The following is a 128,270-nucleotide window of genomic DNA, read 5'->3' as shown; positions in this document are numbered from 1 at the left end:
CCTGGTTATTCAGTCAAACAGCCCAGCACTCCAGTGAAGAGGCTTCACAGATGGATTAAGATCTACATTAGTTAGCTTTCTGACACTGTAACCAAATGCCTCTGAAAACAACTTAAAGGAGGAAAGGTTTGTTTTGGTTCATGGTTTTGGAGGTTTCAGTCCATGACCTGCCGGCCATTGTTTTTAGGCCTGTAGTGAGGCAGAAATGTCACGGCAAAAGAGTGTGGCAGAGAAAAGCTGCTCAATTTAAGGTAGGAAACAAAGAAAGAGGAAGGGGCTGGGGGGAGGGGGGGAGATATAGTCCTTAAGGGAACACTCTCAAGGACTCACTCTCTTTAACTAGGTTCTACTTTCTGCAGTTTCCACTATCTCCCAGTAGTCTGTTCAGCTTTGAATCCTACCATGGATTGATCTATTGATGAAGCCAGAACACTTATGATCTAACCACTTCCCCAAAGTCCCACCTTTGAACATTGCTGCTTTGGGGACCAAACCTTCAATCATGAGTCTTTAGGGGATACTTCAGATCCAAACCATAATAAGGTCCAAATCAGCAAATTTTAAAATAAGATTTTTTTGAGACAGGTGTGGTGGGGTTGGTGCACATCTGTAATATATAATGGACTTGGGAGGCTGAGGCAGGAGGATGGCAAAATAAAAAATAAAAAGGGCTGGGATGTAGCTGAGTGATAGAACACCCCTGGGTTAAAAAAAGGATAATCTTGAGTTTCAATGTAATCACATGGTCCCTTAAAAGCAGAAGAGGAAGGGAGAAGAGTCAGAGAGATGAGGCAGAAGGTGAGGTCAGAGAAAGTCAGAGGAGCGGTGAGGTAGGAGGTGAGGTAGAGAGCTTTGAATCATGAGGGACTTTACTCAACACTGTTGACCTTGATGGGGGCCACAAGTCAAGAAAAGTGGGTGGCCTCTAGGAGTCTAAAATGTTTCTAGCCCAAACCAGCAAAGAAATAAGGATCTCATTCCTACAACTGCATGGAACTTAATTCTGTCAACAACCTGGATGAGTTTGGAATCAGATTCACCCCAGACGCCCGACAAAGAAATGCAACCTGGGTGACATTTTTGATTTGGGCTCTGTGAACCCTCAGCGAACCAGACAAGTCCATGTGGATTTCTCACCACTTAACTGTTGTGGGATAAATATGTGTTGTTCTAAGTCTTTAAGTCCATGGTAATAGTTATACAGCCAGAGGACACCAACCACAGGAGGTGAAGTGCTGAGGCTGGTGGCTGCCTCTGGTGACAGAGGCTGGGCATGGTCTAAGGATCTGGACACACAGCTGAGAGGCTAAGAGAGCAGGACTTACCCTCCATGTCTGGAGTCAGTGCCTTTCCTGGGGGTGCTTTGGACTCCGCTCCCTGGCTTCTCATGAATGCACTTTGTTTGTCTCTGCTATTCAAACTCATTGCACAGTTGAGGTAACAGAGGCATTTATGTCCATTGCCTACAGCCACACGACCCTTTAGTTAGAGAGCTGGGATTTGAACCCTTGGCCTACTGACTTCAGGCTTCTATTCCACAACATGGGGGAATGAAAGCACCCTGAGGCCTCTCTGCAAATTTTCCAGACCAAGAATTCCCTGAGACCTCCGAAGGGTTCAGGCACCCAAACAGTCACAGCTCCTGGATTCTGTGGTCAACTCCTGCTTGCAGAGTGCCTCCTCCCAACTATTCTAGTCCTTGTCCCCTGCCCCACATTTGTTAACCCCCCCTTTTATTTTAAGAAAAATCTGCTACTTCACATCCCCTCTCCCAACTTTACCATCTCTCAACTGTTAGCTACAGGTTTAACTGGTTCTCCAGACAAGAGACCTCAGCAGACAAGCTGGGCCTCTCACCAGATTCATTTCTACCTGAAACTCTAGCATCTCATAATAAAAACAATTCCAATAACAGTGTAATTTACATGAATTTTGTTATTTAGTGCTCATAACAATCCTGAGAAGGTTCTTATAAGCATACATATAAGCACTTCCCAGAGGAAGAAACTGAGACTTAGGTTAAGTAGACCTCATGGGAAGTGGTGGAACTCTTTCCACACCCTTGAGTTGATTTCATATAGTAGGTAGGTAGAGGGTTGGTTAGGTGGTTGGGTGATGGATGTCTGGAGGGATGTATGTATGGATGAATGGACAGAGGGAAGGATGACTGGGTGGATGGAGAAATAACTTCATGGTTGAATAACTAGATGGTTTATTGGATGTAAGGATGGATGGGCAGAAAAGTGGGTGGAAGGAGAGCTGGATGGATGCAGAGAGAGAGTCTATGGAGTGAGAAAGCTAAAGAATACAGAGGGGCCTGGCAAAGGGAAAATTACAATTTAGTTCAAAGATCTTAATGGGCATTATTTTCAATTCTAGATTCAGGTATAACACTTTGTTCCACAAATTAGAATGAGAATTCTAAAAGACTGAGCAGAAGAGGTTCATGTTACAGATGGAGAAGTGTTGAAGAAAGCAGATAGCAGCACAAAAAAATGAGAAGTGGCTTGGACATTTTAGTTACTTTTCTTACAAGGTGGGGACAGGGAGACAGAGCAATAGAAAAATAACTAATTGGTTAACAGGTGACTTCAGGTTACCTCTTTCTGTGTGAGAATGAAGGCAGAGAGAACTTCATTATCATGCCAAATGATACCAGCTTGTTTGGGAACTTTGACTACTACCTCTCTAAACCTGATTACATGGGTCAGATAAACAGCTTAATTTCAGCTTGATGAACTTTAGTGTGAGTGACTCGATTTTGATTTTGGGGGACTAGTGTAAGAACTTAGTCCAAAGCAATGGCATCCTCTCCTTTCTCTTTGACAGGTGTGAGTCTGCATGGAGGAGGTTCAGTCACCCATGCTGCTTTGGTTGGACCATAATGTGATCATGGGTCTCCTGTTAGTTCCATTGTTGATGAGGAGAATCCTGCCTAGCCATCTGGGTTGCTTCCATTGCTGTGGGTCAGAGAAATCCAGCCTGAAAAAATGCCCTTTGATTATATGAGAAGGAATTGTGTATCCCCTGGGAAATCAAGGGACATGGAGAACACCTCTTGGCCAAGTCTGGAAGATGCTGCACCTATAACCCAGCTATGGAGACCTGCAGGGAAGCTCAGAAGCTGCTCTTCCATCACAACCAGAATTAGCATGATGCAGTGAGGTTTTGATGTACAAGTGCATGGTTAGAGCCTTTTCTTTTTTTAGAGCCTGTTTTTATTTAAGAAATGTGATATCTTGTTCATTTTGAATTTTTGACTTTAATTTTTAAAAAGTATTGCATTAAAATATAATTGCTATAATCCCAGCCACTCTGGAGGCAGGAAGATTGCAAGTTCAAGGCTAACTTCAGCAACTTAGATGCTGTCTCAAAATAAAATAAAAAGGACTGGGCTGGGGCGTATCTCAGTGATAGACCTTCTCTGGGTTCAATACCTAGTAACTGAAAAAAAAGAAAAACTGGTTACAGTTTTTGACATTCCCTTAAAATTTGCACAAGGGTAGTATGCCTTCCTCTCTCACTCTAATTAGTCCTGGCGCTATGATGAAGCACCAGTTTTTGAACTTCCCCGCAAGCCTGTGCCCTTGTGCGGGGGTTTAGGGGTGGGATGGGTGGGAGCTTAAACTGAGTTGGCCTCACTCTTAACATCTGGGGGAAGCAGGAGTTCTAGAACCCAGAACATGTCTATCTCTAGTTTCCTCTCCATAGTCTCCTTCAATCTCTTATTATTCACAAATTCTCATTGCTATATTCCTTTGTCTGGCATTTAAGACCCTCTGTGATATGTCCCTGTCCTTCTTGGAATGCCCAGCACCCTGCGTTCCTCCTTAGTCCCCAGGTCTACTTCCTGGCCTGTGCACAGGCCTACTTCCAGTCCTCCCCTTGCTCCTCATCCTCCTCAGCCGCACCTTCCTCACCCCATTCCAAGTTCCACCCCGGGTTGAATGTCTCCTACATGAAACTTCCTCTTCCTGAATTCCTGACTTAATAATGTACACCACACACATGTTTGATCCTGTCTGACTTTGTAGGGTTTCCTGCAGAACTGACCAATTTTTAGTTAGTTTGTACCACTAGGCTGCTAGCCTGAAGGGCCAGTGCCCATGGCTAACTGTGGTCAACTATTTCAGAAGTCACCCACTGGTTTCCTGAATCTTGCCTTCCTCAGTGAAACGGAGGTAGGAATGAATACCCATGTGCTGGAGCTGAAGAGCAGACCCTGCCACACTGCCAGCCCAGTACCAAGAGTGCAGCAGTTGCTGTTGATGCTGTTTACTCTGAATACATTGTAAAAGGTTTGTGGCATTGCATGTGATATTCAAAGGGTTCATTGAGTCCTGGATGAACGAGGTGTGTAGATGCTTGCACTGACCTCTCCAGGAGCCCTGAGGGTGTCTTCAGAAAGCTCTCCAGTGGAGCAAATTGGGTTCATAGAGTTTGTGGGTGAGCACAAGGCTCAGAGGGAAAGATAAAGGAACTGTTGGGGCCCCTGGGAAACCCCAGACCCAGCAGAAGTGGTCACTGGAGAACATGTACCCCAAATGAACAGAATGTTATTGGCTCCCCTTCCTGGCAATGAGAAATGGGCCTTGACAATTTCTGGGTCATGAGTCATTTGGTCTGAGTGTGGGCAATAATTGCACAGTAAACATAAATCATTGCAGATGCTGCGATGGGGCCTGATAAAGGTTTGACTACATGTAAATGGAATCAGGCAGAGCCAGAAGGGAACCTGCAGGGTTTCTCCACTGAGGTGTTGGGGTGTCTCTCGAAGACTTCCTGCTCCAGCCACTCATAGCCCCCTGCCAGTCCCCAGGCACCCAACCGTGGAGATTCCCACCTGCACACCTGGAAGCCTCCCTCTCTCCATGGATTCCTCATTACACCCCTGCTCAGCTCACCACTCAGACTGCCTTAGTGGGACAACCCTGGCCTCTTCTTTCCACCAGAGACCCTGGGTTTCTATTCCTTAAGGACATGTGTGTGCGCGCATGCGTGTGCGTGCGTGTGCGTGCGTGTGGTGTGCTGGGGACTGAACCCAGGACCTGGCAGGTGAGAGACAAGTGCTGTACCACTGAACCACACCCCCAGCCCCAAGCACCTGTTTGAGACACTTCCTCTGTGAAACTCTCTCTGACCTGTACCCCTTTTTCCCTTTTAAAAAAAGTGAAGTGAAATTCACATGATGTCCAATGAACCATTTGAAAGTGTAGAATTGAGTTATCCCATGAACTGATCTGAATCATCTCTGATCATGTTTTATTAATCAGACAGTTACAATCAGTTTTTTTTTTCTTTTTCTCTCTTTCTTTTTTGTACCAGGAGGTGAACCCTGGGACACTTAACTACTGAGCCACATCTCCAGCTCCCCTTTTTATTTTTTATTTTGAGATAGGGTCTTGCTCACTTTCTTGGAGACTCACTCCATTGCTGAGGCTGGCTTTGAACTTGGAATCCTCCTGCCTCAGCCTCCTGAGCTGCTGGGATTACAGGCCTGCCCCATCATTCTCAGCTCCCTGCCCCATGACTTCCCCTTTTCAGAGACCGGGTCTTGCTACGTTGGGCAGGCTGGAATGCAGTGGTTACTCACAGGCACGATCCCACTACTAATCAACCCATGTTCTGAACTGCTGTTTCTGACTGGGCCCGTTCTCCCTTCCTTAGACAACCTGGTGGTCCCCTATTCCAGAAAAGTCACCATATTGATGCAACTTAGTGTGGACATCTCTAGCTGACATAATGCATCACAGCCACCAACTCCCAGGCGCAATTCTCCACCTCGGGTTCCCAAGAAACTGGGACTACAGGCACATGACACCATGCTGGGGTCTCACTTTTTTTTTTTTTAATTTAAGTGAAATTCCCATAATGCAAAATTAACTATTTTAAAGTGTACTATTTAGTGATGTTTAGTGCATTCACAATGCTGTGCAACCACTGAGATTCCCATGAAAAACAGGGAGCAAAAATTATCCCGGGGTGGGGGTGGATGAGACAGATAGGGACACTCATAAAAGGAAAAATGCACTTTAACTCATAGTCTTTCAGCCATTAAAACTATGGCATGTGCTTTTTCCTGCTTTTCAACCCTTAACTCATTGCCTGCTACCCATTAGAAGTGCGATATGTCTGGGTGTGGTGTTGCATGCCTGTAATCCTAGCGACTCAGGAGGCTGAGTTAGGAGGATTGAAAGTTGGAGGTCAGCCTTTGCAACTTAGTGAGACCCTGAGAAACTTAGCAAGACCCCATCTCAAAATAAAAATTAAAAAGACTGGGGATGTGGCTCAGTGGTAAAGTGCCCCTGGATTCAGTTCCCGGTACCAAAAGACAAAAACAAAACAAAAAATTGTGATATGTGTCTGAACACGGTGGCCCACTCCTGTGATCCCAGCTATTTGGGTGGGCTGAGGCAGGAAAACTACAAGTTTAAGGCCAGAAGTTAGGGGTGCTTTACCACTGAGTCACATTCCCAGCCCTTTTTATTTTTTGAGACAAATTTTCACTAAATTGCTTAGGGCTTAAGTTGCTGAGGCTGGCTTCAAACTTGTGATTCCCCTGTCTCAGCCTCTCGAGTTGCTTGGATTACAGGCTTGTACCACCACTTCCAGCTCAAAATAGAAACTTTAAAAAGTTCTGGGGTATAGCTCAGTGGTAAAATGAACTTGGTTCAGGCTGCACCCTCCCCTCCCCCCCAAAAAATACTTGTGTTCTTCTATATCTTCTTACTCTTTGAAATAATCTCAACAACTTCAAAAGCAGGTGCATCAGTAAAACCAAGAAGTCTTTGCTTGAACATCTCCAAAGGTAGACAAGAGAATGAAACTGTCAAGTAGTCATCAAAACAGCAAATTCCCAGGGACCTTAACTTGTTACTGGCCTGATTTGTGTTTTCTTCCACTCTACCTATGTTTCCTCTTAATAGCTGTAGCGACTCATCCTTATCACAGGCAAGGTATTTATACAAGACATGGTACCAACAGAAGGACGTAGCATTTGGATCCAGACTGATTGTCCCAACCTCAACGCTGAAGTGTTTGCACAGGAAAAGAAAACACGTGTGAAAATGTGCCCTGGCCCAATGAGAAATCCTAGGCTGTAGCCCATCCCTGCAACCCTTAGCCTGAGTAAAACCTGGCTCCCATCTTTGTCCATGAACCAGCCTGACACATCCTGTCTCCCTCCTCATCGGAGCAGACGCCCCAGAGCCTTGCCTGTGAATTCACACTTTGGTCACTTTTGCTTCCACTGACACCTTTGTCCCTGATTCCATCTCTGGTATCATCATCACCCTCTTTAGTTTCAGAACATTTCATCACTCCGAAGGAACACCCCACGCCCGGGGGCTAATCCCGCCTCAATCTCACCCACGTGGCAACCACTAATCTGCTTTCTGCCTCTATGGATTTGCCATCCAGAAATGGATATTTCACATAAAAGGACCATACCATATTTCACCTTTGGTGTCTGACTTCTTTCACGCAGCGTAATGTTTTCTAGGTTTTTCCAAATTCTAGCATGTGTCAGCACTTTATTCTCTACTAAGGCTGAACACTACTTCATTGTATGGATAGACCACATGTTGTTTATCCGTTCATCCATCAACGGACATTTGGGTTATTTCTACCTTTCGGTTATTGTGAATAATGCTGCTATGAACATGGGCGAACAACTCTCTCTTCAACACCCTACTTTCAAATATTTTGCATATATATCCCAAAGTGGAATTGCTGTTGTCATTATTATTTTTAAATGCATGAATGAATAATTATTTAAACTTTCCCAAAGTTGTGGTTTTGAATACAACAATCAATAGTACAATTATATTGATATGTATAAAGCATATTGAAAAAAGTTTTTTGATGTCTTCAGTAATTTTTAAGAGTGTAGAAGGGTCTTGTGAGCTCAGAAGTTTGAAAACTGCTGGTCCAGGGTGGTGGCAGAGGTTAAGAACTGTTGCCTGACTGGAAGGATAATTAGAAGTTGAGCATTGCCTTGACTTGGTGACCCTTTACAAATGAGAAGTGGGCTGGGTGTGGTGGTGCACACCTGCAACCCTGGGGGCGGGGTGGGGTGGGGCTGAGGCAGGAGGATGTGGAGTTCAAAGCCAGCTTCAGCAAAAGCGAGGTGCTAAGCAACTCGGTGAGACCCTGTCTCTAAATAAAATACAGAATAGGGATGGGGATGTGGCTCAGTGGTTGAGTGCCCCTGAATTCAATCCTCAGTATCCCCCCCAAAAGAAATGAGAAGTGAGAGACGGGATCGGGGTGACCTCTGGGATTCTGGCCTGCACAACAGAGAAGGGGTGTTACAGAGGCCCAGGTGTGCTGGAGAAGATGACAGACGGCAAGGTCAGTTTGGTCTAGGTGAGTTGGAGGTGGTCATGGGGTACCCAAGGTGAGCCAGTGTCTAGATAGTTGGCTATAAGGCTCTGGAGCCTGGAGGCTGGAAACATGGGAATTACCTGGTTGGTGGGTTTTCTTTCTTTGGGTCATACGCTTAAAGGGGTCAGGAGTCGAGCTGCATGCTTGTTACCTAGGTATGCATGCATAGGAACTTAATAAATAATTGGCAGGTGGGTGGCTCTGGGTGGCGCCCTCATACTTCCAGGACAATAACAACCTGCCTCCATAGGCCCTCGTGGTCCAGCAGCCAGTGAGGCCTCTGCAGAGACACCATTGGAAGAGACTGATTTTTAAAGATGGGGTGAGAACTTGAAGCAGGGGAGGGGGCAGCTGAATGACAGCAATGGACACCATTTTCCACTTACACTGAAAGATACGGATGGGCCAGGCACAAACTTATCCCTGTGTGCTGACCTCCGAAAGCTCCTTCATAGTGTTTGAGGGGGGTGCCCTAAAAAGTCAGCGAGCCACATATACACACAGATCAACAAAGAAGCTAACCAAACCCACTGCCTCTCTCCCCAAGAACTAGCCTATATCTTGGAGGGTACTCTTTCCTTTCTTGAGCTTGAGGCATCTTATATGCCACTGATGAAAAGTGCCAAGGAGCCCAACGTCAGCCATAATGCAGTCTGAGACCACAGGACAATGTCAGTCATACTGCACCTGCCTTATTTACAAGTTTGATATTTTGTTCATTGTAGATTTATACTTGAATTTAAATCACCTTTGCTTTTAAAAGATAACATCTTTGATCACCTAAAACTACTTAAGGATCTTCTTTGATTAAAATTATATGCCATTGAATCGTTGAAGCATTTCTGCTTAAAAAAAATCTTAACTGTTGAAGCATTTCTGTATTTTATTTGGTAGCAGCAAAGACATTTATGTTACCATCACAAGTTACGAGTTGCAATTTTCATCTTAAATAGAACTTGATTGTTCTGAGTTACTAGGTGTCAGGTAACTGGTTCTCATTGTTTTGGGGTTACACAACATGTAAAGTATTGCTCATTTTAGCAGTATTCCAGAAAGAGGATAAGAGGTGGGCTGTTTTCTCACCTACTTTCCTGAATCTCACCCTACTGGTGACGATCAATGCTTGGGGCTCTGTCTTTATTCATTTTTACTGTTGATTTATGACAATTCAGGGGGAAAAATATAACCAGCCTAGTTTGTTTCTAGGGACACACAAGTTTGAATTTTTCTTTGCACTGAAATGAATGTGGCATAGCTCATCCACATGGACTAAATTTTGGATAACATTTTACCAGCCATAGAAATAAGATAATTTGTAAAACTTTGGGGAGGGTGAGGGAGGAAATGACAAGGTGTCTCTCAAAAACAGATGCTCCTAAATCAAGGTGGATATAGCCAATCTCTGTCACTGCTCAAGAAGACTCTGTGCTTGTGGCAGTTTGGAGACTTCGTGACTTTAGCACTTTGCAAAGTATTTGATAATATGAATGTTCAATACAATTATATTTATAACTGATTTTTGAGGAATCTGCTTTATGTTCATTCTGTTAACTGCATGAGAAAAAAATATGTATGACAATTTCCATATGTCAATGATTAAGACTTTAAATGTCTGGAAGAAAATAAAAACAAGATTGTGGATTTGTTCTGTATTAGTGACATTCTAATACTTTTAGATTTTCAATAAATGTATGACTTTTTATGAAAAAAGATTACATTTGGGGACTGGGGATCAAGCTCATTGGCAAGGTGTTTGCCTAGCATGCACAAGGCCCTAGGTTCAATCCTCAATGACACCCCCCACAAATAAAATATTTCAGTAAAATGTTATCTCTCTTGCTGAGTTTTCTGGTAGCCTCTTACATTTAAAACCTAAAGTGGGTGCTTTTCTTGCCTTACCCTCACCCAGGGCCTCTTCCCAGATCAGAGCACTGACCATTTGCAATCGGGTGAGGGATGATCTTTAAGGATGAGTGTCATGGTTTTGTATCACCTGGCCAGCTTTCTGTCCCTATAACAAATATTGGAGATAATTAACTTATGAAGAGAAAACGTTTATTTTGCATTTTTTTTTGCGGTGCTGGGGATTGAACCCAGGGCCTTGTGCTTGCAAGGCAAGCACTCTACCAACTGAACTATATCCCCAGCCCTGAAAACGTTTATTTTGACTTGCAATTTTGAAGGTTACATAGTCCATGATTGGTTGGCCCCGTTACTTTGCGCCTGTGAGTGGAACAAAACTATTCACCTCATGGCTGGGGAAGTGAAAAAGAGGAAGAGGAAGGGACTGGGGTCCCACTATCTTTTTCAAGAGTATGTCCTCAATTGCTTAGCGACTATACACTAGATCCTCCCTCTGAAAATTTCTACCACCTCCCAATATCACCAGTGTAGGGAACCAAGTCTTCAACACATGGATTTTTTGGGGACTTGTAAGATCCAAACTATAACAATCCAGGTCTCAGGTCAAGATGTCCCAGCCTCAGATAGCTCCACAAACCCTGCTTGATTGTCATCATGGTTTTTTTTTTTTTTAAAGTTGTTCAGCCCAACCCCACCAGGATGTAGGTCACATGAAGACAGCCTTGTTTGCTTTGCTCACTACCATTTTGGTGGTGCCTAGAAGGGGAGCTGCTACAAAGTAAGTACTCTAGAAATCTTTTATGAACAAATAACAGCTACTGGTTATCAAGCACTTGACATGTACTGATGTACTGATCACCCTGTAGGAGTTCATTTGATCCTTGCAGCACTCTTGTAAGGCAGATATTATCCCTGCCCCCATTTTGCAGATGGGGAAACTATGGCACAAAGTGGTTCCATAACTTGCCTGAAGTCATATGGGGAACTGGGATTTGAACCCAAGCAATCTGGCATTAGAGCAGAGATGCTCAATCTTGGCATGATTGACATTTTGAACTAGGTAAGTCTCGGTGGTGGAGGGCTCTCCTGTGCATTGTAGAATGCTTAGCAGCATCCATGATCTTCTCCCTACTGGTGGGCAAAATTCACTTTCTCTTGGTAATCACTGCTCTCTGTTTTTTTTTTTTTTTTGCGGTGCTGGGGATTGAACCCAGGGCATTGTGCTTGCAAGGCAAGCACGCTACCAACTGAGCTATCTCCCCAGCCCTGCTCTCTGGATTTTAACTGCTATGCTATGCTGCCTTTCTATAATGAATTGTTAAATCATACTACAGGAGGCTATTGTTTGATCTAGGTTCCTGCACTAGGCCCCAACAGACCAGACTAAAAATCAAAATAGAATCACTCACACTAAAGCACCAAACCCAAACTAAGCTGTTTACCTGATCTTCCAAGATATGAGGAGAATGAGGCATAACAAAGAAATTTTCTTAACAGGTCAGTTTCAACTGGTGTGTTAATGAAGTTTCCTCCAACTTTGTCCTCACACAAAAAGAAGTAACCTAAGTCAGATGTGGTGGTGGCCCTGGCCTGTAATCCCAGCTACTCTTGAGGCTGAGGCAAGAGGATCACAAGTTCAAGGTCAACCTGGGCAATAGTGTGAAACCCTGTCTCAAAATAAAGAATAAGAAAGGTCTGGGGTAATGGCAAAAAACATTGAGGTGTAGCTAGTGGTAGAACTCTTGCCTGGCACAGGTGAGACCCTGGGGTTCAATCCCCGGCATGTACAAAAAAATAAAAGATAATCTGATGTTAACCGACCAGCTGTTTTTCTGGTGTTCTGTCTCCCAGTTCTCTACCTTACAAGTAAAGAAACTTTGAAATGACAACTTTTTTTTTTGGCTCTTGTTTTTGCTTTGGTCAGCCCTTCTCTGTCTATAAAATCAACCTCCTCTACTCAGCCCATTGGAACACTCATTCTATTTTATGGAATGAAGTGTTGCTGGATTCTAGAACTGAAAATAAAGCCAATTAAGATCTTCAAACTGAATTGCTGTGATTTCATCCTTTGACAAATCGGATGAAGAAACATCACTCCCTCCTGGTGCCTCCATTGCCCCAGGGTCTGCTCCCAGTATGCATAGAGGGCAGAGGTCTACATCCCAAGAGGTTTTAAGCCAGCAAGTTTTGGAGTGGTTGGCTTTTGGAGGAATAGGTAACCGAAATGTTCTTGCTCATCAGACTATTGGTCCCCTCAAAAGCACAATGTCCTATCCCTCTGAATCTCTGGTCCCAGCCCAGGGCAAGGTAAGGAACAAGTGCTCATCAAATATTCCTCAAATGATTGAATGAAACCCATCAAAACTCATGTTCACCCTGAGATAGAATAGATTTATTAGCAAGAGGTAATCAGGAAACATATATTTTTACAAAAATGGAAATTTCTTTTTCCAAACAAGCTGTAAGTTGAAATATTTTAGGACTTGAAATAGAATTCTCATACCACTAGGTATTGCTTACAGCAAAAGTTGTCTGTCTGTTGTAGTGGAGCATGCCTGCCACTTCTGAGTGAACCTGTGTTCTCTATACTGTACAATGTAAAAAATACATGGTAATATTCACAGAATAAGCACTACGTTACTATATTCCTGCTAGAAGGCGTTTAGACAGGACTACAGTATATGCAATAAAAACACTTGGTTATTGATTTCCTAATTCTACAGTGTGGTACTAATTATCACAAGGTATACAGACTTAGAGCATCTCAAGGTAAGCTTGTAGTGACCGTCAAGGCGGCTCAAAGAGGAAAAGTGACATTTTTGTGTTCCTGACTTCCAGTGAGTGCTGGGCAGCCGTCGCCAAAGGTCGCGGCGACTTGGTGTTGTGACTTCCGTTTTCCTCGGGAAGTTCTAGGGCCTTGTCCACTTTGACTGCTTTTCATGCTATCTAGTGTTAATCCTAGAGCAAGGAAGGATGTGGCGCCTGAAGTGGCAGCGTTGGTGCGGAGGCGTGGTTCTCAGCGGAGAGGACTCCCTTCCAGCCAGGTTACTGGGGGGACTTTTGAGACCTGCAATTTGGGGCTGAAAAAGCAGCTTTGGAAGTTGGCATCGCCGTCAGCGGGAAGAGTTGTCAATGACTGGACTTGAGGGTATGGCTCCCCCCCTCCTCCCCCCACCCCCCACCCAGTTACAGCGACTACATGGAACATGCTGGGAGGGTGCCTGGGGCGCCAACCCCACCCAGGGGCCCGGCCGGGAAGGACGAAGCAGGACCGGAGTGTAAGACTCGTGTTGTCGGGGTTCTGTCTCCCCTTCCAAGAGGGACTGGGAGTACAGCTGTCTGGGGGGAACGGGCACTGCAGGAGAGGGGTGGGGCGGCCGAGTCTTAAACGGTGCAGAAATTCATATTCCGGTTCTACAGGAATCTAAGAACGAGAACGGATTTGTATTCTTGGAGAAGCACATACGGAAGAGGAAAATCCAGAGAAACCAAACGAATATGTACAATATCATATAGCACGTGTCCAGGGCAGCGGCTGGGTCCCCGCTGGGGTCGGCTTCAGGTGGGGAGTTTTGGTTCTATGCGGAGAGAAGACTCGTAGAGGCTTTCTTCATCCATTACAAAAGATTGGTCCAGTAGGTATTGGGTTACCTGAGGGGAGAAAAAGGACAGCAGGGTTATGGGACCTTCATGATACTATGACTGGACACTGGGTGTCTCCTGGGGCCGAACACTCTTCTTTTGGGAGATGGAACTCAGGGGCACTTGACCACTGAGCCACATCCCCAGTCCTATTTTGTATTTTATTTAGAGACAGGGTCTCACTGAGTTGCTTAGTGCCTTGCTTTTGCTGAGGCTGGCTTTGAACTCGAGATCCTCCTGCCTCAGCCTCCTGAGCCACTGGGATTACAGGCTGCACCACTGTGCCCTGATGCCCAAACAGTCTTATAGGGAGTTAGGCACACATAAGGTAAGAAATGTGTTCAATAATGTTTTGTCTTAACATAATCTTAGTCTCATATTTAACATTGGCTTTTTCTGTGATTAAATCCCTGGGTGCAGGTACTGTGTTCAATTCCCCAGCACCACAAAACAAAACAAACAAACAAAAGCAACAAGAAAACAAAAAAGGAAACTTTAGAATGTTGTTAGAATGTAAGAAATGCCAGTGAGCAGGGCATGGTGGCCCACACCGATAATCCCAGTGACTCAGGAGGCAGGAGGATCACAAGTTTGATCACAAGTTGCTAAGTTTTCTTAGCAACTAAACGAGGCTCTAAATGACTTAGTGAGACCCTGACTCAAAATAAGAATAAAAACAGGGCTGGGGATGTGGCTCAGCAGTAAAGTGCCTCTGGGTTCAATTCCCGGTACCCTCTCTCCCCCCCAAAAAATTGCCAGTGAGATTCCTATTTCTCAGGTATCCATCAGGTTGTTAAAAGTCATTGAAAATATATATTAATGCCTTGATTTTCCTTAGCATTCCCCCTTTTGTTGTGGTGAAGAATACATAACACAAAATGCACTATTTAAACCATTATTAAGTGCACAATTCACTGGTACTAGGTATACTGACAACTCTGAGTTATATGTGTCAATATATGTGTATATAATGTTTTCTCTTACAAAGGATAGTATTAAATTATCAGGATGCAAGTTTTGAGATGCAATTTTTGAATCTTAGTGGCAGGTGAATGAGTATTCACAGTTCTTTCAATGTTTCTGTTGAAAAGTTTCCTAATAAAAATGTTTGGATAAAATGTATGCAAACATTAGGATTATGTAGTACTGTGAGATATTCATTCCAAGAGAGGCAAGTGGAGACCGAGCTGCCTGAGCAAAGAGCCTCCATTTTTTGACCTTAATGTGACTCACTCTGGGGTAAAGTGCTGGAGTGTAAAGTCAGGAAGAGTCACGCTTGTGAATTAGGTTCTTCTCTTCCCTTCTCCCTCCCTACCCACTCTTACTCCTGTACAGCAAGAGAACAGAGCTTAAATCTTGTGGGCAGTCCCCGGTTCCAGAAGATGTCGTTCCAAGATTCATTTGTGAATTGTTTGGAGCCAAATGTGCATCCCCTCCACCCTCACCCCAGAAATCCAGAACAGAAAGGAAAAATAAAGTACTTCTTATTACACATTTGAGAGTCTTCTGATAGTCAGGAAAGTCAAGCCTTGTGACTCTTGTCTTGGCCAACTGACTCTGCCACTGTGAAGGTCAGAACCAGCCGTCTTGAATGCTGATTAATAGTCACAGATGAGATGACTCTTAAGTCTGCTTAGGAGCTCACTCCCAGCACCTCTAAGAAGATGATTTTAGATGTCACAGTCTGGTTTAACCCACACACATGGATAAAGATATGTTGATTTACCACCATGTAAAAGAGGCTAGTCTTCTAGCCCTAGCTAGTGCTTCTAGGAACAGTCCTTTCTTTAATACACAATTCTCTATGTTCCCAAACTCTCTGGGGTTCAGCAGACTGATTAGTTTTTCTCCATAATGAGCATAGTCAAGATAAATTTCCCTCAGATGTTTTCCTTTAGTGGGACACTGGCTGCAGATACCACCCTGGCAAGTCTGTAATGAAAGAAGTTTGAAGAGCAATAATATTTACTTGTACATTAGAGCTTGAGGGCAAGTTTAAAGAAGTGGCTGGAGACAAGAGAACTCTGAAATTTTGTTTGTAAATTCTGAGACTTTCAGGCACTATGTGTCCACAGTACTTTCTAGATGTAGCCCCTGTTGGTCTACATGGCAATGCTCAGCTACTGGGCAGGATGAACACCATTATGGTCCCCCAAACACTGCTGATTACATGGAATAATTTTGTTTTAGTATATTATAGAAGAAATGATATGGCAATATTAAATATGTCCCCCCCCCCCCTCATACTGGGGATTGAACCTAGGGACGTTTTACCACTGAGCTACATCCCCTGCACCTTTTATATTTATTTTTAAATTTTGAGATAGGGTCTCATTAAGTTATCCAGGCTGGCCTCAAATTTGTGATCCTCCTGTTTTGGCCTTCGGATTCACTGGGATTATAGGTGTGTACCACGGTGCCCAGCTAGCATAGCATTTTTCAAAGAGATGATTAGACCCCGTGTCTCTTGCCCTGGGGGAGATCAGACACAGCCGTAACCCATCCTTTGGGAGGTCAAATCAGAAAAGAATCACAAGATGGGTCTGATTTGAAGAAGGGACAGCTCATTTCTGACCAGGTGGACAGGGAGTAGGGTCAGCTTTCTCACAGGGATGGCTTTCGAGCTAGGCCCATGAGGATTTAGGATAGGAAAGCTGGCAGGTGTGGAGGGAAATGGGCGGAGGGCTGTCCGGACAGTGCCACTGTGAAGGAGCCAGCAGATGGGTAAATCTAGCCGCTTACCTTTGCTTGGTGCTCTATTTTGTAGGCAGTTTGTTGAAATTGGCGAATCTCTCGGATGATATGGGATATCTATGGGAAGGAAGGAGAACTTTAGAAGACAGTCTGCTCTCTTAGTGCCCCACCCCCCAACCCCTTTGCAGGACTGAAGGGCATTAATGCTGTCTGATGTCAGTCTCTTAACTTCATTCCAGTTGCCTCTGGGAGGGTCCCACTGGGGTACCCTGTGACTTTCCCTCCCTCCCTCCTGCTCCCTTTATTTTTTTTCTTTCTCTTCCTCTGTCCATTTTTTTCTCCCTCTCTTTCTCTTTTTGTGGTGCTGGGGATGGAACCCAAGATTTCATACCTGTCAGGCAATCTCTACCACAGAGCTACACCCCAGCCCACTTGTAGTTTTCTTTCTTTTTTTTTTTTTTTTGGTACCAGGGATTGAACCACCAAGCCACATCCCCAGCCCTTTTTAATATTTTATTTAGAGACAGGGTCTTGCCGAGTCTTGCTCAGGGCCTCACTAAGTGAGTGTTCTCTAAGTGGCTGAGGCTGCCTTTGAACTCATGATCCTCCTGCCTCAGCTCCTGAGCTGCTGGGATTACAGGCATGTGCCACCACACCCAGCTTGTAGTTTTCTTTAAGCCAGCAACCTGCTTCTGAGAGTAACACGTGTCAAGACTCTATAGACTGATTATGTTAATGATTGAAAGGAGGGGGGGGAAAACCCCTCCTTCAATCAGTGGCAAAATCTTCCAACATTGCTGTAGCAAAACCTTTCAACTCCAGCAAAAGTCAAAGGGATCTAGGTGTCACATGCGTAAGACGCTATGTGAAAGTGCCCCTCACCAGGATGGGGCTTCCGATACATGTTTGAGAGAAAAACACTTTTGATTAAATGCGAAGGCCCATTTTACAGCAGAGGCCCTCTGTTGAAATGGGAGGGGAAAAGCCGGAAGTCCTGCTCCTGCTAGCCTGCTAGGGAAATTCTCCTTGGACCCCCCTCCCAGGTCCTAGATTTTTTTGGAGAAAATTTAGGAGGTGCTGGTAAGTGACTGCTTTAGCCACGTAAGGCAAGTATTTCTATGAACAATAATGGATGAGGTGTGAATGAAGTTGCAGGATTTGGCGTCAGATCTGGGCTGCAGACCTGACTCCGCCTTTATGAGACCTTGAGCTGATCACCTGACCTCACTGAGCCTCAGTCTGCTCATCTGTACAGTGGGGAATAATAAGAGCACCTGCCTCTCAGACTCAGCACCTTCCAAATGCTACCTTGCTTCTTATTGGAGCAGTCCACTCTGGCTTCTGTTGGGGACGCCATGTGGAGCAGGCTGGACTGGGGGTGGAGCCTGGGTGGCCCCAGGTGAGTCTGGGTTTCGGTGCCCCTCCCCTTGCTTCCCCTCCCCAACAGCCACACTGGGAAACACACCATCCTCATTTTGGAGAAGTTGACCAGGCCGTCCTCCGTGTAATTGGGCGTCCCCTCCTCGATGAAGGCCAGGTCGGTGAGGTACATCCCCAGGTAAGGGACACAGGGTGGGTCACAACTTAGAAGCAAATGACATTAACAAAAGTTTTTCACTTAAAAAAAGAAACTTCTAAGAATAGCACACTCTCTGTCCCCCATGCATATTTTGCTTGCTAGAAGAAAAGGGTTTCTCTTTAACAATAATAATAGTACATAATAGTACTGTCAGGTGGGCCTGGGGTCCCTCCTCTGGGGGAGGTGGTGGGGTGCTGCTTGGGCCTCTTGCACAGGCTGGGCTGTCTCAGTTGTTTCAGTGAGTCAGAAGGCCCCCTCCACCTCTCTGCCCTCTGTCCGGTCAAAGTCCTTGGGCTCTGTTGCCAGCTTCCTCCTGGCTCACCTTTGCTGTCTTTTCACTACTCTCCATCCAGATCCTACCCCTGAGTCACCTCCCAGAGGGCTCTCCAGCCCCTGCCCTTAATTCTTGCCAGCCACTCTGTCTAGCACCCTTTCCCTCTCTGCTCCCTAATATCCATCCTCTGCCTCCACTGGGCTTGGGTTACCATAGCAAGAAACCTTGGTCCTCTGAGTTCACTTTCCTGGAAGTGGCTTCTGGGTAGGGCTTGGGTGATGTTTCCATGACTGGGGACTCTTAGAGGTCTGGGTTTTCAGGAGATGGGGCCCAGGTGCTCATGGGGCCTTTGATGGAGTCCAGCAGCCACTAAGCTCTGGTAGGGCTCCCTTTAGCTCTTCAGGGGACTCCTCACAGAGTGCTCTCAGCTCAGCACACAGATAGATGTTGGTGGAATTGCTGTGAGTGATGTAGGTGACCGTCATTTCCAGCCCATCTCATTTGTCTCTTTGTGGCCATTTGACAATCCTGCCAAGCTGAGGAGATGAGGCAGGGAAGATGGCAGAGCAAGAACAGAAACTCAGTCCTGTTTCTCGCCTGCATGCTGTGTGATCCTGGGCCTGTCCTTCTCCTCTCTGGTCCTCAGGTTCCCCATGTGCAATGGCATTGATGTCAGCTAAGACAATTTTAGGTGGACCAAGAGTTTATTATTATTATTTTTGGCACTAGGGATTAAATCCAGAGGTGCTTTACCACAGAGTTACATCCCTAATCCTTTTTATAAATTTTAAATTTTGAGCCAGGGTCTTGCTAAGTTGCTTAGGGCCTAGCTAAGTTGCTGAGGCTGACCTGGAACTTGCAATCCTCCTGCCTCAGTCTCCCAAGTGGCTGGGTTACAGGTGTGTGCCACTGCAGCTGGCTCTGGGAGTTGATTATAAGTGATGTGCATATTAAATAGCATTGATTCACGTGGCAAGAAACGTAAGATTTTCCATTTTTCCCCTGGTGCTCCAGAGGAGCCTCATTTGGGTAGCATGTCTTTGACATTTTCAACACTCATTTCCTCTCCCTGCTTTTTCTCATTTTTAAATGAATAGTAGCAAGCGTCCGTATCAGAGTATGGGCAAGTATCAAAATCCAGACAGAATTAAATGACTTTTTTTAAAAACATATTTATGCTTTATGGTGACCTTGTGTTCACAGCAAATATGCTGGTTTTTCCACTGATTGTTATGATACACAATTATCTTACTTAAGTTTATTTTGTGGAATAAGTAAGTTCAAGGAGACTATTAAGTCGATGTGAGGACAGCTGGCACATGGGCATGGTAAAGCTATGACGGAGGCAGAATCCCAGTGCAAGGGAAACAGCAGAGAGGGCTTTCTGAGCCTTGGTCCTGTAATGGGAGTTGAAATCAACTTAGGGTGTAGATTGGATTGAAAAAATGTGGAACAGATAATACCTGAGTTGACTGCATGGAATAAAGGTAGATATGTTGTTGAATTTTTGTTCTTATTATGCAATATACATTTGTATACAGGATTGTAATTTCAAATACACACACACACACACATACACACACACATACACACACGCACACTTTTTTGGGTATGTGGTGCTGGGGATAGAACATAGGGCCTCATGCTTGCTAGGCAAGTGCTTTACCACTGAGCTTCATTCCCAATCATAATCTATCTATATTTATACATCTATGTCATCTATATCTCTATTTTTAACTGGGCTATGATAAAATAAAAGCAAGGCTCATCCTGGCCCCTGGAGGATGATACCCTGGTTCTTTTGGCCCTTCTAGTGGATGATTGTCAGGCGCTCAGTCTTTATTTTTCTCTATCTATCATACTCAAGTCTGAGGACTGGGCTTATGGAGCTGATGTAGAAATAACCCAAAGACCTGAGATGTGCCTTGGGGTTGGGAGGCTGGGGCATTTGACTGTGTGCAGGTCCCATGGGGTGCTCTCCCCTCCACTGGTCACCTCTGCATGCAACAGCAGCCAAGTAGCTCTGGGATGCTTGAAGGAAGAGGGGAGAAGGGGGTGGCTAGGAGATTGCCAACTGACTGTGAATGATCTAAAAATTCAGAGGATTTCTTTCTAAAGCCTTATAGGGTCTCTGACCACTTAGACTAGAGAAAAAGATTAGGGGTAGATTTCCATGGGATATTTATGAGGGCACAATCCAGTTGTGGGAAGGTGACTGACCTGCAGTTTAATCATTTGCAAGGGGTGCCAGCAACCCTATCAAACTTTGTCTCTATTACTATCTCATAGTGAGGGGCCTTGAATGAGGGGGCTAGAAAACAATCTTTCTCTCTCTCTCTTAGAGAGCCCTGTAGGTAAATGTCTGGGGTTGCCAGAGGGCTGGTGGAGAGCTCCAAAGGCACCATGCCCTGGAACTGAACCACTCTGAGCTTCTGAATGACTAGGGAATCATTTTGGGGGCTTCGCAATGACAAGATATCTAAAGACTGCCTATTCTGAACCTTTATGTGGGCTTGGTCTCAGGTGGGATCTAGCCTTGCCCTTGGCCAGGGTTTATCCACAAAGCTGACATGTGGGATGCTTCCTCTGTTGGCAGAGCTCTTGTGTGCCTATAGCAAATGTTTTAGGGGGGCAGAGAGGGAACACACCACCTCCATCCTAAGAGCTGTAGCTGGTTCCCTGGGCGATGCCTCCTGGTGGCACATCAGTGCCTGGTGACACCTGGCATCTGAGCCTTGCCTTTGGTCGTTCTGAGTTCCTAGACTTGATATTTATTTCTAGCAAGAAGTTCTTGATGATGTCAAGTGGAATAATATAACAGATCAAGTTGTGCCAGCCACTGAAAACAAGGTGAGGTTGCCCCACCTGCCCAATGCCAAGCCTCAGGAAACAGGCTCATGATAAGCATGGTGTCCCTCTCCTTCCCCCACCCCTACACCTTCTCCTTTCTCTGCAGTGCCCCGGCTCTGGGTTGGGCTACTCTGTCTTACAAGTCTCTGCTGCTGTGGTAGGGTATCTCCACTCCTCCCATCTCGAGGCCTGGTGAGGGGCATTCAGGGAGGACTTGAAGGATGCTTGGAGTAGGCTGTGAGGGCTAAATCCCTAGGGTTCAGGATCCAAGGGACTAGCATGTGTTTCCTTGAACTCTGCAAGGAAAATATTACAGTGTGGTGGTGTAGAAAGTCCCATCTTGCTTTTTACCACTTAGACACCAACTGCTTTGTGGTAAAGGCAAAAACCAAGATAGAAATAGGTACTTGACCTTGCCGGAGTCTCTAAAACTCTGAGACTCCAGAACATCAGCCTTTGGATTCATGGTATCCACAGAGAAAAACAGATTTTTACCTCATTTAAAGAGTGTAGGGGGATGGCCTGACAGTCAGCTGGCTGTCACATTCCTTCAGGGTAGTTTCCTTTCTTAATTTAGGGGAAGAACATACAGGCTGTCCTCTGTATTCATCTAAATCAAGGACTTCCTGTTCAAATTTAGGACAAATTGCACAGATATGCAAATGGGGAAGTCAAAACCGGAAGTGACCAAATGTTATTGCTAAAATTTAGTTCATAGTCACACTTCTGTTGCATGGAGCTATTCTGATCACTGAGAAGGTGACATGTGGGGACAGTCTTGTGGGCTTTGCAAGGGTGTAGGTTCAAGGAACGAGAAGTGGTGATAATGTCGTCTTGGGGTGCCTAGGCAGGGAGCTGAAGGTACACATGAAGGTTGTAGGTGGAACAGGGGATACTTAAGAGCTTGGCTGGGAGGCTGGGGTGCAAGATTTGGGAGTGAAGCCTTGGTTGGTAAAGGCAATAAGTCCGTCCTCCAGCCTGGTGCTGCACAAGAGTGGAGATTTTAATGACGGGACCTAGGAATGGGGCCCAGAACCCACCCATTGAGGCCCATCCCAGGGTCCTTGTCTGGGTGGATCACCGGCTATGCCTGCAGACTGCTAACTTGTTTCTTCTGCCCATTGTCCCCTGCCTGCTGAAACAGGTTCATGCAAAGTTGCTCTACATGAAAACCTTAGAGCCTTAGGAGAAAGGGAGCAGCAAGGTCTTGGCCCAGGCTCTGATCGCCTCCTTCCTCTGCATGACTTGCCCTCCAAAGCCAGAACCTGGTTTGCATAAGGGTCTTAGCTCCCAGAATGCCCAAAGGCCCCCTCCGCCCTGTGCTGCAGGCAGCAGAGGGGCCTGGGGGAGGCACTTACACAGGCCCACAGATAACCCGAGAGAGGAAAGACAGTCAGGATGGGGACTCAGACAGAATGGGAGGCCACAGAGGCAGTGGAAGTGGCGGTGGCTGCGGCAGACGAAGAAGCCATGTGAAGGAGGCGGATGGAGCAGCGCCCCGGGGCAGATGGACAAGTTGCCCAATGCACGGTGGGGCTTTTCCCCACAAGCACAGTCCACAGGGGCTCCAGGGAGCCCGGGCGGAGGAGAGACGGCCGGACAGCACAGATGGGTGGAACATCTGTCTGAGGACACAAACAAAGTGGAGATGGTCAAGGCAATGGCACACAGAGCTGGCGAAGGACGGAGGACAGATCAAGTAGGGTGGGAAGGAAACAAGAACAGGAGGCAGATGGGGCTGGCTGAGTAGGAGTGGGCCGGGCACCAAAGCCACTGTCAAGGGCTGGCGGCTTTGGCTGTCCCATTCCCAGGTGCCAGGGGTGGTGACCTCCAGTTGGACCCCTATCGGCAGGGTTCATGAGATCCCTCATGGAAGGGAGGAGAGGATTCTGGACTTTATAGGGAACCAGGCCTCCAGGGGTCTCCCAGGGTCTCTTCAAGTTCCAGTGAGTAACCAGTCAGGCAAGGAGAGAAAAGAACACTCCATCAATGAAAAGAGGGCAGAGCCGAATGGAAGTCTGAAGGAAGAAGCAGCCACTGGCAGCGGCACATGCAAAGCCCACATTTCATGAGTGTGTGGCCACAGTGTGTACAGGTGGGCTGAGCCACTGCTTCCCTGGGAGAGGCTGCCCAGAACCTCATGGGACACAGTTCGAGGGAAACCTCAGAGCACTGACCTTGGAGGCCAGTCTGGGCCAAGTCTAGCCTCCAGTGCCATGGTCGTGTGTCCTTGGCACAGCCACTAGCTCCTCAGCTTTTGTCTGGAAAAATGGGATGGGAGGAGCTGCCTTAGGATAGTTCTCAAGAGAGACAATTTCAGCCATGTCTGGAGGCATTTCTGGAGGGTGCCCTTAGCATCTTGTGGGTAGAGACCAGGGATGCTGTTAAGGATCCCACAGTGCACAGGACAGTCCCTACAACAAAGAACTATCCTGGTCCAAGTGACAAGAGTGCTGGGTGGAGAAACCCACCTCACACTGTTGCAGTGTGGAGGGGTAGAGAAGACTCTTTGTAAACTGAAGGTGTGATTTTTGGTAAAACTGTATTTCTTTGATTCTGTGACGCCACTGTCTGTAATCTGCACTCTTGTTTTGATGTCTCATTCTCAAGAAAAAAGGAAAGACAACCACATTAAACACACTGACTTGAAGACATACTCTGAAGTCAGAGTATTAAAAGAAAAAAAAAGTGCATTGAGAATCAAGGAATTGGGCACCACTATTGTCATCAGCATAGCCACTGTGTTTCTGGAGATTCCAGTGTCCCTCTTTTGCTTCTCCTAGGACATGCTACCAAACCCTGGATTTTCTCTGGTGGAGGACAAAGCTGACCCTTCTTTGGGGTCTGGGAATCCTAGGGGTCTTGTGGGTAGACAGAGAGACAGACAGATGAATAGACTTCCTGCTCTGGCCGGCATGTTATGTGGATGCCTCTGCAACGAGGGTCTACAACTTTAAATATAACAGTGACAAAATGACACATAACTTACTTTTTCAGAGCTTCTCTGAGATTCTTAAATCTGCCCTCTGATGACACAAGCTTTTGGAGCTTGTCAATCAAAGCTTTTGTCTAGAAGGAATTAGAAGGATTTACTAACACACAGCACACATGAAGGCCCATAGCTCTGGCCCACACTCCAGCATGCTGTCCTCCAGGCCACCAGAGCTACATTTGCTTTGGATTTGGGAACTTCCTGTGTCTGGCAACCTTGCCCCCCACCGCCTTAGGAGTCAGGCCTGGGTCCTTGCTACAAATGTTGGTCCTCACACATATCTCTCAGAATTTGGAAGTGGGTGTGCGAGGCCTGACTGCTATGGCATTCAGAAACACCACAGGATCCTAAACCAGGTGGTCAGAAGGATTTGGTAGGTGACTCAAAGGAGCCTGTGTTTCAAGCAGGGAATGGGTGATTTTCCATTATCATACTTCACATGAACTCTACCCAAAGGATGTGACCATCTTCTCACACCTTCACTTTGATGTGCCAGGAACACTTCCCAAATTAAAGACTCAAGAAAAAATATGGAAGATGAATTGATCATCAAAGAAGAAAAGGCCTGGGTGGAGAAGAGGAAACTCCAGGTTGAAGGGTTGCCACATGATCACCCCAGGCCTGGCAAGCCCACCTGTCAGCTGGGGCAGGGTTCCAGTGGCTTGAGATTGTCTGAAGAGACCAGATGCATCCCGTGGAGGGTGTGCTGTGTTGGGTCTGGCCTGCACCTCTTTCCCAATGGGTCTAGAGAAATCCCTGCACTTCTGGGGTTCTCATCTCTATCATTTATAAAGGGGTGAGATGATTAGTGACTTCCTTTCTGGCACTGGTCCTCAAAAATCCAGAAGGTGGCTGAGAAACTATGCTGGAGAATGGCCATGTGCCATGTGACCAGAAGCACTTGTCAGCCTGGAAGGGGACGTGGCCATAGATGCACTCAATCTTTGGTGAAGATTGGGAAAATTTCATGGCCTCCCAGCCCATGCAGCTCCTTCCTGGATAGATCCAGATATTTCCTAAGAGCATTGCTAGTTCAGATATTGTAGAGTTTTGGGAGACACAGAGAAGCTAGATCAGAAGGTCTTGGTGGCCACATAGTTCTGGGTGAAGTGTCATGGAGCACTGAAGGTCATGAAAATGCACAGAGGCTGTTCTGATGTGTGGTTTTTCTGTATTCACCTGAGAACACTATGTCTCTGAGCTTAGAACATTTTGATTTCTTTTGTATCCCTATGAGGATTGTGTGTGTCTGCTCCTTCTATCCGGGAAGGAACTACATGGGCTGGGAGGCCATGGAATTTTCCCAATGCTACTTAAAAAATGTGTTTCACCCTGAAGCAGCTGCCATCCTTTGATGTTCCCTGGGGTACCAGGTCCCTGAGCTTGGGAATTTCTGCTGGAATATGGAAGCCAGTGGGCAGAAATGGGGCAGGGATTTAACTATGCCATTGAAAGACTCTGTCTTGGAGGCCTTGTCAGGAAGATGGCTATATGGCCTCCTAAATACCATCCCTTCCCGTTCAACGATGAAAGACTTCTGGTGGCCAAGAGTGTTTTCTCCCAAAGAGGCCAAAATGTGATCTTTAGCCAAAGAGAGGCTTTTTGTCTCTATAAATACAACCATACTGGGAACAGGAAACAAAATCATGTCAATCTATGGAGGATCATCAGATTCTTTTCTGAAGAAGCATAATTGTTGGCAAAGAGGATGGGGCAAGGGGTTGAAAGAAGAGAGGATAAATGAAAAGTATGCTTGATTACTTGATTCTTGTCCAGGACTGGACTGGACTTGACATGATGCTTTTCTGCTTTGGGTCAGCAGATTTAAGAAAGTGATAAAAATAAGCTGCTTAGGCTGTTTCAGGCCTCTAAGAAATGTGGCCATTTTGGTGGATTACAAGTGTCCCTGGGATACCTGTAGAAATACAATGCATTGCCCCTGGTTGGTGCTGACCAGGCTATGGCCAGGGATTCCCAGAAGCCCTTGGAGCTAGGCATTGTGCAAATGTACAACTACTACATAAAGTGAAGGCTGGGAGAAGCTGCCACAGAGGGTGGAGGTCTGGATACACTGCTAGAGGTATCTTTGGTTTTTAGACCAGCTGCTGAATGACATCCTAGAATGCAGGCCAGGCTGCACACACTGACCACACTAACTTCCTTTGATTTGCACTCCTGGGAGTGAATGGATTGCCTCCTGGGATTTCAGGATGGCCAAGGTGATTCCCTCCCAACTCCAGAGGAGAGTGATACTGGAGAATGAGAGGCCAAGAGATGTAGAGTGTAGGTTCTAGGCAGATCCCCAGTGAAGTGAAGCCTGGCCTGAAGAGCCCCTGGAAATGATGGCATAATCCTGATAGTACAGAGCAGGAGGAGAAAGATTTTGATCTGGAATGAGCCCCCCAGACCCCGTTGCGTGAATTTTGGCAGGCCAAAAGAGCCCAGAGGATGTGGTGGTTCTGCAGAGCTCAATCCCTGACTTCACCAGTTTATGAAAGCATGTGCCACATGTGGCTGGATGTGGCTTGCATCCCCAAGCTCTTCTGTCCCAGCTTCTGTTCTTTCCTGGAACCCACTAACAGTGATGGTATCTTTCATGGTCCTTATGCTGATCTTGGCATCCTCATGTGCCAAGAAGCAAGATGTCCAGCCTCAACAGGATGGAAGGGGTTGTCCCTGCACACTCTGCAGCCCTGCTGTCATCAGGGGCTACAGTGACTGGAAGGCTGGGGAAGGGCACCAGAGATGTCCCAGGACTTCCCTGAGTTTGGCAGCTTATCAAAATAGGAAGGATTTCTGGACCTGCTGCAGGCTTGGTAGGTAGGATCACAACCTGCCATTGACATGAAGAGAGCAGTGAGAGCAGGTGATAAAGAGAGCAGTGAAGGGGACACAGTAGGCAAATCCAGAGTGGTGCAGATGAGACAGGCCCCCTGGAGACACCAGGTCCTGTGTGGCCCACCCATTTGAATGACCACAGACACTGCTGCTAAGGTATCTGTGCCTTTAAAGGCTTCCCCTATTCATGGCGGTACTTGTCCAGCCTCCTGCAGACATGCAGGCTGGGATTGGGACATCCACCATGTGTACCAGGTAAGTGGTCCAAATGCCTCATTGCATCCTCCTTTAAGGACAGTTGCCCTCTCATAACCCTTTTATTTTTGAGAAGGAATTCACCTTATGGTTTTTCAGAATCATGTTCTGATGAACAAAGACTAAACTCACATTTAAGATGATGAATTACCCAGTGGGTAACAGGGATCAACTAACTTTGGTGGCCAGAGGGCTGGTGAAATAAGAGTTCTGACAAGGATCATCTACCATCTCAGCTGCACTGAAGATCTGGGCTGAGATATCCATGAAGATATCACTCTTGTCCCAACCCAAGAAAAAGGGTGTGAAGGCCAATAATCATGACTTCTCACTTCCCACTTTGGGGTATTAATTACTCATGTGAGAAGTAAATCTCACAGGGCCCACTCCTTTATCTGTGGGCCTGATATCTGGCCCTGGTTGACATAGGGGATATGACTCTCTGTTTTGCTGGTGAATAAAACATCCCAGTTCTTCACCCACCTCTGGATGCCCAGTGGCCAGCCCTCTGGTCTTTCCATCCCAACCCCAGCCCAGCCCCAGGTGGCGACAGTGCCAGCCTCTTGCCCGCACCTGCTTAGAGACTTTGAGCCATGTCTTTTTGAGCCGGAAGATTGCACTCCGGTTCATGGAGGAGGTGATCTCCAGCACAGCGTTGTAGTTGTGTAAGCAGCGGCATATGTCGGCCACAGCTACCCACTTCTCGATGGCACTCACCCTTGCATTGATGTCCTCATTGCGGATGATTTCTGAAGCAATCAAGTTACTGATCTTTAAGCCAACGCAATAAGACAGGAAAAAAGTAAGAGGGAAGAATTACTATAAAGATGTCAAAACATCATTATTTGCAGACACAATTGCCTGTTTGAAAATGCTAAAAGAATGAAAAACAGATTATCTTCAAAATAACAGTGGGGATTTGTAGTTACCTAGGAACTTAAATTTAAAATCGTGTAGGATGTTACATGGGGGAAAGAGATACCAAAGGGTGTAAAACTCTTGAAAAATGGAGAAAGAGATCAAGTTCCCAAATGGAAATATAAATACATAATTTTTCTCAAAATAAATACATGAGTTTTAAAGTAATCAATTAAACACCTCGTAGGAGTTTTCTCTAAAACTTGACAAAGTGATTCTAAAGTCCATCTGGAAGAATCGATAGTTATAAAGGGCCAAGCTCTGAGGGAATCTTCCTCTGTATGGCCCGCTTGGACAGACACAGAGTTTGAGGCTTCGCTGACCTCACATACACAGTAGAAGAGACCTTAACTCAGCCAATAATCACATTCACACAAACAATTCAAGTGTAGGTGGTATCTTGAGTAGCCAGGGTATGGGAAACTGGGGCCAGACATCAGGAAACTTGAATTTCAAGGAGCTAGGGCAACATGAGGTACCAACCTCCTTGCACATTTCTTTGCAACTTTCTATGAATATAATTATTTTAAAATAAAAGTAAAAAGGACCTCTTATTTTTTTTTAAAAAGGTAATAAAATAATATTTTCAGGTGAATAATAGTTATAGGGTTTTACTACCAAAAAAAACCTTCTAAAAAATAATTTCTTCAATTTTTTTCCAAGCTAGAGATTTAATGCAGGGCTTCGCACATGCTAGGTAAGCTCTTACCACTGAGTTACATCCCCAGACCCAAAATAATTTCTAAAGATTTCTAAAAAAAGGTACTATGCAACTACTTAAGGATGGAAAACTACTTGAGAATGATAACACGAAATAGTGCATGTATTATATCTCCTGATTAAATTGAGGTAGTGGTTATTTTTCCATCAAGAAAGCACTGAACTCAAAAACAGTTTTACATAAAAGTTATATTAATTTATTTTATTTTTAATGTTTTGGTACTGGGGATTGAACACAAGGGCACTTTATCATTGAGCTACATTCCCAGAACTTTTTATTTTTTATTTTGAGACAGGGTCTCACTAAGTTGCTGAGGCTGACCTTGAACTTGAGATCCTCTTATTTCGTCCTCTTGTTGTTGGGGTTACGGATGTGTGCCACCAGGCCTAGATATACTAATTTTTTTAAGAAGAGAGAAAAAGGGAATACCTGCCAATTTATTCTACAAAGACAGCATTACCTTGTAACCAATACCAGAGATAGACAACACGAGAAAGGAAAATGACATACCTATTTGTTTATACACCACAACTACATTGGAATGGAACCACCACTTGAGCCAGTCATCCCACTCCTCAGATTATACCCAAAGGACTTAAAATCAGCATACTACAGAGACACAGCCACATCAATGTTTATAGCAGCTCAATTCACAATAGCTAAACTATGGAACCAACTTAGAAGCCCTCCAACATATAAATGGATAAAGAAAGTGTGGTACATATACACAATGGAATATTACTCAGTCTTAAGAATGAAATTATGGCATTTGCAGGTAAATAAACAGAACTAGAGAATATCATGCTAAGCAAAATAGTACAATACCAAAAAACCAAAGTCCAAATGTTTTCTCTAATAGCAGATGCTGATTCACAGTAAGGCGGGGAGTGGAGAATAGAGGTATTCTGGACTAGACAGAGGGGAGTGAAGGGAGGGGAAGGGGAATGGGGATAGGAATGATAGTAGAATGAATCTGATATTACTACTCTATGTACATATATGATTACATGACCTGTGTAACTAAAACATGTACAACATGTGTAATGAGAAGTTACACTCCATTTATGTATGATGTGTCAAAATGCATTCTGTCATGTATAACTAATTAGAACAAATTTAAAAATATATATTAAAAATAATGTCAAATAAAAAAGGGTGTCATTTACCATATCATTCAATTAAAGAATGATCATTTCATATGACCATTTCAATAGTTGGAGAAAAAAATATTTGATAAAAGTCCATATTCAGCCAGGCATGGTGGTGCATGCCTGCAATCCTAGCTACACAGGAGGCAGAGGCAGGAGGATCACAAGTTCAAGTCCAGCTTTGGCTACTTAGTGAGACTGTGTCTCAAAAAAAATAAAAAGTGGGGATGTATTTCAAAGAGTGAGGTCCTGGGTTTAATTGCCAATAACACACACACACACACACACACACACACACACACACAATTTTCATCATGGGAAAAACCATGAGCACACAGGAGTAGAGAGGATTAAAAACACAACACCACCTTGATGAAGAAGCAAACAACATCCTACACGGGGAAATAGCAGAAGCATCCCCTTTAACACTAAGAACAAAGCACACTGTCACCGTTTCCATTTCATGTTGTCCTGGAAACGGTGGGGACTAGGATGAGGCACCCCCGGCCATCTTGCTGGTCTCACCCTAGGTCTGGGCCTCGTGCTGGAGATCTTTGCTAGTACCAGTCAGAAGGACAAGGAAATTGAAGGCAGAAGGAAAATAGCAAAAGGAACCCTTCCTGGGGGAGATCAAGAAAGCTGCCGCCATGGAGACATGTTCTGTGTCTCTGGATGCAGAATGATTTGAACACAGATGGCCAAGTGCCAAGGAGTGACCAGGCAGCCTCTGGAGGACTGTGTGGGCTCAGAGGGGACTTTCCTCTGTGTAATGTGGGGGATGCAGTTGAACCTCCTTGAGCCTCAGTTTCTCCCTCTATAAAATAATAGCGGATTAAATGAGACCATGTCTATGAAGGACTTATCGAAGCGCCTGCCAAGCAGTAAAAAATGAATGATTACTTTGTATTCTTGTCCTACTCAGTCCCGGGCACACAGTGGGACAGCACAGGCAGTGTTGTGCTGCCTGGCACTGTGCGTGTGTGTGTAAGGTGTGGTAGACCCAGGTCTCTGGCAGGCGGGTTTCCTAAAGCTGTCTGGTCTCCATTGCTCTCTGTCCTGGGAGACGCAGGGGTCGCCAATTCTGCCCTCTGTTCACAACAGAAAGTCACCTGGTGCCCAGGACTGGTAGGCTTCAGAGGGCTCCGCCCCTCTACTGCAACAGTGGGTTTTTTCTGTTTCCTCCTGGCTGCCAAGGACCCACCCTGGATGGGCTGTGTTTGCCCATCCCCTGCTGGGGTTAATACTGGGGCCCCTGCAGGCAGGCGGTCAGCATAAGTGGAATCATGTGCTCCCACTTCCGACTATTAAAGGCTCTTATGTTGATGATTAAACTCAGAGGAATGAAGATGCTGAGTGCAATTGCTCTCAGGGCTGTCACGAGGTTGGGTGTGGATGGGTCCCAAGGATCTAAGGGGTGGAGCAAATAGGGAGAAGTTGCTGGGAGAGATATTTTCTCACATGGGCCATCTTCCACAGTGCCGACATGGAAGGCATGTGCTGCCACATAGAGCCTCAGTTTCTCAGTCTCTAAAATGTGACAACAGCGCCCATCTCTTAGGTTTGGTGTGAGCTTTAAATGAGATTATTATGCATGTAAAGCACAGTGCTAGGCAGGAGGTAGGAACTTAGCCAGGGGCAGTTACTACAGGAAACTTGGCCAACACTGTGCAGAAGAGACTCTTGCCTTAGTGGACTGCAACCTGCTTGGCCTTTGATCTCTGCTGCTCTCATGGTTCTCTGAGGTGGGCTTCTGGAAGCTGGGTGTATACGATGCACTCGTCTGATCTTAGTGTCCTAATCAGAGTCAGCCCAGGTCCTTTGTGCCACGTACATGGGGCTGCTTTGCCGTTTTGGTATTTGGTTCCATCTCTACAGTTCATCCCCAGGAAAGCAGAGAGGGTGGGGTGGGGATGGACTAGCAGAAAGGGACTGGCAGAGTCAGATACCAGTCCATCCTGATTTTGCCCAGGGATACTCACAAGCTTTTGGTTTCAACCCAGTCTTGTCCCTTAGTCACTCTGGGGTCTTTGGTCTCTTTAATGTGATCCCGGGGGGCCTGCTTGCCCATCATGAAAAGCAGGGGGGTGGTAAGAACATCACTTCATCACTTCCAGGGCAGTTGAAACTCCTGGCCAACATTTCAAGAGGTCTGGAGGGTTCTGGGTAATGTATGTATGATTAGAGGGAAGTGGTCTGCCATTCTGCAGCCTAGTAGTCCTTGTTTCTAGTACTCAGTTGAGGTTAAAAAATAAGAAGCACAGCAGAAGCCCATCCCTTTCTTCCCTTCCTTTCCATCAGGCTCATCACACACCTGCTCTGAGGTGACTCCTCTAGGAACCAAGGCTGGGCTGAGTGTCTTTCTCTGATTGCCCCTGTTAATCGTCATGTGACCTTTCAGTGGTCAGCCCATTTAATAGATGAAGAAACTGAGACTGAATGAAGCAACCAGCCCAAGGTCATATGGCTGGGGGTGGGGACACTGGAGAGGACCCAGGTGGTCTGGCTCCTGCCAGTGTACAGCCTGCCCTACACTCAGCCCCTTGAGGGTCCTGCCGAAGAAACTCTGGCAGAGGAAGATGCTGCCATGCATACGCACATCATTGAAGTGCTTGGTGGTTTTCATGATGTAAGGGGTCCTTTCGTTCTTCTCCAGCTTCATCCAGCCTTGTCCAAAGAACTCCCTGCAGGAAGGAAAGGGAAATCCAGGGTGGATGAGGTACTGGGGACTGAGTACTAGGCAAGCACTCTACCACTGAGCTACACCCTCAGTCCTCTTTGCTTTTTGAGGTTCCCGTTTATGGGAGAGCTACTGTCCTCAGAGCTCTGGAGAGGACGGAACCCTGGGCTCAAGTCTAGCTCTACCTCGTTTTGGTTGTGTAGCTTCAGGCAAGCCCTTTGTGCCTCAGGGTCTAGTTTTCCCATCTGTAAAATGGGAATAACCATGGTAGTTTCCTCACAGAGTCATTGTGAGGCTGAAACAATGAACAAGGCATGGGAGAATCGTCCTCAACTGTGAGGAGGGTGGGCTCACTAGGTTTTGTCAGGGGTCTTGTTTTCTGTAGGGAGAACTCATATTTTACTGACTGCGGGGGTTGGTCTGTGGAACAGGGGCAATGGAGGCCACAAAAAAGGACTGTATAGAAGGACAAGGTTGCCTTCAAGCCAACCCAGCAGCACATAGGACCTCATGGAAAGCCACAGACTGCTCAGGCTCCTGACTGGACAGAATGATGAGAAGATGCAGCTGGGCAGGATCCCAAGGGCAGGAGGGGACAAGGGGAGGCAGGCTGGGTATGAAAATCCAGCTTCTCCTTGTAGAGGAAGCATATCAGGAATAATGATGATTTCTACGACCAGGGACATGGCGGGTTTTCAAAATGCCAACGCTCATTTAGGTGAGGCTGCACTTCTGTTGGTGAGGGCTGTGAGGGTGCCAGGGGTTCCTTTCTGGAAAGCAGAGACCAAAGCCCTGCATGATGTGTAGTTTCTGATCTGGAGACTCCAATTTTGGAAAACTATTTTGGAACAATTGTCAGAAATTCAGAGAAATATTTGGTTACAAGGATGTTTGGTTTTAAGTTCAGTTTTAAATATAAAAGTGAAAACCACCCTATGACTTTATAATGCTGTTAGGGAATTCTGTACATTTATTAAGTAAAGAGGGATGCAAAATTATTTAAGCAATATGATTATCGTGAACACTGCAGATGATGACTAGAGGCCAGAGCAGGGATCACCAGGCCTTGGGGTTTCATCAAAGTTCAGAGCTGTTCCCAAAGTCTGTGCCCGGAGTTTGCATGAGCACATGTGTGTGCCCATACACATGCCTGTGTGCATATTTTCTTGCATGTATATGTGCACACATACATGAACACGGGCTCTTTCTAGACCTTCAGAATAGGAGCTCTGAGCGATGTTTCTGGAAAAGTTTTGTGTATGTGTATGTGGGCAGCTGAAGTAGAGAACTTTGGGGAAGGAAGGGGAATCCATACATTTTCATTCCAAGCTATGGAGAGTCCGTGCAGCTCTGGGACCAGCTGCCCATGTCTCAGGATGTGCTAAAGAGACGACTGAGAAGCAGGAGAGGGAGGAGCTAATGCTCGTGCCCACTTACTCATAAGGAATCTTCTTGAAGACGAGGTGGTCCAGCAGGGTCAGCTGTTCTGCAATCTCCAGGGCCGAGTGGTTTTCAAAGGGTTCGGCTTTCACGCCTTCTGCCTGAGGGAGCAAGGTCTTGAGTCACTGCCAGGTTTTCTGGCCACTTCACTGAGGGACTCTGTTCAGTTCTAGTGGTGGGGGAGGTGGATGGGTGTGATAAGGGGAGGAAAGGGGATGGGGAGCACAGCCTCAGGGCTTGTGTGGCCCAGGGTTTGTGTGGCCCAGGGTTTGTCACACCCTGTACGTGTGGCCCGTGCTTCAGGATCATCCTGTGCAGTTGTCACTCACTCTGCCAGTGAGCCACCGTCACCCTAGTGTGTGACTGAGACAATGGAGGCTTGCTGAGCTCAGGTCATCTGATTCCAGGATGTGTTGGTTACTCCCTTCAGGTTCTATCTGGACCCCAAACCATCCCAATACAATTTCCTTTTGAAAGTCATTTGCCTGTGTGCATTCCCAGGTAAGATTATCACCTGGGTCAGTGTTCCTGTCCTGTGCCCAGAAGACAGCCATCTCACCTAGGTCCTGGGCTTCCATGGCCCTGGAACCTGGGAGTCACCCGTGGACATCACCTTAAGAGGGTCCACAACCTTGACTAGGGCAAGTCCCCAGGGAAACATCAGCCAGGAGCAGTGGAGCCCAGGGCTGGGCTGACAGAGGAGTGAGCACAGTGGGAGGCAGGGGCTGCTGTTCTCCAGCACGAAGGCTCACAAAAAGTCCGCTGGATCTGGAGTGCACTGGAGGGAGGGAGAGGAGGAGAGGAAAGGGATGATCGCATTGGTCTTGGGAGGAGCCTGTGTCCACCGAAGGATGAGCCAGGAATGAGGATCCTCTGCATCCCTGCACCCTCTGGCCAAATGGGCCAGGCAGAAGTAGAGGGAAGTCCCTATGGCCGTGTGGGCTAACAGGGGGAACTGCCACGTATCACTCATGAATTCTGCTTCCTCATGCTCACTCCACCCTTCCCAGAAGTCCCAGTGGGCTGAACTGAGCACCCTAGACCATCTGCACTGATTGCAAGGGAAGTGGGGTCCATGCACACCAAGGGAACAAGTCATTCCTCCTAGACTAAGTGTTTTCCTCCCTCCACCCTTCCCATTTCTCCTGCAAACATTGAGGTCTGCATTGCCAGGCTTGTGCTAGACATGGAGATACACAGACTTGAAAACACAGACCCTGACTTCAGGTGCAGGGTGCCCATCATGTGGACAGAGCAGGGATAGTGCAGGAAAACAGCCTCTGTGTATGTGTACGTGCTGGGCAGTGGGTGGGTGGGGTTTGCCATGGATGCTTCCTGCCAGAGTCACCAGGGCAGGGAACAGAAGCCCCGCTGCAGGAACACAGGTGTGGGGAACACAGTGCCTTCGGGAATAATGAGTTCTTAGGAAGGCTGAGGGGATGAAGGCAACAGGGACTCTGCGCTGCCCTGTTGCAGGGCAAGGACACTGCGTGGGACCTTTCCTGTGTGTTCACAGGGAGGGGGCCCCCAGCCTCTGAAGCAGGTGAATGAATGAATACAGGCAGACAGCTCAGCCACAGTTACTCCAGAGGGGCCAGCACTAGTGTCCAGGGGCCGGACCCAAGATGGTTGTATAGTCAAGTCCAATGGTGAGTCCAGGAGGCCAGGCTAGGGTATACCCAGGGTACTGAGTAGCCCAGAAGCTTGCACCAGGCTCTGAGCCAGGAGAAGGTGTACTGGTCATGGAGTGGCAGGTGGTCTTCTGCTCTTTAGGTGTGGCCGAAGAAGGAGGGTGACCCTGGAAGCAGAGGTCAGAGCCAACAGCCTGGGCCACATTTCATAAGGCTTGTGAGAAACCTCATGGGGGCCCCACCCAGGCTCTGGGATGTTTGGATGCTCAGCAGCTTGGCTGCCCTTTGTTCTGGAAAAGCCTCGGGCAGTTCACGAAGGAACAAGGGCTCTCTACTCTGAGGGATAAATGTTCCAGCCTGCTCCTCAAGGAGCCAGTGCAGAGGGGAGGGTTTGCCCAGCATTCTGGCCTCAGAGGATCGGTCTGAGAGAAGCGGTATCTGGGGCACCAACTTCCCTGCGTGAGGGAAGTGCAGTGCTGCCACAGGGCAGGTATGGGTAGGGTTCTGCTGCTCCATGGGTGGCCCCCACGTGTACCCCAGGTGGGGACGGCCAGTTCTAGGAATCAGGAGGGGGATTGTGAGAGACGAGGGGATCAGGGGTGCAGGATCCAGGGTTCTAACAGACCAGAGGTCACCCAGCCAGCCTGAGGCTGAGTCAGCAGGACACAATCCACCTCTCTGGAGGCCAGAGTGAGTCTGTCTTGAGCATCCCTGGCCACCATGATTCAGGGAACAAGGGCTTTGGGGCTGGCTCATGGTGGCATTCTGGGGTGTACATCACCACCCTGAAAGAAAAAGTGGGTCCTAGCAAGTCTGGAAGTATATGAGACTGCCGTTCCCTTATGCAGCCCGTTAGTCTATGTTCCTTTGTGGTGAGCCCAGCTCACCCACTGGGGACCTGTCACTTCTGGGCAGGTGGTGAGCCACATCCTGACTCCTGGGGATGAGGCAGTGTGGGAAGGAGTGAGTTCTTGCTCTGGGGTCAGCTAGACCTCAGTGTGAATGGCTCTCACCAGTGCCACACTCCACGCACCACCTCGGGGGGTGGGGCAGGGACCCTTAAGCTTCCCAGACCTCTGCTGCCTCCTCTGCAAGATGGGGACAGCGATGTCAAGTTGCTAAGCACCCCAAACCTAATAGTCTAACATGGCGCCAGCACACAGGGCAGCCCGACAACTTACTGACCTTCCTCCTGCCCGGGGTAGTGTGACAGAAAGAGCAGAAGGGCAAGAGGAATGATAGGGGACAATGGGTGGAGGAAAGGAAGGTGGTGGCCTTAGAGCTAAATCTTATCCACCGGTAAAGACATGCTGAGGCCTTGGGCCTGGTACATGGAAAGTGACCTCATTTGGAAATAGAGTCTTTGCTGATGTAATGGAGTTAAGAGGAAGTCATGAGGGTGAGCCCTAAGCCAGTATGACTGGTGTCCTCATAAGAAGGGGCAATGCAGACACGGAGACTGACACACAGGGGGGAAGATGAGGCAGGGACCAGGGGGATACAGCAGATGCCCATGGAGGCAGAGGGAGTGCTGGCTCACCAGACGGTCAAAGAGGCAAGGACGGGCCCGCCCCTCGAGCCTTCAGAGAGCACTGCCTGCCCACACCTTGGGTGTTTCATGATGGCTTCTTGCCTCCAGAGCTGTGAGGGGACTCATTTCTGTCATTCTAAGCCACCCAGTTTGTGGCATGTTATCACAGCAGCCACAGGAAATGGATACAGACCTGGTTAGGGGGTGGGGGCAGGGAGGGCCCAGAGAGCTGCCTTGGTGAGTGAGGGGGAGGGTGGCCCTGCTCACCATCTGTGTGATCTCCTCCAGTGTGATCTGGTTGTCACCTGGGTCCTCCTGGGTCAGAGTCCTGGGGAGGAGAAGGCAGCTGAGCCCCCAGTTCTCCTCCCGGGCAGCCCCACCCCAGCCAGACAGAAAACCCTGCAGCCGCCTGGAGGCTCTTCATCCTTGTTCACGCCCTTTTCCAGGAATCCCTCTCCCCTTTCTTCTTCATCGGCCTCTTCCTGATGGTCCTGACCCTCTTGCTGGGTGAGGTCTCCTCCTAGGGCTCCCTTACCCCTGGGCTGTCTGTGTACTGCTGCATACTGGCCCCTGAGAGGCCGGGGCAGGGGGCCCTTGAGGTAAGGGCTGTGTCTGGTTCATTCCTGTGACTCTGGCCAGGTATGCAGCAGGTGCTCCTCCATGCACATGGAAGGAGACAACGCACGAGGGAAAGGAGCTCTAGACCTGGAGGACCAGAGCAGGCAGGAAGTACAGGAGGGCCTTCCAGATGGGATACCCCCTGGAAGGTCAAGTCTGGCCTTGACCAGAGAAGGGTACGCAGGAAGGGGAGGTAGCAGCATGTGGTCGAGGGGCCAGAGCTGGGACTGTGCTGAGGGGAAGCAAGGAAGGCGGTAGACCAACTGAGCTGAGCAGAGTGGCACCGGGTGGTGGTGGAAGTGAGGGTGGGTCCTCAAAGTCAGACCAAAATGCCTTGAGACAGGACTCAGAGCCACCCTCTGTGACAGCAAGGGTGAGCCAGAGGGATGGAGCTGGGGACAGGCTGAGAGCCAGGCTTGGGGTGTGTGTGGGAGCAGTGGGGGTCTGCAGGGCCAGTCTGGAGGAAGTGGCGCTCTGCCTGGGTGTCAGCGGTCACAGCAGGCACCGGCAGCATGCACCAGGTTCCAAGAGCTGTCTCACCTGAGGTACCGTGGTCAGTGCACTGAGGGCCTGTGGTTCATCCCAGGGTTGAATGCTCCAAGCCTACTCTCTCCACTGCACCCCGAGAGGGAGGAGTTCAGAGCACGCTCCCAGGCCCAGATGGCTGGTTCAATGCCATCAGGGGCTCAGCACACTTCTAGGGGCTTCCCAGGGAGGACTGTGAGGGAGACTCCAAAGGCCTGGGGCTGGCTGTGAGTGTGTACATGTATGTGCACATGAGCCTCTGTGTGTGTGTGTGTGTGTGTGTGTGTGTGTGTGTAGGGAGGTGGGTACTGAAGATGAGGGAAGTCTGAGGAGATTTGAGGACTGTGAACCTGGGGTCTCAGGTTAGGAAAGGGAAGGGTTGGTAGTGGGAAGGAGGCTGGAGACTTGGGTTTCAGGCAGCAAGTGCTTTAGCAGGACTTGGCGGAAAGTCTGGAGTTGAGACAATGACTGAGGGGCAGAGAGGGGTGGCTGTTACCGGGCACAAGGTCAGGAGGAGAGGTCTGAGCTGCCACCTGGGCTGGGCTGGGAGAGAACATCCTGCTGAGTAAGGATGACAGCAGCAGGTGGGGAGGAAGTGGGCCTGGGCTGTGCCTGACACCCCCTGAGCAACCTGCTGAAGTGCCACCCACCATCGCACTTCAGCCCCACCCCAGCCCTCCAAGCAGGTACTGTTTACCCCCTTTACAGAGGAGAAAAATAAGCCTCAGAGAAGGGACTTGCCCAGGTCATGAGCACATCAGTGTCTCAGCAGGTCTAATGAGGGGGTTGCTTGGGCCCTGACTTCTACCACGGGAAGCCCCTTGGGAGCAGGAACAAGCACAGAATGGGGACAACAATTTAACTAAGGTCAGCGGAACAGTCATTCCCTGAGTCTTACCAGTGCAGTTCAACAGCACTCTCTACAACGAGGGGCATGTGCTATGTCTGCTGGGTCCAAACTGGAGTCACTAGCCATGTGTGGCGCAATATGACTGAGGATGTGGATTTTAATTTTATTCAATTTTAATTAACTGAGACTTAAATAGCCACACATAGCTGGTGTTTACCACACTGGATGGCATGGGCTACCGAGGTGTTAGCGGTGGACATACTTGGAAAAGTAGGCATGGTTCTTGCCTCAAGGAGATCAAGGTCTGGTGGGGGATGGAGAGAAGGGAGGGACAGACACACAGACCACCCACTCCCAAGTTGGGATGCTGAAGGGAGGCTGTGTGACTCTCAGGTCACTTGGCACTCATGTATATTCTGATGTACCTGCCTGGAGCTGTCCTTTGGCCTGAGAAGGACTCTCCTCACCTCCCTGGCCTTTGGGCAGGCTGTATGAGGGAAGAGGTAAGGCTCCCTGTCCCAGCAGGTGTCCTGAGCTGGGGGCTGTCCTTACCTGATGATGTTGGCTGCAGCCTTCCGCTCCTGAGTCAGGAGCTCTGGGTCGTGCATGACCTCCTCCAGGAAACCGATCACCTTGCATTTGAGCTCGTCGTTGGTCTCAAAGTCCTTTGGGAATATGGGATGGGTGGCTTGGCTACTGTTCTCAAGCTGCCCTGCAGTGGTCTGGGCCCAGGCTAGCAGGAGAACCGCTGCTTCCGTCCCGCCTAGGGGACTGCCTTACATCATTACTTTTCCACTGACTTCGTGGCAGGGTACAAGTGGGGCTTTGAGACTCTTAGGTATAGGTAAAGGGCACTGGGCCTAGACGATGAACCCCTAGGCCAGGGAGGCAGAAGCCTACTTGTTCCTCTGCTGCTGATGGCTGTGGACAGGCAGAGGCTCTTTGTCCAGTTGAATGTCTTCGATTCCCTCCTGGAGGACTATGTAGGTCCTTCTGGTAACACTGGGGTGTGGGCTTCCTCCCGCTGCCCCAGCTGGCCATCAGCTCATTCAGCCAGCAGTCACCCTGGGAGCAGCCAGCTCCCAGAGCCATGCCTGAGGTCTCCTGCAGCCCACCCAGGAGGGCTCCCACCCACCTGAGAGTGCTTGGAGACCCAGTGGCGGAGCACATTCAGGACGCGATTGGTGGCCGCTCTGCGGATCACAAACTCCTTGTCCCCATTCCTCTGGTCAGGAGGAAACCCTGGTAGTATGAGTGGCAGAAAGGAGAGAGATACGGGAGGATGAGAAACAGTTCGCTCTTGTCTGGGCTGCTGGGTGAGAGGCATGGGGTGGGGACCATAAATTACTTAACAACTAGGTTCTGATCTATAAGACAGATGCCAACAGTTGTTAGTGGACACAGTCCATGAATACCCAGCCTCTGCCAGAACTCTTCATCTTTCAGAGGTTGCTGGAAGTTTCTGGTGGACTCCCCTGACAGGGGCCCCTACTCCAGCCTGTGCTGCAGGGCCACCTGCTGAGGAAGTGGGTGGTGGGAGGGTGGGGGCAGAGGCTCCTGTGGGTTTTGCTGAGTGGAAGTTTGCCAGTGGCAAAGGGGGCTGGGTGGGGAAGAAGGAGCTTCCAGCACCAGTGGAGGGTCAGCACCGGTGGATGCTGTGGGGAGAAAGTTTGGGATGGGTGGCAACAGTCTGCAGTGTGTAGGGGGTATGGTGTCTGGGTGGGTGCTGGGATGCAGGAGATAAGGCCACCCTCCTAGGGACTTGCCAGGCAGATGGCTAAGATTTTATTCCCTTGGACAGGAGCTGGGAGGGAAGAGTGAAGAACAGGCTGTGCCCTAGGCAGGCAGTGGCCATGGCTCCAGGGGTGGGGCTTCAGGCCCTGGGTGTGCAGAGCCCCAGCTAGTGCAGACAGAGGGGGGCTGTTCCCGCATCTCCATAAGAGGAAGGGGGGCAAAAGTCAGAACCATGATGTGGGAAGTGCAGCATTCAGCAAGTGAGAGCCATGAGTCGAAGCAGGTTCTTGGAGGGGGTGCTGTTAGCAGGACCCACGGCATCCCCAGCACCACACATGAGACACTGACTGTGGCTAACGTCTCTGCCTCAGGTCACAGAGGGGCTGACCTGGGGGAGGACGTGTGAGCAGAGACCGCCCCACACACCTGCACTGGCCAAGGACATCCTGCGGTACTTCTCCTTGTTTGGGGTGCCCTCGTTGGCTCCTGCGGTTGCTATGGCGAAGGCAGAGGCGGCCGACAGGGCACTGCGGTTATTGTCCAGTTCGCGACAGGAGGTCATCACCACTCCATTGTTGTAGGAAAAGAGCGGGAACTCTGTGGAGAAGAGGGACCCAGACTTCAGTGTCCCTGGTGCCAGTCCTTCAGGTGGGAGGAAGCCTAGACATCTGAGGTTGGACTAGTGTCATGAGCAGGCAGCTCTGTCTTCATGGACCAGGTCAGCTGGTGCAGGGGCGGTGTGTGTGTGTGTGTGTGTGTGTGTGTGTGTATGGGAAGGGTCATGCTTTCATACCCCCAGGGTTGTGCTAGGGTGGGAAGGCCCTGCCAACCTACCCACCATCACTCTGTGGCTTCCAACCCTAGTGCTTCTTAGGCCTAGTTGGACCCTGGTCAACTTGAGGACAAAACCATGAATTATCTTGCCCTTTCATTTCCAGGGAAGTGACACACAACTTGTCCCAACCTGACATCCAACAGTTCATACTGATGGGCTCATGGGCACAGGGTCATGGAGAGAATATTGCACCTGGAGTCCATCCACCTGGGTTAAAATTCTTCCCAACTACTCACAAGCTGTGTGACCTTGGGTTAGTTACTTAACCTCCCTAAGACTCAGTAATCACCTCTGGGTAATAGGGATAACACTTGCTTCCAAATGTGGATGCAAGATTAAAGGAGAAAACATAGATGAAAGTACTTTGTATTGGGTGAAAAGCTATATAACTATCATGGAATATTGTTAATAATAATAATATAATTATTATTAATAATAACTTTTTTTTGTAGTAATAGTACTAGAAAGTGATTCCAGAAACTTTCAGTTTCATCTTGTTAGTCTCTGGAAAGCAATCCATACTTGGGACAAAGTAAGCTGTGGGGAGCAAATGATTTAGATTTAGATTATATTTCTGAAATTGATCCTCCATGAGATGTGTCTCTGTATGTGAGCAGCTGTGGCCAGCGACAGTGTGCCCAGGGAGTTTCTGCATAGCCAGGGAGTTTGTATCCCAGCTGCCCCTGGCACGTGGGAGTGGGGACTTGGAGAAGGCAGTGACAGGCTAGAGGGGCTGTCCTGAGAGATGAGGCTGCATGAGCTCTCTTTCCACCTCTGGGTGTCTCAGAGCTCGCTTGGGTGTGGAGAGGTGATTTACGAGAACCAGAGACCAGGATGGCTCCTCAGTGACCCTTCAGGATCATGAATCTGAGATGTCCGGTGAGCCATTTCACCACCTTTCAGAGACTTTTTCCTTATTTGAAAAGCAGGAATAACCTGACTCCTCTACAAGGCCGTTGAGAAGAGAGGACCTATCACAGGGCCCAATACTCAGGGCCCTAGGAAGGTGCCTTTGATCTCCCCTGAATGTGCTCTACATGTGGGGCCTTCCTGCCCCTGTGTTGGCTAGTTAAACTCAGTTTCGCCTAAGTTGGGGGTGACTTCACTGAGTGGAAGAGCAGGATCTACCCAGCCAGTGCACTAGCACCACAGCCCCCTGGGGTTACGAAACATCAGAATAGTCACTGCCCTCAAGAGTTACTCAAAAAACACAAGGATGACACCCACTCCCTTCAACTTGACCTGTTGCCCTCTCTCCACCTGGGAATCTGTTTGTAGTGTCGTGCTGGTCAACTGTACCTGAAGAATTTTTGCTTTTGACAGATTTTGGTGTTGTGGGAGATTTAGTTGGTGATGTCTCAGTTTCACCATCATCACTCTGGTTTTGATCAACATCTGATTCTTCTCTCACAGATACTTCTGAGCCTGGGAGAAAAGAAAGAAATACTCTCTCAATTATCTAACAGTCCGAAAATTCTGTTATCAAAGCTTAGTAGGATGAAGAAAGTTTAACAGCTTTATTTGCCACTCACATACTAATGGGCACTGTGACTCTCCAGGATGGAGTTTGCTCTACTGTGCTTCTCAAACCATATGGACAGCCCCGGGAATCTTGGTAGAATACTGGATTCTGATTCAGGTCCCTTGTGAGGCCTGAGAGTCTGCAGTTCTAACAAGCTCCAGGTGATGCCCATGTGGCTGGTCCATGGACCACACTTTGAGTATCAAGGTCTCTGTGGTTTAGTATCTTAGGATGATCATCTGCCCTGATTTGCCCAGAATAGTCCTGTTTTATAGGAACTTCTTGTCCCATGCCCTGGTTTGGGCACTCTTGGAAGACTCACTGTCTATACACTTTGGAAAAGCAGATGAATTAGATTAAAACTTAACTATGGTTTGGTAAGTTCTTGGTCAAAAATTCTGAACTACCCTGGGCCTCAGTGTCCTCCACTAGAAAGAGAGTGCAGTTACACTTGAACTGTTTGAGAACTCAACAAAGCACACAGGTCTTCTCTTTAGAAAAGAACACACACACACACACACACACACACACACACACACGTGTGCATGGGTGTGCACAGACACACAGGCACACAATTAGGTTTGAGAGCCTCTGGATCACTAGACAAGAAGAAGTCTGGTGAGCTTGCTGAGCATGCATGAGACCCTGGGTTTGATCCCCAGCACAGGAGGAGGACAGTGTTCCTGCTGCTGTTCCTCCAGGGATCCTGTATGCTGCACCCATGGGATGGCATCTGGGGGTCTCTGGTAGGCTCTCACTGTAGTTATCAACTTTCAGCTGAGAGAGTCACACGCATCACTCATTTGTTGTATGTGACACAAGGAATATTGCTTGAAGAGGCCTCCTGAGGGCTATACCCCTCCCCCAGGTGTGCCCTTTGCTGGGGGTGACCTCTGCCTTCCCTCTTCTCAAAGGAGAGAGATCCTCCTCCTCCAAGCCTGGTGCTTCTGGCCCGTCCAGGACTGCATGTGTATGAGTGTGTGTGTGTGTGTGTGTGTGTGTGTGTGTGTGTGTGTACATGTTAATCAAGTCCATGCCGGTGGTTCCTCAGGACATGGCCTGATCATTTGATCTAAGACAGAACCAAACCTGATCCTTCTAGAATGGTCTGGAGAAGCTCTAGAATAGGGAGGCACTGGTCTGCCTTTGCATCCTCTCTGACCACTGCCCCCACATCCAGTGTTCCAGGTGTGCCAGACTTCAAGCTGTTTCCTGAACACACAAGGCCTTTCCAAGTTCCTGTCTTTCACATTCCATTCTTTTTGTCTAGAATGTTCTACCTTCCACCTGGTGAAAATCTAGATTTGGTGGGTCTACCAAGGATCCTTCTCTGACTCCCTGATGCTGTCCCCAGCCCGTCCTCAGTTCCCCTTGAGCAGTTCTCTAACACAACATGTATCACGTGTGTCCACATTTCAGCTTCTGGTCTGTCCTCAGCCAGACTGTAAATCCCGGAGGCAGGAGCTAGTCTGATGACTGTTTCTCTCCTGGGCCCTGAGGATGCAGGATGATACTGCTTTCAGGCAGGGGGATGCCTAAACTGCTGAGGATAGGAGCTGACCCCTCAAGTGGGGTGAGGCCCTGGGAACTGTGGCCACTCCCTGGCAGCCTGGCTCCTGCACGTGGCTACCTACCTGCACTGCCCACACCCTGCGCCGCCACCACCAGCGGGCTGGGACCTCCGTGCCTCTCCCCTCCTGTGTGCCCCAGAGCCATCAATGCTGTGCCCACACAACACTCACTCTGCTTGTTGAGAGTTGAGGGGTCTTCAGGCTTCTCAGGGGTTGCATCACCCTCATCGGGAATCTTGTTGGCGAAGCTGCTGGACACATAGAGCTTGCTGGTGTCTAGCGTGGCCTTGCTGAAGGGTGACATGGCCGAGTACATGCTGGTGTAGCCGTTGGAACTGCAGCTGAGTGCGGCCAGGTCCAGGGCCTTGCCACCTGTGATGATGGGGATGTTCAGGGACAGCTTCCGCCGGCGGCTGGGTGACGAAGTGCTGATGGACAGGGGTGGCGGAGAAGAGAACTTGCGGGTGGCACGTGGAGACTTGGGAGGTTCACCATACAGAAGTTTGTTGTTCTGGCCGCTGGCAAACAGGAGCTCTAGCGACCTGCGAAAGGACAGGGAATGAAACAGTGGTCAGAGTAGGCCTGGTCACTTTGGCCTGCTCCCCATCTCTGGTAGGGCTCAGGGTAACTGACGGCAGGGGCTCTCTTGCTCTCAGGATTTCTGAGACCTGGAGCTGATCCTCTGAGTATGGACTGTGTGATTTAAGGGCTCAGGGCTGAGCGTCTATGGATGTGATGAATTGAGCGGGGGACTTGGGGGTTGGTGGCGGGGGTGGGGTACCTAATGCTTTCTCCTTTGCCTCCCTCTGGTCAGCAGCAGTATCTGACCTGAGATGCTCAGGGCCCCCTGACCTGCCAACCTGCAAAACCTCCCTCCTTCCCACCCAGGGCCTGCCCTCACCTGCACTCTGACCTCGTCCTGATAGTGGTCCTGACGGATGCTTCGTGCATAAGAAAGCTGAGGCACAGAGACAGGAAATGACTCCTCGAGGCCTCCAACTCTAAACTCAGTGTCCCCACCATGGCAAGTGGGACCTCGCATGCGAATCTGGGTTGTGGGGGGTGGGAAGCAGGAAGTGGGGCCACCCAGCAATCCTGAGACCAGGGACCTGGATTCAAGTTCCCATTCAGCTATAAACTTCTAGGGGCCCCGGGGAGTCTCTTGGCCTTTCTGGGCCCAGCCACCCCAGTGGAAGAGCTGAGCTACAATGATGGAAAGGTGGCCTTGAAGCCAAAGCTAAGGGGGCCTGCCCTCCTTATGTTGTACCCCCACAAGTATGCCAAAAGGGGCTCCCTCTTTTGTCCTCAAAGCAGGATAAGGTCTAAGCAGAGTAGCCAAAGCCTACGTTACATTCTTTCCTTCCTTCCTCCTTTCCTCCCTCCCTTTCTTCTTTTCCTGGAGCCCTGGGGCCTTATGCTTCCCAGAGGGGGACTAAGAGGTGAGAACAGGGAGGAGGGAACAATGTGCATCCCTCAGACTCCCCCCATCAGGGCAGGAGTGGAGGAGGCCGAGACTGAGAGGAAGCATCCTTCAGGCCAGCTCTCCCTGGCCTTGGGAGGGGAGGACACTAAGTTCCCTTGAGAACATATCCTTAACCCTCATGGTGGTTTCAAAATACAAATATGTGCTGGGAACAGTGGCATGCACCTGTAATCCCAGTAACAGGGGAGGCTGAGGCAGGAAGAGCACAAGTTTGAGGCCGGCCTCAGCAATTTAGCAAGGCCCTAAGCAACTCAGTGGGACCCTGTCTCAAAACAAAATATTTAAAGAAGCGCTGGGGATGTAGGTCAGTGGTAAAGCACCTCTGGGTTCAATTCCCAGCATAAAAAAAAAAAAAAAAAAAAAAAAAGGAAAAGAAGGGGCTGGGGATGTAGCTCAGTCGGTAGAGTGCTTGCCTCACAAGCTGGGTTCAATCCCCAGCACCGCAAAAAAAAAAAAAAAAAAAAAAGAAGAAGCAGCTGGACTAGTCCAGTATACAGGCTCATGGGATGGCTCTTCTTCCAGGGACCCCAGGGTACCCCTGAAACACAGCTTAGTTTCCCTCCAGGCCTGGAGGGGCTGGGGGCCCAGGGAGAGGAGGGAACCTGTGCCCACCTGGCAGGGATGGCACTGATGGGTTTCTTGTAGATGGTGATGAGCTTGTCCAGGACCACGACGGCCGTGGTGAAGACACGGTAGGAGTGCAGGAAGGTGTTGAGGAAATCGATGCTCAGGAAGCGCAGGTCTGTCAGGCGCTCCAGCAGCCGCTCCACGCTGGCGTACCGGATCTGCAGCACTTTGCAGGAGTTCATGGTTTTACTGAAGCGAATGTCAACGTCATCACAATATAAGGAGGCGTCGGATCTGAGGAAGGAGGAAGAGGTGACACGGGTCTGAGGTTGTTTGGGCCCACCAGCTGGCAAGCTCATCTCTGTCCCCACAGTCCCAGACAGGGATGGTCTTACTAAGAGAGCAGGGGATGCTTTAGAAGCATGGCACTGAAGAAGGTCCTTTCTCCAGGATCCTAAAAACATTCGGCATATACCTAGCAGCACTGGAAAAAGATGACAAACATACAGGAAAAAATGTGTTGCTGAACTCTTGAGACACACAGGAGCTCTGTTCACTGAAAAAAATGAATATCCACAGCAGCATTATCTGTTATAGCCTGGAAATGGAAACATCCAGAATGTCCATCAGCTGATGAATGGACCAATAGCATGTTACGTCCACAGTGGTGGGATATTTTTCAGTCATAAAAGGTAATGAAGCACTGACACACACACATATGAATGAGACTTGAAAACATTAGCCCAAGCTAAAGAAGCCAGGCACAAGATGGGTCCTCTGACTCCCTTTATAGGCGATGTTCAGAATGGGAAAATCTATAGACACACCAAGTAGATTGGAAGTTGCCAGGGGACGAGGGAGGGTGGTTTGGGGGCTGACTGCTAACCGGAACTTTATATTGGCGTGATGGAAGTATTCTGGATTTAGATCATGGTGATGCTTGTAATCCACTAAATTATACACTATAAAATGGTGAATTTTATGTTATGTGAATTACATCTCAATTAAAAAATAAGTAGGGGCTAAAAAGGATAATAAGAGAAATTCCCAGGGATCCAAAACAAGGAGCAATCTGGAAACCAACTGTCGCTTTTGCTACTTTGAGCATGTCTGCAGCTCTTGTAAATCAGTGTCTTGGGTTTTCACAGAAGCAGGAGACAAGGCCCGGCCTTCAGGTGTGGGGGGAATTGGATGAGACCATGTGAAGATGGACCCTTGAGGGGCCACATCCTCAGAGAAGGGTGGCCTAGGAAAAAACCTACCCACCTAAAGGAGAGGGCAAGTCTTTCTGATTTGGCTGGGCTCTGGGGAACACAAAGCTCCCTTGAGAATGTATGCCCTTGCAGTTGTTTTGAAATACAAATATGCACCACTTTTGTGGTCTAGGAGCCTCAAACAAAGAGCAAAAAATGGAGTCACAGGAAATAATGCTCTTGGGGCAGCTGGTGGAAACAATCACAAAACCTTTCTGAAGGGTACTTCTCAACCAGGTTGGTCTAGGGAGCCTTCAATGCAAAACCAGTCATAACCCTGCTGACACCCCTCCCTACTTGGTTCCAAGGGGCCAATAAGATGAAGCTGGCTTTTCAATGGGTGTTCATTATGAAATTCCAGCTCCTGTGCCAAGGTAGGTAGACTACTCAGCAGTTTATGTCTCTTCCACCTCCTTAGTCTTTGTAGGGGAAGGTCATCCTGTCCTTGATCTCACCTTGGCTTCCTTGACCCCCATCTTGGCTGCCTGTTTAGCATTAGGAGAAATCTTTAGCCATCATCCATCAGCTAGACTTTGGTCTTTGACTGAAAGTGAAACCTTCAGGGTTGGTCAGACATGCTGGGTTGGATCTATCAAAGTCTTTCATCCTGGACAAAGGGATCACTGCATGGGGTCAGAATCTGACCCAGCAACACCAACTTCCTCCCAGTCCTTCTCTGGGACTTTGCAAATTGGATCTGGTAGTAGCAAGTCCCCTTCTCAGGGGATATGGGGACAGGAGCCTAATGCAGTTAACAGTCTGGGGGACTGAGGACAGAGCAGTTTCTAAACTTCCACAGGTCTTCTCTCAACTATAAGCAAGCTCAAGGTCAGTAGCCTCTACTGGGCCTGGTGGGGACTCAGCAACCACAAAGGCTGCTGCAGCACGCATCGCCCTCTGGTGGCTGAACCACAGCAGGTATATTTTAATAGTGGGATCCATCTACTATTCAAGGATAGTTTTGTTGTTGTTGTTTGTTTGTTTGGTTTTGGTACTGGGGATTGAAGCCAGGGGTGCTCTACCACTGAGCCACACCCCCTCTTGCTAAGACAGCATCTCCTTAAGTTCCTGAAGTTGGCCTTGAACATGTAATCCTTCTGTTTCAGCCTCCTGAGCTACTGGGATTACAGGTGTGTCTCTGAGATTACAGGCATGAGAGTTGCTTTTATATGCATTTAGTAACTGCCTTAGTTCTTTTGTGTTCTGGTGGGATATCATTAGAAGACTATGTAAGCAAACATATGCACTACTGAAAGGATAAACTTGAAAATCTTATAATGAATTTATAGGAGAGGAAAAATCTAAAGAAATATGAATTCAGTCCATAAAAAGTTGTCATGGTAAGAATAAGTCTAGCATCTGTGGTATAATGGGAGGAACACAAGGTGTGGAATAAGACTACATGGGTTCAAAGGCCAGCTCTACTATAGTTTCCTGTGTATTCTTAGACAAGGCACTTATTCTCCAGGCCTCTGTTTTATAACCTGTAAAATAAAAATAATAAGATCTACCATACAAAAATTCCTCAAGAATGTAATAAGTGAATTGACTGAAGGACCTAGAACAGTACCTGGCACATAGGAGGTAACAAGTGGATGTTGACTCTGAGTTCAGAGGCCCTTTAGAGGGTATTTCCTACCCAGGGGTGCAGACAGAGCTTGGAGAAACAGAGCAAATGGACTTATCCTTTCATTCACATTGTTCTTACAGAACTTTTTGGTAGCCTGGGAGTGTGGGCTCAGAGTTACAGCACTTGCCTAGTCCTGGGTTCCAACTTTCTTTGGAAACATGCCTGGGATTTGAACCATTAGTGAATCAAAAAATGGTCTTTTTTTTTTTTTTTTTTTTTTTTTTTTGGTGATACCAGGGATTAAACCCAGGAGTACTTAACCACTAAGCTACAGCCACAGCCTTTAAAAAATATATATATATTTTATTTAGAGACAGGGTCTCACTTAGTTGCTGAGACTGGCTTTGAACTTGAGATCCTCTTGCCTCAGCCTCCTGAGCAGCTGGGAGGCTGCCTTTTTTACATGCCTTCACAATGAGCAGGGAGGTGGTGATTTCCTTTTAGGATGATAAAAATAAGGAAAAAAACACAGGGCCTGTAGGGATACCGCAGTTCAAAGATAGACCATCCCAAAGAAACACGAGAGATGCTTCCTTCTAAGTCAGCTTGGTTGCAAAGTATGGAATGTTTGAGAAAGTTTCTGGCTTATGCTTCTACCAGGACTTAGGAAAAGTATCTTGCATCTATAGAATAATGGAGAAACATCTACAAGGAGGGAGTTATCTGGAAGCAGAAATATTGCCTGCTCATGGAAGACAAGATTGCTGAACTAGAAGCTAGAACAAATGCAAGAGACAGCAGATGGGACACCCAGAAATTCAATCAGTGACACAGTAAACAAATATAAAGAAGTCCCCGAGAACTCAGAGAAGGAAAAGAGATTAAAATGAGAGAAAATAGAAGCGCCATGGGGTTAACGGAGGGAGGATCCAGTTGGTTTATTACAAATCTCAAAAGGAAGAAGAGGAGTTGTGGAAAAGCAACAAGCACAGGAAGGCAGGCAGGAAGGACTGAGCGCCTGCAGATGGAAAGGCTGACTCGGGGGCGTTGCTGGAGAGCTGCGTCCTGCCTGGTGGCTGAAGGCACTCAGGCACGGTCTTACCCGGAGCTGTGACTTCCCCGCAGGCTGCGCTGTCCTGAGGGAGTGTGCAACTCTACACCCCTCACAGATGCCCACGTCTGGCATCTGAATGGTAATCATTGGACCCCTCTGCCTCAGATTTACTTCTAGCCCCTTCTGTGGGGGCTCCTGAAGTGGGTAGAGAAAGGAGAGAAAGCCCTCTCCCTTCTATAAGCCTCCTTTCCCTTCTCTGTTCCAAATCTCAGATGGCTGTTGGTGGCAGTGCCTCTGGTCACTCCAACACTCCAGGCATCAATGAGAGGCCTTAGCTTGGTGGGAAAGGAGTCTCTCTTTCTCCTTCCCCAGGGAGATGCCCTGGCTCAACATGATCTGTCCTTGAGGGCACATGCTGGAGCAGAGCCCCAGCACCCATAAATCTATATCAGCTCTTGGGGATGCTGGTAGTTGGCCATGCACGGCCCACCAGCATCCATCCACTGGAGCAGTAGAGGGAAGCCAGATGCATTGTGCCAGGGGTAAGCTGGGTGCTCAGGACTCAGGATGCTTTTGTTTTACAGTCTGGGAACAATGCCGGATACTCAAAATGGGGACTGCGCCAGGAATTCAGCGGCTTATGGGGGACATTTCTAGGGAATGTCCCCAGGTTGTTGACTCCCAAGCTGTAGCCTCAGTGCCTTTCTCCAGCCAGGATCTCCCTTCCCACGCTCCCCATTAGAGTGGCCACCAGGGGGAGCCTGACAGCCCTACCACCTGCAGAACAAAACGCAACTCCTTGCCAACAGTGCCGCTATGTGACTCCTGCCGCCTCCCCTGCCCATCTCTCACCACGAAGTGTGGATTGCTGTTATTTAAGAAAGTCCAGTGTCCTCTAAAAAACGGAAAGGAACAAGGAGGGAGAGGAAACTAAAGAACAAACAACTTGTGGGACATGGCGGACATACATATAAACTAAAGCACACACGGACTGAACAAGGAAAGGATCAGATGGGCACTAAATAATCACCAGGCACCAAACCGTGTAGCTGCAGGCAGGAGTATGTGCCCCTACACCTGGGACAGAGTAACACGTGCCATGGGCTTCCATCGGTCGAGTCCACTTGATCAAACTTCAGCTCTGGTCCTTGCACATCCCACCAACAGGGAGGGCCAATGTTGGGGGGGGGGAGCGAGTGACCTGGGTGTTGTGGGATTCAGGGAGTGAGCCCTCACTTGCACATACTCTATCCCAACCCTCTATCCCATCCCTTCCCTCTGGCTTCTTACTATGTGTTTATAATGGATTTGCTAGACCCTATGGTTAAGCATCTTCATTTGGTCTAAGCCTTTCTGTTCCAAGGCCTCTGAGCTAGCTTAGCTGGTAGTGCTCCTGGAGAGCACGATTCATCAAGGTTATGGCTTGTGAGATGCATTGCCCCCGACCCCTGTAGTCCCGTGGAACTACATATCACTCCTCAAACACACTGTACTTCCTGCCTCTGAGCTTAGGTTCATGCTGTTCCCTCTTCCCCGAATGCCCTTCCCCTTCTATGATTTAATAAACTCCAACTGGTCTTTTGAGGCCAGCACTGGTGTCCCCTTCTCTGGGAAGCTGTCTTCAGCTGTGCTGGATGAATCAGTCACTTGTCATTGGGACTGTTCCAGCACCACAGGGGCTGTACCTTACAGCACTCACTCACAGTTTCATAAGACTTTTCTGTCTCTTTCACCCACTGAACAGTGACCTCCCCAAGTGCAGAGGTCACACCCACTCACCTCTCTTCCCTGGGGCCTCAGGGAAGGAGGGCATTGTCCAGGGGCTTCTGAGAGTGAGGTCAGGCTTGGAGCCTGGGGGTGGATGGGTCCTGGGAGGTGTGATTTTGCTCTAGATATTCCATCCACTTTATCACCATCATAGATCAAAATTTTACTTTCTTTCACAAATGAGTTTATTTTGGTTTCATCTGCTCACTTTCACTGTCTCGATTTGCCACTTCAATGTGTGGTTTTTATTTGATCATTGAAACAAATCAAGGAGGGAGGAAGGTAGGTGTGATCATGTCTCACGAAGTGAGAACCACAAGCTCAGAAAGGTTAAGTGACTTGTCCACGGTCACTCACAGAGCCAGGACTGGGGACAGGGCTAGTGCCTTCAGGTCTAGCCTTCTGGCCAGCCTCAGCACATGTGGCTGTTCAACGATGTAGCCACGAGAGGAAGGAGACCTCATCTACAGTGTAGAGGCTTAGAGGACCTGGTGGACGTGGAACTGTCCTGTGGCCGCTGGCTCTGAGTCGGTCGGTCCATCAAGCACTCCCTTCGTCAGATGGGCCCTGTGTTGGTGGAGGTGTACATGAAGGAGGTGTGGGATTTTGGACACTAAGCACTGTTGTGTACTGTTCTCTAGCACACACACTTGGAGCAGCAGAGAGACTGTGGTTAGAGACACAGCCCAGGTGGAGCTGGGTCCTGATGTGCACGTGGTGAGCTTCAGCAGGCTGGGGACTCGGAGGCTTGAGCTGGTGGGTTGCAGGGAAGAGGAAGGAGGATGGCTGTCATGTGTGCAAGTCACTGGAGGAGAACTGTGCCTGGTGTGGGTGAGGGAAGCTGCATACGGAGGCTTGAAGACTGTCCAGTAGAATCCCAGGCCCTTTGTCCTGGAGGTTGCTCAAACGGTCAGTGTCCCTGGGACCTGCTGTGTGAAATGGTTTTGAAATGTTCTATGTATTCATTTGTAATTAGGAGAAGAAAAATAGTTATTTAAAAAAGAGTGCATAAGGTTTCATTCTTTTAAAAAAAATTTTTTTTAGTTGTCGGTGGACCTTTATTTTTATTTATTTGTTTATATGTGGTGCTGAGAATCAAGTCCAGTGCTTCACACATGCTAAGCAAGAGCTCTACCACTGTGCTATGACCCCAGCCCCAAGTTTCATTCTCAATATGTTTAAAACAGCTTAATACAAAAATAATCTCCATGTGCAAAACAAACCTCAACCAAAACTAAGCAAGAGCAAGCATCCCAACAGACGTAACTCAGGACAAACAAGAAAACAAACATCCGAAGTCTCCAAGGACGAAACCCAGCATCTTTCAAGCCCTGGGGACTGGCCCATCCCAGGGTCCTGGCTATCCCCATGTGGCACGCGATCGCTGGGAAACAGCCTGGTGAAAACAGATTGAGGGCACTTACTTGATCATCTGTGGCACTGTGACCTTGGAATTTTCCTCAAAGGCATTCATCATGAGTCCATTGCATCGGATGTTATCCACACACTGGAAACAGAGGGGACCCCGGGGTCAGAGCCTCAGTCCGTTCCAGGATCCAGGCCCACCAGGAGCTCTGCCATCTTAGGAGCTCGCACGCCCCAGCTTGACATGGGGTCCTCAAGCTTCAGGGGTTGTCCAGGCAAGGACAGGGTGGAGTTGATGAGAGCCTTCCTTGTATTTAGGCTGGAGGTCAAGTCCCATCTGAATGACCTTGAGAGATTGCCTGACCTTCTTTTTTTTTTATGGGCACAACACCTTTACTTTAATTTATCCATTTTATGTGGTGCTGAGGATTGAATCCAGTGCCTCACAAGTGTGAGGCAGGTGCTCTACCACTGAGCCACAATCCCAGCCCTACCCGACCTTATTGAGTCTTAGTTTTCCTGTCTGTGAAATGGGAACGGTGACTCCTTCCTCACTGGGTTGTTTGCAAAATAGAGACATCTGACACTGATCACTCTGCTGCCCACCTCTGAGGTCCAGCATCAAGGACAGGATCAGCTCTATGGTGATCTGGGCTTTCTCTCCTGGGAGGCCTTCACAGCTGGGCCTTCACACCCTCTGCAGGAAAGTGCTGTGCTCTGTTCTCTGCCCTCTGCCTACACAGTGCCAGAGCTCTGAAGCTGTGGATGGTTTTCCACACCACGCATCAATACGTGTGGGGTACTTGTAGGAGGTGAGGCAGCAGGGCGACCCATGATTGCACATTTTCCTCAGCCTCCAAAAAATTCAAAATTGAAGTATTGCTTTGAATAAAAGATCAATCACACAAATAAAACTAAGAGATACATCTCATTTTTCCCTGCCCCAGGACTTCACATTTCTGCCATGACCAGGTTCCTCCTTGGCTCAGGCACATCACAGAACCTTCTGGAGTGTATGAGTGGGGGTGTATGTCAAGGTCACTGAGAAGTGGCAACCAAAAGGCTGGCAGGGTGTCTCCAAGTCCAGACTCCTGATCAAGGTCAGTCCCCCAAAGGAGCTGCCTCACACAGGTGCCTCTCTGACATTTGTGTTTCTTAGCCCAACTTCCCCTCTGGTCACTTAGACTCCCCTTAGTGCTGCAGACTCCAGAGGCAGTGGAGGACCTGGGGAAATGGCCAATGCTGCTCCCAAGGGGAGAGGGGCAGGGGACCCATAACCTTTGGCATCAGCACCATTGCCAGGAAAGCACAGGACCTGTGAGGACCCTCCAGGAGAGCAGCCTGGGCCTTTGACAGTACAGCTCACCGAGATGGGAAAGAGTTGGGCTTGGGGATCCCAGTTTTCTCCAGGGCATGCTAGGACCTTTGAAGACCCACAGGAGAACTGGAAAGAACAGCCCGATGCTATGCATTATCCCACCATGCCTTGCTCTTCTGGAACTGTGAGAGGGGCAGGTAGGTCAGAAGGCAGGCTGGGAGTGGGTGGTCAGGGAAGCTGGGCAGCAAAGAGGAAGGAGAGAGCAAGGGAGGGTCTTTTGGTACGGTGAAGATTCTGCCCTTTCAGGGTGCCCAAACCCCTGACCTATAGGAGGTGGCACCTCCTATAGGGTTTTCTCCCTACAGACAGGAAACACCTCTTCTGCTATCATCTGCTCTCCTAAAACACCCATCCTGCTCTACAGAGAGGACAGCAGGTGCACTGGGAACTGGCTACAGGGAGGGGCTACCCGGATGCTTCTGGAGCCTGAATCCCAGTGCTGCGGACAGTCTCTTTCTAGACTCAGAATCCCTGCTCCTTGTACGTCCAATGCCCACAGACCCTCTGGGTCTGCTGATTATACCCAGGGATGCCTGTGCTTCCTGGTTAATGCTCCAAATAGGATAAATGACCCTGATGTTTGCAGCAGGCAAAGGCCAAAACCGAATCTTCCTCCTGCATAGCCCATACTGGGTTTAATCTTAGGAGGCTGCCTGCAGGTACCCCAGCTCCTCAGGGCCATGTCTCTCTCTCTCCAAACTCTGTTGCAGCTAACCTCCTTGGCTGGTGGTGCCCAGACTTTTCTGTGCATATCAATGATTTGGGGTGTATGAAACTGTAGATTCCCAGGCCACCCACTAGATCTCGGGGAGTGGGGGGAAGCAGAGCCCAGGAATTTGAAGTTTTTAAATCACCTTGCCAGGTGACTCAGATGCAAAGGGATCCCACTTTGCAGGTGACCTAGAAGACTGTGCAAACAGGATGCACTAGCCGAGCTCAGGTTGGCTGAGGCTGTGGACCCACAATGCAGCTATCCCTCTTTCTACCAGGTTCCCAACCAGGTTAGGCATTTAGAGATCACCTGCTCTCAGGAATAGGGGACACTGCTCACCTGGCTGATGTCACTGGTCCACGCTGCCTTCTCCTGTCTGGATGAGGCCACGAGGATGACTGTGAAGGGCGGGGAATCTTTTGGTTCCACCCCAATCTTAAAATCCAAGTGGTCTACGTCTTGACCAGATCCTTTGGCTTCCCGTTGCAAAACATGAAATCGGCAGAGTGAATGTGGGCCCCTTTGGAATTTTACTGGTCCCTGTTTTACCCGCAAGTGGGGGCTCTGTTTTAGGGGCACCAGGACACTGGCTGCTATTTTCAGATTTTTTTTCCCCTTAGACTAGGTGTCACCATTTCAAACATGGAAAAATAATGCCCTGGAGTGCAGAAGTGGCTTACAAGCGCCCAGGGACTCTCCTGGATGCAGATTCCGTCTTCTGGAATCCCTCTGCCCTCATTGCGCCAATGGGGAGAAGAGATCCTGAGGATTTTGCCACGCCCCTCAGCAGGGCTGCTAAAATGGGGCCAGAAGTGTTCTACAGCCTCCTGCTACCCCAAGGTGGTGTGTGGGCCAGCAAGGAAGTTGGACATCTTAAACTTTTATGCATTGGGCTGGTCGTTTAGTTCAGTTTAGAGCTCCCCAGGGCAAAAGTAAATTCTAGGTATTTTTTATTACTGCTCTTCACCTGAAAATGTCCTTGAACTCTTGAGAACTGTTCATTGGAAAGACTAAGGCCGGAGTATGATTCTTTCAATATGGCTACATTAATTGGGAGTGCCCTGAATGGGGTAGAAAGTTGTGGAATGTCTGCTTCAGCTCTGGGCTGCTCTGCTGCTCACTGCCGAGTGACCTTGGAGTGCTGTCCCTGGATTGCCAGGATTCAGGAGTCCTCCTGTACAACGGGACTGGGATCCAGGTCCCTTCCAGTTTTGACACTCAAGAGTTTTAGGACCTCTTGCTGAGCACAGGGGGGCTTGGGGAGCTCGATCTGTGTGGTGACTTGGAGGACCATGCTGGCTTCTCTGAGAAGTGGGGTGTCTGTGTTGCAGGTGGGGGATGCTCAGGGACCCTCCCTAGGCCCAGGAAGGAAAACAGCCTCAGGGCCTCACAGTTCCACTGGAGTCCGGCTGTCCTGTGCACCAGTCACGGCTGACATTAGAGAAGGTAGTGCTGGTCAGAGTGCTCCAGGTAAGTCACACACATTTCCCTTGGGCAGTCACTTAGCTTGGCCCTCAGTGGAGTTGCATGATGTGTCCTGCATGAGCACAAGTCAAGTGGATGTGGAACAACCACCAAGTCCAAGCCCAAGCCCATGCCATGCTGGACTGGGATGCTGAGGAGGTTCAGACCCAGGCCCTCCCTGAGGAGCCCAGTGAGGGGAAGAGCAAAGAGTGCAAGTCCTGCTGGGGTCCTCCCAGGGCAGGGCATCCACAGAGTGTCTCCGAGTCTTGGCTGGGGCCAGTAAAGAAGGGAGATGAGGACCAACTTTGGGAGTGGGTTTATTCTTGTGGGAGTGGAGACCTTATTAAGGATAAATTCATCCCCCTTCCCCTATCGTGTGGAGCCTTCTGCCATTTTATGACACAGCAAGAAGATCCTCACCAGGGGGACCTTGATCTTGAACTCTCCAGCCTCCAGAACCATGAGCCAAATAAGTTTCATGTTTATAAATTTCCCAGCCTATGCTACTCTGTTACAGCAACACAAACAGACTAAGACAGCACCCCGTGAAAATCCCACCCCACCCTTTCCTCTACTGGACAGAAACGGGGCAGGTGCCTCCCTGGACCCTGTGCTCGCAGCCCTGTGAGCCCTTGTGCATGTAGTACATGAGTGTGTTTAAGGGGTGTTTGCTGAGATGATGTGACCCCCAAACTTAACGGCATCAATTGGGTCAAGAAGCCTGGAAGAAACCAAGATGGTGGTTCAAGGTCACCACTGCTGGGCTCCTTGTCTAAAGACCCAGACCCTGGCCCCTCTGCATCCAGGCAAGGGGCTACCACACTTCAGCATCTGCTTTTCCTCCCAACCCAAACCAGCTGGGCCGTGACCCTCCTGGGTGAGCGTGTGTGTCTGTATGAGCACGCACAGGCAACTTGCACACTCACCTTCCTCCTCTGTGCTTTCTGGGTCCTCCAGTAAGGTGCAGTCGATGAGGGATATGACTCCATTCTGAAAAAAAGCAGCAGTTGCCACCTCCAGACCTGGGTGGACGTGCTGGCTCAAGAGTCCTGGCATGTCAGCTTTGGAAGGGGATTTATAGAGAGCGTCCATAGGTACACATACAGATGGGTATGTGTTATATGCCAAGTGGGAATTTTGTTCTGGAAGTCAAAGGACTTTGTATATTTTTTTATTTTTGGCACCCTGGGTTCAATCTCTGGTACCAAATATCTCTAACCTTTTTTAGATTTTTTGTATTTTATTTAGAGACAGGGTCTCACTGAGTTGCTTGGGGCCTTGCTAAGTTTCTGAGGCTGGCTTTGAACTCGTGATCCTCCTGCCTCAGCCTCCTGAGCAGCTGGGGTTATAGGCGTATGCCATCATGCCCGGCCTCAGAAGTCAAAGGACTTTATATATGCAGCCTAATGAAGTGGATGACAGGAGACTGACTCAGAGAGGCCCTCTCTGGATGAAGGCTGAGGTCAGGCTATGGGCAGAGGGGCCAGCTTTGCCCTGCTAGGCCACCTCTTGCCCCTGCAGCATCTCTGAGCTTTACCTTATAGTCATATCTACAGGAGTTTGCAACTCCCTATTCTAAGTCAAAGACCTCATGTTACCAGCAGGAAGAGAGGCTATTCTTATGGACCCATCGCAGGCCTTGTTCTCATTTTACAGACGAGGAAGTGAATTCAGACTTGTCTTGTGCAAGTCACCTGGTCCATTAGCTGGAGGTTTGGGGAACGGATCCCAACCCAACATCTGTTACTCATGTCTAATTTTTAGGAAGACCCACAAAATGCCTCCCATCTTTGAGTGTGTGAGCGCCTTCTGGGTGCGAGAGCCCTTACTATTGAGGGGAGAAGTGACAGAGCCTGTGGTGGTCATAAGCTCCTCCACAGATTGCCACTCCTGCCTTCTGAAGGTGGAGGCTGACGGCCTTCCTCCTGGGTGGGGCGGGTTAGTGATTTGCGTCTAACTACAGAATAAAGCAGAAGCAACGCTGTGCTGTCTAGGGACGGCAGCCTCCTGCGTGCTCTCTGGCTGTCACCCGTTTGGGGAGAAACCAACTGTCTTGTCGTGGGGGGAGGTGCACAAGGGGCCTCCATGGATGCATCATCTCAGAACAGGGTCCCCTGGCCCAGTCAAGCCTTCAGAGCACTGTGGCCCCAGCAGATGTCTTGACTGCAAACCCATGAGGGACCCTGAGCCAAGACCACCTGGGTAAGCCACTCCTGACCGCTGGACCCACAGACCTTCCTGACCTTCAGCTACTCCACTGGGAGTAACTTGTTACACAGCAACAGATAAATAATACAATAACTGACCATAATAGAGACTGGCCATGTGGCTGATCCATATCTCAAATGCTTGGGGCAGTGCCCCTCTGCCACTTGGGAGGCAGAGGGGCACTGCAGAGAGTACAGCGGACTTCCAAGCCATGGGATCTGCTTCTCGCTCAGTCCTTTGGTGGTCTTGGGTGGCTCCCAGACTTGCTGGGCCTTAACCTTGCCAGTGATGTCATTGTGCTTGGTCATCTCGGAAGCTCTAACATTCTCTTACTTGAGGCCCAAACAATTCTTACGATAGTTTTAAGTCTTGCAGATTTGCGACCTCCTCCCTTCAGAAAAAACTTAAGGTGTTTTATTTCCACCTGCATTATTTAAAGAGAGGTGACTTCAATTTTACCTCTTAGCTTTGGGAGGCCATATGGCCTATGTGACTAAAAGCATAGAATTTGCAGTTGGACTCCCTGGGTTCAAATCCCAGTTCTGCCACAGGCTGGCTTCTGTCTCACTTCCTTTGTAGGTTGGGGAAAGTAAGTGTTTGCTTCAGCGGGCCTCTTCTAGGAGTTAAATACACATAAGGATTTGGGGTAGTGCCTGGCCCGCACTAATCATTATGCAAGAGCCTGCTATTATTATTATTACTACTATTACAAGTTCATTATTATACAATTAAGAGTGACAATGGCTGTTACCTATTGAGCATTTATTGTGTACCAGGCATTGGGACTCCTTCACTTAATCCTCATGGCATTCTTGGGAAGTAGGTACTTTCACACTCTTTATGCAGATAAAGAAACTGAGGCTTGGTGAAGTCGTGTGATTTGCCTGAGGTCCCACTAGTACAAGGCAGTGCTGGGACTGAGCAGTACTTTGATTCTATGTTCTTTGTCAATATGCTAAAATTCCTAAACTATAAACAAATAAAACAAAAACTCCTAAATAAAATAAAATTAACCAATGTAAAAGCATGTGCTTTCAGACTTTCTGAGCAGGAAGCTGCCTCAAGGTCTCCAGTGTAACCTGTGCTTGCTGGGGAACGGACCCCTGGCCTGGACAGAGATCTTTGGACTAGAAGCTCCAGAGCTAATAAATAATGAACACTTTCCTTGATACACAATTTGGTTGGAACTGCAGTATTCAATATTGTAAATTAATTTCCCCTTGTGCAGCCAACCAACTAATTTGTTGACATGTTAACAGAAGCAGTATATTCCCGAAGCCCAGGCCTGCTCTAATAGCTCAACAGGAGGTTACGGGCCAGGCACTGAGGGTCCGGAAGAACAGTTTCCCCAATGCTCTGACTTAATTAAAGGAACCTTCTGGCCCTTTCCAGGCCACAGCAGGTTCAGATTTGAAATCCAAGCTGCTTCCATGGGGATGGATGTGGTGTTGGGAGAGACGGTAGCTTCACAGAAACTTGTGCTTCATAATCGAGTGAATAAATTGTGGACACCATTGGCTCACTCACTGCTAAGTCCTCTGCACAATGCCTCTGTGAGGACAGTTGTCCCTGTTCCACAAAGTGCAGGCTTTTCTGGTGTCACACTTGTGACAAAACGGGCCAGCTCCTGAATTTGAATTTAGAACAAAAGGATGAGCATGAACCACTTTGGGGAGCAAAAGATTCCGCCCAAGCTACAGGCCTTACAGCAGAGGTGGTGTTTGAACAGGCCTTGAATAACATGAGGTCAGCCTGGGGAGAAAGAAGGTCATGTATCTGGGTGGACAGCAGGAGCAAAGGCCCTGGGGTCTATGAGGAAGTAGGAGGGATCTGAGATGCTTCTTCCCCTGCACATTTAGGGACAGACTAGGAGTTGGGCATGTGCTGTGAGGTCCTGTGAAGTCCTGTGGGAGTGTGGTCAGCAGCCTCCAAGGGCCACCAGGGCAGTGTTCCTGTGATGGAGGTGAGGGTGGTTCAGAAGGGCACTTGGGACGGTCTGTTTGAGCAACTTTTTGTTAGAGATGAGAGAAAGACTCTGGGCGTTGCTCTGACCCTCAGTCAGGGGTGGTCCTCCACACACACACACCCCACATACACACAAATACACAGGTACATACACACAAATACACACGCACACACACACACACACACCACAAATACATACACACATACAAATATAGATACCCCTGGCTCCTCTGTAGGAGTCTCTGGGGGCTTCCATACTCAACTTCCCATTTCCCATGTTTCTTTTGGTGGAAAATCTGTGTTCTGCTCATCCCAACCCTCAGTTAAGCCGGGCCCTGTGTGCATGCTCTTGTACTCACAGGTCTCTGACACCATCTGAGTCCCCGTCAGGGTCAGTCACAACCCTGTGGTCAGGGTGGAGCCTGCCATGACTGGGGGACCCCCCACCCCGGTGGCATCTCTTACCTTGGTCAGGTGAAGTTTCCCTCCAGAACCTCGGGTACAGATAATGAGATGCTTCGAGAACAGGAAGCACTGTCGCTCGCCCTCTTTCTTTAGGGACAGAGACCCCAGGCGTCCCCGGGTGATCTTGCCCTTTTCCGACATGGGCACCTGGATGAGGGAACCTGTGGATGGAGGAGAAACGCTGAGCCCATCTCCCAGGATGACTGTGAGCCTCTGGCCCTGTTTGGAAGGTTGAGGTGTCAGTGGCAGCTGCAGCGGGACAGGGCCATCCTAGTTCCTGATAGCAAATGCCTGGGGGCTCTCCTCCCAGCCCCTCCCCAGGGCCTGGTGTGTGCTGGGGTGGGGGCGTGATCACAGAAACTATGCAGGGTCCCTTGAACTCCCAGTCAGGGCCAGGGCCTTGGCAGCAAAGGAACACTAGAGGGCACAGCCCATGAGGTGAGACTGAAGGGCTGAGGGTGGCAGGGGCTGAACAAGTGGGGAGCTGGCTGTGGCCCCAGGGGTTAGCAGGTTCCATGCACACCTGCAGCTCCCCGCAGCCACGGCAGACATCACCAATCAGTCAATCATAGCATTAGTTGCAGACCCAGACTGAGCCTTATAGGCCTCACGTTGTGCACTAGGAAGCCATTACTGGGCAGAGCAGGTGGCTGGGAAGAGATCCATTTGCTGTCCCCACTCTGGTCCCACCTCTGTGGGCCTCCCTCCCCACCAGCCTTGGGATTCAGGAACTCAAGGCCCCCTGGCCGGGTCTGACCGGGGTGTGCTTCCTAGCTTCTCTCTCGTCATTGTCTCCCACCTCTGTGACAAACTCTGTTCTAGGTCACATTGTCCTAAATGCCACCCTTGGCCTGGAAAGCCTTCACTCCATCTTGACTTTGAACTCAGTCTCGTCCTTCAGGCTCTGCCCATGCTGCTGCCTGGGCCGACTCTCCCTGGCTGTGCTTTGCTGAGTTCGGCCTCCTGCTTCTGGGATGTCCATCTGGGATGCTTCCCTGCATCTGTCTCTTCCTGACTCTGCACAGGGGCTTCTGGAGGCAGGGGCTCGCTCATTCTCTGTGCAGCCCGGAGCCCCCCGGAGGCCTGGCCTGGACAGGGCAGGTGTCACTGCTGGCTACATGACTCATAAATGGGAAAGGGGTGCTGGCTCCTCCATCCTGTCTGCAAATCCCTCCCCACAGTGCGTGTGTGTGTGTGTGTGTGTGTGTGTGTGTGTGTGTGTGTGGCTTTGGCTCAGGTGATGGAGCAAATTCTTGGTGGGTGAGGGCACGGCCCACTCCAGGAGGGGTCACATTTTGGGTCAGTTCCAAGCCAAGCCCTTTCTGGGGTTCCTTCAGAGAGGCCTACAGACACCATATGGGATGTTTCTTGCATAGAAAGCACCCAGCACAGGTCAGGGAGGCCAGGAGACAGGCAAGTTTGACTCTGGCTCAGCATGTCACAGGGTGAGCCTCGGGAGGGGCAGAGGGGCCACAATGGGTCCAGGGAGCAAAATTCCAAGGACACCAGACCCTTTCCAAGGACAGTAGGGTCAGAGGCAGTTGCATGGGACCAGCGGGAGGCTCTGGAAATTTTTCACAGTCAGAGCCCCTGGGCTGGGTGGATAGGACTCAGGTCCATCTGGAGGCAGCGGTCACCTCCAGAGTGTACAAGCTGGAGCTGAGTCTCCCACAGAACATGGAAGTTGAATGAGATGACCTTCAAATGTCTTGCAGCTCTGACGTTCCTGAGCTGGAAGTCAGAACACTGAGCCAAGGCAAGCTTTCCAGGGTTTGGAGGTAGACTGGGGTGGGCCTGAAGGCAGGGAAGCCCTTCTATCAGGAGATCCACTGTGGATATGGCCTTCCCCATACACAGAGGATGGTAAGGAAAGGACAGGGCGGACCTAGCACCCACCTCCTCTGGGAACTGAGAATGTTCACGACTCAAGGGTGAATGGGTATCTGCCCTCATCCCCTGTCTCATACTTTCTCCCCCCAAAGACATGCCAGGGTTTATAACAGAAACAAGGCCATCTGGGTAGACTCATGTTTACATCTGGAGAGAAGGAAACTGTGGAAACCAATCATCTCTGCCCCTGCAGGTACAGATTCCATCACTCTGCATATAGCAGCCCTGGGAGACTCCACAATCACAGGGGCAGATTTGGGCACAAGGCAGCCAAACCAAGTAGCAGTGTCCCCAAGTGTCACCTCCTTCCAATTGTGGGGCCAACTGGGGGTAGAGTGGGGAGGTGGGGTGCAGACACCATACCTTGTCTCACGAAGGTCTGGCTGGTATCCAGGAGGATCTCGCAGCCTTCGATGATCATGCGCTCGATAGCCAGGTTTTTCCGGATGTTCTCTGTCTCACTTACTTCGTCATGCATTATTCTGTGACAACAGGGGTGACAGGGTCAGAGGAGGGCTACCCCTACTCCCAGGGAGGAGAGAATGCCAGGTCTCTGGCCAGACATAAGAAGAAAGGCCAGCAGTTGGGATTCTCAGGGGGGCCTCTAGGCATGAAGGGGAAGCAGTGTGCATCTGCTGAGCACCCAGTGTGTGCCAGGCACCTTATAGATGCCATCTCAATCTTCTGATAGCCTGAGGAGCCAGGAGTTCTTATTTCAGAAAAAAGGAAATGAAAGCAGCTAGGAAGCAGGCCTGCCAGATTTCAAAGTCTGAGCCATGTAGACCAGAGACAGCAGGCCCAGCCCCAACACCAGGAGGGAGTGGGAATAAAGGGGACATCATTTGTTCATTATCTTGCCCTTCATCAGTTATTCTTCTAACTCTCATTCACAGAACAAATAAAGTTCATTCCTGTCTCAGGACCTTTGCATTTACAGTACCCCCTCCCCCCAAATATTCTCTGCATATTTTTTTCTTTTTAATTTTATTTCATTTTCTCCCCTGGATTGAACCCAGGAGTGCTCTACCTCCGAGCTACATCCTCAGCCCTTTTTGAGACAGGGTCTTGCTAAGTTGCTGAGGTTGGTCTCAAACTTGCAATCCTTCTGACTCAGCCTCTGGACTTGGTGGGATTATGTACCGCCACACCTGGCTCTTCTGATTTTTATATGGTTGTCTCTTTAATGTTGCTCAAATCCTGGAATGGCTATTTTTCTGTAGTGCCTGGTAACCCAGCTGGCTCAGTGAGAGACTGGTTCCAGCTTGCTTCCAAGGGCTCTGGCCTTTCTGGGAAGGAACCACTTTCATTTGACCCTGTTCTGACTCCTGCAACACACATAATTTCCAGTAGATGGCGCCATTTAACTGCTTTTTTAAAACAGCATTGGTGGGAAAAGGTGGGTGTTTGCGGACAATATTGCTTTGCCTTATTCCTAGGATTCTTAGGAAAGTAGTGAGTAATTTGTGTGTGTGTGTGTATGTGTGTGTGTGTGTGTGTGTGTGTAGGGGGACTCTGAAAAAGTATTCTATTTAGGCTAAGAAGAGCACAAAGTCTTTTGTCTGCAGTTGACTGAAATCCTACAGTATTAAGACAACCCAGGGGCAGGTTAATAAGTGTGGCTTATGGAGTTCTCGCAAAGGGGTCATCTGGGTTAAACCTCACAACGATGAAAGATGACAGTCCTTGAGTGGGATCGGTGATGCACTGAATCAGCACGACCTTGAGCAAATTACTCAAGCCCTCTGATCCTTAGTGACCTCAACTGTAGGATGCTGGGGTGCAGATGGAAGAGAGAGTATTTCAGGGACCATCCCTGAGCCACTTGATGGGTGCTGCAGGCAAGGGCAGTGGTCACTGTCTCTGTTACCACCAGTGGAAAATAAATATCAGTTATTATTTTTTTTCCTGGCTTAGGACTTGCAAATCAGGCATAAACTTCAGTCCATGGTTTATCAGACTGGGGCATCAAATGGGGTCTTTTCTTCAGGAGCTTCAGTTCCCTCCTAGAGATGGACTCCATTTTGAGAGGAGCCAGTGGTAATGAGATCTCTTGGGGCAGGTGGGGGTTTTGCTGGGGCAGCTGTATTTGGTAAAACTTAAAGGGGAGATTTCAAAATAGCAAAACTCAATTTTCCTGTAGTGTAAACTGTAGCTGGTGAGGGTAAGTGCTGCCAGGCTGGGATTTATGCTGGAGACCCTGGGTGTGCATAGCGAGAGAGCTCTGGGGGGCTCCTGGGGAACTGGAAGTGATGCCTTGGGATATTAGTCAGGATATAGGGGTTCAGGATAGAAGGAAGAATGAAGGCCCAGTCCCTAGAGGGGACCAGTGTTTCTGAGCATGGCTGGGAAGGGGGTTGGCCATCTGCTGGCTTCCGGCTGGTCAGGGAGCTTTCCTTAGTGCACTATGGGGGGGCAGGGAGAGGATGATGAAAGGGCTATTGTCATGGTGATATGAAAACACTCATATATGTCACTAGGGCTGGATTCTGGGTCAGGCATAGGTGGAGGAAAGCAAGCAGGCTGCATACCCAGGACCCGGGGGAAAGGGGATCAGGGTCTTAGACCTTGTGCCGCCTGTACCCATTTACAGCAAGGCAGGGCATTCTGCAGCAATGGGAAGCCCCACTGCCTTATGAGAGTCCTAAGCCCTCGCCCGTGGACAAGGGCGTGCAGGATTTGGGTCCCTGGGCACTGTCCTTTCTTACTTTCCGCCAATGGTTTTGTTCCTCTGCAGGTACATCCCGATGACATCCTGGCCCTGATTCTCCACCCCGAGTCTGGAACTCAGCTGGGTCTTGGAAAGATCAGGGTGAAGCCTGCACCCTGGTCCAGACTGGTCCTCTCTCTACCCAGCTGGGAGCCTTGGTTTGATTGGTGCTTGGCCCCCTGCTGAACTCAGGAAGCTGTCAAAGGACTGAGGGACCCACCCACTGCAGACCAACCTCCTTTGCAGCCTCTGCCAGTCCTTGGGCTCCACCAGTGGAAACCTTGGGGAGCCCTGGGACTCAGTCTTTGGTTCTCATGTTTTTCTCCCTAAGCTTACTCAGTTGGCCATCTTACCGGTACTGTGACTTTAAATCCCATCTCTAAGCTGATGACTGACAATTTCTCTTGCTTTCAACCCCAGACTCAAATACCCCTCCCCCTTACCATCTGCATGTGGATATCACATCAGCATCTCAAGTTCAAGGTGCTCCCCAAGGAGGCTCCTGAACCCTCGCCCCCCACCGCAAGTCTGCCCCTCCTGCAGTTTCCTCCATCTCAATGAATAGCAACCCTACCCTCTGGATGCTCATCCCAAAGTTCTGGAATCACCCTTGACTCCAATCTTTCACTGACCTCTCCCTGTCTAATCAAGAAATCCTTGGTTCCATTTTCAGGCTACATCTAGAATTTGACTCCTCCCAGCCTCCATGGCCACCGCCTGGTGCAGGGTGTCATCACCTGCTGCCTGAGGTCTTGCAGAGCCTCCCTCTGGCCCATCTGCTCCTCCTCTTGAAGACAAAGATCCCTTTGGGACTTCAGGGGCTGAGAGGGGGCCAGGTGAGGGACTCTGAATGGAGGACCAGGACCTCTGGAATTGGACAAGCCATGGGCTTATCCACTGCTGTCACCACCTGTGGTTGACTGGGGCCTTGGGCACATGAATGCCTGTCACCCAGGACTCCCTCTGGGGCTCCTGCCACCACAGGATTTGAAATGCTGACAGTGGAGGACAGAAGAAATGGGCAGAGTCTCTGGGCAGCTCCTTCTTCTGGGAGATGAGCCCAAGGGAGTGCGCAGGGCCCTTCCTCAGACCCCACCTGTGCCAGGGACAGAGCCCCACTTGTGCCATCCCCACCTAGTGACCACCGAAGCTTGAGCTGCTGACCCCAAAGGACACTCCAAGTGACTCAGTTTGGAGGTGTTCTCCCTCAGATCCCGACCTGAGGCCTGAGGGTCCACCTCAGCAGCACCCCGCCCACTGTCGGGTGCCTATGGCAGGGGCTCACCTGGACAGCTCCTCCAGTTTGGACTTGGCATAATCCAGGCTGTTGCGCTCCACGTGTTCATGTGGTGTGTGGGCCAGGAGCTCGTGCAGCGTCAGGATGTACCTGGGGATCTGCGGGCATCAGGGGAGAGGACGGGGGACAGGGAAGTAGCCGGGGGTGGAGCAGAAGAGCGGTGGAGCAGGCAGCAAGACACAGCGATGAAGCAAGAGAGAGACAGAGGTGGAAAAGCGAGAGACAGGGATGAAAAGAGAAAGAGGCAAAAATAGTCCTTTCAGTGCAGGGTGCTCCCACAAGCTGACCACAGATGCGCTCTGACCCCAAGGCGCCTCTGCGGCCTGGTCTGGGCTCCGCTCTGGCAGAAGGCAAGACCTGGGTGATAGGCTTGGGAGCCAGGTGGGAAGGGCCCCTCAGGGCTGTCTCTGGGAGCTGCCCCCTCACTGCCCGCGTGGACAAGCTTGCTCTCACTGCCAGGGTTGGGGGTGGCCCTACTCCAACCTCCAGCCAGGGCGGAGGTGTGTGCCGAGGACTCTCTGAGCTGCAACCTTCCCAGTGTGGCTCCCAACGCCTCCTGCTTCCCCCAGCGCGCCCCTCGACGGCAGGCCTGGGCAGCCACCTGGAACATGGGGTAGGTGAGGAAGGTCTCCAGGGTCCTCTCCTCGCAGTCGGGCTTGGCCTCGTAGTGCTTCAGCAGCTTGTCGAAGTCGCGGTTCTGCTTGCAGTGGGCCAGGATCTGGAGGCTGTACTGGTGGTTGCGCACAAACTCTTGGTAGATGTTGAGCATGGGCAGCAGGATATCGAACAGGTCAGCTGGAAGGAGGGCGGGGGTCAGGGGGCGACCGAGGGCACCTTTCGGGGGCCTATCCTGAAGGTCCTTGGCCCACCCATACCCTCCAGAGGTCGGGGCCAGGGTTAAATCCACACTACAAAGAGATCCTTGCCCTTGGGGGTGACTCATCGCTCTGCCCTCCTCAGGACCAGAGAGGTGGGCTCAGCTCTGGGATCACGTTAGAGTCACAGATGTTTAGAGACATGGCTGTCTATGTGACACCTGTGACTGGGGAGTCAGAGAGGGCAGGGCTAGGCCTGCTGTCAGGTGTGGCCTGCACCCCGCTTCAGGACCCAGGTGCTCAACCCCCGTGACCAGGAGTGCCGGTGGCTGGGTTCTCCTCTGGGAATCGCTTTCAGCTGAAGGAAGCTGCCTTGCCCAGGGCCTGCGCCATCCCATGATCCAGGAAGGGGTGATACCTCTGCATGGCGGCCTGGCTCCTCTCTCTGCCCGTCTCACATCCTCACTCACCTACCCCTGTCATTGCTGCGGGTGCTCCCAAGAGCCCTCCCTGGGAACCCTGCGGTCTCTGACAGAGCGAACCACCTGAAGTCACAGGTGAGTCGGAACTAGCCTGGAGCTGGGTCTCCTGACTTCCCCATTCCACACCTCTTCCCTGGGTCTCTGCTCCTCCATCAGGCCTCGTCCTAGGACCTCCCAGGGTCAATGGGTGGGGTCCCTTCTGGTCCATTCTACCTTGGGTATAGACCTTGCCCTGCTAGACCCCAAGTACCAACCATTCTCCTTAAACCTGCCCTCCCAGATTTGCCGGGTTGGGCTGGAGCCGTGTGGAATTCCCCTATGAACTGGGTGTCCGGCCAAGGGATCTATGGGACAGCTCCTGGAGCAGGTGCCTCACTGCCTGGGAGAGTGTCTGCTGCCATGTGACTGCAGGAGAGGCAGGCCCTGTCCTTCTGGAGATGCTTCCTATTTGGAACCCAGGGAAAAGCAGGGGTGTTTGCTTTTGAGAAACACAAAAGGAGTGCCCGCTGCCCCAGAGGCCTCCTGATGGAGGCTTGGAGAGGGCGTCTGGTCCGTGGCAGTGACCTGCACAACCTCAGTTGACTTGTCCCCTCCCTGAGCTGGTTTCCTGTCTCCAGAGTGGAGATGCCTTCAACACCCACCTTTACCTACCAAATTGGGGAAATGTCAAAAAAAAAATTAAAAAATAATGCCTGGTGGGGTCACTGGAGCAGGACCAGGTCCTGCTGTCCCTCACTCCAGGTACCCAGGCAATGCAAGTCTTCTTGGACTGCAGGTAGACAACAGGGTCGAAGCCAGAGCCTTTAACATATTTATACCTTTCATTTCAGTGATTCTACTTCTGGAAACCTATTCCAAGGAAATGGCCTCTAAGATAGAGAAAACTTCATGTGCAGGGACAATTATGTCTGAAAATAACAATTTGGAACAACTCTAAAAGTCAACAACAAGAGCCAGGTGCAGGGGATGATGGTCACATTCAGGGGATACTGGAGCATTATATGGCCATCAAAAATCTTTTGGCACAAGAAAGCGCTTCTGTTACAATGTTAAGCCAAAAAAAAAAAAAAAAAAAAAGGAAAAAGAAAATATAAAACAACTCTGTAAGAGTCATACTCTATAATTCATCATGTATGTTTGCAATTATGTAAAATGGGGGAAAAAAACCCTTAAGATTTATGCACAGAAGAAAAACACCGGAGTGTTTATAGTGGTTATCTTTGGGAAGCAGACTTATGGGTGATATTTTTAAGCTTTTTCTACTTTTATGGGTTTTCAAATGTTCTCAAATGGTTATGTGTACATTCTTTTTAAAAAAAGGGAAAAGTATATTACTAAAAATATATTACTTCCTCCTAGAAATATGGCTTTTGACAACTTGTCTTTCTTCTTCCACCACCACCGAGGGCGTCTGGGTTTGCCGGGAGACACTCTGTGACACTCTGTAAGGACAGAGCTGCCCCCACCTCGAGGGGAGGCACCAGGAGGGGGATTGACTGGGGCATCTTTGAGGGCTGGCTACTCACCCAGGACCAGCGTGGGCCAGCTGGAGATGCGGGCCTTCAGGCCTTGGTAGAAGATCTGATGCAGAAACATGATGGTTTCACTGAAAGAGAAAGCACAGTGTGAACCCTCAGAGCTCCTGCTAGTCCCAGCCATGTGGCACTCTGCAGTGACACTTTTCTCAAATGAGACTTTCTGTGAGAACTCCATCAGCTGGATGGACCTTACAGAATGTGAGGCCCAGTGCCAGATGAACCCAGGGTCCTTGTGAAAAAAGGACTAAGCACCTCAAGATGGAACTGCAGAGTGTTCAGCCAAGCAGAGGGTCACGCACCTGTGAAGCCGGCGGAGGTGGGGGCTGCTCTGGCCCATGGCCTCTGAGTCTCCTCAGACCCCCACCTGCTGGGTGCCTCCTGGGATATCTGGAGGGACCCAGGGCTCCACAGTGTAGTGGACCCTGATGATGTGAAGATTCAGGGCGTGGGACCCACACAGGGCTCAGACCTGTCAGTCACGCGACCCTGAGTGAGGCGCTTCCCGTCTCTGAAACCCAGGTCCTTCTGGGTAAAACATGAAGGTGAAATGAAGAAGCTCCTGCAAATGATGGGGGGATGTGAGTGCCTGGTACGTCGTAGGTGCTGGGCAAACGCTGGCCCCTTTTTGGAAATTGAAGTTAGAGAAGCCAAAAGACCCTGCTTGGGCACCACACAGTGTGCCCTGGGCATAGGGTGTTCCTATTGGCAACTCAGCCCTGGTGGGGAACAGCCCCTGAGCCCTCTGTGGGTATCGCGTTGGTTTTGGCCTTCCCTGCCTCTTTCTGTGCCCACCTCTCCCCTAGCAGCTGGTCCCAGAGCACAGCCTGAGCCCTCTTCTGCCAGAACAGCTTGTGAGCACAGAGAGAGCACCAGAAGGAGGCTGTTCTGCTGCCGCGTGGGGCAGGCGCCCTTCACCCTTCCAAGCAGTCCTGCCTTCTCACCTCCTCTCACAGCTACCAGCTCTAGCTCCTAACGCCTGGAGACCTGGGGCTCTCCCCAGCATGTCTGGGAACTTCGTAGTGTACCCCATTTATGGATAGAAAAACTGAGGCTCAGAGAGGGAGAGGGAAGGCCTTGAGGGTCAGAGGCAGTCCTGGGCCTCCGGGCCTGTCTCCCTCTCCCTGGAATGTTCTCATCTTTGCCACATTTTCCACAGATGTGCTCTCTGCTCCCTTCCTGCTCTGTCTTCCCCAGGACTGGTGGTTTCCATCTTGGAGGGCAGTCCCTGGATGCTGTCCTGTCTCCCAGCAGTCTGTGCTCTGACAGCAACCGGCATCCCCAGGTCTCCTTGTCTCAGCATAAGAGCAGGCAGGGAGGTGCTGAGAGAGCGGAGGCCCCGAGCTGCAGAGAGGTGGAGGAGGCTGCACAGAGGGGCCCTGGGGGTTAGAGGCTCGTGACCCAGAGGGCTTGAAATGTCCTGTGCGACCTGCTCTGTAGAAAGACCAAGTGGGGTGGGTAAGAAGGGGCCAGGGAGAGAGAGAGAGAGAGAGAGAGAGAGAGAGAGAGAGAGAGAGAGAGAGAAATAGAACAAACAAGAACACAACATCTCCAGGCTGAAGGGCAAAGCTCGGAATACCACGTATTCCAGAGAATGTACAGAAGGAAAGGAAAACTTAGAAGACTGGCCCCCCCTTTTTAAACTAAGTAGAGAACACTTTTCAAGTTCTCATTTCAAAAGGTGAACTTATCATTATTGTGACTTGTCTGTCACCTCCCTAAGGTTCCAAGAAAAAAGGGTCCCTTTAGAGACAGTAATACTCAGCAAGGTTACTTTCCCTCTGGGGTGGGCCTCAAACTGGACTGTTAAATGGACAAACTTGTACCAATTTTAAGATTTTTTTTTGACCACCTGTGAAAACCTTTCAAGACCAAGACACTCAGTCAGGGATGCAGGAGAGTATAGAGGGAACAAAACAAAGAGCATCTTCCACGATAAACAAAAGTTAAAAGAATTTACAAATACAAAGCCTGCACTTCAAAACATTCTCAGCAAAATATTTTGTGAGGAGGAAGTGAAAAGCAATACAAGTCAGCAAAGGGAGGAACTACCCTAAAGGAAAAGCCAATCAAAGGAGAAACCAAGTCAGGTTAAAAACCAAAAAATAAGCCAAAATGACCAGGAATACAAATCATATCACAACAATAACCCTGAATATTAATGGCCTAAACTCAATAATCAAAAGACACAGACTGGCAGATTGGATTAAAAAGAAAGACCCAACAATATGCTGCCTTCAAGAGACTCATCTTATAGAAAAAGACATCCACAGACTAAAGGTGAAAGAATAGGGAAAAACATACCATGCAAATGGACTCAGTAAAAAAGCAGGGGTCTCCATCCTTATATCAGATAAAATGGACTTTAAACCTAAGTTAGTCAGAAGGTATAAAGAAGAACATTTTATACTGCTTAAGGGAAGCATAAATTAGCAAGACATAACAAACATAAATATTTATGCCCCAAACAATGGAGCATCTATGTACATCAAACAAACCCTTCTCAATTTTAAGAATCAAATAGACCAAAACATAATAATAGTGGGGGACTTTAACACACCCCTCTCACCACTGGATAGATCCTCCAAACAAAAACTGAACAAAGAAACTATTGAACTAAATAATGCGATCAATGATATAGACTTAATGGACATCTACAGAGTATTTCATCCATCATCGAGTGAATACACTTTCTTCTCAGCAGCTCATGGATCCTTCTCCAAAATAGACCATATGCTATGCCACAAAGAAGCCACTAGTAAATACAAAAAAATAGAGATACTACCTTGTATCCTATCAGACCATAATGGAATGCAATTAGAAATCAACGACAAAATAACAAACAAAAATTACTCCTATACCTGGAGACTAAATAATACGCTATTGAATGATGCAATGATAACAGAAGACATCAGGGAAGAAATAAAAAAAATCTTATAGTAAATGAACAACAACACAACATATCAAAATCTCTGGGACATTCTGAAAGCAGTACTAAGAGGAAAGTTCTTTGCATTGAGCTCATACATTAAAAAAAATAAAAATTCAACAACTAAATGACCTAATATTACATCTCAAAGTCCTAGAAAAAGAAGAACAGATCAACATAAAAAATAGTAGAAGACAGGAAAAATTAAAATCAGAGCTGAAATCAATGAAATTGAAACAAGAGAAACAATTCAAAAAATTGACAAAACAAAAAGTTTGTTCTTTGAAAAAGTAAACAAAATTGATAAACCCTTAGCCACACTAATAAAAGAAAGGAGAGAGAAAACTCAAATTACTAGAATTTATGATGAGAAAGGAAAAGATAACAACAGACATGATTAAAATACATAACATAATTAGAAGCTACTTTGAAAATCTGTACTCCAACAAAATAGAAAATATAGACGTTGACAAATTTTTAGAGACATATGAACTTCCCAAACTGAATCAGGAAGAGGTACACAGTTTAAACAGATCAATTTCAAGCACTGAAATGGGAGAAGCCATCAAAAGTCTACCAACCAAGAAAAGCCCAGGACCAGATGGATTCTCGGTCGAATTCTACAAGACCTTTAAAGAAGAACCATTACCCCTCAAGGCAATAGAAAAGGAGGGAACCCATCCAAACTCATTCTATGAGTCTAGTAGCACTCTGATACCAAAATCAGACAAACATACATCAAGGAAAGAAAACTTTACACTAATATTCCTGATGAACATAGATGAAAAAATCCTTAACAAAATACTGGCAAATCACATACAAAAATATATTAAAAAGATAATGCACCACGATCAAGAGGGGTTTATCCCAGGGATGCAAGGTTGGTTCAATATCCAGAAATCAATAAATGTAATTCATCACATCAACAGACTTAAAGTTAAGAATCAAATAATTATTTCAATAGATCTTGAGAAAGTGTTTGATAAAATGCAGCACTCCTTCATGCTTAAAACACTAGAAAAAATAGTAATAATAGGAACATAGCTCAACATTGTAAAGGCTATCTATGCTAAGCCCATGGCCAACATCATTCTTAATGGAGAAAAACTGAAAGCATTCCCTCTAAAAACTGGAATAAGGCAGGGATGCCCTCTTTCACCACTTCTATTCAACATCATCCTTGAAACACTAGCCAGATCAATTAGACACACCAAAGAAATTAAAGGAATTCAAATAGGAAAAGAAGAACTCAAGCTTTCACTATTTGCCAATGACATGATTCTATATTTAGAGCATCCAAAAAACTTCACTAGAAAACTTCTAGAACTAATAAATGAATTTAGCAAAGTAGCAGGATATAAAATCAATACGCATAAATCTAATGCATTTCTATTCATAAGTGATGAATCCTCTGAAAGAGAAATCAGGAATACCACTCCATTCACAATAGCCTTAAAAAAATAAAATACTTGGGAATTAAATCTAACAAAAGAGGTGAAAGACCTCTACAATGAGAACTACAGTACACTAAAGAAAGAAATTGAAGAATACCTAAGGAGATGAAAAGCTCTCCTGTGTTCTTGAATAGGCAGAATTAATATTGTCAAAATGGCCATTCTACCAAAGGCGCTATACAGATTCAATGTAATTTCAATTAAAATCCCAATGACATTCCTCATAGAAAGAGAGAAAGCAATCATGAACTTCATCTGGGAGAATAAGAGACCTTGAGTAGCCAAAACAATTCTGAGCAGGAAAAGTGAAGCAGGAGGCATTACAATATCAGACCTTAAACTATACTACAGAGTAATAGTGACAAAAATGGCATGGTATTGGCACCAAAACAGACAGGTAGACCAATATTACAGAATAGAAGACACAGAGACAAACCCACATAAATACAGTCACCTCATACTAGACAAAGGTGCCAAAAAGATACAATGGAGAAAAGATAGCCTGTTCATGGTACTGGGAAAACTGGAAATCCATACGCAGTAAAATGCAATTAAACCTCTATTTCTCACCCTGCACAAAACTCAACTCAAAATGGATCAAGGACTTAGGAACTAGACCAGAGACCCTGCACCTAACAGAAGAATTTTTTTTGACCACCTGTGAAGACCTTTCAAGACCAAGACACTCAGTCAGGGGTGTAGGTGAGTGTAGAGGGGACAGAACGAAGAACATCTAGGCTGAGGTGGGTGGCACAGCAGTCTGGGGATTTTTCAGGAGATCCTGACAGATATGTAGGATCTTGAAATGTATCTAGATCTTTCTAGGTAATTCTGAGCACTGCTACAACAAGACTCAGGGAAGTCATTCCCAGGCACATCTGGCAAATGACTGTGGAGGACACATCAGGGAGGAAATGAATCTACTTCAATTCCAACCCTGCTTGTATAGAGCAACAGGATCATCATGAGGTAGAACCACAAAAATATACAGGCATGCCCTGGAGTTATTGCAGGTTGGGCTCCGGATGACTACAATAAAGCAAATAGGTCAATAAGGCGAGTCAGAAGATCTTTCCGTCTCCCAGAACAACATAAAAGTTCTGTTGACACTATACTCCCTCAAGTGTGCAACAGTAGTTTGTCATAAAAGTGTACATAGCCCAATTAAGCCCTTCATTGCTAAAAGATGTTCAGGGTGATCTCAGCCTTCAGTGAGGGATACTCTGTCTGCTGCTGGAGGGTCTTGCCTGACTGGTTGTGGATGGTTTTTGGATTAGGTTGGTGGCTGCTGAAGGTTGAGGCAATTTCTTAAAATAAGACAAGGATGGATTTTGCAGCATAGATCGACTCTTTTTCATGAAAGGTTTCCTTGATGATGTTTGGGGACATTTTACCCAAGAACTTCTTTCAAGATTGAAGTCAGTCTTCCCAAGCCCTGCTGGCTGCTTTATCAACTACGTTTATGTCAGACATTCTAAATCCTTTGTCATTTCAACAATGTTCTTGGCATATTCTCTAGGAACAGAGTCTATCTGAAAAAACCACTTTCATGGCTCATCCATAAGCAGCAACCGCCTTTCCTATCACCAGATCACAGCAACACGGTCCCATATTCAGGGTCCACATCTAGGTCCAGTGGTCTTGCTACTTCCACCACATTTGCAGTTCCCTACTCCACGGAAGTCTTGAATTCCTCGAAGTCATTCATGGGGGTAGGAATCAACTTCCTCTGAACTATTAATGCTGATACTTGGATCTCTTCCTATGAATGTTCCTACTGGCATCTAGAATGGTGAATCCTTTCCTGAAGTTTTTCTTACTTTGTGTTTCAATCAGTTTTTGTGTCACTGTGATCAAAAATACCTGACAAGAACAACTTAGAGGAGAAAACAGTTTATTTGGGGCTTATGGTTTCAGAGATCTTGGTCCAGAGGAGGTGGACTCCATTGCTGTGACCCAAGGTGAGGCAGCACATCATCCGAGGAGGACCCAGAGAAGGAGAGCTGCTCAGCTCATGGCAGGAAAAGACGAAAAAGGGGCACAGGAAGAATAATCTTCCAGGGCATACCACCAGTGACCCACCTCCTCCAGCCACGCCCCACCTGCCTACAGCTACCACCCAGTTCATTCAAACTGGGATAGACTGATCACAGCTCTCACAAGCTATCATTTCACCTCTGAATAGCCTTTAGTGGATACCGCATATTCAAACTGTAACACTTTGCCCGGAGGAATCACTACTGATATCAGTATGCATTTCTTGAACAATACAATTTGAAAGTCAATGGGCTGCAGACTGGATGTAAGATTTGCAGGTATGAAAACAATATTAATCACATTGCACATCTCCATCAGAGCTCTTGAGTGTATGGTCAATGCTGTATTATTTTGAAAGAAATCTTTTTTTTTCCTTCTGAGCTGTAGGTATCAGCAGCAGACTTGAAATACTCCATAAATCATGTTGTAAATGGATAGGCTGTCATCTAGACCTTGTGGCTCCATTTATTGAGAACAGGTAGAATACATTTAGTATAATTCTCAAGGGCCCTGGGATTTTCAAAATGTTAAATGAGCATTGGATTTAACTTAAAGTCCCCAGGGGCATTAGCCTCTAACAAGTCAGCCTGTCCTTTGAAGCTCTGAAGTCAGGCACTGACTTCTCCTCTCCAGCTATGTAAGTCCTAGATGGCATCTTTTCCAGTATAAAGCTGTTTCATCTGCTTTGAAATCTTTCGTGTAGCCCCTTTCACAGCTGTCTTAAGTCTCCTGGATAACTTGCTGCGGCTCCCACATCAGTGCTTAGCTTTGTCATATTATGGAGAGGGCTTCTTTTCTTAAACCTGGTGACCAATCTCTCCTAGCTCTGAATATTCCTTCTACAGCTTCCTCACCTCCATCCTACTTCATAGGACTGAAGGGAATAACTGGGGTTTTGCTCTGGATTAGGAGTTGGCTGGTTTGATCTTCTACCCAGAACGCCCAAACTCTCTCCATATCAGCAATAAGGCTGTGTTTGGTGGTTTACCTTCTCATCACTCATGTGTTCACTGGAATAGCACTTTCAATTTCCTTCAAGAACTTTCCCCTTGTTTTCACAACTTGGCTCACTGCTGGGCGCAAGAGGCTTAGCTTTCAGATTATGTCAACTTGCAAACTGTCTTCCTCACTACTCAAGCCTATTTAGCTTTTGATTGAAAATTGGGACACCTGTGTCTCTTGCTTTTACTTGAACACTAGGGGTCACTGTAGGGTATCATAGTATCTCAAGGATCAGGGAGGCCAGGGATGAGGGAGAGAGACAGGGCAAGAGCCATTGGTGGAGCAGTCAACACACTTCACATTCATCAATTAAGTCCACAAACTACTCAAACGGTAACATCCAAGATCACTGATCACAGTTCAGCATAACAGACAAAATAATAATAAAGTGTGAAATATTGCAAGAGTTACCAAACATGATAGAGACGCAAAGCGAACACATGCTGTTGGAACAATGGCTCCGATCGTCTTGCTCAAAACAAGGTCGCTGCAAACCTTCCATCTGTGAAAAACACAACACCTGCAAAGTGCACCAAAGCATAGGGAAACGAGGTGTGCCTGTACAGACGAAGGCTCCATCTTCAAAGTGCCAATATGGTCCTTCATATTTGATTACAGGTGAGAATGTCACCTGTAATGTTACTATCAGAAATTACCATGGTTACCATCCATAAGAAAAATCATTTTTACTCACCTTGTTTTTTGGGGGGCAGATACCAGGGATTGAACTCAGGGCACTTAACCACTGAGCCACATCCCCAGCCCTATTTTGTATTTTATTTAGTGACAAGGCTCACTGAGTTGCTGAGTGCCTCACTTTTGCTGAGGCTGGTTTTGAACTTGCGATCCTCCTGCCTCAGCCTCCCGAGTGGCTGGGTTCAGAAGTGCACCACTCGCCTTGCTTTTAATTTTATTTATTTATTTTTAGTTTTTTTAGTTGTAGATGGACACAATGCCTTTGTTTTATTTATTCTTTTTTTAATGTGGTGCTGAGAATTGAACCCAGTGTCTCACACACATGCTAGGCAAGCGCTCTACTGCTGAGTCACAACCCTAGCCCCTAGCCTTGCTTTTAAATAATCATTGTCAGTGGGTTGGTTGAACATTTTTCTTGTGCATTGACAATTTGTATTTCTTCTTTTGGGAATTGCCTAGTTAAGCCCATTTGCTATCTTCTCTTATTAATTTTAAGTAATTCTCCCTGTTAAGCATCTAGTTCACATACCTGTTGGAGACATTTTTGTTGGGCCCTTTGCTTGCTGGCTTTGTGTTTGGTGGTGGTGTGCTGGTTTTCAATTTGCTCGGGAAGTGCCCTGTTTTCTTTCTGCCTCTGCCTGGGGCCTTGGGCCTTTCTCCATTCCAACAAAGCGTACACTTTCCTCTCTGTTTTCTTTTATTGTTTCTTCTTTTGAATTTTATTTTGTGGTGCTGAGGATTGAACCCAGGGCCTCATGCATACTAGGGAAGTGCTCTATCACTGAGCCACACCCAGTGTTATCATTTAACTTTTATATTTAACTAGTCTGCCAGCCCTTCCTCTGGTATATGATGAGAATAAGGGATCTAAGCACAATCTTCTCCTTAGTTTGATGAGTCAACTGCCCGATTCAAATATGCCACCTGTTTCCTAAATTCTTATCCACTCTTGAGTCTGTCTGTACTTTTAATTTTAATTTAATGATCTACTGACTACTCTGGTATTAGTTTCAGGCTGTTTCCATCACTTTATATTGTAAACCATGATAATATATTTTAAAATCACAGGTAGGAAATGTTTCATTGTTGTTCTTTTTTCCAGAACATTATTATTGCCTTGTATGCATTATTCCTTCAAATGAACTTTGAAATCTTCTTGCCAGCCCATGTTTGATTGGGGGGGTGGGGAGCGGGGAAGATAGGATAAGGGGAGAGAGCGTACGCATGCAAATGTGCATTTTTAAAAACATCAAATTTTGGTATGAAGATTTTTTTCTTCGTGTTCCATATCAGTTTAAGTAGAAACGATTGATTCTTTGTATGCTAAGTGTATTATGACTCTAGGGGAACAAAGCACCTGGTTTTTCTACATACGCATAACCTTTAAGATGGAAGAACTTGTGACATCTTGCAGAACCAGTGTTTCACCTAGTTGCCAAGACCTCCTACTGTCAGACCTGTGGTCAGACACTGGTCTCCCTGCATTTTAGCCCCAGCGATGGAAGAATCAGTAACTGTCCCCACCAAGGCTGCTGGGTGCACATTCTAGAGGGCACTGTTCACAGCCTTGTCTGTGTCATGTGGGTCAAATCTGGCACACACCTGTTTTGGGATGACCTGAGAACTTAGAATGATTTTTATGTTTTTGAAGAGTTGAAGAAAATCAAAAGAATATTTGGCAATATGGGAAAATTACATGGAATTCACATTTTAGTTTTCATAAGTAAAATTTTGTTAGAACACATGGCCATTTGTTTATGGATTATCTATGGCTTCTTACTTACTTTAGGGAGCTGATGGTCACCAAAGTCTAAAATATTTGTCACCTGGCCCTTTGCTGACCCCTGGTGTGTGCGAATGATGCCCCATGAATTGTGCAGTGTGTCGCTGGCACAGCCGTATTCCAGAACCCTGTCCCGGTGAGTTCATCATCTAGTGGAGGATCTAAACACACAAAAATAATTATTTAAGTGTGGCTAGAAAAGGGACTGCAGAGGGGCGCTTGGAAGTGTGTAATCAGGGGACAGAGATCAGTTGATGGCAAGGGGTGTGAGGGGTGGTCAGGGACATGACATCCAAGGAAACACAAGAATGAGGAAGGGATTGCCCTGTAAAGGACGCTAGGGTGGGAAGAGTCTCCTGGGGGGTGTTGGTGTGTGGCCTAATGACGCACTTGGGAGGAGCTTACCTCGTTTCTTCCCTGAGGGAACGGGGCCTGACTTGCCCAAGGTCAGTCTAAGGTAGACAGGGCAGGGATAGAGCAGGTCAGGAGCAGGTCTCTTACACTGCCCCTCCTCTGCATGTTGCACTCTGCCATTTACTGATGGTGGCTTTAAGTGCCTGCTCCTCTCCACACCCCAGTTCTCACAGACTGGAGGAACTGCTGGGGCATGTTTCTCCAGGGAGTCTCATCATCCTCCCAACCCAGGGCTCCGGGCAGACCCTGTCAACCAATCAGCGTGGCATTGAGACACAGGTCCCACCCCCATAGCTAGGGGGGTGCCTGTCATTCTGGGGCAATGCCTGTGGCTCCCAGCACTGGACACCAGGCATGGCTTCTACTAAAGTGAAATAGCCCAAATCTGTAAATAAGCTCATGGTCTTAGCTACACAAAGCCCACTGCAGATGTGGCATTCAAAGATCTCTCCCCTGTATGAGAAGCACACAATTAACCCCCTTCCTAGCTCTGCCAATCTGGAGAGGACTCTCTCTTCCCTAGGACCACTGTTAATGAGCTCCAGTAAATTAAATAACCAATTATCATCAGGTTTCTAATGTGGTTGTCCATTTCCACCTGGAAGCAAGCTCAGGGGAGAGGTATGTGCAAAAATACTTCCCATTAAGTGAGCTGGTGACCTGTCCTCCTGGCATGAGGTACCTGGACGTCTGTGCTGTGGTCTTGCAGCAGGGAGCCCAGGGTGGTTGCTGCCCTGGATCCTGCCCTAGATCCTGCCCCTATAGCACTTATAGTAGGAGGGCAGGCTGGCTCACATACAGGGAAAGATCTAGAAAGAGAGAACATGCTGAGTCCTGCCCTGTGATGATCACACTCCTTAGGAGAATGGGGGTCGTGGAGAGGATTCTGGCCTAGGAGTTAACAGGGTGGGTGGGTGGGGTGGGGTGGGGAGCAAGGACTTTTATACAAAACAATTTAAGTTTAAAATCTTATCCCCTGGCCATAGCATAGTGTGCCCTTGAGTACCTCCCTTCACCTCTCTGAGCCCTGTTCCAGCCTTTTGGGGTGTCTCTGAGGATCAGCAAGCACACAGGCAGGCTGAGTGTGGACAAGGAGCAGGGCACAAAGCAGGTCTTGCAGAGCACCACCCTAGCAAGGCAAGCGCTGCCCACAATACTCAGCCCTGCACTGTGCTGGGTGGGGCCTTGATGAGGGAATGAAGAAAATTCCAGCTGTTCTTCATGCTCATGAGAAGCACAGAGGTTAAGACAGGGAAGACTGGGCTGTCCCTGACTGGCCATATATCAAGGGGATCATGAGGCAAGCATCTTCTAGCTTCTACTCCATTCCTGGTCCCCAGGGAAGGAAAAATCTCTAGCCCATTCCTGTTTGAGAATCACTTCAGGGGCATTTGGGCATTTGTATCAGACTTGCACACATTGATCTTCTTTCTTAACACACTCCTCCATGTCCCTAGGTTCTACATCTGTAGATTCAACCACATGTGGATTGAAAATATTGGAAAAAAATTACATCTATACTGAACCTCTATAGACATTTTTCTTATCACTATTCCCTAAACAATTCAGTATAACAACTATTTATACAGAATTTATGGGTATTAGGTATTATGTCATTTGGAGATGATTTAAAGTTTACAGTGGAATGTGTACAGGTTATATTCAAATATTGTGCTTCTTTCTGTAAGGGGGCTGAGAGTCTTCGGATTTTCATGTCTGTGGGGATCCTGGAACTGTGGTAGTCAGAATGGAAACTTGAGCAGCTTAAAAGCAAACAGGCTGTGGTTTTGCATGCCGACACACAGCAGCTCTGCTTACTGACATTTAACCATAGAGACTGGTAGTGGCTAACATGTACCTGTAATAGATAACCGCAGTAGCAAAAGCAGGAAACAAAGCAACAGGGACAGAACAATCCCTCTTTGGGCTTAGGGCAATGAAAGTCCTTAAGCTATATGAGCTAAGAGTCCCTAGGTTGTTGACAAGCTTGTACCCATATAAGGAATGTAGAATGCACCCTTCAGTAGAATTTACCAACTCCCTTGCCTTGATAGACCCCAAACTTGTTTATTTATACAAGTAAAAGCCTGATTGTGCTTGGGACTCAGACTTTGGGAATTATCCCTCTGGGCTGTGGGGCCACTAAAAAAGTGTTGCTTCTAGATCTCAGTGTCCTGACTCTCATTTCCTGCTACAGAACATTTCTCCTTTCTCACCTCTGCACACGGTGAGAGACGACTCTAGAAAGCAATACATAGATGACCTTGGTTAATTTTCAGTGTTGAACCAGCCTTGCATTCCTGAGATGAACCCACCTGGTCAGGCTGTTATTTCCCTTTTTATGCATAGCTGGATTCACGTGATAAGAGTTTGCTTCTACACTCAGGAGAGAGATTGGGCTGTAGTTTTCTTTTCTCACAATGTCTTTGTCTGGTTTTTATATGAGGGTAATGCTGACTTTATAAAATGAATTGGGAATGCTCTTTCCACATTATATTTGAATTTTATTTCTTGCAGGTGTGTTATTATGAGCACTTGGGATATGCTGCACTCCATGCTAAATGTTTTATACAAACTCTCTCATTTGTGTCTTTGATACCTGTAAGAGACAGGTAGTGTTCCTGGCTCAGTCATTTCTGATGACCTCTGGGATCCATATTTTGGAGGTCATGAGAACTGATCTGGCCACTACTATTGTGACTGGAGTCAATGAGATCACTAAGGTGAACAACAGCTCACCTAGGATGCCTTACAGAGAAGGTTAAAACAGACCTGGCGGGCATCAGCAGAGGAGGGGGAGTGGCCTCTTTGTGCAGAGCTTCTCCACAGACAAGAACCCTGTCTCTGCCCCTAAAATCCAAGCCAGCCCGGGGGCTGTTGCTGTTAGAGAGGAGTTCTGTATGTTTAGTAGGAGAACAGCACGCGCCCTCCAGCTGAATGGAGAGACTCTCTGGGAGATGGGGTTTTGTAATGAGCTTCTCAGTTGTGGAATACACAATGATCCCTGTTCTAGGTGGCACACGCACTGTCCTAGAGGTTTTGAGGAGAGTCACATTCCATAGTGTCACTGACCGGGAGCTGGAGATCTTAGAGGGCATTGCATCAAAAAACCTCTTTTTCTGGAGAAGGGTTGCCTTTCTAGATTCTGTGATGGGAGCTCACTTCTTTTTGGTACTTTCTCCTGCAGTACTACGAGCCTTCTGCTATCCGGCACTGTATAAGACACCAGGGAAGTGCACTCATTGCCTCTGGCTGGTAGGACAGGAGGAAGCCCAGGTCTCCCTCCCTCCAGTCTTCTAACCTCCTCATCAGCCTCTCAGACTCCATTCTTCCCCTTTAATAGCCTTCCACAAGGCAGGGAGGCTGAATACCCCGCAACAGACACGAACGACCACGACATTCTCTGCCTGAAATATCGAATGGCTCCTTCCTGCCTCTAGGACCAAGTCCCATTCCTGTCTCTAAGCCTTTACATGCTGTTTCTCTCTGCTTGGGAAGTTCCTCCCTCTACCAGGTCCTTCACCATCAATCTCAGACACCATTTTCTTCAGGGAACCTCCTTTGGAGCTCTTATTCCATGTCATAATAAACATCTGCTCAGCTATCTGTCCCTTGATGGTGGAGTCCGTGTGGCTCATCTCCTCTCCACACCTGTGGACCCAGCACACAGCTAGGTGCTGTGGGTCACTTGTCTTGTTTGCTGAATGAATTGAGTGTTCCTGCCCTTGGTGGGGCCACTGGTCAACAGCCCTTTCCTTCCATCCTGAATCACTGCTGGACCTCTATCCTGTGAACTGGTTTATCATGACCACAGGAAGGGGACAACAGGCCCCAGTAAATGGCACTGCCCTGTAAAAGGATTAGAGAGTTCTATCTAGTTCTGTTTCTTTTTGAGTTCACTGTTGAAAATATCAGCTTCCTGAGAAAGCAAACATCCCCTTTCTTCCCTCTTGTTCATTCTCAAAGGTAACCAAGAGGATCCATTCAGTTCTTCATGATAAAGATGTAAAAACCTGTTGGGATTTTTTTCAAACAATTTTTGAATGAGTTTTGTGAGCCGGCCTGAACATGCTTAACCCCAAATTCCAGGTTAAAAGGATTCTATTAAAGATTAAGTAATGCAATAAAGCAAAATTGTGGAAAGATAAAGAGAAGCAAAAGGATACCCTTAGCCCTTAGTGATGATGATGTTAAACAGTTGTCAAGTTTGCAGACATGGCTCCACATGCCAGAGGACAGACTGTGTGGAGCTCCGCCGGTGCTTCCTGAGGTACTTCTCCATCTCAGGGCCCTACTGGCCTCCTGTGCTTACCTCAAGCCTGGGTTTCAGTGTGTCTGGGCCCAGCAGCATCAGCTGTACCTGCAAACTTGTTGGAAATGCACTTTCCTGGGATCCACCCAGACCTAGAGAAGGGTTCACGCTTGAGAATCTATGAATCCAGCTAAGCTGTCCAGGATTTATCAAGAGAGAACACATTCAGCAAAATTCCAGGTCAAAGACTCGATGGCTGGGCATGGTGGCATATGCCTATAATCCCAGTGACTCTGAGGCAGGAGGATCACAAGTTCAAGGTCAGCCTCAACAACTTTGGGAGACCCTGTCTCAAGTAAAAAATAATAAAAAAAAAAGGACTGGGGATGTAACTTAGTGGTAAAGCACCCCTGGGTTCCATCCCCAGTACCAACAAAACAAAAATACAAAACGAAACCCAGTGGAATTTCCTAGAGGTAATATGTCACCTGATTTCAGAACAATATAATCATTTTCTTTAGTAAATGCACAAAAGCATTTATTTCATGTTTAAAACCTGTTCAACATGCATATGAAAAAGTAACTTTGTAAGGCCCAGTGATTCAGTTTCTAGAAGTCTCATGAGGCCAAAAGCTGTTCCCCCTCCTGCCTGTTTCTCTTTCTCCCTCTCTCTCGCTCTCTCTTTCTGTCCCCTATTCTGACACCTCATTCATGTCCCTGCTCCACTCCCATGACTTTGAGCCTCTTCAGTCCACTCTCTCACCTGGCCTCAGACCCAATTCTGACCTGTGCCCTGCTACCTCTCCCCCTGACTTTAGGGTGTCCTACAGGCTCCCCAAACTCCCTTGCAGGGAGATGGGGCAGAGGAGGGCCCGGGGCAGGTGACCTACATTCCACAGAGGGCCTGCATGAGGGGCCAGTTGGGAATAGTGAATTGACCTGATGATGAGTATTTAAAAAGAAATGCAGTGGAATGAATGTCTAGGGACACCCACTGATTGACCTTAATTCCTAGATGACAATCATTTGTAATGACACTGGTTACAAGTTCTTCACTTCTGTTACTTCTATCTACTTTACCCAATTTTATCACCCAACAAAAAACTAATTTAAACCATTTCCTAAGACAATCTTTTAAAAAAGGGATTGACAGAAGAGCAGCCATCAGCTTCTAAAGCACAGCAAACCCCACACGGATGTCCAGAGCCACCACCTGGGAAATGGGCAGCTTTTAGAGTTGGATGGATGGTGTGACATGAAGCAGGTCTTTGAGGAGGCTAAGAATCCTGACCCTGAACCCGCCTCCAGGTCACTAGGACAGTGTCAAGGTAGAATGCAATATATTTTATTTAATTATTTTCCTAGCTTGATTTAGGCTATGGTTTGCATGTAGTCTGTCCCTGCCAAAAGTCATGCTGAAGCTGGTCCCTGATGTGATGGCATTGAAAGGTGGTAGGGCTTTTGAGAGGGGGCGCCCAGTGGAAGGTGGGTGGTGACCTCACGGGTGAAGGGATTAATGCTGGTTTCATAGAGTGGGGTGGTCTCCCAGGAGTGGACTAGCTCCCACCAGAGCGGGTTGTTATAAAAGTGGGAGCCTGGCCTCTCCCTGCTCTCTGGCTTCCTCTCACACGTGACACTGCTTTTTTGCACATATACCTTCAGGTGGGATCATTGCCATGAAGTCCTCACCAGGAACTAATGTTGGTGCTGTGTTGTAAGCCTCTAAAACCATGAGTGAAAACAAACTTCTTTTTAAAAAATTAAGCCCTCTGCCTCAGGTATTGTGTTATAGCAACACAAAATGGAGTAAGATAATAACTCTTGAACACTGAAACCAAGGCTTCTTAACTAAGGTGGATTTTAGGTGGAGTAATTCTTAGTTGTGGGGTCCCATCCTGTGCATTATAGACTGTTTAGTAGCACTCCTTGGCCATTATTCATTAGATGCCAGTAGGAAATTTCCCCAATTTGTGACAATTAAAAATACCTCTTCTGAGTTTCTCCTGGGGGACAAAACTGCCCCAGTTGAGAGACACTAATTTAGACATATATTATGCAATATCAACCTCCATTTGAACTTCTGTCCTGGGCCCCCAAATTGTTAGGGCTATTGTCTTCCTGCCACAGACCTTGGGCTACTTCCTTCCTCTCTGAACCTCAGTTTCCTCATCTACCTTTGGTGAGGGCTTGTGTCAAGTTTGGCTTAGTATTGGGACCAATGCTTGTTGGTTTCCTTTTTCTCTTCTTGGCCCACCTTGGGATGCTCACCTGTTCAGGAAGATGCTGCTGACATCATCATGTGTGATGGGGGGCTTCTTGGAGCTTGCAGCCATGCGCAGTGGACGCAGGAAATTGTTGACAAGGATGTGTAGCTGCTGCACGTACTCGGCTTCGGCCTCCAGCATGCTGAACACCACCTGGTTCCTCTTGCGCATGCTGTCGGCATGGGGCGATCGGATGTAGTCCTGGATGATGGTTTTCCACTTCCGCCGGCACAGCCAGCCCCGCAGGAAGCTCTGCACCTGGGTGTTGAGACCAGTGGGGAGAGGCTCCTGTTAGACAGTCTCGATCACTCTTGTCCTTCCAGGTCCTGAGCACTTCAAGGGTAATGACCGAGGTTTTGCTGGGGATATGAGACAAGAGCTAAGACATGGGCCAGGCCTGCCTCTGCTTCCTGCATGGTGCTGAGCATGGTGAACAGTCCCTAGGAGCCAATTTTCCCATCTGTAAAATGGAATTGAAGAGATGATGGCTGGACTAATGTGGACCACAGACTGGACCAGAGTCTCTGGAGAGTTGGTTACAAATGCAGATTCTTGGGCCCTGCCTCAGACTTTTGCATTTCAACAAGATTCCTGGGTTGCTTTAGAGATACTTGCTGAAGGAGGAAAAAACGTGGCCCCAAGTCTCCATATGAGAACAGAGGGCTGCCAGGCTGTGCCTGGACCTTATGCTGTGTAATGGATCACCTGAAAGGCCAGAGGTTTCAGTGAAATCTTTTGGAAACAGGATGATTATCAAATTGAACAGAACATGGCAAATTAGTTAATCTCATACTTGGGCCTCAGCAGAGGCCTCTAAGCCCTGCTGGCTGCCTGGAGCCTCTTCTAACTCAGTGAGCACAGACACTGGACTCAGTGGCTTTGAAGTCAGGCTGTGTGGAGTGGCCTATGTTGGCAGGAACTTAACTTGATTCATTTACACACACCCACACCAACACAAACGGTTGTTTTAAGATGCACAGGCGTCCACTCCAGGGGCCACCCAGCGCCCTGCCATTCCTGTGGCTGCACAGTGTGAAGCTCACAATCCACAGAGGGAGGGACAGAGGGCAGCTGAGCAAGGGCACTGGGCATTCTCTACTGAAAGGACACCGGCCACGAACTACAGGGCCAGTTGTGCAGCTGCAGAACTGCCGGCTGGCCCTGTGTGTTGTGGGGACCGGCCTGATTCAGCCAGCAGCTACCTCTGAAGGTGGGGAGGACTGTGGGGAAAAGTGGGTGACTGGGAGCCTGGAGGTCCCTGGAGGGGCAGACAGCCCTGGGAGGTGGCTCTCAGCTGGTGCATAACAAATGCCCCAACCAGAGAGGCTGCTCTAAGGGAAGGGGTGGGCTGAGACATTCCAGGGACCACAGCAGAGAAGGCCAGCTAGCTGCCTGGGGGGGATGTTCCCAGACCTGGGCAGCAAGTCCCAGTGCCCATGTGCCTGGCAGGTTCTGCAGACGCATGTGCCTGGCTGGGCTGGAACGTGATGAGCAGTTTCTCCTGCCCGTTGCCTTGTGTGAGAGGTAGTCTGGAATAGTTAGACGTCCTGTATTTTCAGGAGGCAGTGTGTCCTAGTCCTAGTGACCAAGAGTGTGGGCTCTGGGGTTTGAAATGGGTGTGGCCAGGGTTTGAATGTTGTTCTGAAAATACTTTGCTGTGTCAACTTGGCAAGTTACTTTGCCTCTCTGTGTCTCAGACTTTCTGAGTGTGAAATGGAGATAATAATAAAATCTCGGGGGATTTTAATGAAGATCCACTTAATCTGCATCAAGCTCCTAAAATAGTGTGTAGCACATAGAAAGTGGCTAATGAATGTTAGTTATTTTTATTTTTGAGAAAACAGAAATTCGGATTTTTTTGGGGGGGGGAGTGGTTACCGGGGATTGAACTCAGGGGCACTCGACCACTGAGCCACATCCCCAGCCCTCTTTTGTATTTTATTTAGAGACAGGGTCTCACTGAGTTGCTTAGTGCCTCGCTTTTGCTGAGATTGGCTTTGAACTCATGACCCTCCTGCCTCAGTCTCCCGAGCTGCTGGGATTACAGGCATGTGCCACCACACATAGCAGTCATAGACCTTTTTGAGGGGTTGGCCAGAAATTCAGATTTTGGGGTGAGGTATTTAGCTTTTAAAGCACTAGCAACAAATACATATATACTTGTTTTTATATGTTACGTACATATTTTTTATTTTATTTATTTATTTAACAAAAACCACAGTGGGCTGAACACCACTAACATGCTGGGAGGATGAACTTGGCTTGTGGGACACCAAATTGTGGTTTCTGATCTAGAAGGCATTGGGTCCTTTTGCACTCTCAAAACCGGGATTCTCTAGTTCTTTCATTCTCCTGGGGTGAGTCAGGCTCCCCTGCCTTGAGCCTGCAGAGCTCAAACACAAGCCATGCTCCTTGCCTGTGCCAGGATGTCACCACCCCGGCCATTGGGAGACCCTAAAGGTCTCCTGAGATCTACTCCTGTGAACACTAACAAGGTCAAAGCAATGGAGCCCACTGCAGGTCCTATAAAAGCCAGGCTCCCTGCTGAGCTTTGTAGGGCAGTTGAGAGAGGTGGTGTGTGGGTGACAGAGGGGGCATGCCAGGGAATGATGATGGAGAAGTGGCCTGGGAGTCTTGGCGAGGCTGCCTTGCAGTGGGAGGAAAGCTCTTAGCTGACTCTCAAGGCCGTGGTTCTGGTCCGGGCTCCACCTACTCCTTCCTCTAGTAGAAACTCGGTTTTCTCATCTGTAAAATGGAGTGGAACCACCCTATCCCCCAGGGGTAAATGGAAGAAATGGCTTGACAAGCTGTCATTTGTGGGTCAGGAGATGTTGGTTCTGTCTTTGGAGCTGAGGTGAGAACGTGTGTGGCGTGCCCTGGGGACACGTAGGACATGGCCAACCCCAGGCTGGCTCTCTACAGACCTTCTTGATTTTCTTGATGTCGCTGTCTTCATCATTGGGAGTGACAGTCTGGGTGGACTGGATGCGCTCATTGTCCTTGAGTAGGGACGCGATCTGCAACAGAAACACAGGTCAGCTAGTGGTGAAGAGGGGCACTGATGGGGGGCAGCACATGGTGGCAGCTGAGCACCTGCCTCTTCTTTCCCAAGAGACAGGGCTACACTGGCTTGGGTCCTTTGCTCTGTGCAAACAGGTCATGGGACCTGACTTGCCCCGGGCATCTGGAAGACAGTGAGTGCTGCACCAGGGAGAAGTCCACCATGGTTTGGGGCCATCAGAGTGAACTTGGGCAAGGCCCTTCTGCTCTTGGGGCTGCAGACTTTGGCTTAAATCTGTGATTCTTCTCCCAAGTTCCCAAACCATCAACCCCTTTATTGCTAAATTTTTATTGTGGCAAAATACATGCAACATAAAATTTCTCATTTTAATGAAGTGCACAGTTTAGTGGCATTCAGTACATTTGCAATGTGTGACCATCGCCGCCATCCATTTCCAGAACTCTTTGGTCTTCCCAGACTGAAATTCTGTACCACTTAAACAGCAATTCCTTATTCTCCTCTCACCTAGACCCTAGAAACCACCATTCTCCTTTCTGTGTGTGGATCTTAGTGGGGACCCCACATAAGTGGAATCATACAGTATTTGTCCTTTTGTGACTGGCATATATATATATATATATATATATATATATATATATATATACACACACATATATTTTGGTACTGGGGATTGAATTCAGGTGCACTCAACCACTGAGCCACATCCCCAGCCCTATTTTGTATTTTATTTAGAGACAGGGTCTCACTGAGTTTCTTAGCACCTAGTCATTGCTGAGGCTGGCTTTGAACTTGTGATCCTCCTGCCTCAGCCTCCCAAGTTGCTGGGATTACAGGCGTGCGTCACTGTGCCTGGCTGTCTGGCATATTTTATTTAGGATAAAGACCTCAAGCTTCATCCACAATGTAGCCTGTGTCAGAATTTCTTCCTTTTTTAGTTCGAATAATAAATAAAATACAGTATGGACTGTATTTTATTTATCTCTCATCTATCTGTGGACATTTGAGCCATTCCCTTACTTTTTCAAGCAAAACCATAAGCTGGTTATAAATCAGATCAGAGCAAGTAGCTTGTGGGAGGCCCTGCTGGCTTGGCTATCCTCTCCCTGGGCAGCCCTGAACTAAAGGTCTTCACTTTAGTGCCACTTCAGAACTAAAGGTCTCTTTGGGCACAATCTGTACTCTGCTGGGCACCTTAAGCTGCACTTTGACCAGAGGCTTCTGGGACTACCCTGCAGGATAGGCCGTCTGGCAGGGCTCATTCTAGCACCTCAATTCTGCGGGTCCCTGGTGCAGGTCCTGTGCCAGGGCTCCCATAGCATGATGGTCCTTCCTGTCAGGATGCTGCAGCACTCAGGTCCCCTTCCACCTCCCGCTGTGAGCTCTGTGGGGAGGGGCTGGATCTGCTTCATTCATTAATGCGCTCCAGGTGCCTGGCACGGGGCGGCCCTCAACCCATACTCACTGGCTACACGAATACATGAATTTAGAAAAAAAAAATCAGAGCCACAGCAGCCACCAAACCCCCGACCAAGGGAAAACCCGGCAGGAACTGAGCCCCACACATCTAAAGATAGCAGCTCGGGGGATTCTACCAACACCATCGCCCAGCCGGTGCCGCTCCCTCTTCAGAACACGTGGCTGTGTCCCCTCAAGGCCACTCGCTGAACCACAGAATGAATGGGCTCTCACGATCCAGCAAATGCTGCACTTTGAAAGCAAAATGGAACAGTTGCCGGCTCTTCACTCCCTGGTTGCTAAAATTACCCCAGTCCAGGCTTGGAGAGCGGCTGGAAATATCTGACTGAGAAATGTGGAGCGTGGAGGTGGGCTTTTCTGTTCTTCTCTCTCCTCGCCTGCTCTCCCCACCTCGCCCTTTCCTGATCCTCTGAGAATATTTGTACGTTGGAATAAAGACCGACTCTTGGATCTGTCTCCTAAAGGGCTAAGGAGCGCGTGCACACACACACACACACACACACACACACACACACGAGCTCTGGGCAAGCTCAGAGAGGCGGCACACCTGGTCAACACCTTCACCTGGGCCTGATGTTATCGCCTCCAGCGATAACATCAGACTCTAGCCGGTCTGCTTTCTTTGCCACTTTTAGGATTTGCACATAGCACCTGTTTTCTCTTTAGGATGGCACACACTCTTTAGGTGTGTGCATGTGTGTGGTGTGTTGTGGGGAATCGGGGAGGGCGGGTAGTCTGTATTTAAAACTGATGCTGCTTTTCTTGCTGAGAGACAATTCCAGGGATCTACTCAGTGAGGACCAGGGCAAAAAAATAGATGTAATCAAGTCAGACACCATGCTACCTGCTCTGGTGACACAGGCAGCTTTGGAGTCTTTATTTAAGGATCAGCTGGGTGGATGAAGCTCCAGAGAGCTAGGGGTTGGGGGGACCCTGCAAAAGTCTTGGGCTACGGTCCAGTCCTGCCAGGAGCCCGTATGGGGATGATGATGGCAGCCACAGGCTGCTCCTGGAGGCAGTCTTTCTCCAATCCTAGGATGGCCCTTCTGGAAATAGATTTGCTCTGGACCCTGGTTTGTTGGGTTGACCTCCACGGCCAGCTTGATGATGCTTGTCAATGATGGTCGTTGGGGATGGGACCCTTGGCTCTCTGCCCTAACTGACAGCTTGGATCCTCACTTAGCTTAGTGCCTGGTGTATCTGCTAGCCCCTTCCCACCCACCTGCTGCGCCCTGCAGACTGGTTTTGCCCATCGGAGGCAGACCCTGGCTCACCACCTGCCATTGGGCACTGTGCACCGTCCCTGCCCCACCCTGTTCTTCTCTCTGGAGAGTGAGTTCAGTCAGCATGGTACTTGATTGTGGAATGAATCCAGATTTGTTTTTGTTAGCGACCCGGGTTTTACTAAAGACTGCTGCATTTTCTGCTTTGCAAACAGCTGCCACACAATTCAGCTCTTCCTCCTTCCTTCTTGCTGGTCCCTGGTCCCTTCCAAACCCAACAGGATCCCATCTCAGTCTATTCTGTGCCAACCTCGTCAGCAAACCCTGATGCTCTCTCTGTGTTGGGCACCATGCTGGGTCCTGTGGTGACACAGAGCTGGATATGGATGAGCCAGATCCCTTCTCTGGAGGTGTTCCTAGCTCTAAAAGGGGTTCAGGTAACTTTTCTCTTTTTTGGGTATACATGGGATTTAACTCAGCTGTGTTTTACCACTCAGCCATATCCCCAGTCCTTTCTATTTTTTATTTTGAGACAGGGTCTCTCTAAGTTGCTCAGGGCTTGCTAAGATGTGGAGGCTGGCCTTGAACCTGTGATCCTCCTGCCTCAGCCTCCCCTATCGCTGGGATTACAGGTGTGCACCACCACACCCAGGCACAAATGTAATTTATAGTGCAACAAGATAGGGCCAAAACTGCTTTGCGAGGGCCTCGCCCTGGAAGTGACCAGGGTTTTCCAGAAGAGGTTTTGAAGGACAATTAAGTCCAAAAGGTAGCCTATGGGAGCGAGGGAATTTGAAGGGAGGAAATGCTGTATACAGGGCTATGAGGTGTGAGAGGGTGTCATGTGCCAGGTCAGCAGATGTGAATGCAGGGTGAGTGGATGGCAGGAGGAGAGATGGGAAGCAGGGCCCAAACTCTGGAGGGTTGCCACTGCTGAGGAAGGTGCTGGCCGAGGAGGGGTCAAGACACCCCTCTCCTATTTCCCCAGAGCAGGCTTCTCCCTCCCCTGTTTTACATACTGGGGTTCCATGTCAAATTTTATTTGTAAAAATGATTCCAAGGTTGTTTTTATTTCCAACCTTAAAGATAAGATCCCTGCAGTTCTTCCAGAATCGACCTTCTAGGAGTTTGAGTACTTCCACACCAATAAAATATTATGACTATTCGTAAACTTCCATCCTGTCCTTAGGGCCTGTCCTAGCGCTCCAAATTTACTTCAATCATAAATAGGAGAAAACAGCTATTCAAAACGAAATAGTGCCAAACTGGGCATTCTAGGGAAGGAGGGATTCTCAGAGGTACTGGTTCCCTTTGTTTTAGATGGCTCCTTGATGGGTCTATTCAGTTGTGAAAGTGAAGGTCTATCAGGATTGTTCACATGGAAAAGAAGAGCCTGAGACAAAACTGGATTATTTTACTTGATAAAGTGACAGGTGTGTGGGCACCATCTCCTGTTACCTACAGAAGGAGTGACTGGGGAGGGCACCACAGGATTGGAGGAAGGAGAGACAGGCTGGCTTCATGAATGAGTGACCTGTGCATTTGCAGAGAGCCCTGGGCTTAGAAGGACCCAATGCCTGCTTTCAGCTTTTGTTATTATTGTCTTGAGATTCAGCAGGGCCCCACGTTTTCATTTTGCTCTGGGCCCTGCAAATTACACAGCTGATCATGAAAAAAGAGGCAGACAATTGTCTGTCCTTGGAAGAAAAACTGGTGGGCAGTGTTTGCCAATTCCCCTAGTGCAAATGCTCCTACCCCTGGCCTCCTGCAAGCTATCAAAGGTCGGATAACCAGCTAGCAAAATTCTTCAAGATTTAACAATTGGCTCTTGCAAGCTGGTCTGAGCTGGCTGCAGTTGCTTCTGTGGATGCAGGCAAAGGTCTCAGTAGAGAAAGAGATTATGAACAATGATGACAAAATGGCATGTGTGAGTATGGGGACCGAGTGGGAAACTGCCTTAGCAGAAAAGGCTGGGTGATGTGAGGGCAGGGATGTCTTCCACTCATTTTAAAGTTGCTTTCTGATTTAGCAGAGAAATGCCATTGTATCTAAAGGTTTCACAGTCTGTGCCACATGGCAACCTGTCATAGGGCTTGGGACTGAAGAAGGAGCCACCACTGAGGAATGATTGGGTCTTTTGTGGATACTCCACTTCTCTTTCTTCATGCATAGGGCAGGATTGTATTTCTGAAATCTCTTGAAATTGGGTATAGTCACATGATTTGCTTTGTCCAGGGGAATGTGAGACTTGTCCAGTGTCATTTGCCATGATCCTTTCCCCTTTGGGTGGCTAGAGAATTTCTTCCTTATTTTGCTTATTTTTTTTTTAAGATTGATGAATTATACATCATATTGGGATCAGTCATTACATATTTGTACATGCACACTATTGGATTTCTTGATGGCTGAAGCCTCTTTGGCCTGTGTCCCTGTCTCTAAGGCAGGTGAAGCGGGGAGAGAGAGAGAGACAAGAAAGAGAGTGGGGTTGGGGAGGGAGGGAGAGAGAGACACTACAGCTGGTCTGGTTTTTCTTTCAAAGTCATCTTTTAAAACATCTTTTGCCTTGAAGGGTAGTGCACTCAGTTGGAAGTATTGCTCCAAATTCCCAACAAATGGGCCTCTGCTGCCACTTTGAGATACACACGCGTGCGCGCACACACACACACACACACACACACACACACACACACACTCTTGACTGACCTCCTTTCTGTTCCCTAGCACCAGAGGGGGCTCTGCCCTTTATACCTATACCTTCTCTGGCTACAAACCCCTGAAACTTTTCTAGGCCCTGTACGCGTGAACCCACCCTCAGGCTGCAAAATCATTCACTTCCTGTGGTTCCCACCACAGCTTTATGGCACTGATCACACCCTACCACCACCAGACCTGAAAGGCAGAAACTTTCATATCCCTGGTGCCTACCACAGAGTAGGCACCCACTCACTCATCAAGTCCTTATGGAGCACCTACTATGTGCCAGGCAAAAGAGAAGAGTTAAAGGACGATGCCCTGCCCTCAAGGAGTTCCCTCCCAGTGGGTGGAGCAACAGACACACCTGAGGCCTGTTCTAGGGCTGTGTGCAGAGTTCTGGAAAGTCCAGGGAGCAGACAGAAGAGAGCACGCTCTGGGTCTGCAGTTCCAAAGGAGAAGGTCCTTGAACTTAGTAGGATTTCACCAGGTGGGAAGCGTGGGGATGAGAAGGGCATTCCAAACAGAAGCACCAGCACGTGCAAAAGCCAGGAGGTGGATTTGCCAGGACTCAGCTATGAGGCGCTGACTGCTGCCCCGACTGACTGTGGAGGAGGGGCTTGGGGAAAAGGGTTAGACTCATGGTAGGTGATCGCTTCAGTGAGCGAGTGAATGAGAAACGACACTGGACTCCCTTGGTCACAGAGCTAGTCATTGGGTGCCGGGGGCCACACTCCTTCCCTGACCCCTTATAGGAGTCGGTTTGGATTCAGGGATCTGTGTTGGACTAAGATAGACTCCACAGATTCTCTCCAGAGAGGAACTGATCCCAGAATGAGTCAGGTGGGTTGAGAGGGGATGGCCCTGAGCTGGGTTCTGGGAGCCTTGGGGGAAGAGGATCTGGGTAGAGTGGAAAGACTAGCAGGCAGGGGACCTGGGTCCTGGGTCTGGTTCTGTTGCTTCCCAGCTGAGTGAGCTTGGACAGGTGACTTGCACGGTCTGAGCGTGGTTCCTCATGTGAAATGTGGGTGACTGATCCTATCACCATGGCTGTGGAACAGATGAAGGAGGTGTCTGAAGGTACCTGCTACCGGGCTAGAGAAGGTGTGTTGAATCTGAAATATTTTTGAACATGAAGTTTCAAGTTGATGCTATTACTAGTTCAGAGCTTTGCTGCTGTGGGACAAGGAGGAATTGGTGGCTTTGGGTCTTTGAGCGTTCAAGGCAGAGCTGGTTCCATGGGCATGTGATGGGGTTCCATGCACAGAAAGCTCTGTTTCAATGACTTGAAGTTCTTAATAATTTCCTCTTTGAACTGTGTTTTTTAAGAGGAGCCTGTTGGAACCATGGAACACCCTGGAGGCTAGAAGCCTGCCTCAGGTTCCCGCCTCTCACTGCTTTCTTCCCTTCCTGGATGGGTTCTTGCCTGCCAGTCTCCACATTCTGCCATCCTGGGTCCCAGGACCTCTGCTACTCTGCCCAGGAGAGCATATGATCGAGCCAGCTGGAGGAGGCTCATGTCTCATCCTCTGAGGGGGCCTGGGTATAGGGGAGGGTGGGATCCAGTGGACACCCTGCATTAGGTAGATGACTCAGAAGACCGAAGAGGTGGATCCTTGTGTGATGTGTCCAGATGGTTCTAAGCATGCTGGTAAGGTGAGGGGTGAGAGGGCATTAGATTATTCAGTGATGAGGGGACCACTAGAGAGGGCACTAGAGCCAGCACTTCCCAAGAATTAATGTAAATAGAATCCCCCGGGATGTTGGTTAAACCCAGGAGACCTGGGGTGGGAGGATTCTGCATTTCCAGCTGGCTCTAGATGAGAGGCAAGTTACCTCCTCACTGAGGACGCAGCCAGTAGCTGGGCTCTCGGGAATGCACCTGCCACAGCAGGGCCACACCGCTGCCTGATGAGTCTCTGAGTCAGATGCCCTCATGGCAGGCACGGGAAGGGGCCACCCTGGGACTGAGCTCCACGCCCACACTAATGATCTAACAGGGACCCTGTGCCCTCCACAGAGTCCTGGACTGATGGTGCTGAATGTTTGGCCACTGTGGTCCTAGCACAGTCTAGGAACTTGCCCACACATAAGCTCACTCAGCCCTTATCACCTTGAAAGCCCTGTTTTACATTGAAGAACCTGAGGAACAGAAGCAGAGGAACTTGCTCCAGATGGCACTTGGTAAATAGCGGAGGTGGAAGCTGCACCTGGCCTGACCACAGGACCTACCCATCTGCCATCATCATCACCGTATTTTACATTCAGAGGCTGGAGCCAGTCCTGCCCCCATCACGTGCCCCATTCTGCAGGAGCCCGGACCCTGGCCAGCCCCCTCAGATTCCCCAGCCCATAGTCACCTCTGCTTTCAGCCGCTCAATCTCAATCTCCCCATCCTCAATCTGCTGCCGCAGCTGCTTGGCCACCGTCTTCTCTGTCTCCACGATCTGCAGCAGGTGCAGGTACTTCTGCATCAGTGCCTCGTGCTCAGTGGCCAGAGTCCTGTAGCTGTGGATGGAGGGACACAGAAGATAAGACACTGCTTCCTTGAGCCCTGGGGATTGCATAGGCCCCTTGCAAACCTGTCTGTCACTCCAGGTGTCTGGAGAAAGAGCACACACACAACTCCCTGCCTCTGGAGCTTTGCACAGGTAGGCCTGTCTGAACCTGCCTCTCTCTCCTTCTCTTCTCCTCTTCCCTAGGCTCGTTCTGGTCCCAGGTGAAATGCCATCCCCAGCAAGCCTTCCCTGGTGGCCAGCAGACAATGTGAGGTGTTCCTTCAGCACTTGGGCTCCTACTACCATGGCAATGGCTACATGGTGGGTGACGGGGCCATATCTGTGTTGTTTGCTTCTGTACCCCTGGGGCACCGTGTCTTTTCCTCAAAGGTTCTCAGTTGCATGGAAGGAATGTTGGGGGATGGTTGTAGGACCCTGCAGAAGAGTCAGGCACATGCCTTTCACTGTTTGGGGATATGTGAACAACCTACACAGTGCACCTGGGTGCCAAATGTTGAGTCACAGGCTGTTAGTGCTGTTGGACTGGAGGGGGCAGCAACAGCACTTGTAATCAGGTAACACTCTCTGGAGGAGAAAGCCACCCAACTTGGACCCGGGCTTCTGGCTCCAAGCCCAGTACTCTGGACATACACACTTTGGAAGACAGCCCTGGGTAGAAGACTTGGGTTAGGGGTAATTGGTAACAGGGCTGGGTAGTTAGGTGGTGCCGGATCAGAGGACACCCCTAAGGATAAGCAGAGGGTGGAGGAAGTAGTCTCAGCACTTGTATAAATAGCAGGCCTCAAGTGTGTAGAGGTGGAGGTGAGGGACTTGGAAGGTCAGAGAAGTGTAATGGCTTGTATAAGGTCACCAAGCCTCTAAGGAGAGAAACTGGTCCACTGTGTTCCAGTCCTGGGCCTCTCCCTGATGCCCACAGCATCGATGGGGTCATTTGAGGGTGTCAGAGCTGGGGAGGAATCTGATTCCTATAAAGCAAATGAGAAAAAGCTCTGAGAAAGGGACCTCAATATCCTGGGGGAAGTGTCTGCCCACAGGGGCCAAGGCCAGGGATCTTGACAGGCAGGCATGTTTCCTCATTGGGAAGGAAGGCTTAGAACTCTTGGGGCGTAACAGGTCTGGGGCTGAGGCTCTTTGTCCTGCTCTTTCTGTCCCCCTCCCCCATTCCCCACATTCCTCCTCCCTGTGTCTTCAGCCATGCCCGCCTCAGAGCCACACCTTCCCCACTTCTCTCCCATACCCCAGCTACCCCCTCACCTTCCCTCCTCTCCTGCCCAGCACAGTTCTGGGTTGGCCCCATGTCTCCCTTCTCAGTGGTGAGGAACTCCCCACTCCCCACCTCCCCCGTCTTGCCCAGACTCAGCAGGGCCTGTCCCTGTCAGGGCCACTCAAGGCCCTCTGCCGGGTCTCTGTCCTTCTGATGCTGCCTTCTCCTCTGTATCAGCAACCGCCCTGCTCCATGCGCCTCTCCCGGCCAGCACACAAGAAAAGGTTCAAGTAGTTCAAGAAGCTCCCCTCTTAGAACATGACCAGGCTGTCCTGGGCGTCCCTGACTCTCCCACCTCTCCTACCTTCCCAACGCACTTTGTGGAAAGAGGGCCTCAGGGTCCCCACTTTCTCTTTTCCCCTTGTTGGTCTGGCATTTGTCCCCAGCACTCACAGGAGCTGGGTCCCTCTGTCTCCCATATGTCAAATTGAGGGCCCTTTCCCACACTACTGTCCAGCTACCCTGGACACAGCTAGTGAGTGAGGGCCAGGGGAGGGAGGCTGGACTTTGCCCTGAACTGGGAGCCAGGTCGAATAAGCTCACTAAGCCTCTGTGACTCTCAAGGCAAAGCAGGACAATGACAGCTTCCCTACAAACCCCAGGTTTGAGGGGAGGACCCAGAGGGCCTTGGCAGGAAGCAATTTTACAATAAAAGTGCTGCACCGAGGTGGTGATGGGACCAGGGCAGCAGCAGAGTCCGGTCCCCTGATGGTGTCAGTAGGTGCTTTCTGTGGGAGAGGGGAGGGGTGGGGGAGAGCTGCAGCTGTACCCTGAAGAGGGGGAGGACATGGACCCCCAGGCCAAGGACATCTGGTGCAAAGACCTAGCAGTGGGCCTGGGCAGGAACCTGAGGAAGGAACCCGATCCAAAGCGCAAACCCCTGTTCTTGCCATCCCATCCCCTAAAGCTGTAAGATAATTCTTCCACAATACTATCTGGCTAATATGGGAATTTTTGTGCTTCTCTTAGGAGAATGAAGACCAGTTGTTAAGGTTTTTCTAGTTGCCCAAGAGACTTAATTGTCTTTACTTCGAATGAAATTCAGCAGAGCATGGAGTCTGTTCCATACGGTCAGGCTCCTGGACCTGAGCACGAAAACCTGCTTCATTAGCCTAGTCCCACTAAGGGCACCTTGGAGTGATTCAGTAGGAGAAGCCTCCTCTGCAGGGTGGTCTGCTTGCCCCTCCATTCTCCTCCCAGCTCATCCTCCCTCCTCCCTCCCCATGTCCATGAAGAGCCACTGGGCGCCTCCTCCTGCAAGTACTGACCTATAGACTCATGGACTCTCAGAGCTAGACAGGAACTCAGCGATCATGAAGGGCTGACAGAACTGTCACATTTGATAAAGGAAGAAACTGAGGCCCAGGGAAGGGAAGCAACTTGTCCCAAACAACAATGGGTCAGTGTCAAAGCTGGTGCTGGTTTTCATGCCTCTCCCGCCAGGTGGTCTGGTTTGGGATCTAGCTCCTCACTGAAATGCAGACTATGAAATGCAGTGACCATTCCTTTTAATAAATTGCTACACACACACACACACACACACACACACACACACACACACCATCGAGGCATCCCATAATATAAGAATGCTATATATGCGTGTGAGAGAACATTATCTCTACATGATATTAATATACTTCAGCGTTTATTTTTGTACATAGAATATGTCTATTAAGTCTATGTAAATAAAAACTAAATTGGGAATATGTAAATATACTGTGGAACAGAGCCAGCATCTCCTCCCCCCCTTCTCTTTCACACACACACACACACACACACACAAACACACATAACATGTGAGGTTTGAGGTTAAGCAAAGCTCCTAATTTTTAGTGTCCCCTCTAGTGCCATCATCAGCTGCCTAGGTAACCTTATGAGAAGCCTCATGAGAAGGCTTATGTTGCCTCAGGTGCTGCCCAACAGGCCTCAGCCGGGCCAGTTTGGCTGACGAATAGCCCAGGGAAGGTGACTCAGTTTCCCTTAGCAGTGACCATCACATGCCTTCCCCCAGTCTGAGTGGGAGATTTTTCTCTGAGGTTGGTGTGCTGGCCCAGACTCCAGGACTTGGCAAGCAAAGACAGCTTCCAAAAAGATGCAGCTTCCAAAAGATGCAGAATACAGAGAGGTTTCCGTTCAAAGGTAGGTGTGTCCCTTTGCCCATCTGCTCTTTTGCGGGAGGGCAGGCTTCTGGTTTGGGTGGAATCTGCCCTGCCTGGGAGTCACGGAGCCCTCAGCTATGAGTCAGGATCTGGGGTACCATACTCCCCACTCAAGCAAACCCCCAGCTCCATGTGACACTGTGTCTCAACTGTGGATCGAAGGACCCTCCCTCTGGGTTGCTGTAAGGAGCACACGGCACTCTGTGGGCAGTGCTTTGCAGATTCTAGAGGATCGTACTGGAGACACACTGTACAGATGGGCTGCTGGAGGCCCAGAATGGCCTCACAGGTCAAGTGGTTTGTTTTTATTCCATTGGCTGCTTGGAGCCAGTTTTCAATTCAGACTTGCCTTGCAAATGACTGTCCTCTGTAAGTGGCAGGCAGGATCCTAAGACTTCCTGCCCTGCCTAGTTTACATGTCCTGTGTGAGCAGAGTGGTTTTTACATGAGCCTATTGTCACTAGGTTGTGTTGATATGGCCCAGGTAACCTTAAGACAGGGAGATTATCTAGGTGGGCACAACTTGATTACATAAGCCCTTGAAAATGGGGAGCTTTGTCTGATGGGTAGAAATCTGAGGCTGAATAATCATTGGCGTGAGGGTGGAGGAGCCCATGTGGTGAGGAGTGTGGGTAGCCTCTATTTGCTGAGCTCTACCTTGGCTGACAGCCAGCAAGGAAACAGGCGCTTCAGTCCTACAACCTCAAGAGACCAAATTCTGCCAACAAGAAGAAGGAGGCTGGAAGTGGATTCTTCCCTGAGCCTCCAAACAGGAGCTCAGCCAGCAACTCCTTGATTTCAGTTTCTCAGGGCCTCAGGCAAAGACCTTAGCCAAGTACTGACTTTTGATCCAAAGAACTGTGAGATAATGAAAGGACACTGTTTCAAGCTGCTAAGTTTGCGGTAACTTGTTATGCAGCAATAGAAAATTAAAACATTCTTTTGCTAAATAAATCACATCATATTACAAATAGTTCTTTAAACATTTGTGGTTTAATATGCATATTGTGAAAAATATAGTTTTTTTTTTTTTTTTTTTTTTGGTACCAGGGACTGGACCCAGGGGAGCTTCACTACTGAGTCACATCCCCAGACCTTTTTTATTTTTTATTTTGAGACAGAGTCTCTCTAGGTTGCTTAGGGTCTGCTTAAGTTGCTAAGACTGGCCTCAAATTTGCTATCCTCCTGCCTCAGCCTCCTGAGCTGCTGGGATTACAGACATGCGCCACCATGCCTGGTGAAAAGCACAGATCTTAACTACACAATTTGACTAATTTTGATGAATGTATAGACCGTAATCAAGATAATAAAAATTTCTACCAACCCAGAAAGTCCTCTTACGACCCTCCCTAGTAAGTCCCCACCCCAGAAGAAAATACTCTTCAGATTTCCATCATCCATGGCTAATTTTGCCTCATTGAAAATTTTATATAACTGGAATCGTACAGCTTGTATTATTATGCTACGTTCATTCAGCATATTGATTTTTAAATTCACCTGTTGATTTGTTGCATTTAACTCTAGTTGACTCCTTTTTATTGCTCAGCAATATTCCATTGCATGGATATACCAATGTTTGCTTACACATTTGCTTGTTGATAGACACTATGGCTATATCTAGTTTTTGGACTACTGTGCATAAAGCTGTTAAGGACATTTGCATATGAGACTTTTTGTGGACATTTTTCATTTCTCTTGGGTAAATACCAGGAAGTAGAATTGCTGGGTAATAGCGTAGATGTATATTTAGCTTTTTAAGCAACTGCCTAACAATGTTCCAAATTGGCTGTGCCGTTTTACACCCTCTTTAGCACTGTGGAGAGTTATCACAGTTCCATACACTCTCCAGCAACTGGTATGGCCAATCTTTATCATTTTAGCTTTTCTATCATACAGGTATTGATATTTCATAGTCTCTAGAATATTTTTGTATTAATTGATATTCTAAGTCAATGTAGTCCTGGTTATCAGATTGCACAACAAATTAGAATTCTATAATGCTTCAGTACTTACAAAGGCCCTTCATGTAAATAACCTCATTTGATCTTCAAATGAAATGTTTTGACCTTTGAAACATCTCTGTTATTGGTTCTACTTTGATGTTTGGGAGACTGATGTCCAATTGTTCTTCCTGAATCTGGTTTCTCCTTCACTCAGTTCTTTCCTTGACAATGCCAGCCATTTCTATTTCAAATCATAGCTCTGGTCATGTTACTCCCCTGGCATAAAACCCTCAATGTCTCCCACTGTTCACAGAGGAAAGGTCAAACAACTCAACAGGATGTTAGAGATCACTTATGGTCTGATGTCTGCTGACTGTCCAACCTAATATGCTTTCTAACACCCAAATTTTGTCTCTTCAATATTCTTGTAATTATCTTTCCTGTATCACTATTTTAAGTAAAAGACACTTTACTTAAAGGTTTAAATGCTTATACCTTCAAGTCCACTCTTCAGTCTTCCACTCAGGTCAGATTTATCCTATGTCTGCCTTCCCCAGAGATTTCTCATTTCCCTGCAAATGGAAGTCATGTTTCTTTCTCATAGTGTGTTATACTTAACATAGCCTTGATACCCCAGAATTATTTGTGCATATGTCTAATGTCTTTCTGACAAGACTGTGGCATCTCAGAGTCATTTGTGTTGTATCCATCTCTGTTGACCCAGCACCACACACAGGGCCTACCTTTATTGGGTCATGTGTTACTACCTGATCTCCAAAGACTGGACTCTCCTGGAGGACAGAAATAGAGATGGCCTAATTTCAGGGCTGAGGTCATTGTTATGGTCATAATAAGGGTTTTTGGCCAACTAGCCTGATTCAAGACTCAAAGAGGGGTCCTGGGATTCAACCATCCATCCATCTATTATCCACATACACTTTCAATACTCCTCCACTGATCATCTATCTATCCTCCATTCACCTATCCTTCATCTTCCACAATAAACTCAACATCCAACCTTGCATCCACTCTCCATCCATACATGTATCTTTGCATTCTTCCAACCCATGTTTTCTAAGAACCATTTCTATGCTTTTATCAGTCCCCAGAAATGCAAAGAATTACACCTGGTCCCTGCCTTTGGTAACTTGCATTTTATAGGAAGACATCCATATCTAAACTGAGCCAGAAAGATCTACTGCCCAGAGGGAGAACTTGGGTGCTGCTCTTTACCAAGCTCAGCTCTGACAGGGATTGTTATTTCTGGAGCTACAAATCCATCACTTCCCTAGGACCCAAAAAGGACTCAGTCCAGCTTGGAGCCCCCACATTCACTGATATTGTCATTTGCCTGTTCTTTCCTCCAGCCCCGAGCCCAGTGAACCTCCCTCCAGAGAGGGATAGGGTACTGCCGAGAATGGGTGGAGAAGCAGGTCTAGGAATGCTGAATGTTAAAGTTCAGAAAGGTGTAGAGAATTTCAGTATCTAGATGAGGAAACCAAGGTCTAGGGAGAAAGTAGGACTAGTTCATGATCACACAGCAAATTAGTGGTTGCATCTGGGTTAGAACCCAGACGCTTGATACTTTGGTAACCAGAAAACCCTACAACCAAACCAAATCATACTTGGTTCCCCTAACATTAAAACAGGAATTAGTTTGGTTGGAACGGGGTGAGAAGCCGCAATGCCATTTCTGATGGGCTCTCGTTCTCTGTGGTCCGGAGGTGCAGGCCCTGAGGGTGGCCCATGCCAAGAGATGCTTCTTATACCAGGCAGTTTCCTCTTCTCTCCTCCTTTTCCACACCCTCCACTGCCTGGGCGTGGGTTTGCAGAACAGGGTGCTTGGTTTGGTCTCTTCTGCCTGGACTGTTGGGTGGGGGGCTTCCTGCCCTGGGAGTGGGGCAAGACATACCTGGCATGAGCGATGGCTGCCACCCACTCGTCGCAATCCTTCGCATCCTCAGTCCTCAATTCCAAGGCTTTCTGATTCTCATGGGTGAAGTTCACTGTGAAGTAATGCTGTGCCAAGAAGAGAGCCCAGTTACCAGGGTGTCCACAAACCAGCGACTCTCCTGCTGTCAATCTAGCTGTTTTGCCAAGCATTCGCTGCTGCATAAGCCAGGCACAGATGCATTATCTGTGGCTGTTGGAATGCTATTCTATTTAGTGGTTTCATACTCTTGATTAAAAAGCCTTTTATATGATGTAACAAAACCTATGCTTAGGATGTAACAAGGAAGCAAAACCCACAGAACCCTATTTGCTAACAAATTACAAAAAAGCATTTTAAACCATCAGGCATGCTGGAGGGAAGGCAGGGAAAACACCAAGGGAACATTCCCTTTGGGAATTGGGTACCAATTCAATGCAGCTTGCATTTAATTCACTCTGTGAAAACTGACTAAGCACTCCTCTGAATCCTGGGGTTAGAGTAGTGAATCAACAGACACGGCCCCTATGAAAATTCACTGAAAGTCACCTCTGTTGGATGCAGATGGACTGACTTAGAGCTGAGTCAACCATGGGGCCTGCCTGCCCGCCCGCTAAGGTCGCAGGGAAGCGGAGGAGCCAGACAATAGACATGCATCTACAATATTGTTATGTGAGTTAAAGACCCACAAAGCTCTTTGAACAATGCCTGGCACTTAGTAAGCACTATCCAAGTGTTTGCTATAATTAATGCAGTGTGATCACTACTGTACTGGAGATAAGAAGAGTCACGGGGTGCAGAGAACGCCACCCACTGACTTAGCCCAGAGAAATCAGAGAGGCCTTCCCAGAGGATGGGTCATGGGTCCTGGTTCTATTTCAGTTGGCTGGAAGATTGAGGGTGTGGCATGGGTACCTGGAGCCCATGGCATGCTGGGACTAGGGGAGTGGGAGGGGTCCACTTTGCAGGCAATACAGGGATGGCTGAGGGGGGGCCTGGGGTGCGGAGTACTAGGAGTGCATGTGGGAAGAGAGCAGTAAGGAAGACTCCTTACTTTTTTGCTTTGTGCAAAAGCAAAAGACTCTTTTGCTTTGGGCAACTGAAGGGTGGGGTGCCATGAATTGGGGTCCATTGGCAGAATGACAAGCAGGTTTTAGGGTGCAGAGATGGGGAAGGGGTTGGATATGTAGACTGTGAGGGTCATGCCCTAAGAGGCAGCCTCAGGGTGGAGAGGATGGCTTGGAGAGGGGTCAGTCAGAGAGTGGGCAGAGGAGCCAGTGCTGAGGCACCCTGCGGTTGCCTCCTGGGTCTGGCCTTGGTGGTGCTGGGAGTAAGGAGAAGTGGGGGAGGGGTTGCCAAGAGGAGTCCTTGGCCCTGCCACTTGGTGGGTGCACCAAGGGCCAGGAACAGTGTCCAGGGGGCAGGGAGCAGCAGCTCAGGAGGTGGTGTGCCAACTAATTTTAGCTTCTGCTGACATTTACTGTATTTCTGTTAATTGTCATCCTAGGTGGCAGCCAGTGTGTGAGTGTGTGTGTGTGTGTGTGTGTGTGTGTGTGTGTGAGTGTGTAGGGGGGAGAGGGGGAGAGAGACTTGTTGCAGAGTCAGTGTCTCTCCTTGTTTCCTAGGAAACAGATAACTGGGGCTATAGAATGAAATGTCAGCTACAGCCTCAAATAACTGAATTTGAAGGTTCTACTGGGCACCCGGCCCCCTGTGAGAAGGAAGCAGGTTAAAAACAGAGCTGCAGGTGGCTACCTAGCGCCTTCCTCATTTCTGGAGGGATGAGGAACAGCCCAAGGCTCACCTTCAATGATCTTGTTTTTTCCCATATGCAACAAGTGGTACGGGTATTATCTGTCTGGTAGTGATAAACCTGAAACTCAGAGAAGTTGAACTACTTGTTGAAGGACACACAGTTGGAACACAAAGGAGGCAGGTTGATAAGCCTTTCTGGACATCCACTCATACCCTGGGCTTGGTTCTAGGGTGCAAAGATGAAGAAAGCAGTGTCCCTACTTCAGGGAGCATGTAGGAGGTGACTCAGGATCCTACCTTAGACTAGATGGCTGTGTTCAGGGTGGTATGGCCTTAGGTGGGGTCCTCACTCAGAAACAAGGCACGCTCAGCTCCACACAGCCACAGCAGGGTTGCTAGGCCCCTTTAGACCCCCCGGGGGACAACCCAAGGCTCTATGGGCCCATTGTGGCTCAGAGCAGGAGTGGCCCCTTCCCCACTGGACTGTCCTAGGCTTGGTTGAGCACCCCACCCACCTTCTAGAAGCTTCTTCCCAACCAGTTCTGCTTCAAGGAGAAGCAAATGGCTCCGCCGCACCATTGAGGAACTCTCCTTCTGAAACGTCAACCCCTTGTAAAACTAGCCATGGAGAAGCAAGCCAGGAAGACCCCCAGGTCTGAACCCACCATCAGAGCCCTCTGGCTTCTGACAGGGGATGGCACTCAGCCTTGGGCCCTCAGGCCAGCACACTGGGCTCCTGGAGGCTACAGAAGGCTGTTGCAGGGCCTCACAGACATCTTCCCCTTGACCTCCCCATTGTCCTCATAGCTAGTTGTTTGTCCAGCCATCTGTCCATCTGACTTCTGTGTGGCCTTGCTCCATCACTGTAACCACTGATCTAGGTAGGCCACAGTCTCCTAGCCAGTGTCCCGCAAATGCTGCCCTCCTTGGAGACAGTACCAAGACCCAAAGTGACTGATAGGCTGGAAGTTCAGAGCCCCAGTGAACACATGGGCCAGAGATTCAGATATTGGGGGAAAGGTTTTTCTGGATCTCAGGCTGGCCTGGTTCAGGCTGGTGGGGGCTGTCTGTGGACACCCCCTTTCCCCTCACTCACAGGACTGCCTTCTCCCTGAGAAGTTGCTCCTGCCTTGGGAACCTCACTGTGTGGCTGACCATGACCTTGGACTTCTCAAGGCCAGGGCCTGGGTCTGCTTCATCTGGGGTCTCCAGAACCCTACATTGTGCTTGGTCCCCAGTGAATGCTAAGAAATGGTTGAAGAATGAGGGAAAGAACAGACACATGAAAACTTCACCCTACTCGAGGGTTCTGACATCTCACTCAGGTGCCAAGGAAGTTGTGGTCCTTCTGCTGCCACCCTCACTAAGGTTAACAATGACACTGAAAACAACCTTTCTGAGCATCTGCCACGTGCCAACCATGCTGCTGGTGTGGCTGCCTCTCTATGGGACACAGGGCCCTGTAGGGAGGGCAGGACCTCGAGTTTGTTGCCTTTAATTAGTGGGGGTCTGGGATCATTTTTTCAGTACCAATGTAGAATCACCTCAAGTAACCCAGAGCCTGGGGGTGACAGAATACTCTCTGTGCCGACCTATTTCCTGCACAGAACGGAAGAATTGGGCAAACTTCTCCAGGGGAAGCAAATTCTGTTAGTTACAGTGAGAGAAAAGGGACATTTTTGTGATGGTGTGAGAACGGCAAAGGTTATGGATGTCTTGGGGTTTTAAAGGTAAGGGAAGAGCTAGAACTGGGGGGTTATGGGACAGAGGAGGGACTTTCTATTGCCTCTTACTGGACCCTCAAGGCCTCTGGTCCTCACTCCCTCCCCTCCTCCTGCTAACATTTATGGTGAAGATCTTGAGCTGTGACCAATGTTATAAGACTTTTACAGTAAAAATCCACATATATGACCACCTAGAGTCCTCCAATTACTCCAGAAGGAAGACTCCCCAGCAGGGGTTGGCACAGACACCCTGAAGGCTGTGGAAGCTACCTCCCCACATCACAGGACGCTCCGCCTGGTCCCTGGCTGGAGCAATGCCCCAGCCACCTGTTTCTGCTTACTTCTAGCTCACGTTTGGTTCTGTTTAACTGTTTCTGATCTTCCATAGGCGTGAGGCTGGGTCTGTGACAGCTTCAGATAGACTGTTTGATTTTTTGGAACTTTGGAACGGAGACCTCCCAGAAGGCTTGTGGTTGGAACGATCCAGTTTCATAACCCAGTTTGGGCCAAGGATACCACACCCCACCTAGCCCCAACCCCGGGAGCTGCCCTGGCTGCTCTACTTCAGTCCTGATTTATATGTGGTGCTGGAAAAAAAGGGGGGAGTCTCTATTTGGAGGAATTTTATTTCCTATTGAAATAAAGAGGTGGGCTTAGTCATTGGGGGAGGAGGGAAGAGGGGGAGGTTCATCTTTCTGTTTTAGTTGACAGCAAATGAAAGGCATCGGCACTGTGTTATTTGAGAACTATTGTTGGTGCCACTTGTTAGCTGGGTGACTGTGGGCACATAGCTTGATGGCTTTCAGTTTCTTCATCCAAAATGAGCAAAGAAGAGCCCCTTCCTCTCATGACAGCTACGGCTGTGAGGGCTGACTGAGAAAACGCCAGCGCCTAGCAGCTAGCGAGCGCCCCTGCATGTTCACTATACTTCCTATTTTATTAATATATGGATTATATTCTTCTTGGCAACCTTGGATGAACAGGAGAGAGGAGCCTAATTCAAACCACAGGTGACTTCTTGGCTGGTATACTCTGCTGTGGGCTTAGGGTAAAAATCTGCAAGGCCTTAAATCATTCTAGATATTTTGGGCAAAGCTTGGGGCAATAAAAACAAAACAAAAAACAAAACAAAAAAACAAGAAAAAAACCAAAAAAACCAGTTGTAAAGTTGTGGAGGGTCTGAAATGCCCATCTCATGAGTTCCTGGTGGCTGCCCAGGAGCATGTGGAAGTCAGGGTGTGCCCTCCTCAGGGTGCTCAGAACCCCTCTCATCCTCTGCTGGTACTCTCTCCAGGAAGCTCATGCTGGGTCCTGCCCTGGAGGGAAGGCTGACACACTTGAGATGGACTCCCTGTCTTCAGTGGTGACTTTGGGGCCCCAGGGCAAGGCCATCTCCCCTCTATAGGAGCAAGGCTGTCTCTGGCTTGGATGAGCTAACATTCTAGATAGAACCCACCTCGTGGTTCTTTGAGCCTGGAAAAGTATCATGTCCACCCCTCTGCTCTTTCCATGGCTCTCTGTCTCTGTCTCTTTTTGTGTCTTGGTTCCTGTCCATTTCCTCTCCACCTGCACCTCCGGTATCTCCTCCCCACTCTAAGTCAGTCTGGGCTGCATCTGCTTCACCTCCCGTCTCAGGATAAGCCTGGGTTTCTGAAGTCCCTGGTGCCAATATCAAAGAAACTTTCATCTCCCAGAGTCCCAGCTTCCTCACTGCCCAATACGCAGGACTGTAACACCTGTCTTGACCAACTCTACACTAGTGGTATTAGTAGTGAGAATTAAACTTTTCATATCTTTTTCTGAGTGACTGATCATTCACTAAGTTGACCATGATGTATTCAGCCCCCAGGAAAAGCCAGTTCGTCTTCTGGCTTGAATGACAACATGCACACCATAGGGCGAGTGCTTCCAGGAGGGCACAGGTGCTCCTCCTGACCAGCCCTTAGCTTATGTCCCTCAGCATGGCTTAGGCAGGCTGCCACGGGATCCTGCAGCCCTGTCCATTCCCATCAAGGTCATCCTCAACCTCAACTTTCTAAGTGTCTTTGCTTCTGCAGTGGAGTGTCTGCATTGCCTGCACATCAGTGATATCTGAGAACTTAAAGAAATACTGATGCTTGAGGGCCTCCTCAGACCATGAAAGCAGAGTGGGCAGCAGGACACTGATATTTCTCAAAACCCCCAGCTGGTTCTGATGTCACCTGGTGCCCAGAGCCCCTGAGGGAGGAGCATTGTTTGGCACCAGAAACACAAGTACTTCTCCTCCTGCCCCTCTCACCCTCTCAGAGACCCACAGACAGAGATACCTGGAGACTGGATGGACTGGCTACCTGGAGCTGTGAAAACATGTCCAGGGGTCACCCAGCCAGGGGCTCCTGGATTCAGGAGCAGTGACATGGAGAGATCAGCCCCAGTAGCTGTGAGTGCTGAACTCTAAGTGTGAGGCAGACAAGAAGGAAGCAGAGGGTCTCAGAGAACATGCAGAGGGGAGACAATGCCGCTGGAGGGATGGGTCTCAGGTGGAGCAGGAGGGTTCTTTGTCTGTTTGGATTCCATTAATTACTGTGGTCAGTATTTTGCTTAGGTCGCTTTGAGTGGGCTCATGTTCCTTTCAAAGAAATGATTTCTGACTAAGAAATACCTCTGAAGCCTGGTACCAGGCCTTGGCCTGCACACAGCAGCCCTTATTTGATGAATGGGTTGCCAAATGCGTGAGTCCAGATTATTAATTGGCTCATTAATAGTTAATAGCATAACCACAAAGTAGATGGCATGAATTTGTTCCTCAGGCATGGGCAGTGGACTAAGCTGGAATGGGGGCAGGGGTGAGCTTTTCTTCCTTTCTTTGTATTTATTTATTTATTGTGGACTGAGGATTGAACCCAGGGGCACTCTACCACTGAGATTTTTATTTTTGTTTTTAATCTTGAGACAGGATCTCACTAAATGGTTGAGGCTGGCTTTGAATGTGCAATCCTCCTGTTTCAACCTCTGGAGTGGCTGGGATTACAGGCGTGGGCCCTGCTCCCGGCTCCATCTGTTCTGTAAACCCTCTGAACTCTGTGTCTTCCCCCAGCCTCGCTGCCACACATTGTCTCCTGCCTGGGCCAGTAAACAGTCCATCCAGTCCATCCAGTCTCCCTGCTCTTTCTGTTGCTATCTCCTATTCATCCCGCCTTTGGGAAATTCAGACCCACAGTTTGGGGCTCTGCTCATAGCATTCTCCAGGAGGAGGGGTAGGCTGGGCCTGGCTAAGGATGAATGTCATGGCTTTGGGGCAAACCCACTCCATTGCCCTGGTCAGGTAGGGCCAGCCTCTCCCTGACCAGGTCCTGGCTTCTTCCTTCCTGGTTAACTTTGGGCTGAGGTCCCAGCTGGTCCTGGCTTCAGTCAGTCTGCTCTGCCAGATGCTGCTTGATGTCCCAGTGCAGACAGCAGCTGTGCTACAGGGAACCTGGTGTGTGTGTGTGTGTGTGTGTGTGTGTGTGTGTGTGTGTGTCTCGGCCTGGAGTTCACCCTCATTTTCCCTCCTTCAGAAGGGGACATCCATCCAGGAACCCCGCCATGGACTCCAGCTCCCTCTCCACCTCCCAGGAGAGTCACCTGTCCCCTGGCCTTGCAGGCTGTCCTGGGAGCATCTTCTGGCCACTCCCGCAGCCTCTGCAATGCAGTGCAGGCTCATCGGTGCTCACTTGCCCTGTCTGGCTGCACCCACCTGCCACTTGGAACACCATGGGGATCTCTCTGGGAGTAGGGTTTCCTAAAGGGCATACTTGATGGCAGTATCAGTTTTCTGGGTTCACTGGTGCTCCCACACCAATCCAGGAAGGACCCACCTGCCCTGCCACTCACCCCTGTCTCACCTGATGAGTCCTCACGTGGGGTCAGGAGCCCTCTCAGGACCTTCTTCCCAGCTCCTAGTGGACTTCTTTCTGTCTAACCTCTGCCCCTAAGTTCTCAAGTCTGAGTCTTCCAGGGCCTTGCTTGCTGCACCAAGACCCCTGCTTTGTCCCCAAGCTGAGTGCCTGCCCTGGGACCCTGCCAGATCCCTGGTCTCTTATGGGGTCTGAGCCATGAGGATGGAGGCCTGCTACTAGGGAGCGGCCTCCCACATGCCATCCTGTGTGCTCCACTACCCTCCCTGCCTGGTCCACTGGGAGTGGAGAGGACCTGGGATGTAACTGCAATGTCAGAGCTTAAAAGCCCTGTGACTGCCTCTCCCTTCAGGCAGCCTCCAAGCAGGCCCTGTGGGACCCAAGGTCTGTGCACCCAATGGTCTGCTTTAGTGTATAGTGTATGACTTCGTGCCCTGGAACCCATGGCCACCGATGGAGTGGGTCCTGGTGGCTATCATACTTGGCTGGTCCTGCATAAACATCTTTCAACGTATCACTGTACCCCAGGCAGGCTGCCCTTCACCTTCCTACCAAACACCTTTCCATATATTTGCTGAATGAAGCTGAATGTGTCTGCTCTTCAGTTTCTGCCAACAACCTGGTTAGGAATGACCTATGCAAAAAAGTGTTTATTAATCACAGCTAAGTTTAAAACATCAAAAGACTTTAAATTATCCAAATATCCCTCAAGAGGAGATTTCTAAGAAACTATAGCACAGTCACACAATGGAATACTATGCAACTGCAAAAAGGAATGAGGACGATCATGTTATACTCATAATAATCTCCACCATACAATAAGAAAAACAAGGTGTAGAATAGTGTTTATTGTATATCACAATTTGTATAACAATTATGTACACATGCATATATATGGGCATATATTTGCATATATATGCTCTCCCGGAGAATGCACAAGAAACAGGTAATGATGACTACCTAATGAGGGTAGGTGGGAAGGAGCATTGTCACTGTACACTTTCTCAGGTCATTTGAATATTGAGTCATGGGAATGTACCTTGAATTCTAAAATTTAAAATAAATGGAGGCACTGGCTATTTGAGTGAGTGATGGATCCGGAGCATCTTCTGGCCACTCTCACAGCTTCTCACACTCCTGTCCATTCCCCAGCCTTCAAGCTGCACCCTGCACTATCTGGTCACCAGGACACTCTTCATTCAGACCCCATCAATCTAGCCTCCTGCGTTTTACTAGTCTTCACTGAGTATGCTCAGCATGCCCTGAGATCCAGCAGGAACAGTGGATGGGGGCGGGCCCCTGCATTTGCAGGAGCTCTGTCCTCAAGGTCAGCATCATTTCCCTGCGGGTCCTTCTCATGCAAGCCCCTAGGATATAAGTACTCTTGCTCACTTCACCCATGAGGCAGTGAGAGTCTAACTAGTCTGTTTTCCTCTTTGCCCTGGCCACCAGGAAGCTCTCAGATGTATTAACTCACCTGTCCTCACCTGTGTCCTTATAGTACTTGCTCTCCTCCTGAAACTCTACCCACTCTTCCTCTGCCAGTTCCCACTGCCTGTGGCTCTGACCAGAGGTGAAGGGAGCCCAGGTGTCAACCGGTATAGCTGAGGGCAGGGAAGGCCTATTCAGGGAGGAAAGGGGATGGAAAGGCAATAGTGGGTTCAGGCAAGGGGGCACTGGGCAGGCTGAGGAACTGCAGGTGACCAGCTTCTTCCAAACGATTTCACTACGTTAGTCTGCATAAGAGCCCAGGAAGGTATTTAGACAAAGTTGGTTATATTTCACTGTGTAGTCTGACAGGCAAAGTTAGTCTAGGCTGGGCTTCTCTGCATTTCTAGATGGATTTTTGGAATACCAGCTAAGGTTGCTTAAAAATTCATCCATTCAGTCTTTTAAAGCCAGTTTTGAAAGGCTTTGATTTTAAGATCTGAATTGGATTTTCCAATTTGAAGAAAATCAAAGTTCAACTAGGAGGTATCTTTTGGAAAATAATTATCTCATTTTCCAAAGGAAAGAAACTGCATTAGCCCTGCGGGATTAATAAGATCTAGTCTTTAAAGTAAAAATTGCTTAATTTAACAATCAGCCTGAAAGTCCACTGACCAATCAACTTAGAACAGGGAGGTCTGGTTCAAGTTCTGAGTCTGACATTTAGCAGCCAGAGCACTAAACAGACCCTCCGCAGCTATAGGTGGGGAGAGGGGACTCCACTGATCTGAGTTTCCTCTGCCCAGTGAAGATTATGTCTTTCCTGAGTGGAACTGCACTAACTGCAGGGTTTCTCTGCTATTGTTGGAAAGGCTAACCAGATGGACTTTGCAACCTCAAACAGTGCATGGCCGGCTAAGAAGCTGTGGAGGCAACGTCTTCCCACAGGATAGGCTCTTGACACTCCCCACCATTGCCCAAACCCAGGCTGTGGGTGGCCCCAGAGCACCTGGGGCACAGCCTCCAGGCCCCCGGGTGGATGGTTTTAGTGGCTCAGCACAGTGCCAAAGCCGAGGATTCAAAGGTGCATTCACAAGACTTGGGATGAGAGTGACAGGGGGGCCTTTGGTGCTCCCCAAATTCAGGCCTCTGTCACTACTTGGTTCTGCAGCCTCTGCTTGACGGGCCTCCTGCCTCCTGGTGGGTTTTTCTCCCATTCCCTCTCACCTCTCACTGCTAGGAACCTTCCTAACAGAGATGGGAGTAGTGCCCCCCTCTGCTCAAAGCCCTGGCGACTCCCCACACAGAATGCAGAATGGCACACAGGCTTTGCGGTGGTTGTGGCCTCCCTCCTACCTGTAGGGCATGTCCCTTTCTTCATGGAGCCTTCCTGATCTCTCCAGCCTGGGGAAGTGCCCTGACTGGACTCCCATAGTCTCCCCTGCCCCCACCCTGTGCTTTCCTTTGCTGCAGCTGCGATTGCACTGCCCTGCCCGTATCTGTCTCCCACCTGCCCCTCACTGGATGGTGAGCTCCTCCAGGGAGCCCTTGCCCCTATCCTCCCAGCGCCTGGCTCCTGGGAGGTACTAGTCAATCTCTGTTGAGCAAACGCTACCAATGGAGTGTTAACAATCTCAGGAAGACAACCCAGCCTTAAAACCCCCTTCCTTGTTAATTCCGGGGAAGCCCAGTGGCCAAAATGCTTCTGTGGCACTTGGTCAAGGATGACAGAGTCCCTGAGCTTAATGAAAGGAAAGCAGGCCTGGCAAGGATCCTGTCCCTTGAAGCGTGAGCACAGTTAACTCTGCACATTCTCTGCCTCCTCAGTAACCATCACGAGGGCTCCTTCGCCTTTCTCTCCAGCTGCTGTGTGCGTGATGATCAGCTCTGTGCTTTAGGAAGAGTGTTCTGATTGCAGAGAGGACAGTGAATTGGGAGGACATAGCAGGAGATGGCAGATGCTAAGTGTGCTCTTGGGATTCCTGGTGCTCTACTCTTCAAGCACATGGTAGGTCTACTCTCCTCGGATATAAGCCTTGTCCAGTGAACTGTGCTCACAGTAAATCCCTTCTGGTAGAAGCTTTAAAAGTGAAAAAGAGATCTGACAAAATTCCCTCCCTGCAACTGAGGTGACTGTGGGGGCTGGTGTTGGGAGGTAGCCTCCACCAACCTGGGCCCCTGAGCAGTCACCATACGCATACCCCTCCTGCCAACCTGCACTGGAGATAAATCATGAGCAAGTAACCTATCTTAGTTGTGTTCATGGAGATCTGGGGCTGGTTGTTACTGTAGTGTAACCCAGCTTGCCCTGACCAGTACACCACAGAGGAGGCTACTGTGTAAGAGCAGATGACAGATGATGGCATCCTAAACTAGGGTGCAGGAAGAGAGGGACAGGAGTGGATGGATCAGACAGCTATTTGGGAGGTAAAAGGATAGGGTTGGTGGCTGCTAGGAATGTCGAAATCCCCTGCAGCAATCATCTTTCCTGTTTTTAGAGGCATGGCTTGCTCTGACTTTTTCAGGAACTCACAGGTTCTCTGAGCTAAGATTTCCATCCTATCTTTATATTCAGGGTCAGGACTTGGTGTTGACTTGCTTCACACCTGCCAGAGACCCCGGCAACCTGGGCCATTGCTTCTTTGAGGAAAAGTCTTGCCATCATAAAGGCAAAAGCTGAAGCTCTAACTGCGACAATGTGCTGCTTCTCACACAGAACCCAGTTTAACACAGAGATGGGGAAACTGAGACTCAGAGAACTTGAAAACCTTCCTAAAACCAGAGGTGACAGAGCCAGGATCCACAACTGGGGGACCGGAAACCCACAGCTAGAAATCCCTCATGCTGCTTCATCGTCAGAGGCAGAGGAATTCCTCAGTGAAGGGGCTGGGGTTGGAGATGGAGGCTGCGCATTCCTCTCTGAGTGGGGGATGGGGTGTGGAGGTGCTCCCAGCTGCTCCCTGCACGACAGTCGCCCTCACGGAAGCATTTGGGCGTTGGCAGAGTTCTGGGCCCCTGTCAAGTCCACACGTCACCAGTGCTCCTGCATAAACATCAGGGGGCTGAGTTCTGTTCTTGGCTGGTCTACGCGGGCAACAGCTCCAAGCTCCCACGGATTCCAGGGAAACCGGACTGTGGGGTGTGGATGGCTGCCTTGGAGTGTTTCCCCTTGATCATAGGATTCAGAGTTGCAAGATTTCCACCCAAGCAGAAACAAAAGCCGCCTTCACAAGTCCCAGGAGTGGATCTGACATATTTTCACTTGCTGTTAATTCTTTTTTTCTCCATCTATCCTGGCAGAGGATGGTAAGAGCTAGCTCCCCAGCAATCTTTACGCTGTCTTTGTGGTTGAAGAGCACGGATTCTAGGATTGGGCAGACTTGGGTGCGAACTTCTCCACATATTTCCTCTCTAACTTTGAACAAATTATCCAACATCTATCAATTTTGTCATTTTGCAAATGGGGTCACAGTGCTAACTTGATGGGGCTGTTGGAATAATTAAGGGAGCAGCTGTATGTCAAACATGCACTCTGGTGCCCGGCACATGGGAAGGGCTTAATTAATAGCACCTATTGTTATTATTCAGTATTTTTGGTCTTATGTTTTGAAGCATTCTACTATAAAATTAAATACATTTAAATCTGCATTCATAACATGTCAGAACTGAAGAGCATTTAGTAATAATGCTGATGAAGTTATTAATGCTTTTAAAAATCATTAATAAAAAATGAGTTCTTAGGTGGGAAACTAGTAAATAAACAGTTAAAAATGGGGCTTCTCTGATGGAGGCAGGAAACTCACAGATCAGGGGAATTAGACAACCTGTCCACAGCAACAAGGAGGGAGAGAATTTCAAACCCTACTCTTGATGCCACTTTGGCAAAGCCTCTGTGCTCTCTGTCCTCCCCTGTGAAGTGGGAGCCACAGTACCTGCCTGCCAGGGTTGAGACACTGAAATCGAGTGTGGATGAGCCAGGAAGTTCGCCTTCGCAACACTGGCTGCTCTTGGAGAAGAGGAAGCAGGGGCTCACGGCCAAGAGTGGAAGGCAGGCAGGCCCCAAGGGACCAGGTGAGGCTCTGCCCAACTGACTCTGAACTGGGCCAGCTTGTGTGTCCCTTGCCGGGCACCTGGTGGCCACATGGCCTCATTCTCTGGCCTCTGGGCAACAGGGCAGCCACCTGCCAAGCCTCTGAACAAGCCCTTTCATTTGGTCCATCCCCCTCAGCACATATGCTACTTTCCTCATGGGGCTGTATTTGACTCTGTTAAATACCCTCATAACATCTGCCCTCAAGTTTCTCAACTTGACCTTCTAAGATGGAACTCATCATCTCCCACTGCCCCAAGCCAGCTCCTCCCCTGACCTTTCCCTCTCTGCTACAATGTGCCTGTCTGGTGGCCTAACGCAAAATGTGGACATCAGGGTTCCCAACATCTGCTCTATCTCATCCAGTGGGACCAGAGGTCCTGCCAATTCTCCATGTGAGCATCTCCTGATGAAGTCTTTATCCTAAATCCCTGTTCCTTCTTCCTTTCAGGGTTTCCACACCTGTCACCTGGACTCAGTTACATTAGTCCCTGATGTGCTTCTTGCCTCAACTGCCTCATGCTTTCCTGATGCATAGCCTAGTTCTACTGGGGAAAGGGCCATTCGAGTGCATGACATCATTGTGGATTGCTATGACATCATCATCACTGCTGTGAATGAAGAAGAGAGGGCTATACACAAACTCAATGCAGGAAGCTGGGGATGTGCTGGTGCTGTACCAGCTCCGGGGGTGGCGGGAGGAGATTTTCAGACCTGCAGAAGTCCTGCAGAAGAAGGGGCTGGCCATCTGAAGGACATGGAGGCAGAGTGAAGATCACTCCAGGCAGAGGGAAGAGTTTCTGCCAGAGATGCAAGGAAGGGAAGGGAAGGGAAGGAAGGGAAGGCCTCAGGGAGTTGTGGACACAGGAGGGAGGGGAAGAAGCAGAGGATTGGCAGGGTTGGACCAGAGGGGTCAGCAGGTTGGATCTCAAGGGATTCTCCAGCTTGTGGTTGGCAGGAGAGAGGAATCTGAATGCACTCACCATAAAGAAATGATGAAAGTTTAAGGTGATGGATATGCTAATTACCCTGAGTTGATCACCACCCAATGTATACATGAATCAAAACATCGCATTGTACCTCATAAATATGTACAAATATTATGTGTTATTATGTGTCAATCAAAATTTTTTTTAAAGGATAAGATGATAATAATAACAAAAGAACACTCTGGCTGCTTGCTGCCTGAAAAGGGAACTGGAACTGGGCAAGGTGGGATAAGAGGAAGTTCTTCAATAAATGGAGCAGGACAGCAGGTCGCCCTGAACTCCTAACCAAGGAGGGGAGGGGGACAGTCTCAGGCTCTTTGGGAGGAAGTGCTCCGTGCACTTGGAGCTTGCTGTAGGTTGAGCCTAGAAGGAGAGCACCCCACTCAATCATGGGTGCTTGGAGGATGAGGATGAAGTTCTCTTCTCTGTGCCTGGGGACCTAGCCCAGGCCTGGCACAGAGAGCCAAGCTGTGCACTGCATGAATCAATGACAGCGAGAGTTTAGCTTAGGCTGATTTCCTGAACTTTGTCCCACCGTCACTAAGCAGGGGGCTGGTTAACAGGTCTGTCTTTGTCCCATTTAAGGCACAATCGGGAAGCCTCTTCAACCTCATTTCTCCTGGGGAATGGGGTAGGGAGATGAGTACCCCACACAATTAATCCTGGGCCCCATGCCTGCTGGAATGGTGGGCACTCTTGCTGGCTTCCTACAGGTGCAAGCCCTCTAGACTGAGCTGTCGGCACCACCATTTGCCAGTGTCCCAGTCTTCCACGTCCGGAGGGGTGCTGCTTTTAGAGCAACTTATTCTACATTTGGGTTTGCGTATTTCCTTTTGGCATAGGACTTGAGCGTTTTCCAGCTCTGGGAGGTATGCTCTGTGCTGAGGCCAGCACAACTGCAGAGTGAGAAAGTCAGAAAATGAATCTCAGGTCTGCCACTGCTGTCCCAGGTAGTCACCAAGGAGATGGTTTCCTCATCTGCAAAATGGGCATAGTCATACCTTCCAGGCTGCTGTGGGTCTGATTTGCCAGACCAAGTAGGACAGTGTCCTATAAGTGATGAGGACAGCAAGTAGGGCTTCATCTCTTCTCCAGGAGAGGATGGGTGGATGAGAAGTACTAAGAGGACCCCAATTTCCAGAGCCTCTGTCCACATCGGGTTCTGAGACCCTGGTTGCTGTTTGCCATGTCCCCTCTGTCCCAGGTGAATCTGCAAGAACCTGATGTCCACACTTTGATCTCCATCTGGGTGGGAGAAGTGAGGGGAATGCTGGGGTTGGTTGGGTTGGGTTTTGCTACAAAGAAATTGGGGCTAGAACCATTATTTCAGGGAGCTTGGAAAAGACAGTGTGGCATGATTCCACTCTACAGCAGAGTATGGAACACCAAGAGCCAATCTCTAAGGAAGCTGAACACAAATGCTAAATCCACACGACCCGGGTCTTTGGTGTGTATGGGTTACAAGGTTGCAAGGAAAAGAGGTCAGGACTGAGCAAGCTGGGCCCAGGCCAGTAGCTGTCATGGGAAATGGGGAGGGCATGGCTGTGCCAATCTGACTTCATGAGACCTGGGATCCCAGGCAGATGCAGTCAGAACAATCTGGGTGCAGCCAGGTGGGATGACATTAGGTTAGGATGGAGCTGGTACTCAGTGCCTGTCTCAGAGCACCCTGCAAATCTCAGAAACAGAGTACCGTCTTAGGCTGAGGTACTCATTCTTATCTGTATTTATCTTCCTCAGGTGCCCAGGACCCATGACAATCAACTTCTTAGGCCTCCCAGCACAGGACCCAGCACCCAACCAGTTCTCAGGATATAAAATATGGAATTAGCATAGAATACATCACAAGTCCAGTTTAATCAATATTTCCTGTGCATCTACTATGTGCTTCATCCCTGACTCTGCCACTGACATTTGCAGGTTCCCAGGTAAGATTTGGTCTCTCTGCCTCAGACCATTCTTGGTCCTTCAAGAAAGAAGCTGTCTGTTTGGACTTGGGTAAAAATGATGCCCTACTAAAAGCAAGTCTTCACCAGATATTAGCTAAGTCAGTCAAACTGATGGTTTCTTTGAGACCTATTAGCCCCAGACACTCCACGGCAATCCCAGTGGGTTTTGACTCAAGGATTCTTGTGAGCTCAAACCTGTCACAGGGTGGCCTGGAGCCTCTCACATCGACTCTGTAGCTTGTGCCATGGGACACCCAAGTCACAGAGAAACATGGAGCTTATGCTGGGGCCATCAATTTTACTCAAAGATTTTGGGGGGAAAGTTGTGAATTTTTGTACACAGGTATGGGCCAAAGGAGCAGGATCTACTTTCCCACGTGTCAAACTTTCTCTAGAGTCAAATGTCAAATAAAACACTGTTATAAGCATAGGAGATGAAGCATGAGTCTTTAACAAAACTCACTGGACTACCACCTGCTACTCCCAGCCCTACTCTCTTCCCTGGTGCTGGGAGGGCTCCTCTTGGGAACCCACCTGAGGATTTCTGTCTGGCAGTGCTCTGGGGAAAGGGCTCTGAACACGTGTGCATATCGTCAATCTGTTTTGCACTCCAGTCCCTCCCATGATCCACTGCCTGCATGATTCAAGACCCAAACCAAAAAAGAGTTGGGTGATCTGGAATCAATGTAGTGTCTCATTTTTAGGAATTCTTAGACATCGGGTGAATTCTAGGTCTGATCCTGCTAGATTTGATCTGTGATGTTGGGTAACTCCCTCCCCTTTTTTGTCCTCAGTTTCCTAGTCTGTAAAACGGGAAGGGTAGGCTATGCAATCTCTGAAATTCCTTTCAGCTTTAACATCTAATGACTTAAATAACCCTGCCCAAATGGATATAATTCAGATTCAATTGAAATTTATTTAGATCCCACTAAAATGTATTGTGAGCATCCTTTCATATACATTATTTAATGTAGTATTCTCAAAACCTCAGAAAGGTCCATACTATCTCCATTGTATAGATGACAGATTAGAAAATAGTTTCAGACAATTTTAGTTTGTTAACTGAAATCACACAATCAGGAGATTATAGAGCTGAGGTTCAGTCTCAGGTCTGGCTCTCTTCATGTCCAGGGAGACAACAGATACTGTGAGCCCACATCAACTTAGCTACCCTGCCTCTCCCTCCCTGCCAGCCCAGGAGCTCAGCTCCAGGCTCTGGTCTAGGGGGATGGAACCATGAAGGGAGGCCCTGGTTGGGGCTGGGGCTCTAAGTCACTGGTAGATGCAGTTGTACTTTGGCCAGAGAGGGGCAAGTTAAGAATGGCTGAGAGCCAAGTCTCTGGCCCAGCCTGGGTTTCTTTCCTAGGTGAATCCTTTCCTAGGCTCTATTTGGGTTTAGAGCTTAAGAAACTGCCTGCTCTTTCCATGTTTTGCCATCTGGCTTGACATCCCCAGAGGCCCATCCTCAAAAATACCTGTCCACACTTCCCAGTCCCCAGAAACCATCTTCTAACACCCATGCGCTGAGGGTTAAGAAGGGAGATGTGCCAGAGAAATGGAGTTCAGAGATCTGTTCTGATAATTGGGTGGGAGACTTCAAACAAGGTTTCTATTTCAGCCAGTTCAATTGCCACCAGTCTGCATGCAGCAATGGTTTTTGCGATCTGATCTGAATGTCTTCTCAAAACCTTGCTGTGGTATCAACTCCTGCTATGCCACTGGATAAGTGAATCTCTCTTTTTGGGCCTCAGTGACCCCCAATAACCTGCTGGTTGGGCTCCATGGATGTCAATTCCCTTCCAGTGGTGACATTTTAGGACCCCACTATCATTTACTTTATCTTCCCAGAGTCAGGGGGGACAAATGCATTTGGAGAGAACCTCTCTCGCGCTGAGTGATCCCACTTGGCGGCTGCCAATGATGCACCCCTCTTGGCCCAGGCCCGGACAGATCCAGGCCTGGCCCTTAAGCCTTGCAGCTCAGGAAACGCGAGCGCAGCGCTATAGCGGCGACTGCGGCGGCGGCGCAGGGGGCGGGGAGGAGAGAAGCGCCCACTTGTCCCGCTGCCTCCGCAGCAGCCCTGGCCCTAGCCCCGGCGCATTAGCGCTGTCTTTGGAACCCCTAGGTTTGTTGCTCTGGCCAGGGGTAGGCTGGGAGCCCACGATCGCTCGATCGCACCTAACTGACCACTGCAGCCTCGCAAACCCCCAACACGGCGGAGCTAGCGCAGGTTGTTCTTGTCCCTCAGCTGCAGTGAGACAGGGGCCCTTGGCACTTGGATGCCTCTGTCTCGCCCTCCCCATGCCCAAGCACAGGGAATTACACCTTCCCGGGTCTAGGAAAGACGATCGGGTCTATCAGGGTTGGGGGATGGGGGCGGGGACACCATTTTTGGCAGAACCTGGGTCCAGATTTAATGTTTCGGTCTGGTCCTTCGGATCCCAGTTCCCTCTGTGTATCTCCAGGTCTCGGCCCCTCTGACCGCGCCTCCCACAGCGCTCATCCGGTGAAGAGCAGCCGCAGCCCACATCTACTCCCTGCCCGCAGTCCCAGCCCCCTCTGCCCGCCGCAGGGGCACCCTTCCTCCCACTGAGGCACCCAGAGCGCCCAGGGCGCGGAAAGTAGAGGGGCCAAAGTTCAACCACAATGGCTGGTAGAGGCTCTGAACCCAGGGGGCCGCGGACAGGGCGCTGGGAGGTCAGGACGCGGCGCTCATCTCACCTGTTTCTCCAGCGGCTCCTTGGCGGAGAGCGTCGGCTTGGGGGAGGGCGCGCGGTCGCAGACGCAGCCCTCCAGCAGGTAGAGCCCCGAGGGCCGAGAGCTGGAGTCGCTCTCGAAGTAGAAGAGCAGGTTCTGCAGCAGCGCGAACCACTTGGTTTGCCATTTTGTGTTGTCCGAACTCCGCTTGCTCAGGTAGCCTTTGCGCGTGCCATCCTTGCGCGCCAGCAGTCCCAGGGACGCGACGTGGCCATCGTTCAGCCGGATCCCTTTCTGCATGGTGCTCGGAGGCCAGCGATACCCCACGCGCTTACATCTTCTCCGCGAGGCACCCTGCAACCCCCAGTCCGTGCGCGCCGCGCTGCCTCTCTCAGGCTCTCGCTCGCTCTCTAGTTCCCTCTCGCTCTCCCCTCCCCCCAAATATCTACACTCTGGGACCTAGCGCCGAGCTGAGGCTTCTTCAATCTAGATGGATCATTCCCCGTAGAATCTCTTCGCTTCGCAGAGCCGGAGGCGCGGGAGAAACTGCCGGACCCTCCCCCGGCTCCGGGCAAACTGAGCGACTGGCGATCTGCTAGCTGGTGAGGGGCAGGCGGAGTCATGTGACGCCGATCCCTCGAAGAGCCGGTTTCAGCAGCGCGGACAGGGACACACGCACACAGCCCCGCCGAGGCGCAGAGCGACGCGCAGGCTGCACCTTGGAGCCTCCTCCTCCTCCACGGACACACACGCGCACACGCACTCACACAAACACTACCCTCCCTCTCCTGGTTTCCCCTTCTCCCCTTTGGGTGTTAAAAAGCAAATCAGATCAATTTTCGTTTAACCCAGTGGAACCCCGGAGGCTCGCCATCCCGGGAGTTTGCGTCTTTGCGCCTCGCCGCGGCGCACTGTAGACCTAGGGTTAAGTCCCAGTTGTCATTTTCTCCTCCATAGGCTCTCCCCGGTACTTATTTTTCTAATCCAAGGTGCATGGAGGAAGGTGGATGGCGAAACAGATATGATAGAGCCTTCTGTCCTGGTCTTTGCATAATCAGCCGGGTCAGATAAATTTCAGCATCCAGCCTCATTCCAGGAGGCTTTTCCAGCGACCTGAGGACAACAGGGGGTGAGATGCGGAAGGGGAAGGTGAGCGTATGTTTTATTTGAGCGTTGCCATAATTACCGGCGCCACCCCCTGAGCCCTGAGGTCTGGCTGGCAAGTAGCTGCTGGGAGTTTTCTGCAAATACCCCCCAAAGCCTGAAGGCGGGCTTCAAACGCAGGCGCCGGGGACCATGGGAGCCTTCAAATAGCTGCGCTGGCGCAATGATACCTTAATGATAGATTTTCCGTTCTTATTTTTAGCTCCCATTCGCCTACACAGTTACACGGCATTTATCCGAGAACGTCACAGCGCCCGCATGCTGCACCGGGAGAGCGCGCAGGCTGCCGGGCAAGCGGGGTGCTAGATCAGGGAGCGCGCACCACGGTCTGCCGCAGAGGGCAACGGCCTCTCTTGGACTCGCAGCGGCGCCAGGCCGGGCTAGTTTGCAGCTGGGATGGGCCCCCGCGCAACTCTTTGGAGGAAGAAAGGAAGGACACCATTTTCCGTACGGAACCAGCGGGCGCTCTTCCCTTGAGACACACACACACACACACACACACACACACACACACACATCCTGGTCTGGAGCGCTAGAGAAGGGCTTGGCAATCAGGTAGCCCTGGGTAGTTCAAAGAGAATCCATAGGCTTCGCTGTGAAGGAATGGAGCTGTCCCTGTCTTGGGCACAATGGCCCAGGCCTGTGTTCCTGGGTGATGCTGATTTTTCTAAACAAGTAATGAAAAGAAAGAGGGCAGATGATTAAACCTCTTCAAGCAGTTTTAATTTTCCCAAAAGGACCCTACCCTGTGATCGCCCTTCCTTCTTGTTTGCACTCGGCGGAAGCGGAATTTCCAGTATTGAGGGTCTTAATCTAGGCCCCTTTCATCTAAACTGCTTTAAAAAGCCTGTTAGGAGCCAAGAAAAATTAAGGGAAGAGACAAGGATCTAAGCGCTTTAGATGCTCTTTCCCTAATCAGCCCATTTATTAAGACGGGAAACAACAGTATGGAGGGGTCCAGTGACCTGTTCAGGGTCACTCAGTTAAGAAGAGGCAGAGGTGTGAATTGAACCAGGCTGAGGCTAATGTAGGACTGAGCAAGTGATCCATAGGTTGCAGGTTGGTAAGTTTTTATCTTAAGAAGGGACAGGGTGGTCAGGGAAAAGGTCTCCCAGGGGAACCAGAGCCAAGGTTGGGACTGAACATGGGCAGGTGTAATACACAGACCTACAGTACATGGGTCTGAACCTGGGTTGCAGGTTCATGCGTGGGTAATACACTTCCAGGAGCAATTTGAATATGCAGTGAAGTTGGAGAAGCACAGGTATATGGCAGAACCAATGTTGGGCACACGAATCACCTGGGAATATAAAAATGCAGATTCTCATTCAGTGGATTACAGACAGAATCTGAAAATCTGCATTTCTAACAAGCCCACTGGGTGATGCAAACCTACAGGTCTGCAGATCACACTTGGGAAGATTTCAGGCACTCAGGAGATGGGAGAGGATGGGATTCACTTACTCATTCATTCATTCACTCTTTCATTTATCCACATACATCTTGTTCTACTGGCTGGGCCACTGGGTTCACAATGATAAACAAAGCAAAGGAGTTTCTTCTCCATCTAGCCTTTAGTATAGCTGAAGGAAAACCACTGTATCTGGGGAAGAGATTCTGATGAGAGGTGCCCACTCCAGAGGTCTCAACCCTTGTGCACTTTAGAATTCCTGGAGAGATTTAACAAATATCTGTATTCAGGCTATACCCAGGTCAGTGAACTGGGACCTGGCATCATATTTTCAAAAGCTGCCCAGGAGATTGCAGCATGCAACTAGTGTTGAGAACGATTAAAGCTTGAGGCAAGAAAATCTCCTTACAACCTCCTCCCTCCGCTCCCAGCATTGAGGAGGCTGAGGGACCCACTTTTGCTAGTCTTGGAGTTACGGGAATTCCTGGTCGGCCAGGCCACATTGAAAGGCTGAGCTTGGCTCAAAGTCTCTGTGTTAGAGAGAGAAGGGTGCCAGTGGCCTGGCACTTCAGTTACTTCAGTCTGGGCTGAGTGCATATTGACTTCTCTCCAGTGTCCAAAGGCAGAAACCTGGGGGGAGCCTCTCTGCAGTCATTTGCCTCAATTCCACCCAAAGTTCAGGGCCCTTGGAAGGCCCTTACGGGAGTTGGCCAAGAAGATAATGGTTGGCGCACTCCTGTAATCCCAGTGGCTCAGGAGACTGAGGCAGGTGGATTGTGAGTTCAAAGTCAGCCTCAGCCACTTACGGAGGCCCTAAGTAACTTAATGAAATCCTGTCTCTAAATAAAAATATAAAAAGAGCTGGGAATGTTGCTAGTGGTTAAGCGCCCTGGGTTCAATTCTTGGTATTAAAAGAAGGGGAGGAGGAGGAAGAGAAGGAGGAGGAGGGGGAGAACAAGAATAATGGTTTCCAGACTGACTGTGCTTAGACTGGGTGGGGTGCAATGGAGCTGGTAGGCAGGCATTCCTTGCCATAGCTGGCATACGTGGGCAGGGTATC

The 128,270-nt window shown here is 48.8% G+C and overlaps 1 protein-coding gene across 3 annotated transcripts; it reads right to left on the bottom strand.

The window, feature by feature from the left end:
* Positions 1-13,425: 13,425 nt before the first annotated feature.
* Rasgrf1 (Ras protein specific guanine nucleotide releasing factor 1) lies at positions 13,426-125,317 on the bottom strand. 3 transcript variants are annotated; one of them, XM_047542043.1, is made up of 28 exons: positions 124,660-125,317; positions 106,111-106,217; positions 98,674-98,821; positions 90,826-90,918; positions 87,906-88,159; positions 71,062-71,141; positions 68,840-69,033; positions 68,227-68,336; positions 64,598-64,716; positions 62,345-62,505; positions 58,633-58,696; positions 56,582-56,718; positions 54,212-54,294; positions 47,189-47,437; positions 45,995-46,051; positions 45,265-45,635; positions 43,300-43,425; positions 41,592-41,762; positions 40,567-40,673; positions 39,984-40,096; positions 37,706-37,766; positions 34,274-34,377; positions 32,756-32,840; positions 28,090-28,143; positions 24,277-24,356; positions 18,050-18,167; positions 16,633-16,701; positions 13,426-13,899 (listed from the first exon to the last, which is right to left on the bottom strand). In XM_047542043.1, exons 1-28 carry the CDS (start codon positions 124,933-124,935, stop codon positions 13,807-13,809), a joined length of 3,684 nt encoding a protein of 1,227 aa, XP_047397999.1. In that variant the 5' UTR covers positions 124,936-125,317; the 3' UTR covers positions 13,426-13,806. The 3 variants fall into 3 exon arrangements, with proteins under 3 accessions (XP_047397999.1, XP_047397997.1, XP_047397998.1); XM_047542041.1 differs by having other exon boundaries at positions 27,946-28,143; positions 124,660-125,315; XM_047542042.1 differs by lacking the exon at positions 45,995-46,051 and having other exon boundaries at positions 27,946-28,143; positions 124,660-125,314.
* Between the last annotated feature and the right edge of the window lie 2,953 nt (positions 125,318-128,270).

The sequence above is a fragment of the Sciurus carolinensis genome, chromosome 2 (assembly GCF_902686445.1).
Source record: "Sciurus carolinensis chromosome 2, mSciCar1.2, whole genome shotgun sequence".
In the NCBI taxonomy this organism is placed as follows: Eukaryota; Metazoa; Chordata; class Mammalia; order Rodentia; family Sciuridae; genus Sciurus; species Sciurus carolinensis.
The sequence above is the reverse complement of the archived record's forward strand: the minus strand, read 5'-3'. Positions and strand labels throughout refer to the sequence as shown.

Coding starts and splice junctions, on each gene's coding strand:
- Rasgrf1 (XM_047542041.1), bottom strand. CDS start 124,935: ATGCAGAAAGGGATCCGGCTGAACGATGGCCACGTCGCGTCCCTGGGA. Junction 98,822..106,110: donor GCAGCCATCGCTCATGCCAG/GTATGTCTTGCC, acceptor CTCCATCCACAG/CTACAGGACTCTGGCCACTG. Junction 43,426..45,264: donor CTCAACTCTCAACAAGCAGA/GTGAGTGTTGTG, acceptor CTTTTCTCCCAG/GCTCAGAAGTATCTGTGAGA.